Below are 138,722 nucleotides of genomic sequence, written 5' to 3'. Positions count from 1 at the left end.
GTCACTAAAAATATTTTTTTATAAACTTGCATTTAACTGATAAATTACTATTGTTGTTGTTTGATTTCCCTCCAGGTAAACAAGTGTGTCTCAGGGAGAACCTGGCCACAATGGAGCTGTTCCTCTTCTTCACCTCCCTCATGCAGAGCTTCACCTTCTCCATGCCTGCTGGTGTGAAGCCCGTCTTGGACTACCGCTTCAGCATCACTCTGGCACCCGTCTTCCATGAAATCTGCACCGCCCCGCATCAAGTGTGACTCGGTCCCTCGCACTTCCTTTTATGATTGTCGCCAGTCATAATCTTTTTCATGTGCTTTCCAGTTGAATTTCAGAATAGTCTTTTTGAGACTGCGTTCTATAGATGATGTATTATCGTATAATATATTTCTGATATACTTTGAAGATTTGTCTTCTTGCTTACTGTTTTCTTTTCATGGTCTTAGTCAAGGAGTAATGTGCACATCTTTAAAAGATGTGTCACAAAAACAAAACAAAACAAAGAAATTGGCTCACCACACTGTCACCAGAGATTTAAGCAACTTATCTGGATGGTTGGTCTGATGTAACAGAATGAAACAGAAAAAATAGTTAAAGGGGAATTGGCTTTTAGGTTGTCATTGCTGGCAACAGTAGACTATTTGTGTTTATTTTATGAGTTTTGATTTATTATTTCTCAAAATCAAGGAAAATACATTACTAATGTTATCAAATTTCATTGCCTGTGTTTGTTAAAAAAAAAATGATGGCCCTAAAAATCAGTTTTGAAGGAATTCCACATCAGCGTCGGTATGTAGAGTTTTTCATATCGTGTCATATCAAATTGTTCCATGCATTTTGCAGATTTTTTGCTTTGACCATCCAACCAGCAAGAGCAAACACAGGCACTGGCACAACATCAAGTACAACACTACATCAGAATAACTTACACAGGTTTACACAGGGTTTAGCAATCTGTGTGCATTTCACTTTAACACTGAATTAAGAGGCTTTTTTTGTTGTTGTTTCGACTTAATTCGAGAAAAATACATGTTTTATTTAAAATCCTGAAGGGGAGTGAAGGGGAAAATGTTTGCAAACCTCTGGATCTTATCAGTGTCAGTGTATGGCGTGTTAGCTGTCTTCCAGTTAGGCCTGGAAAGAGCATTATGACCTGCCTATACAATACAGTTTATATACATGGAAGGCAAACAAGGTCATGGACTTCCATATGTGGGATACGAGGGCAGATAGTGTATACTGTGTACTGATACGCTACACATACATGCACTGCAGTTCTGTAATGTCAAACCAAAGCTAATCATCCAAAGGTTAATAAGTAGCCACATAAGAGATTTACTGCTATTGTGTGTTATGTAAGATGCTTACGTAAATTGGGTTAGAGGTTGTGATATCCTGTCAGACACACAGTAACAACACAATAACTGTACTGTAGTTTGAAAACAAAGTTATCAACCACTGACCTTCCAAACAGGATATTAGAGTGATAGCATTACCTCCAATTTAAGGGTGTTGAGTGGCAAACTGAGAGGTTTGGTATAATTTGACTGGGATTTAAAATTGCAACTCTTCAATCTGAAAATGGCTCAGATTCTAATTTGAATAACATGGAGCAAATAAAAATTGTCATTGCCAATATCAATGAAGTATGGCATCCCAACTCACAAAGGTATGAGTGTCCCAATTGTGTGAATACAGGTAATCTAATTTTGAGTATTTCTCCAATTTAACTCTTGAGAAGAAACTTGCAGTAACATTCTGACTCTTTCTTACTGCCACCATCATAAGGCACTGAACCTCGTTTAGTGTTCATATAAAAACCCTCAGGGTATTAAGAGACCATTCTGTATAAAGATTAAAAAAAATGTTGCATTTAATCGCTTTCAGCTGCCATATACAAACATTACAAATAATGAATTCCTTGAACAATTCATGAAATGTAAACTATATGTGATAATATACAGCCCAGACTTTAGAAACAAATGTCTGTCAACCCACTTAGTCACAGACTAATTAAACAGCCTTTATGGTACAGTCCAGTCTCACTTCACTTCAACATAGGGGGCCGTCTTAAAGAAATACCTTGACATTTAACATTTTAGTTGGCTGTTTTTCTTCAGCAGACTCAATGTCTCAATGTGTGAAAAATGTTTCTACATTCGTTGCTCAGTTTTCATAAAATGTCTGTAAGCATGATAACCATTCCTCAATGAAACCCAGGGGGAATGCTAGTGTAAAGGCCGATTCACATCTAGAACGATAAATAAAGATAACTACAACTAAAATAAGATCCAAATCGATAAATATAATTATATACTTGGTTCAATCTCTGAGCGATTGTTCAGATGCAGAGACAACGATAAAACATTTTCAACCAATGAAATAAAAGTTGTAAGAAAGATGTGATGCTTCGTTTGCTGAAATATCGTTGTAGTGTGAATGCTTGAGCAACAATGTATCATTATAATTTATAGTTATGTTCATAGTTATTGTTCTAGATGTGAATGAATGCCTTAAAGCTGGCAAGTTAGGTAGATGTAGAATCTCATTCCCACATGATACACAATGTCTGGTGAGGAAAATTGTCCCACTAAAATTAAAAAAGTAAAAAAACAACAACTTTTCTTTGAATTTGATCTCCCCAATGCAATTTTTCAGGCAACAATGAAAGGCAAAACTGCCCAAGGTGATGCCACATTTGCACTGATTCAGTTATATTTTATTTCATATTTTACCCTTTGTCTCACTTCAATTCTCATTAGCAGGAATGTTGCCTTGTCATGTTGCCCAAAAAGTTGCCTGGTGGGTGCAGCCATAGTGTTGTGTTGTGTTCCTCGGCTAGAGGAGCAACATAAAGCGTCTACAGTCCGATTCATCTCCCCTTCTTGTCTGGACACTGGATTTTGTAGCCCACCCTGTAGGCCTGCAGGTAAACTCGTGCCTGGTTTATCCTGAAACCACAACCACACACACAGCAGATTGAGTACTATTGCGTTTGTGTGTGTGTGTGTACACTTGTATTAATGTGTCAGAGTTGGCTCAAGTCGTATTTAATTGCTTCCTGGTAATTGAAAGAATTGCAGAATTAGGCTAGATGCTGTTTGTACAAACTAATATGATGCTGCTGCCACAGCTCATGTTCTGTTGTTTTATTGTGATCTAACTTAATCTTTTATGTATATCATTTTATTTTATTGTTTTTTTAAATTAGTATTCATGTCAGGTCTTCAAATTTCTATTGTAACATGCATCTCATTTCATATTTTTATGCCATGGTTTACAATGAACTTGAACAATTTACAAATATTTTTATGACGCGCTTTAGCCTACTTAGGTGCCAGATGGGTGGTTAGTGCATGAATAATACACATACAAGACAAAATACAACAACAGGAAAGTCAATTTCGTATACTATCAACATCTCATCTTACACTAACTAAACAATCTTGTCATAAACTCCAGCCATCTGGAACTCCACTCCACGCACATTAAAATGAATTATTTTATGATTTCTACTCTATTTGACCCAGATCTGGATGTGAGATTATGAATGCTTGGTCACCTGTATTTGGTGCACAGCTGAACTCCCAGCGGTCCACAGCGGTCCACATAACTCTCCCTAAACCCCTTCCTCACCGCTCGAGCCATACTCACCACCGTGGTGACCACAGGGCATGTCCTAGCACACACACACACACACACACACACACACACACACACACACACACACAGAGGCAAATAGATAAGAATTAAAGGTGTGATAAGTAATATTTTTATTGCCTTGATAAATACCAATGACTCCACCAATGATTAGTTGGCCACAAATCTTTCTAGGAAGGGCATTGGCTTGCTACAATGTAATAATTTAAAAATGTCATTACAAAGTGCAAATAATATAATTTCAATGGACGGCTTGTGAAACTGTGATGGGACAGCCATCTCATTTGTGATTACTACAGCAGAATAAAATGTAGATAATATCGCAATTAATTTTTCTGCCCCAAGATATGTCACATTTTTCCATTACAATATATTGAATTTCAATATATTATCCCATCCCTAATTGTGCTATATTACCTCCTCAGTAGATGTTTCTGTTGGATATCTCTCTAATTACCTGGCTTACTCGTCTCTATTGTGAAAATGGGACTTTATTGTTAGTGTCAATTACAGGCCACTGTAAGCTGTGCCAGAGACCTTTTGATGTTGTTGCAATCCCTTAGAGTTCAATGAAAGGCCGAGATTACTTAATGCCCCTTTAAATAGTTGTACACTACTGATAAGATGCGGCAAAAGAAAACTTGACTGAAAAAGCAGACCAGCAGTGAGCAGGAGACTCACAGTGGCTCACAGAAAAGCCATTATCACCTCAGACAGCGTTCTTCTTGCGGTCGCTGTTGTTCCTACTTACAGTCTCTCGCAGCGCAGGCCGGCGGTGCCTTCTGGGCAGGTGCAGGTGTTGTGAGGACTGCAGGTGGCTCCATGTTGACAAGGCGGCACACAGGGTGTGGTCACCGCTACAGACACAGAAAAACATACCGTCTTAGTGCAAGGCAAAGGTCTTATCGCATGCAGACGTACAGGTAGGTATGCACACACACACACACACACAGACTCACCGGTTTCACAGAGACTCCCAGTAAATCCACTGGCACAGCGACATCTGTTGAGGCCCACACACACACCACCGTTCTTACATGGTTTCTGACACTGCACAGGCTCTGAGGAGACAGAGGGACCAACATTTACCAACATTTTTAAGCCAATATACAGTAAATATTTATAGTATAAACTCGTGTAGTATCATTTTATTTTAGTTTAGTTTAGTTTTAGTTTGGAAAAATTGGTTTGATTTGATTTGGGAAATCAATACAACCTACAGGTTACAGCGGACAGTGGCCTAGAATAACATCCAAATCCAAACAGCAGTGGACTAGACCAGCTGGACTCCATGGGTTCCTGTTTGTTTGTTTTGTGGTAATATGACCATGGGGATAAAGGACTGTTGAGTTTTGTTTTCCTCGTAGGCCTCTATTTGTGATCAATGGCCAGAGGATGAATTCCCTCTGCCCACAGACTAATCTAGTTTCTGACTTTAGGGTTTTCAGAAAAACAAATTCAATACTACTCTGAAAATATAATTGTGTTTTTCTTAATATTCACATCATGGTGCTCACCAGCTGGAGATCATAGTTTACCCAACCGTTGTATTCACCACTGGACCACCAAGAGAGACACAGACCAGCAGCAACATTTCAGTTTTGCGACACTGGACAGATACAGTGGCAGAGTGTGGCACCTCACCTATCTGGCAACGAGCTCCCTGCCACCCACTGACACATGTGCACTTGTTGACATCCACACATCTCCCCCCGTTTTGACAGGCAGGTGTGCAGAGGGCTGGAAAAAACACATACACACACACACACACACTAAGCAGGAAAATGACACTTGCAGGTAACACACTTATCAGCTGATTGTAGGTTTTTAGATGATTAGTGGACTATTTTTTTTTCCTCTGTAATGGTGTTAGCCATGTGAAATTTTACATTTTTCACTGTCTCCACTGACAAAACTAAAATTGTAGGAATGAAACACTTTTGGTATAGCTAACAAGCATAGAGACAGACTGGTAGAGGTGATAGCAAGTTAGCTGCCAACCCACAAGCACCTGGATGGCCTGGATGCATCTATGCCAGATGTGCCGATAGTTTTGTTACTCACGCGAGAGGCACTGGGGGCCGATGTAGTCAGAGGGACACTGGCAGAACTCTGGCCCCACACAGCGACCACCGTTAGCACACGGCAACTCACACACCGCTGAGAGAGAGAGAGAGAGAGAGAGAGAGGGAGAGAGAGAGAGAGGGAGAGAGAGAGAGAGAGAGAGGCAGGGGAGTGAAAGAGGGATGAGCAGGGGAGAGAGGAAAACAAATTAAATGTGGGACCAGGGTAAATAAAGATTAAATAATAGGGAGATAAAAGAAAAATCAACTCATCGCACAAGGGAAATTTGGTTTGCAGCAGAATATAAACACATCATAAAAAAACAATAAACCACAATAAAAACAATAAAAATACATAGCATTAAAGCACTATAAAACACATAACAAATCACCACAACAAATACCCATACAGACCACATTGAATTGGTAAGACCAGACAAGGAGTCATAAGTTTGATCGAGTGTAAAAAAGGTGCAATAAAGTTCTTGTATGGGCCTCTACTGTGTGATGATGTCAGAGCCAGTTTACCTGTGTGGCAGCCAGCTCCAGTCCAGCCAGTAGGACACAAACACTTGTTCCAGCGCATACAAGTACCTCCATGGGCGCAGGGCGGGGAGCACATGGCTAAAACACACAACCAACATGCACTTCACATGACTTACATTGTGGTATATGACATGTATATGATGGTATGTAAAGCCCTTTGAGACTTGACTGTGATAAAGCGCTATATAAATAAACAAGACTAGGACCTTTGGAAGAAAAGGAAAGATATTTAAAAAAGATTGAAGTCCTTGGAGGATCATGTGACCCTTGCTTTCTGCCACCAACATCACTCACATGACTGAGGTCTGCAGTTAAACGCCTCAATCTATCATTTCATGATATATACATAACACGCTACATCTTATTCACAGCCTGTCTCCACATTCCGGTGAAAACCCTTAAGGAGTAAAAAAGTACCAATGCAGTTCAGTATTTCACTTCAAGGTGGGTGAAACTATCCAAAAGTACTTCATCTTCAAGGGAAATTTTTTTTCCTAATTACTAAACAGATAGAAGATAATATTACATTTATAAATTATTGCATTTATTATTGTCATGTCTGTCTTTACACCGACAAACAATGAAATTTCACCCCCTCCATTCTGACACGATTATTACAACCGACGACACGTCATTGGTCTTCGGTAAATAAAGTCCGTTATTTAAAGGATAAGGCTGGTGTTTTTTAATGCATTGTTTACCGTCAACAAATCCTATGAAAATAACAAAATCAGCAAGAATTTTGTTTTGCCAACAAATCTCGTCCATGTAGCCGGTGCCCAATGCAGCCATGTCCCAGCAGCCATAGAACTCCATTGTATTAAAAAAACAATTAAAAACTTGTCAAAGAGCCATGCCGTTGCTCTGGGCAGCATATTTCATCATTGCGATGCACCGGGCCAGCCGACTTTTTCCTCAAACAACTTAATAAGCCGGCTGTAAACACGTTAGCAATTTTTAAAATTGAAACTATGTCTTTGTGAGCTGTATTTCAAGGTTTTTAGCTTACAATTGGAGCCAATGACTTCTGGGTTGACGGCTAAAAATGGTACGTGGGAAGTCAGAAAGTAACGGGAGTAGAGCAAACGCATTGTTGATTTTGTTATTTTCATAGGATTTGTTGACGGTAAGCAATGCATTAAAAAACACTAGCCTTATCCTTTAAAGCATCCACTGAATGGCAAATGTTATGATGCTGACAATTCCATATATATAGTATATTCACGTGCGACACACACATGTGTAGGTTTGTACCTGAGCAGCCCAGACCAGGATAACCTGGAGGACAGTCACAGCTGTTTGGGGCGACACACACTCCGTAGTTTTGACATGGAGGGTCACACACCGCTGGAAACAGTGGAAAGGTTATTATACACATTATCACTCCTTTATGAACTGGTGATACTAAAACCCAAATAAAGTGAGAAATGATGTCAACCATGAGCAGTTCCTATTGCAATACAAATTAAAGAGTTTTTTTTGTAAATTTCATCCTGATTGGTGCATTAACATAGATGTATAACGTTTGACTCACGCTGGCACGTGGTGAGGTCATCAGTTCGAACTTTATACCCTTCCCTACAGGTGCAGTTGAACCCACCGGGGTGGTTCACACACAGCTGCTCACAGCCTCCATTTGTGAAGTCCCCACACTCGTCCACATCTTAAAAAGAGAGACAGAAGGACAGTTAGACAGGTGGACAGTTCATGCTTCCACACCGCAACACAATCAACAAGAAAAGACTGGCGGGTGGTCCAGTCTTTTGTTTTACAACTGAGCGGCCAGGGAAACTGCCAAGAAGTGGTCAGCCAAGAGTTGTCCACAGCTGAACTTTTTGCGGTCATTGGCCAATCAAATTAAAGCCAATCAGATTCCCACACTTCTTTGTTTTCCTACTGATGTGATTTTCTTTGTTCTTCCTGGCAAGTGCAAAATGGATGAGAAGTTGATTACAGCCATTCAAAGCTTTCCAGTTCTCTAGAACTTTTATTTGAAAGACTACAGGAGCAAATGTCTAAAACATTATACTGGGTTGGTCGGTTGCATCTATCATTGCAGTTGATGGTAAGCTCTAAAGTTATTTAATTTAATTTTATATGCGCGTAATGTTAACATAGCCTATCAAACTTGGCAGCAGAGCTATGACCTAATATCAAATAAAGTTAACTGTTCAATAAAAGCAACAGTAACACAACACAAAATCACTGAGAATATCCTGCAATCAATGTATAAATACATGGCTTATTTTCTTTTGTAGCTGCCAGAGACGACTACATAGAGCCAATCAGAGCCTCTTGCAATGCCCACAATCAGTCAGAACAGAGCGACCCTGATTTTTCTGACTGAGCAACCAAGTTGCTCACAGTGTGAACAAGCAGAGCGACGTACTGACTGCTCAAGTGAAAATGAAACCTCACCCAGACAGCTCCTCAGGTCCGCACCCAGCTTCCATCCTGCTCTGCAGCTGCAGTGCAGGTGGCCCTCAGCCCTCACAGTGCATGTGTGGTCGCAGCCACCATTTCTCAGCTCACAAGATGTAACATCTGACCAGGTGGAAAAGAAACATGTGACCATTAAAAAAGATTTACTATATGCAGAAGGACAAATTACAAACACGGCATGTTATCCATTAAAACACTCTCCTCGTTTGAGGAAACTGAACTGTCAGGACACTTTTTGACAGTGATAGAGTACAGGCTACGGTAAGAAAATCAAATGAAGAGCATCTTGTAGGGAAATACACACACACACTCACACATAACTGTAATGTGTTAAAGATGCTGCGTGTTGCATTTTTAAACATCAATATATCATTGTCAAATTAATCTATCATCTAATATATCATCTGGAAAATAAGATAATAGTGGTAGTGGTGATAATAGTGAAAAGAAGATAATACAGTACAGTATACAATAAGCCATGCAATATAAAACATGAATAAAAAAGTCTACTCTGAGTTAAAAGTGCTATGTGGAACAATTTGAAATGTCAATATATCATTGTCAAATTAAGGGTGATACCTTGGTATAATTACCATAAAATAATGGTCGAGACAATTGGAAGCCTCTATCTCACACCACTGGTATTGTTAGTATTAATGTTTCTCAAAATTAAGACCACATTTCCCATAAACCCTGTTGCCTCCTGTCACAAAGAGGCAATCCATAGCATCACTTTACTGAAGAGAATAAAAATGTTAGAAGTGATTTTGAAGTGAACTCTGAAAGCTTTAGCTCTATTTGTGCTGGAAGAACAGCACCCTCCTCCTGTTTTGCGCTGTAAAACAATCTCCCTTTGTGCTGTAAAGCAATCCTGCAAATTTCCTGTGGAATCTGACTCGATGGCACACAATGTAAAATGCAGTGTAGAGGCCGGTAGAGGCGCAAATCTTCTTGGCAATGGTCTAGTTTGTTTATGGCAATTATACTAATGTCTCTAAATCAATGTGGTAATGATGTATCAATGGTAAAATGCTACATGTAGCACCTTCACTAACACTTTTCCTTCATGCCAGGTTACATAATTAACACACAATGAGGAACATACTGATGCAGCGGAGGTTGTCCGTGTGTAGAAGCAGTGGAGGTGGACAGTGACACGTGTGTCCTCCAGGTGTGTTGGTACAGCCGTGGGAACAGCCGCCGTTCTGGAGCTTACATTCGTCAATGTCTAAGCACACACACACACACACACACACACACACACACATACAGAGACATTGAGGTAAACATCTTGTTTCTTTTTGACTCATTGCTCCTGTGCAACTGATACCTGACTAAGTTCACCCTCTTCCTCATCTCTCTGTGGAACTTGCTATATGTTCTTTTACTTCATGTTCGCACACTTCACTGTTAACGTATACAGACATACATGTGCACAAATGCACACACACACACACACACACACACACACACACACACACACACACACACAAACAAACAGATAGTGAGAGACAGAGAAAGACAGAGAGATAAGACATTCAAGGCAGTTTTTGCATCTGCACCATACTGGTAATTGCTGAGGCTCAGCCTGTTTAAATAACAGACTTAAAACTGGTAATGAGTTGATCCATAAACACAGGTCAGTGGATGAGAGTCAGTAACTGACCCACACAGCTGTGGCCGTCGATGTGCAGTTGGTAGCCGGACCTGCAGGAGCACTGGAAGGATCCCTGAGTGTTGGTGCACACCTGCTCACACGTCCCATTCAGTGCCAAACACTCGTCTACATCTGGATATAAGAGAGCCGAGGGAGGTTCAGTTAACTATTTTCTCATGGCAAAAAAAAAGAGTCTACGCCAGGGTCAGAAAGTATCTACAAGTATGTTTTAGCTCTTGTTTCAGCCAGCTTGGAGCACCAGATGAGTGGTGGTGGTGGTGGTGGTGGTGTGTGTGTGTGTGTGGGGGGGGGGGCAAATCTGGCCTTGGCATTTGGAGATAATGCAGTCCTGGGAGAGATAATTCCTCTATTACCCTCTATTGGCCGCCAGAGGTATAACTTGGAACTCCACCCACCTCAATACAAGTCAATGGGACCAAGGCCCAGAAGTTATAGTCTCAATAGCCAATTTTATTTCTTCTAATAGTTCCCCTATGGTGATTTTCAAATAATTGTGCCATTAAGAAGATATTGTATTGCATGTAACGGGGCACGTCTGCATAATCCTCTTCTTGGCAATGACAACCCCAGGCTTCATGCTGCCGTGCTTCATGAACATATAATGCAATATGGGCTGGTCTTTTTTGCAGCTGTGGGCTTCAGCATGGCTCCACCTGCTCCATTATTTTACTCTACTGTGCAAACTCTGGATTCTGTATAGAGTTTACTACAGTGCATAGTGTGAAATATTTGTAAGTCCAATTACTTTTCTGAGGTTGACAATTTATGCCAAACTATCTGAATTTTAAGTTGGTAAATCTCACCTATCTGGTGCGCCAAGTAGGTTAAAAGAAAAGACGGAGATTGTACTATTTGACCCAGGTCTTGGCTGTCTGATCAATGTTACTTCCTGGAGCTGCTGACCCTTCAGTTACAGTGAATAATCTTCATTTACACACAAACCCTAGTCCATTGCAAAAAGTTCTTTCTTTCTTTCTTTCTTTCTTTCTTTCTTTCTTTCTTTCTTTCTTTCTTTCTTTTGTTTTACCTGTGCAGTTGTGTCCATCCCGGTGTAGCTGGTAGCCTGTGGCACACTGGCAGCTGTATCCTCCTGGCTCATTGGTACAGTTGTGGTCGCAGTGGCCGTTGCCCAGTGCACACTCATCAATGTCTGTAACCAAGGACAATCCCGAAGGACATGGTGTCTTGCAAATGTTGCATACCAAAGTACTACTGACACACCTATATATTATTTGCATGACACAAGGATTGTTGGCAGACACTCAACACATACATGCGCAAGTGAGCATGCACAAGTGAACACACACACACACACACACACTGCTCACCCACCAAAACAAGAGTGGCCATCCCCATTGAAGCCCTGGTAGCACTGGCAGAAATAGGAGCCAATTATATTGCCACAACGAGCATTGGTGTCGCAACCATGATAACCTGATGCACATTCATTTTCATCTGGGGAGAGAGAGAGAGAACACAGAGATCCTTTTACTCAATTCAAAATTCAATTCAGTTCTGTTCTGTAAACTTTATTCATCCACACAGGGCAATTTTCGTGGCAGGCATAAAAGCATGCATTAAAATACACAAGGAAGCTGAACCAGTGTACAGGAAACCGAGTTTTCCATAGAGGGACGACAACACTAATTGCTTACCTTCGCAGTGTGTGCCGTTTCCCCGGTAACCTGGCCGGCAAACACACTTGTAACTCCCGAGCGTGTTCTCACACACACCCTGACCATCGCACACCACAGGACTCTCCTTACATTCATCCACATCTGGGACATAGTGAGACAGAGAGAAGTAGGGGAAAGGGCGCACTTGAAACACTTTTAAGAACAGCACATGAGGGATTTTCATTTACTGCTGTGAAATCAGTTGTGATGAAACATTCTACTACCAGTAAAGAGACCAACTGTCGCCAGTACAATGCCCTGATATGGGAAGATTTTTGTTGTTGATGATTTTGTAATGACTGTGTATTGACTGTATTGAAACCTATGATTTGAACAGGACACCCACATTGTCTAATTAGGAAAATTTCTAGTGAATTAAACTATTCCTCATATTGTGGGGACCCTCAAGGACTCCAGGGGGTCCCAGGACCCCACTTTGAGAACAACAGCTATAGAACATAGAGTAGCATCGATGGTCATTATCAAAACTGACAGCATATATAGAGAAACACCTGAAAACATTATCTTTCACAGCAAGAACACTGGCAAATGGGAAAGCTTGGCTAAAGCATTTGGCTGTTATCTTGGCAAATTGTGCAATTATTAAGCAAGCAGTATGTGTTAAGCATAGAAAGCATATCATACCTTGACACACAGAATAGTCTGGACACACAGGACCTAAGAGGGACCAGAGACCAGAAGTGAAGAGGGAAAAACAAAACAAAAGGGAAAAGTCAAAAAGAAGAAGATGAAACAAGGTGTCAAATTAACAGAGCCAAAACTGGAGAGGGCAGAAAGGAAAGGAAATTCTCATCAATGTAAAGGATAAAGAGATGAGAGGGGCTGGGAAAGATAAACAACCAAACAGAGAAACAAAGCACAGATGCAACAAAGCAGCAGATTAAAGCTTGTTATGCCTGCAAAGCATTCAATCCTGTCAGCAACGCTCTGGTTTATCAGGACTGGGGCATCTCAGGCAGAAGTATGAGGAACTCATTAGAGCAGATAAAAATCTTGATCTCAGACTTAACCAGGTGTAGTGAAGCTTATTGGCAGACTTACCAACACAGGCAGGGGCCTCTGCTCTGAAACCCGGCTGGCACTGGCATACAAAGCTACCAGGAGTGTTCACACACACATTCCCCAGCTCACGGCGACACTGTTCCTCAAAGCTGCACTCATCCACATCTATAGGAAAAAAAAACAAGGAGTATAAATCTCTGGAGATTATATCTCTGTCTGTCTACTATTCAGAAACTGTATTTCCCATTTGTTGTGTTGAACTGGTATCAGTGTCAGATAAAATGCATAAAAATATAAAATTGTCATTGTACACCATGATACATCCACATTCCTCAGTCAGGTACACCAGGGGTCAACATTGTAAACAAAATACCCTGCATTTGGAAATCTGCCTAATATGTCCTCCCCCTGTAAATAACTATAGGCCTCTTTCTAAACTGCCTGTCCTTGCTCAGGCACTGGAAACGTTAGTGAGTGAACAGCTGAAGTTTTTAGGCTCAAACAATATATTATCCAAGAATCAATCAGATTTTAGTAAACAACAGAGTATAATTACAGCAGCCTTAAAGGTTGTCAATTATTTTATTGAGTCCTTGGACAAAACACTCCTGTGCAGCTCTTTTAAAAGATTTATACAATGCATTTGACACTGCTGACCACATTATATTGAGGGAAATGCTTATTAGTATGGGTGTATCAGAACAGTTGGCTTGAGTTAGTTGATGGACTTACTTTGAAATCTCTTAATGCAAGGGTGTGCCTCAGGGATCAGTACTGGATCATCTTTTGTTCACTATTCATATCAATAGTCTTGGTCAAAATGTGCATAATGCATGTTTCTACTTTTATACTGATGACATGACAGGTCATATACCATTCAAATGAGGCTCTTGAACATTTGAAAGTTGCATTTAATTTGATTCAGTCTCAGTTTTTGTGAGCTCAAACTTGTCTTAAGTACAGACAAAACAAAGATGTTGTTTTCAAAGCATCAGCCCAGTGTCTGTGGTTGTTAGACATGGTTTATCATGGTGCTGTGAGATTTGATACAAATTTTAAGTTCTTGACTCATCATTGCAATTTGTATGCTAGGGCTGGTTTTACTTCTCTTTCCATGCTTAGACGCAGTCACTGGCTTACTTTTATATAAGTCCATTTTAGGGAAGCTTTCATCATATTTAAACTGTGGGTCTCATTATAGTCTGAGGTCCCAAGACTCTCTTTTGCTTACCATACCCAAAGCTCCAACAGAGCTGGAGAAAAAAAATCATTCATGGTTGCTGCACCTCTGCTTTGCATATTTTGCAAAGGACTTGAAACGTAATCAACTGGAACTCTCACTGAATTTGAAGAGATTGTCAGGTCTATGGAACATGACTCTATTGGAAATTGCCAATGTTATTAGTAAGATGCTTGCTATGCATTCACATTTCACTTAATCACCTGCAACTTTCTCTCTCCCTCTCCTCTTGGTTGTCTTTCCATCCCTCTCTGTCTCTCTGTCTCTCTCTCTCTCTCACTTTCCTCTCACCTCCCAGCAGCTTTCCCCTCCTATTTATTTATTGTAGGCTACTTTTTCATTTTGTTGTTCTGTATCTAATTTCCCTGTCTGCAACTTTCCATTTTGCTGCTGTCTTGGCCAGATCCCCCTTTAAAAAGGGATGGGATCTAAGCTAAATAAGATTTAAAAAAAAAATTTAAATGGAAAATCGACCCTCACCTACATAGCCTTGTCCATGAGGAGCCATTACATTACTTTCTCTCTCCCTCTCCTCTTAGTTGTCTTTCCTTCCCTCTCTGTCTCTCTCTCTCTCACTGTCCTCTCACCTCCCAGCTTTCCCCTCTTTCCATCTCCTTCTATTTCTCTCTACTTTATTGTAGGCTACTTTTACATTTTGTTATAACCTCCGCCAAGGAGGTTATGTTTTCAGTGCTGTTTGTTTGTTTGTTTGTCTGTTAGCAGGATTACGGAAAAACTACTGGCCCGATTTTCATGAAACTTTGTGGAAGGGTGTAGCATGGGCCAAGGAAGAACTCATTAAATTTTGGAGTGGATCCGGATCCGACTCACGAACAAGTAATAATAGCACAAACCTTGGTGGAGGTCTGCACTCTCCGAGGGCCCTTCTAGTTCTGTATGTAATTTCCCTGTCTGCAACTTTCCATTTTTCTGCTGTCTTGGCCAGATCCCCCTTTAAAAGGGGATGGGATCTAAGCTAAATAAGATTAAAAAAAATTAAAATGGAAAATCGACCCTCACCTACACAGCCTTGTCCATTAGGAGCCATTACATATCCCAAAGGGCAAGAGCAGGTGAAGGAGCCAGGGGTGTTTTGGCATTCAGCATTACCCTGACAGGCCTGCAGACCTGTCACTGCAGCCAGTGCACACTCATCTATATCTGTAAAACACATAGGCAGACATGCATCATGACTAGGCATACACTGGATATGCAGAGTGGAAAAATTAAGAATTTAGCATCTGTCAAAACTCTCCTTCCAACTCAGAAACAAACATGCTCTCACACACACACACAAAGAACCTCTCGCACACACACACACACACACACACACACACACACTTACCCTGGCATCCGGCAGCACCAATCAGGTAACCACGGAGACAGCTACATGAGTAGGAGCCAGGGGTATTAGTACAATTGGCGTGGAGACCACACAGTCCTGTCCCCTCTCCTTCACACTCATCAACATCTGATAAGGAGAAAGAAGATAATAAACTGTACTAAACCCAGATCACTGCACACAATAAGATGTATAATACAAATGTTTGCTTTGTGTTTAAGGTGCTACATGTAACATTTGGAAACATCAATATATCATTGTCAAATCAATAGTGATTCCTTGGTATAATTACAGTAAACAAATGAGACCATGATAATTGTCTAGACAATTGGCAGCCGCTATCTCACACTAGTGGTATTGTTAGTACTATTAGGCTATTTCTAAAAATTAAGACCAAATTCTCCATAAACACCATTACTTCCAGTTGCAAAGAGGATCTTTGCTTCTTGTATTTATTGTTTATTGTTTGTTTAATTTTGTAGGGACAGTGCACTATTAAAAGTAATTGCACCAGAATTAGCTGGTAGCTAGTTTACATCTGTTGTCCCTGGGCAGGTAGACCAAAAAACAACCACAGAACAACAAATACACTACATAAAGCAGCACAATACTTCTGCAAAATCCGTCCCGGTGGCACACAATTGAAAGTGCAGTGTAGAAGCTAGTAGGCTGCCAGCCCTTCTCGGCAATCATCTAATTTGTTTCCAGTAGTTATATGTCTCAAAATGAATGTGTAATTAATGATTTAGTGATGTTAAAATACTACATGTAGCACCTTTAAGCACTGATTCTGCTGAGCTCCTTCTCACCGTGACACTCTGCTCCCTCCAGAGTGAAGCCCACAGTGCAGGTGCAGTTGTCTCCATCCTCCACCGTGCCAGAAGGACAGCCGCAGCCAGCGCTGTCGCCCAGCACCACCTGGTTCCCTGGGCACGGAGGGGCAGGACTGGGGCCCGGGGCAACTGTGGTAGTGAGGAGGGCTGTTGATTTAAGAGAATAAAGATGAACGTCAGGATAAGATGCCTGTCAAGTAAAAAGAGCAAGCAAAAAAGGCAAAGAAACTCACGTGTAGTAAGTTTGTAGCTTGGTGTAGTTTCGCTGAGATTTCCAATAGCATTCTCTATCACATGGTTCTGAAATAAAAGAGAACAGACCGAATTTGATTTATGCCATCAGCATCCAACATGGACTTCACAAACTATTATACAAATTTTCAACGCTGGAACAGGGAACTGCTGAGCCAATTTCATGATCCCTTTTACCCTTCTTCAGTGGCAGATGGATTGGTTACCACTTAATGATGCCCAGTGAATGCAAATAAGTTTAGACAATTACAGCAAAGTAGATTCAGCACACTAATGACTATAAGACACCAGATTCTCTTGCATAGTGATGAGCGTCCTTGTTCCCCCGTCACTCGCCTGGCTGTTGGTGAACTGCGCCTCAGGGTGTTTCAGGACCTCGTTTTCATTGTCCTGGGGGCTGGTCACAGGCTCTGCTGCAGACAAAACCACCAGCAGAGCTGACAGGAGAGTCCAGAGGTGAGTCATCACCTGAATCTATGGGGACAGGTATACTGTGTGGCTATTAATTTAGAAGCAGGGCAAAGAAGAACAGGGCAGAGCAGAGTTTAATAATGCATAAAATAGCTGCAACGATGTGAGACAATTAATGAGACATAGCTGCAACAATTACTGCATGAGTTCAGTGAAACTTAACTCTCATAAATTGTTCTCTGACAGTCACACCAGTCATATAGTTCATGTCTAGACATGTAAAACAACACTGGGGTGAAGGGATAAAGGCACCCTGTTATTAAGTTAACCATCTTTTACCCCCTGGGCTGTCTGCGCAGAACAAAAGAAACTTACAGCCCTACGTAGGCTATTATAACTAGAGTGAGTTTTGTGCGGTTTAAAGACAAAATAATATGAAAAGTTAAGAGTTGTGAGCGCGATGTTTATAAAACTTTTGCCCAGTTTGAGTTGCGTACGGAGAAGAAACTCTGTGAAACCATAAGAAATACAGCTGTATGCGTTTCTATTTGAGCCTCCATGTGCGAGTTCTGCAAAGACGAAGCTGTAGCCTATAAAAAAGTGTAATAAACTTTGTCACTTACCCTGGTTGAATTTACTCGCGCAAATAAAAGCGGCTTTGTGTCACCTGGAGGGAGAGAGAGAGATTTCCAGTTGCCAAAATGCGCTTCCTCCACTGTCTCCAGATGCGGGCTTATTATGGAGAAATCAGCCGCGAGCCAGCCCAGTACGGGGGGCTGTACTGCAGTGACTCCACATCCTGCCCAGGAATTCTGCACTTCCCATTCCACAAATCCCAAACGACCGCAAAACAGGAACAACAAATACCCCAAATCCCTCTCCTTAAGTGCTGCTTGAGAGGCCGAAGGTGCCCCTTCTTTGAACCCTGAACTGGAGGTCATAAACTAGTCATTGTGAATGGGAGGTCGGTCAAACAAGGAGGTTCAAAGCCCCTGTGACATAGGACACTCAAGGCCAGAAGACAAAAAAAACTAGATAAATGTATTTTGTTTGCAGAACAAAGGGAATTCCCACATTAAAAATGAAGTCAAAAGGCAAAAGATCTTCAGGCCACATGGTGGCAGAAGGTGACTCTCTTGACAGTCCACCTGCCTGGGGCTGGATTCACCAAAGTGCCTTAAGATAAATCTTAATAAGTTAGGCTACCAAAGAAGAAATAGGCTTTTCTACCCAAATAGAAGAACTTTAATTCCTCTATCTTACCTTGGTTTCTTACCCACGAACTCCTCAGATAGAGCCTAACAAGCATAAAACGACCGAAATGATATTTTCAGTCATTTAAATTAGCCAGTTTGACGACACCACTCGCGCGACCTGTGACGTTGACGGTATAAACAGGATAAAAAACATTTAAATAATGTTAGCAAGCTTAACAGTTAAATTATAAGCTTAAAATGTAACAGTTAAGGTACAGTAATTAAAACTATTAATACCTTAATTGTCTAAAATGTGTGTCTAAATGCAACAATTGCAACACTTTTAAGACAACAGGAGTTGCAGGCCTTATGAACCTAGATTTATATGTAGGCCTGTGTTTTTTCTATGGAAGCAAAATACGGAAGAACTACTACTTTTCTCAACTTCTGTCTTGAGATGAAACATATAGACATTTCAGTTTTTTCTTGCAGTCACTCACAATAACACCAAAGTTAAAACACACAGCTTTATTAGCCTACAATAATTCTGAAAAAGACAATCCAGTATCAGCACATGTTGTCGCAATATGGACCAGATGGTATCTGCATTGCATATGTAGCCACAATCAATTTCATGGTTTTAGCTAACTGATTTATGGTTTTGTAGCTGCTGGCCCATATAGCTCCCTGTGTGAATGAGGTTGAGAGAGCACAATGAAGCCTAGTAAAATACTTTAACTTCACAGGAACCCGTTATCATACAGAAACTAAGGCATTGGAGCAGCACAGAAAGAGGCACCAGAAAAGCAGCAACACCCAAATACACCAACAGAGAAAAATACCGGTGAAACAAACACAGTCTGATTGTGATCAGTTTCTACATTCTGTTTATGGAAAATGATTAATTCTGGTGATCCATCAAATGGATTTCACTGTAGCAACATCATGGTGCTGAATAGCCTAGGGCTGTGCAATAATTCAATATTGTTTATCACTTCTCATTCATATTGGGATGAATTAATGATACTGAGTTATCATGATACACAATTCTGTTGTCTAAATTAAAAACCAAACACTAATTAAAATCTCTGACAAATGAGATCTGAAACAAATTAGGGAATATTATTTTCAAATTTAGTTTATTCATACTTTATATTACCATGCAATTCAAAGTGATGAACATCAATTTAATTATTTAACATGTGATTTTGCCTATGTTAGTCATATATTGATATCGAAATAACTTTTTACGATTACTGTGATATTAATTTTGTTCATATCACCCAGCCCTACGCTGAAGAGCAAATGGCAGAGGAGGTTCAGAGATTTTTTCACACTGCTGGAGTAGGCTAGACCATATGGCACAACACAACACAATGGATAGGCCTAACCCTTAAAGTATACAGTATTAATCCAGCGATTCTCAGCCATCGAGGTCTGCAGGTTTTCATTCCAACCAAACACTACAGCAGCCAATTTCACTGATCAGTTCCCCCACTCTGGCTGAAGGTGTGCAAGTCAGTGAAATGGGCTGTTGTACACTTTGGTTGGAATTAAAACCGGCATACTCCTGGGCCTCAATGGCACATGGTCGAGAAGCACTGGCACTGTGTAGCCTTATACTGTAAAGCCGCTTAGAGAAGATGGCACACACAGAAGCAATTGTCTGTGAAAGTTCAGTCTGTGGAAGTCTTTTAGGAAGAAGATGAAGGCCACAGAACTTGAATGGATAGAACGGTCCTTCCACTGTTTGCCATTATGGAATTTTAAGGGTTAGTTGCTATGGTGACTGACAAAGCAAGTCTGGGCATTAAGGCCATAAAGTTTGTCACACTGTGCAGATGTGTATGTTGCACAAGTGCTTATACTGTCAAAACTCAACCGAAAGCTGACATTAGTGACAAGAGTAATGTAGCATTATCAAAACTTCTCTCGCTAGCTCTTCTACTCAACATTAGCATATTAGCAATCCATGGCAGAAAGACAACAGGGAAGTTCCTTTGGTTCTTGCTGCAAAACCTCTCGCCCCAGCAACTTGCCATAAGTCGGTTTATATGGAAGCTAGCCTAATGGTTCTCATAAAATCAGCCGCCGCTGCAACTTTCCTGGAGCGGTGATTTGAATGGGAATGACTGTTCTATCCATTGAGTTCTGTGGTGAAGGCTCGTCAGGATGGGACTAGAAGGGCGTGTCCATCTGGCTGCCCTTGGCCCCGGGTGATACCACCCCATAGCTGCTCTCCTGCCACCGCAGCCACTGCATGTGCATCTCTTTCTGGACCTGTCACAACAAAGCACACACATGCAGAGAGACACCAGTTGGCGCGTTCTCCCCAGGGAATACAATTTTCATCAGCACTTAGACATTTAATTGCTTTCTGGTAGAGAGAAAATAAGTTGTATCCTTGCAGTGATAGGCTACATGCTGTTTGTGAAAACTAATGTGACGTTGCTGTCACAAGTCATGCTATTGTATTTTTTGTGATCTAATTTATTATCTTATGTATGTTTTCTTTACATTTTAAGCATTAACTGTCCTCAAATTTGTATTTAAAAAAAAAAGCATTTCATTTAATATTTTTACCATAAACTTGAAACACAGAACCAAAGAACCCAAACCAGACCAGTTTAGACATCATAATAATCTTGACAGGTAAACCTGAATAGTGAGATTCTAACAGAGATTCTGTAATTTGCTTTGGACAAAGAATTCAGATGACAAAGTCTGGGGCTGATTTCCTTAGTCGACTAATTAGTTATTAAGGGTTAAGTCGACTAAGATATTTATTGAGTACATTAATGGGCTATCAATGCTATTTTTCACTGAATTGCTTATTTACTTTCTGATTGCATCTCTGGTATCAGAACAATATTCACAAATAGGCATTTGTCTTCACTGATAAACAATAGCGCTAAAGACCAGTTTGAACAATTGTTTGTATTAGCAGGCGGAAAGCAATGTAGAAGCAGTTTTGCAGAAATGTAAATTGACTATTCCATTAGTCTATTAGATAAAATGCGATGACTTAAGTAGGTGTCATCCCTATGACAGTCAGAAAAAAAGAAGGTCTAGGGTTGGCCTCAGATTTATCTCAGTGATTACATAAGCACTCAAGGTATTTCCCTTATGTAATGAGAGAAAGACGCAGTGGCAAATCATTTCACCCTATACACCCTGACAAACAGGCTTTCCCTATAAAGAAGGACATAAACCACCTCAATATGTGGTATCCCCCATTAGCATATGATCTGGGTACACTGATTTATTACACAACAGAGAAATTATTTGCACTATTTGTTAAATATTTTACATTACAGTATAACACATGCTTGAGAGTGTGTGTGTCCCAAGTGGCTTGTACTGACCTCTTGATTGAGAAAGCAATAGAGAATTGCTACAAGAAGCCCCTGTAAGAGAGACGGTTTCAATAAGTAACATAACATTTTCAAAACAACACATCTGCGGCAGGCCCATTCAACATCATTAAAACGCTGCTCTTGCAAAAGTATAGTTTGAATGTCAGATACACACAATTTTAGAATGAGGGTTGAAATGTTGAAAAATGAGCTGTGACATTCAAAACAGGTCAGGAAAATATCACCGGTATTGCTCACACAGCCCGCACACAAGAGTGGAACAACTCTGAATACATTTATAACTAAATAATGAGCTTGCTGTAAGCAATGAATGGGTTGATCTAGAGGAGAAGCCTGTAAACTCCCCTGCCTTTCCTTTCATCTCCACAGTGAAAGATGCAGAATGACACTGATATTAGTTGTTTTATCCCTTTAACGATCAAAGCCTCCATCACAGCTAATTAGCCACTATTGTAACCGGTGGATTTCATACTGATGCGTATTTAAAATGAATTCTAGAAGACGGGGGACAAGAACAAAAGCTTATTTAGCGAGGTGGCAAGTAAAACAGTTTCTGCCACATGTGAGATTAGTGGAGGAAGCCATTCAAGTTTTGTATGGTCGCGTGTCTCAGAAATGCAGCCGTCCCTTCCTTCCCCAGCCTCCTTCACATTCCCACCAACGCAGCACTGCTAGGCCCCTCCCACATTCCTCAGAAAGCCTTGGGTGGTAATCATGCAACTGAGTGCCATCTGGTCCACCAATTAAGACTGTTAATGACTGTTTGGTAATCTTTGTTGAGTATTTATGAAGCGCTGGCTCAATTCAATTCAATTCAATTCAATTCAGTTCAATTTAATTCAAGTGTATTATCCCCGAGGGGAAATTGTTGTGGCAGTCAGATGCATAAAAAGACACACAATAAATAAAGAAACACACTCCTGCTGCCAGTCCCGACAAGAGCAGCCATAACATTGATTTTGGCTTAGATTACATTCGACCGATCCTACAGGAAGGTCTACAGAGGAATCAAGCCGAGGAAATCTCTAACCTCAGTTCATCAGGACAGAAAAAGACGGCACGACTAGGCTTACAAAAGAAGAAGGAAGCTCTCGATACTATCTGAGACTGAGAGAACTAGCAGTGACTACATTTCAGTCAGACAACAAGCAGGGAGTGATAATAGGGAACTTCCCCTCCTGGAGTATAGACCCAGAAATCAGAGCATACAGGTGGTTGCTGGGGTGGAGGTGGGGATGATGAAATGTTGTGGTGAGCAGCAGCAATAATTGAGCAGCAGCAACGATCAGTTAGTCTGAGCAGAGTAGCAGCAGCACAGGCGAAGCAAAAAGGTGAGCAAGTGCATTTGGTAGCTTAAATAGACCCCCTTATTGGTGTTGGATATGAGTTGCCATGAGTGGTGTGTGTTGTGAGTTGTCTGCCTGAAATATAGCTTTGCAGGCTTTGCTTCATGAATATAACTTGGAGTAGTGTATGGAATGATATGCATAAATGTGCAGAAAGCAAAGATTTAGTCTTACATTCTCTGATAAAAATTGTACTCTAATTGACTGTCCATTGGAAGCTGGTGATGTGTAGAATTAGATGCATTTATCTTCATTACTTAGGATTCACTCCCATGACCATTAAACAGATTCCATTTTGGGTATGTGTGGGAGTGTGTGTGTGTGTGTGTGTGTTTTTTTGTCGGTGCTTGTGCATGTACAATATGTGGGGTGAGATGGTTGTTGGGATGTTGTGTGTATTTTTTGATGTGTGTACCTGAAAGGATCCCATGCAGAGCTCGATACAAAGGCGCAGGTTCACATTGAAGTAGTCGGGCAGAAAATTAAAGAACATGTAGTGGGTTCCAAACAGAGGGATCAGGAGGAGGGTTGATTTAGTCAGGCGTCTGTTGGATACAAGAGAAGAAACAAAATGTGGGAGATGAAGGAGGGGGGGGGGGGGGGGGGAGAGGAAGCAGCGGGAGTCAAAAAAATAAAAAGGAAGATATACTTATTTCTCATTTGAATGCTGTTGCTGATTGCATCACGCACGTTGACACTAATCTTAGACTCAATCAAGAGGATGCTGTGTGTGTGTCAGTCTGCGGACGGGTTTGTGAGTGGAAGTGTTGTGGCAGGTGTGTGATTCAGACTCAGGATATTAAGATGTGAGTTTATAGGTAGTGGAATGCTTTTATGTCTGCATATTAATGTAGGTGGTGCAATTTAAGCATCAAGACCTACCTTCAGAATGTCTTTTATAAGATCTGCATATGCAGATCTTATAGCCTAGTCAGCCTATTCCAATTAAAACTTCTTCTGATAAGCCTCTTGGCAAGTTTTTTTTTTGTTCTTAACTCTGTAGCATTTTGAGATTCACTGTGAATGAAATGTGCAGTACAAATAAAATGCATTATTACCTCCGCCAAGGAGGTTATGTTTTCGGTGCCATTTGTTTGTTTGTCTGTCTGTTTGACTGTCAGCAGGATTACGGAAAAACTACTGGCCCGATTTTCATGAAACTTTGTGGAAGGGTGAAGCATGGGCCAAGGAAGAACCCATTAAATTTTGGAGCGGATCCGGATCCGACTCATGAACAAGCAATAATAGCACAAACCTTGGCGGAGGTCTGCGCTCTCCGAGTGCCCTTCTAGTTATTATTAAGAGGTAGATGTGGCCAGACTGAGTAGTCAGTGATTCAGCGATGGTAAAATGAATAAGACATTGTTTACTGTGGTGCAACAACAGGTTTTCACACTATAAATTTGCACCTATCCCTCTAGTCAATATGAGTGCTGCAGTATCTGTCAGAATGAGGAAGCTCAATATTCAAAGATTTAACTAGTCAGACAGAACCAACTGTGCAAAGCCAAGAAAGAGTTAACTATATTAAGGTAAGAGAGGGAAAAAAAACAGTTTAAGAGTATGGAAGACAAACATGATCAAAACATACTATAAACTTCAAAAAAGAGGGCGATAGCACATGCAGTGCTTTTGGGATTTGGGAATAATATGTACTGTATAATAGCATGTGGTATTTGGGTTTAATATGACAGATTTTCTCAGTTAGAACTTAATGAATTGGCCATTTCTGGTCAACAACAGACTTCCACTGCAGATCTTTCTGTTATCAAAACCCAGTGATTACTAAAGTGGGAGGTTTCACTGGTCAGTCCACTCTCTCATGCCGTATCTAAAACTGTGTCTGTGGCTAAGTGATTACCTGTATTGAGATGAGTTATTGAATTGGATGAGGCGAGGATTGAGCTTCTGTATCAGAATCCTAATGATGTTCACGAAGAGCATGAAATTGACCTGTTGATAGAAAAGCATGCAGAATAAAAAATAGCAATGCAAGATTTGAAAAAAATGTTCAGCTTTAAAGCCTTGGCAAGTACCAAATGTTGCTAACAAAAATGTGATTACATTGCTAGTCTGAATGTCATGGAAACAATATGGGTAGGCAAGTGTGTAATTGACTGGAATTGGAGCGAAGGCAGTTTGGGCAGCCTATTCTAATGCATACAAAAGAACATCAGCGCTTTGAAACTACTAACTTTTCAAATCATCTCTCAGAAATCAACTCTCAATAGCAGGCAAACAAATCATCTGCATAACAACCTTGAATCTGTCAGATACATAACTAACACATCCATCATTTTGTTTGTTTCAGCATAATGGCAGGTAATTGGTTGTGTCACGGAGCATTTACCGCTATAGAGACGACAATTGGTCCTTTGATGATCCACCAGTAGGGAGAGTCCTCGTTGATGTCCCAACATCTGTATGGGAAGATATTTTACATTGTAGATTTTAATCATTCAGCTGAAGCTCTTTTCCAGAGCGACTTACAATGAGTTCATCAGTAGAATCGGCATCAGCTCCTAGTTCCTGTGATTATATAAGAAGCTGCTAGGAAAACAAATCAGAAAGATGACAGCTAAGGAGAGAGGTAGGGATTCAGAGGATGATAACAAAGCAAAGTATCATATCCATATTAAATCAATGCACAATAGGGAAGTAAAGTGTATGTGTGTGCACCACTGAAGATGTCATGTATCACGTTATCAGATTTTAACATGGAAGAAAGAGATCAAATAGTACAAACTCATTAATTTACTTGGAATTTAAAGTATAATAAATTACTTTATACGTTTTCTCCTTATCTCTTGCTCTTATTTCTTTAACAATCACATATCTATCATGCATGATCGTTTTAGGGACAGGAATATGTTAAATCTACTGTGAAGGCGCTGTGGCTCTGACTATTGCACTCCTTACTACTGCCTGTAATGTTGGTGATCTAGAAATTTGAGTTCATTCTACTGTTAGTAGACTGACGCCATCAGCTAAATGCCTAGATATAAATGCATATGAGAAATAATGGTGATTGTGGTGTTTTATACAAACTCTGTGTCTTCAAAGTAAACCCTGGATCCAATCCACAGGACTATGAAGAGAACTGGCACACCTGCGGAAAGGCAGAAAACCAAAACCATGTTATTGAGACACATTATAATCAATGCAGACCAGGTTAGGTGAATGAATGACAATTAGACAATTAACAATATCTGAACCCATTGGGTGAATGTCAGCAATTTTTATGTTAATTTCTAGATCTGTGCACTGACTTGGGAAGCAAGAACTCCCAGCAAATGTCATATTTCTGAAGCATTATGTACTATCCATGTGTGTAGCATGTGTGCCAGTATTTACTGCCAACAGACTGTGAGTGTCTGATAAATATACACCAGAACCTCTAAGAAATCAACTACAACATTTTTTATATGATATACTCAACCCACAACCATAATCAAGTTCATGAGAGTAGGGGCGAGTGCCACAGGGATATAAAGTTAAATTCAATTTGTTTCATAATTACAGTTCATTCCACTCAGTCAGGAGTTGCTGGGCCATGTGAAAATAATAAGCTGGGGATGTTGGCAGATGGCTCGTTGTGCTGCTGTGAAACTCATTTGAAATAGTGAACTGTAATAAGCCTCGAATGGTGGAAGACTCATTACAGACTCTTCAGCTCTGAGTGTAAAGTTCTGATTTTGACAGAAGTTGAAGGGATGATGCATCTTCCAGTCTGTTCCAGGGTTTAAAAAATAACACTGATTGGTCTAATGGGGGTGCTATAATTAAAGGTGAAGATTTGTAACTCAAAAGTGTTATCTCAGACACCATTGGTCCAATTTTGACGAAACCTGGAGGGATGATGCTTCTTGGCACTATGTTCTGAGGGTTAAAAACGAATTGTTTTGATGGAGGTGTTATAATTAAAGGTCAAAATGTCAAAGTTTCACAGTCCATAACTGCTACACCACTGACTCTGATAATAGGGGTGATGCATTTTGTTACTGACTGGCCCAAGGGGGCCTGCATCATTTGCGGGGGAACGACCTGTTTCACTTTTCATCACATATTAACAGAAAACCTCAATCAATTCAGCTTGCTATACTTTGGAAGGCTTAGAATTGAAAATAGCAGATTGAAACCTAGTCCAAGACGAAATTACTTCTGTCACAAATTGCCATGCAAATTATCCAAACTATTCTAGAGAAATGCAAGTTCGGTGGATTGGAGCTTCTAAACTGCCTGGTATGAATGTTTGTGTGCCCCAGGAAAACTAGTGGTGACTGAGGCATAGCTAGCAGAATAAAGAATACATCTATTTTACAATATCAAAAAAGCACAAACAGATTATGTGCATGCTGTACTGGTTGGAGATGCAAAAACAGGTGTACATCGGCCCAAAAATCCAATGAAGACTAGATGCACGGGGAGCTCGCACTTATTTGTGAGTGTGAGCTCCCCCCTTGCACTGATAATGGAGTAACTCAAAAATGTTTTGCAGATTTTCACTTTAGCACATGTCGCTGTTGGTCAGATGTAGAATAAAATGGAGACTTTGCATTGAAACATCTGAGTTTTTTCTTCCATTTACAAGCACAAGCCCCCTCTAGCATCTAGTATACAACCATTTTGGAAATAATCATTACCTCATTTAACCTGAATGAAAAATCCAATATCTCTAAAATATAGATGATCCAATCTGTAAAAGTGTTCTCATTTTGTAAACCAAAGAACTAAGTTGTTAGGTGACCAAAATACCATGATTTGTTTTTCAGTCGTTTTGTAAGAGTAGATGTCATGTATTTCAAATGGGGGATATGTTATTCTGGAACAAAACTCTTCATATAGACCTAGTCCCGCCTCAGTGTGATATGGATCTGGGAAAACTGCCCTCAAGGTTCTCACCCCAGCCCAGCAGGCCGAAGCCCCAGAGACATCGACGGCTGTGGCGGAAGGAGGAGAGCAGCAGGGAATTGAGGTAGAGCGCCTCCACCAGGAGCCAGAAAAAATTAGTCATTACGCAGTAGTGACAGAAGACCACAGAGGCCTTACAGGTAAACTGGACAGAAGAAACGGAAAGGAAAGAGGGGACAGAGAGTGAGAAAGAGGGATGTAGGGTTTATTATGTGAGAGGAGACATACAAGCAATGAGTGCACTGCATAAATAAGAGGACAAGCAAATCCACCCTGTGGAATTTCTTAATGCAGGTGAGAGCCTCTTACAGTGGAGAGGGTGCAGTGGTTGGTGTCGTCGCTGGAGAACAGAGTGGCGTCCTTAATGAAGACTGCCACAGCTTTCAGGATAAAAGTAATAAAGAGCTGGATGTGAAAATAGTTCCTGGCACAACGCAGACGTCTGTCGAAAAAAGCCGACAAAGCACACATAAAAATGTATAGCGTAGTGCAATCTCAGAGAAGAGAACAATGCTGTCTGGGACATTTTTTACAGATAACACAGTTAACACAGTCAGTCATTTTATTCCTCACTAAAACCTCCAATTACTTCTCCTATACATCTAAAACAGTTATAATGCCTTAGTGTGTGTTGACAGTGTCTATAGCGCCACTGGTCTTTTAACATCATTGATAAATAAGACCAGGGATCCATCAGGGTAAAACAAAGCTACCATTCATGCATTTTTGGTGAATCTAGTAGCATTACTTGTTCAGCAGTATCATTTATTGTCTTTCAGTGGAATCATATCATGATGATGTGAAGATATTGGGATATTGTGACGCACGATTCTGCTGTCTAAACTGATGATAACAAGCTAATTTTATTTAAAAACAATGACAAAAATGACAAACAAAAAAAAGCATTTTAAGGAAAATTATTTGAAAATTTCAGTTTTGTTTGACATCATACCTATCATTACCATTCGGTTCAATGGGATGAACATTAATTAGATTATTTAACGTGATTCTGCATACGTGAGCTATATTGTGATTGATAAATGTCCTCAACCATATCTCCCAGCCCTAGTTCAGCAACTATCATCTATAGATCTTCTTAATGCATTCATACATTATCAGAATAACAGACTGAGCACATCAAGAGGAGGAGACAGGGTACCAGGAATAATAATAATAATTATATAGGCCTATTATCTAGGCCTATAGGAGAATACTTGATTCAAAAATAATTACTAGTGGAAGTACAATCTCACCTTTAGTTTAGGTTAGTGATGAACAATGGAAGAAAAACCAGGAAACATGTATGGAAGTCTGACCTAATAACTGATGACTCTCAGTGTTTCCTTAATTATAAAGGGATTCAGTGCAAAGATCTGCATCTTTTATCTATTCTGGGGCTGCTATATGAATGGATTGAAAAATATAATTTACATGGCACACATGAGAGGAAAAGGTCTTCTGTGTAGATGATCTGTGAAAAGAACTGTCCTCTTTGGAAGACCATGAATCTTACCGTGATCTAGTCTATTCATACCTGAAGAGCAACAGGATCAACACGGCAACACAAAGAACTACCAGGGAGACGCTGTAGCCGATGGTGTATATCACCTTCACCGTGGCAAAGTATGACTGTTCGTTCTAAAGGCAAGAGGAGAAAAAAGATCTTGTAATAAAAGGATGTTACGCTCAAATATCAAAGCTTGCCCGGATGCTTTCAGGCTTCAAAAATGAATCTAATATCCCAAAATGAGTCCAAATTGCACAGCATCTACGGGACACATTCAGATAAAATTGAAACTCAAATATACGGGACAGATGGATAGAGCCTAATTGCAAGAGAGTTTTTCCATATTTTGAATCCAATGGGAATGGAGTGAGACTGTAGTGGAGTTGTCATTTACTATCATGTTGACTCTAAAAGTGTCTAAGAGTAAATACTAGTGGTTTTATACTCATCTCACACACATCATCATCTGGGTTTAGGAAGTAAGGAAGTCGATACTATTGATATTGCTTCGGATGAATTTCCAATTCTTCAATGACTGCACAGCGTTGCCACTACAGTCTCAAATCTGTATGATAGACAACACTAAAAAAGACGGTTCCTCTGGGTTTTATGGGCTGAATGGTGTGTTACAATGTTATTTAAAGGAACACGTTTTATTCTACGTGGTTCTTCAGGTATAATTGAAGAACCATTTCAGGTTCCATGGTTCTTCAAGTCAGTAATGTGTCCTCATGTTGAACTCCACTCACACTTCTGTCTAAAGCGTAGTTGATTGTTTTTCAGTTAATAGCAATAATAGAACAATTTGAATCTCTGATATATACCATTACATTACTATAGTGCTATGTGAGGATGGTTTTGTCTCTTAAAAAAAGCTGCTCTGTATAACACCAAAAGCAGCTCCCTTATGATTATAAGCCAGTCAGTACTATTAAGCAACATTCTCTCTTTGTGTAACAACAGAGCTTATACCAGCTAATATCTGACAGGCGAAATAGGAATCACTTACTGCCTTGTAAAAATATATTCAAATGAGACAGAATTAGGCTTGAATGGATTTTCCTCTCCACTTTCAAGAGGTAATGAGCCATTAAGCGCCAGGACTGTGAATGCACTCCAATCTCAACCACCCTCAGAAAACAAGCATATGGGCAGCAAATTGCTCTCAGTCTAAATGACTCCACTAGAATCTTGACAAGAGCTTTTCAAAACATGATACATTTTGCTTCTTTGCCAAAACAAGAACATCACTCTTGCAGGTTTGCTCCACTCTGAGCCATTGTTGATTTTCGAAACAGGGAGGAACAGGCGGGTTCTCCTCCTGTTTTTGTTGGTTTTCCCCCCCTGTTCCTGTTGCTTCTCCTCCTGTTTCTAATCCTATTGCTTCACCCAAACCTCTTTCCTCACAATCTGGAATCTCCCACTGCCTCGCTCCTCCAGACAACTCTCCAGCCACCCTCACCTCAGGAATGTCATCATCCACGCTGCAGGCGATGTGGTACGGTGGGAAGGGCCTGGACCAACCGCCGCTGGTGCAGTTCCGGCTCACCGACCCTGAGGTGAAAGGTCGCGGGATCAAGAAGAGAAACACAGCCTCAGATCAGATGTTGAATCGCTATATCATCAATAACATTATGTATTCTGGTGTAATGTTTGGCATTTTAGGCTATCCTTATATATAAAGCAGGGTCAATTCATGAATGAACTCAATTCCAATTCAACTGATGAATTGGAATTTCAAGAAGTTTACTTTAATTCAATGAAAATCTGTAAAATTTCATGTTTTTTGGGGGTTTTCTTTTCTTACCACATATCCGAGATTACACATAGTGTTATATATTAGCAATATTGAATATCATAAAATGTTAAAGGTACCTATCAGGTGGTATTTGATGTAATCGTAATACATGCATTATGTTGAATGTATTTGATTTGCTTAACTGTCTTTTATTTGATTCATGATGTTTGATTTATAATGTTTGCAAGTCAAGACAACCTCTCTTAGAAGTGGAATTTCAAGGAATTTAATGGAAATCAAATCTGTTTCCTGTCATTCCAATTCCAGTTCTGTTTCCTTAGAGCTGGGTGAAATTCCAATTCCAATTCCAACTCCAGGAACTGAATTGGAATTTACCGTGCATTCTAAATTCAATTCATGAATTGCCCCAACACTGATGCAAAGGTGCGTCTGTTTAGCTGATTTTACTTTCTGCACACTTGTAAAGCTCTTACATTCTATTTTTCAAATTGAGTTAAAAACTAATTTGAATTCAGTCTCCTGTGAAATTCTGGCAAACCCAGAGAGGAGGCATGGGGCTTACTCAGTAAAAGAGAGTTCATCAGGATTAAAAACATTTTTTGTTTTGGCTTTCATCAGAATAGTAATTCTGGCTTCACCTTGACTCACTACTGATTTACTCATTATCACCTCAGCCTGAAAATCCCCCACACCCTCCTCCTTTTCACAGTGTGATCTGCATGCACCTGTATTGTTTCTGAAGAGGGAGAAGACAGCAGGACAGGCTCTGCGGGCCGTTTCCCCCACCGCAGCACTAGGCCAGCAGACAACTGCATCCCAGAATGGCAGACAACCTTTCAGTTGAGATAAGAGGGGAAATAGATATAAAAAAAATTGAGTGTTTGTGTCTGTCATACTGGTAAATCAGAAGAAAGAGAGAGAAAAAAAAGTGAGTTTGTGCGTCTGTCTGACTGGTAAATCAGAAGAAAGAGAGGGAGGGAAAGAGATCACACAAACATTAAAATGCACATACAGTCACACCTTCATATAAAACCCCATGCAGGTGCTTGCACACATATACACACATGCACTACCCAGCCGCCACACACACACACGGAGCACACACACATACGCACAGACATACATACACAAGTATGAGTGATGTATCACGCATAAAACTTTCAACAGTATTCTTTGTCAGAGCCACAACATCCGCTTGTGTGTAACTTGTATCAAGACAAGGATAAGGATTTACAACCAAGACCTTTATCTTGAAATATATTACACAAACCCTTATGCAACTATACTTAATAGCCTCCTATACTGGTGCATCACAGTGATGGATCACTCATTTGCAGTATATCATATCACGGCGAGAGCCACTCTTGAATTCATGAGCTGTTACTGCAGGGGGAACAGAATAACAGAATGGCTGATTTGAAGACAGAAGAGAAACCTTGTGCGCTGCTGTTGCTCTGCTCTGCAATGTACTGAAGGCAGCGACGCTCCTCTTTCTCCAGCTGAAATATGTACTCACATTCAGGGTGCAGGCTCGACAAAGCCTAGAGAGAGGAAGGTGGGAAGGGAGGAAGGAGGGAAGGGAGGGAGGGAGGGAAGAAGGAAGGAAGGAAGGAAGGAAATCCTGCATTAGTTTCAATCCAAAGCATAGAAAAAAAAATCAATCAAAGAAAATGCATGGCAGTTCTTTGGAGTTGCCCTTACAGACATTCATCTGGACTTTTAAGTAGGCTAGCGAACAAACTGTCTGCTAGTTTCAAAATGCCCAGTCACTCTGTAATAACAAAGTACTGTACACCTATAGTTTAATGACATATTACAAACATGCAGATGGGTCTCCGTGTGTATGAAAAAAAGATATATGCCAATTTTTAAGAACAGTGACTCACTTGGCCTGTATGCGTTCCCTTTAGCAGAAAATGCTTTCCTACTAAAATAGTTGCCTTTTGGCAAAACACATCTATCTCCATTGGCGGTATTAAGCAAAATTATCTTTCAAGACAATGTGCGGGAGGGGAAAGCTTGGAAAACTCATTAAGTGAGTTTGCCCTGAAGAACACATCCATTTTGATCAGAGTTTAGGTTATTGTCTCATCCAGGTAAAAGAGCCGTAATCCTCCAATAACTTTAGCCTACGTTGCTGCTGTGAACACTGTCTGTACGGTGCAGCTCAGAAATCTGTCTGCCTATTTGCCAGTCTGCCCCGGCACATCCCTCCCTTTCCTGAGGTCAAATAAAAACAGGATAACCAGATTTGCATTTGACATCAGTCTGACATTTATCTCCGTCTAAAGCAGATGAGAGGATTCTGTTTCTGAGAAAGCAAGGACTGAGGTAAGGTAGGAGCTGGAGTGGGGATGGGGGGTGGGGGGGGGGTATAGGGAGGAAGTGCGCTGAACGAGGGCAGGAGTGTGAGATGCCTGGGGGGATCATGAGTCTGTGGTAATTACCCTCTTGGTTGTACCTGTGTGTGTATGTGTGTGGGGGGGGGTGTAATAGATGGAAACCATTGTTGTCTGGCTGGGAAGTATAAGGCATGATATGATTTTGGCAGGAATGAGAGCAGTGTGTGTGTGTGTGTGAGAGAGAGAGAGAGAGAGAGAGAGAGAGAAAGAGAGAGAGAGAGAGAATCAGAGAGAGGGATAAGTAGACACAAAAAAGAGACAAAAGAGGAACAAAGGAGAAGAAAGGAGGCACAAGGCAGACATAATCACAATGCCCCTCCATTTACAAAATTACTTGAATTTCAAGAATGGTTTGCATTCAGTTGTTCATATGCTGAGTATTTTTCAGGCAGTTATTTAGACTCTCCTTCGGTTCCAGAAGCAGTACATTCAGTAAAAATATCAATATATATACCAAATTGGTATATATTAGAGGACTAGAGAACAAGGCAGGAGAAGAAGAACAAAGACTGCAGACACAACCTTAATTAAGTGATCCTTTACCCAGTGTTATTAATAGACATATTGCACAGACATTTGTCCTTGACTCTTCCATCACAGTCTTTCTCCGAAAAGAGCCCAGGGAAAACAAGCCTCTCAGTGAAAAGAAAAAAACAAATTGAGAGGGAAAAGAAGCTTCATAAGCTAAATCCCCCTGGGACCACAACAATTCCCTCTGGAAAACCCCAGTTTGCCCCACTCATAAGCTTTCTCAGTGTCAGCCAATGAGAAGCACTGGTTTTGTGTTGTAAACATTTCCATTAAAAAGATCTATGAGTTTCTCTGAGGGAAAACAGCGACATCTGCATCTATACAAAACACACCTGGAGCCATCTCATGAGATCACGACTGAGCATCGCCTTGCATAAATATGGCCTTTTATGATAGTAGACCACTGATTTAGGAGGGGGTAATAAGATATATTACTCAAGACTAGCTTTGGGATGCATCCCCTGTAGGAAGATGACGTCAAACCCCCTTAAAATTTGCAAGTTACAACTAAAACGCTAAATACGAGCAACAAACAAAAGGCAGTTCACCCCTAAATGTAATTTGTGTTTCACACACTAATTCTCAAATAAGCACTCATGAAACTAGTGAAATTTAGGAGAGGAGTGTTTGTAGTAATATATATTCTTACAATCTTACTACACATGAAATGATTACTACAGGTCTTCCACTATCAGTCTCTTATTCCACGACAATCCTTGTTACTTTATCACCTTACTAGAAATGTGACAAAGATTGCGGTTGCAAGAAACATTAAACTTTCAGTATACTTTTGATTTTGAATGAATGAACACACTATGGCGTATTCTTGCATATAACTTTGAATTCAAAATTGCAATATGAATGTCAAGATTTCAAAGATAGATTGGCTTGATTGGCTTGAATGAGCAAGCAATTGGAATACCATTTACCACCATTTTCATATAATAATATACTTTATTCATATAGCACTTATCAACAGTTACAGAGTGCTTCACATAAAGTAACTAAACAACAGGGAAATTCAGAAGTCATCGGTTCCAAGAAATGATTTGGCTCAGCAGGAGCATTAAAATGGAGAATAGAATGGGGCCCAGGATGGAACCCTGAGGGACTCCACCGGTAACCTCGGCTACAGATGACCTGGATGTTCCAATTGCTACAGAGAAGTTTCTATTTGTCAGGTAAAAGGAAAACCAGTCAAGAGCAATACCATGGATGCCAATCCAGTGTTGAGACGATCTAACAAGAGGAAAAGATTTTTACAAAAAAGCTGCCCTCAGATCAAGAGGAACTAAAACTCAGGATTTTCCAGAGTCAGCAGCTAAAAACAGGTCATTTAAAAACTTTGAGAAAATTCTGTTTCTGTGCTATGCAAGGCCCTAAAACCAGATTAAAACCTCTCAAAAAGATCATTGCTGCACATAAACAGTCTGTTTGTCAGTCAGTTTGATTGTTGCCAGGATGACAGGAGCGACCAAAATAAAAACTTTCAGAAATGTAATTAGCAGCATGTCAAGGGCGCAGGATAGGCTTCATTTTAGCTATAGTCTCACTCAACACACCTGCAGAGACGGAATTACAGCAATCAAAACTCAATATGAGAAGCTACAGATATATTCTGAGCAGCTGGGGTGATGTGCTGTCATATTATTATTATTGTTAACAATAATATTATTAGTTTTCGCTAAGAAATGTAAAAAAAACCCTCAAAGTTCTCAGAAGATGATTCAGTACTGACATTAGGAGGTGCGTCTGTGGCAAGGCTGATGACAGAGTAGAGAACGCTAGATTTTATTTTTTTTTTCAATAAGATCCATAAAATAAATTGCCTTTGCACTTTTAAGCTCTGTATTAAATTGTCACATACTGTTTCTAAGGATGTCAAAATGAACAGTGAGTTCCAGTGGCCTTCCATTTTCTCTGCTTTTCTGAATTATCTTTTTAAGCAGTGAATAGTCTTTGTTAACCAGACAGAGGAGTACAAGGTTACATTCACTTCTATCCAGGCTGGGAAGCACAGCATCAAAGATAATATATTTGTGATCAGAGAAGCAGACATCTTTACAGAGATCATTGTTTAAGGTCACACAACACATAAATATTGAATTAATTTGAGTATAATACAAGAGAGCAGGTCCGAAAAGTCTTTTGGAAACCCAGAGGGTGATTTAGGGGGAGCTATAAACTAAAACAAAAAGAATTTGGAGTTTAGCATGAATGAGGAAAGCAACAGATTCAAAAGAAGAGAAACTGCCCGGAGTTACCCTAGAGCATTTTAAATTGTCCTGCTACTCCTCCAGCACGACCTGACAGCCTGCTGGTGAAGATGCAGAAAATTAGGGGGAGATGATTTAATTAGAGCAGCAGAATTCTCTTCCAGTAATCATGGTAATCATGAAAAAATGAAACTCATTAGAGATGATAAGATCCTGACAGATAAAAGTCTTATTAATAAGAGATCTAACATTCAATAGACCAAACACTACAGCTGGACGGGGGGTTTGTTTTGTTACCGCTGCCAGTGGAGTCGGATGGGCATTATGCTTTCGCCCCATTCCGTCTGTCTCTCTCTCTGTTTGTTTGTTTGTCTGTTAGCAGGATATCTCAAAATGTTATCAATTTGCATGAAACTGGAAGGCAAGGAAAAACTGATTAACTTGTCATACTAATTGGTCAAAGGGGGGCGAGGCAGTGGGTGTGGCTTCTCACCAAAAGGAATACAACGAACGAATAGATTCACGTAACAACATCAAACTATGTGGCCTATCAGCAGGCATACCGTCTATTATTGGCCCAGTCAAACAACATGGAGGCACTGGAGAGCTCATTTCTAGTTTAAACATAAACGCCCTGCTAATTTTTGGAAGAAGGGCACTGCTAATGGCCACTGAACAAATATAGTTCTGATTGGCCGAGAGGTGTTGCAATAATTGGCTAAAATGTTTAAAGTGACTAAAATTTGAACAGGCATAACTCATGTCCCATTTGAGCTACAGTCATGAAAATGTGGGCATCTCCTAATGTGACATGTGACAACAAGTTGGTAATGCGGCATGGAAGAAATTTTGGTAAAAATCCGACATGTGGAACTGGCATATTTGACAAATGCACAGCGTTGGCGGAGGTATGCTCTCTACTGAGTGCCATCTAGTTAGAAATGTTGGATTGGCGAGAGGTGGCAAACTGAATAGCTCTCACATTTTCTTGACACCTGCCCAACTGCTTTTTAGTTTGCCTGAGACAGAAGGAAAAATGTTGGGTCTGCCATTCCAAATTACAGGGCCTTACCATCCCTATAATTTGACCTTTTTTTTTTGAGTCGAGAGACAAGGCAGTACAGAGGCAGTACTGATGGATGGGTTTGCCTGAGTGATGAGACAGGCGAGAAGTAACGGTTTAGGGGGCAAACCGGTGATTTACTAACCACTGGTCCAAGCCCAGTAAAAGGATGAATAGAATTTCGAGAGGAACCTACGACAGATGGGCCTGGACTCTGGGGGCATCATTTGTTGATGGCAACAAGTGAGTGGTGATTGCCGTGTAACAAGTTCGCCGATAGCATCCGTGCAACAAGCAGATCGGGGTGGCCTATTAAACCGCCCCAGACGATTGGACCGGGGATTAGTTCCTGGCTTATTTTGGACTCTTTCCGGACATTAAATAGGTGTATGAAGTCAAATTTTAGCAGTCCAGATTATTTTCGGGAAGTGTTGTTGGTGCAGACATGGATGACAACCCTGTCAACATCGCAATGATTTTCCAAAATAACAGGGACTTTTTTCACAACATCTAAGAGAGGGAACTCTTTAACAGAAGGTTTTCAAGCCATTTTGGAATACATTTAAGTATATTACAGAATTTTTTTTCTGCTATCACTCGCCTCAACCTTCTCTCCTCATTTTGAGTCTCTCTCCCACTCTCTCAAACATGCACCCACCCTCAGACACACACACACACATACACACACACACACACACACACACACACACACACACACACACACACACACACACACATAGAGTCTGTGGAAGAAAGCCAGGGTTTGTATTTGTGGAGGATAAAAGAAACCACTTTAGAAACTATGGCAGAAAACATCATACAGAATGCATGAGTTGGAATTCAACACAAGCTTTCTGACAACTGATGGCAGTTTGTCTCCAGGGAGCTGTTGATAGCTGGAGAGCCAATGAAAAGCACAATGACCCAAGTGACTGACAGGGCCTCACTGGAGCTGAGAGTCAATAATCAATCCAATATTTTCACAAAACACATTTTCTGTTTAAGTAACTAGATAACACATATGCAAGCTCTCAGTGCCATCTCTCCCTCCATCAATGAGGAATTAAAGTTTCAGGAGAGGTGAGATGAACAAAACACTGCCAGTCCTTGCTGTATGTTCTTAATGCAATGCTAATAGTCTAATGAGAGATATTATCATGCAATTTACCCAGCAATTACCTCCCTTTCCTGCTAACAGGCAAGCAGGGGACACATGGAAACGGGCGTACCTTGCCTCCTGCTGAGGAACCAGATTCTGAGTCTGCAGTAAGTGTGCTTCAAGATGGGAAACAGCAGTGCATCGTTCTCTGTTATGAACTGGGGTCCTATAGAGCATGTCATTAACACTGCCAGAGTTAGGGCTTTGTTTCCCATGTTAAAATCTATGCACTCATGGTACTGTAAGGTGCTTTAATAAATGGCATATGTTAGATGATGGTCATGTGTTATACATTGCAGCATTGATTCTGTGAAGACACTTTCTCTATTTCTTTCTACATTAGATCGTAAGAATGATGTGCCCTTGAGAGGAAGTTAGCAAGGTGGAGAAAGGCAGGGGGAGAGGAATAAAACAGCAGTCAAGACAGGCTGGATAAGAGTACCAGGCACATGGCATGCTCTCATGCATTTCAACTGATAGGATAAAATATAGAAGCAGATATAGAGAAGGGATACTAGATCCGCCTGGATAACATGAGCTATGAAACTAAATGCTCAGCCAAAGGCCACGCCGCACTGCCAAGTTAGTGTGCCGGATGCTGTAAAAATGTTCTCTGAAAGAGAGCTGAAGCCCATTAACTGCTAACTACCCAAAAAGGGTTCATTGCATTGGGCTCTCTTCGCAGATGTTGCCATCTATTTTCAACAGGGAACGATGACGACACTTCTGGGCTGTTGTCAAGGTAATGACATATAGTATAAAGATATATAACATGTTCAATCACTCAAAAAAAGCACAGACACAATCAATATTCTAGATTGCATGGGTACAGATATAAACTGACAGGCTGTCAAATATGTAGACAGATAGGCTAACACTCCCACACAACATGTGCATACACAAATACACAGTTGAGCAGTCCATCTGCCAGCTGCTTATGGAGTGGATCAGAGTTGAAGATTAGAGACCTCCAAATTGCTTTTCAACACTTCAATCTACACTTCGCCAGCTGAAGTTAGTCTTAAATGCACATAAAACTTTTTCCTGCACAAAATGTTACTATCCTGACATTAGGGGGGAATGAATTAGAAAAGTCATATGGCTGGATGAAAAGATATCCTTTAATATACATATTGAAAACCTTGTGAAGAAGCTTAAGCTTAAACTGGGTATTTACTTTCATTTTAAGAAATGTTTTTCCTTTGAGGCAAGAAAGAAGTTAGTTCAAGCCACATTTTTGTCTAGAATACGGTGACATCCTGTATATGCATGCATCCTGCTCATTGTCATGCAGGCTAGATTCTGTTTATCATGCATCTCTGTGCTTCATTCTGAATGCTAAATCGCGCACTCATCGCTGTAGCATTTATGATTTGGTTGGTTGGACTTGACTGTCGCTAAGTAGGAAGTTTCACATGTAGCCTATATCTTTATCAACAAAACTCTCCTTAGTAAGCTTCCTTCCTCTCTGGAACATGTCATCCTTTGCCTCAAACTGCTACCACACTGGATCCACAAGGTGGATTTAGTGTGCTGCTCTATGTGCCCTATGTCAGTGATTCTCAGCCTGTTTCATTTCATGGACCCCTAATTTAGTCCACATTTTGGCCACTGATCCCCATCTGATGAGATTTTGTCCCTCGGACCCAAATCTGAGAATATTTTTATTGTTAGATATGATTTTGTCCAGAATTCCATGACTGTCTGTATTGTAGGTAGAGAACAGTGAAACTATGATCAAAATAGTCATTCTACATTCTCTAATTGTATTAACTTCTTGTAAATGAAATAATAGTATAATAATAAATAGTGAAGTTTAACAATCCATTAATTTGCTGGGGACCCCCTGAAACCCCCTCAAGGACCCCTGGTGGTCCTCGGATCCCAGGTTGAGAACCACTGCCCTATGTGACTTGTTGCAATCCTATATCATACTTGTTTTATGTGTGATATGTTTAATGTGTATTTGCCTTTAACTTATTCATGCTACTGTCTTGGCCAGGTCTCTCTTGTAAAAGAGACAGGCTATTATATCTCAAGAAACCTTCTGGTTAAAGAAAGGTTAAATAAATAAATAAAGATGACATTCTCTAGAGTCTGTTAGTTAGATTTATGCTGGATATTGCGAATCCTTATCATGCAGACAAAAAGACCAGCTGGTGCTTTTTGCTTTTTGTGAGTGTGTGTGTGTGTGTGTGTGTGTGTGTGTATGGGAAGGGGGGGGGGGGGGGGGGGGGGCGTCTTTTATGTGCCCCATTTCAAATATATCCCACCATTCAAAAGACTTATTGGCCATGTTTGCAGTGATTGTGTTTTCTTTTCTTGTGCGTGTGCATATGTGTGTGTGTGTGTGTGTGTGTGTGTGTGTGTGTGTGTGTGTGTGTGTGTGCATTCGTGGACCCCAGTAGTTCATTATGATTCTGTGTGGTCTTGATCAGTGAAAGAGAATGGAATGAAGTGGAAGACAGTGATGAGTGTCTCGCCCTCTGCCCACCATCACCTCACCCATTACCGTCCCGCCTGCGGAGCCCTCATTTCTTTTCAGGTGCGGAAATGAGCAGGGTGGCCGTGTAATAATAGCTCTATAAAACTGTTCACTAATGACTGTGTGTGTGTGAGTGTGTGTGTGTGTGTGTGTGTGTGTGAATGTGTGTATATGCATGCATCTGTATGGTTTAGTGCATGTCTTGTTGCTTTACAATTGATAGGCCTTAACAAATTGTATGAGTGCTGTTGTTCTACAACTAAGGGAGAGGCAGCAAACAAGTCCCTTAATTAAATCCAAAGGGCCGTTCACTTTGTTATGATTTCAATAAAGTGACTTCACTAGGCAACACATTTCAATGTATTATGAATGTTATGAATGTTATGAATGTGTGTGTGTGTGTGTGTGTGTATGTGTGTGTGTGTCCTTTACACACATAAAGTCCATTACCATGATTCACAAAAACTTCCAAATCAACTGAATATAATGAATGGGGCAACACTGTTGATCAATTAGTCAATTAAAGGTGAAAATAAATGTACTACAATCCAAACCATAACACCGATATATAGCTATAACACCTTTGTCTGTGCAGATACATAATTACATTAAAATGATGTCAGTCCTTGTGATGAAAACAACAGCATGGATAATATTCTAGGCGTCAGAAAGTGACCAATCGGCTGATACTGTTATGATTACAGTGGCTTTGAAGATGCAAGACGACAGTGGCAATATAATTACTGTACGCCAATCTGAAGATTTAACCAATCACGTACCAGAACACGCAGAGCGTACACGCACACTCTCGCGCACAGTAGCCTAGTTGTATTTAGTTATATTCTAGGTATTTATTTTAAATACCCATACATTAGAGCATTGTAAAATAAAATGTAAACATGACAACAGACACAGAAAAATGATCACAGAATCGATGACACTGTTCATAGCCCATATGTTGATTGGGGTGTTTTTCTTGCCGATCTGCCTTAAACAAATTTCTACTTTTGGACGTTACAATATTCTAATCAAATCTCTCTAAAAGAGTGATTGCACTAATTATTTTATTTTTTTCCCACAGTAAAAAACAAAAACATAACAGTTAGGCTCATATTACTAGCCTAATTTCTCTGCAAACGAGGGTGGCAAGTTTTCTTACTATCATCAGCATCATTATTCTTTCACACAGATGAAGTTAAAGTAGGCTAAATCACTCACGGATGAAGCCAGGGACATTATGAAAAAAATCCCGTGGATTTGGAACGAGCGCATCTTGTCGGTTCAGTAGCGCACCACCATCCTCCAAGTCCAACGTGGTGCTTTTATCTACGAGACTCTAGGAGGACTCAAAGCCCGTCTATCCCCAGGTGGAAAGAAGACATTTGTCAAGCCGCCAAAATAAATACATGGGAATTCCGGTGACACATTTCATAATAAAACCCCCTTTTTTAGTTATAGAAATAGGGTGGTGTAGTCCGTTTCACACATTTCCATAGCCATATAAGATTAAAGGGCTGCCAAACGTTAAATAAAAAAAGACTCAACAACAGTGTAAGCCTACATCAGCCAATGTCTTGAAAAAGTCAATTTTAATCAGCTGTGGCACAAAACTGAAGGGACAAGTTTAAGCTTTTATTTTGAAGGTAATACCAGCTTCTGTTCGTCTTTGGTTGGCTTGACACGTTCGGTGGCTCAAAGAGTCTTTGAGCCCTCAAGGCTGTCTTACAGGCGACAGGCGGCGCTTTGGGTAGCATGATAACTTAAGATGAGCGCTCCTAAATGTGTCCTTAGCTAACACTGAGCTGCTATTTACAAAGCTGATATCTCCTAACCTATCTGTCTTCCACAAAGTTAAGTTTGTATCCCAAAGGAACGGAAAGCTCCTGCTGGACAAATGTATAGAGTGTTAAAGTCCCGCCACTGATACAACATACCTGGATCCTGGAAGAGAGTTGGACAGTGGTGATTTACTATAAAGGAAAAGAAAAAAATATCCGTATCCCTAACTATCGTCTTTCTGTGGACGCTGTCGAAAGCCACTCTGGGAAATGTAAGAAATCACTTACTGAAGACGAGGCAGGTTGAGGGAATGTTGTAGGCTACCTGAAAACTATTTTTTCCAGCTTGATGGTGCAGGTGGGGCGGTGCCTTAGTGCCCCTAATAGATGGCATGAAGAAGGTCCCTCATTATAAATATTTGGGCATGCTTCCCTATGTTCAGCACGAAGAGAACAGTTGAAGCTGTCTCTCTTTGTTTTGGATTATGGTGATTTAATTTTTGGACATGCATCAGTTACCACCCTTAAACCCTTAGCTGCTGTCTACCACTTTGCACTCAGGTTTATTACTGGTGATACCTATGGCACTCATCATTGTCTTCTTTAGGTTAAGGAGGCATGACCAACACTGCTACTTATTAATTCACAAAGCCATCTTTAATAAATTACCATCTTTCATCTCATCACTGCTGGTTTGGTTAGTGCTCATCATCCCCGCTCTCAAAACCGGCTCATACTTCAGGTTCCTAAATTTAATTCTGAACTGGGAAAGACTTGATGTGCCTGTTCAAAACTTTATAGCTGCATGAGACCATATGTAGATGCAATCAGAGTCTCTTGCACCGCTGCCATCTGGACAGAGAAATCCATCAACTAAATTGTTAACAGTGTGAATGCATGGTAAGGACACATTTGATGTGCTTGTGTTTCACGGGAGAAGTCAGGTAGCCATGCAACTGCCTGTTGTCTGTAAGACAGAGTTGGGGGCTTAATCAACCTGTGAGCAGTCCCTAATTGTTACTCAGTCCTTTTAGCCAATCCCATCATGCATGCAAATTCTAGACTCAAATGGAAGCAGAGATGTGGTCGATGCATACTATGTTAAAAGATAAACCATGTAAGATTTTCACTTTAATCTAGCCTATAATCATAGTGGTGAGATGCATCATTACCCCAAAGTTTCGTCCAAGTCCGACCAGCGATGTCTGGCATATTTTGTGTGACAGACGAACAAATTGAATCCGAGCCGTAGTTCTCCCTCTGCTTTCATCTGAAAATCCAGCAAACATGAATTCATGAAAACAGACGTGGGCTGCTGGCGGGCAGGCAGAGAGGCAGGCAGGATAGGAAAATGAAAATGAAAAATAAGCTACAGTAAAAAAAAAAATAGGAAACACTGGCCAAATTGAAAGCCCTGTGCTGAAATGCTAAATGTGAGAATGGATTATTGGGTCTTTTCAGGCTGGCACAACACACACCCAAGGACAGATTTATTTGTGCGGTGACTTCTTTGTTTATGCCACATTTCTGAATAAGCGAGGCACCACACAGAGATAAACTGTTGGGATATGTTGTCCTGAAGTTCCAGGCTGTCAGATAGCAGAGGAGATGTGGATAAGTGGACGGCAAAGGCATCATTATTCTCAGATTTTATTTATGTTTACTGTGCTTGACAGGTCTATTACTGGCTGCATAGAGTGCTTGTAGGGAAGATTAATGTACATTTCACTTCTCCAAAATTGTCTGTCAAAAAGAACAAGTAGAAAATCTGTCCCTGCATGAAATCTTTGACAAATACCATATAAACGTTAACAGATGTACTTTAAAATATTTTTTCGTAACAGAATTTAAAAAATAATTCTCACAAAGTGCAATTCTCTTGAGAAAATATCAGGCTTTGCATACAAATTGCATCAATTTACACCAATCAAAGAATATAAAAGAGAACTGTTTGTGAAATGCAAACAGATCCCTACAAAAGCAGCAGAGTTAAGCCCTTGCTTCATTAAGAAGTGTGCGGTCAACTCCATCAAAGTGACCAAGATCGTTTTTTCTTATTGCTTTGAGAGAAAAGAAGAAAAACAGCAAACAATATTCAAACACATTTGATCACAGAGAGTACAATAAAAGCTTGGGTATCTGAAATGTCTGGCTAAAATGATTCCAGAGATTAAAATGAAAACCAAACTAAGCAAAAACCCTTTCAACTGATAGTATAAAATGTATGATATTGTGCATATTGTGATTTAAATGTCCTTCTCGTTGAAATTAACTCCTTACAGTATATTATACTTTATACCAAGCGTCATGTTCCAAGTGGATAACACAAGTGTAAAACATACAATTACATAGACGAACTGATATCTGGAAAAAAAAAGAAAAATAATTGGCACTTTGGAAATACAGTAGATCATCATAAGCTGACAGTTTAATAACAGAAATGGAGAAAGCTGGCTTGCTAAACTCTCCTCACATAGTAATTAAGATGACATTATTTTGTCCAAAACAGAAAATAAGGACACGCTTTGAGTGCCAACAGCTCCCAGTGGAGACAATTTTCAGACAATTTGATGTTCTACTCCTGAGAGTTGCACAAAGTGTGCAAGCTTCGTTGTCTATCCTCAGGCTCCTGCAGTCACTGGGTAATTTTCTGGGTTGATTATTGTTTGGATCATTTTGCCGCTGCTGTGAACAAACCACACGTCTGTACTTTATATAATTTTCGTTTTCCCATGGGATTAGAAAATGTACATGATACTTAGAACCTCTAAAATCTATTGAAAGCTAATTGTGTAGTGTCAAAAATATATGGGAGTCAAAGAGAAAATAAAAAATATTCTTTTCTGGGTGCTCAGAAACTCGCAAATAAATGATCTTCATCTGAAAGCTAGTGTTCTGCAGTGATCAGCATTCTCCAACATAACAGCATATTCAGGGAAATGAGAAGTCAAAGCAAGCAGAGACCATCATAAACAACAGAAAGAAAAAACAAAGTTTCACAATTTCTTAAAATGTCCAAATTTGTGAAATAAACAAAAAAACTAGCTGACGTAAAGGTACATTACTTGGTGTTTGTTTAAACAGAAACGTAAAGCTTGTATAAGCCATTTTTTCTGTTTCTCTGTCTAAAATCTCTATAATCTCCTTGACAACAATTCACTTAGGCAACAGTAAACCCATTAAAACACCTCAAAACATAATACCTTAGTGTTAAATAATACAGAAAGGATCCTTCTCAAATAAGACTTCAACAAATCAACAGAAGTAAACATAAAATAGCTGGGTGGAAAGGGGATTTGGAAACAAAAGAAGCAAATGAAATAACTGAAATTTAAAAAGCAATAATTCATTAAAAATGGACATTGAACTCTTATCTCTCGAGTCTCCCTTTAGCCCTCTAACGTCAGCCTTAAGTCACTGCGGCCGCACTTGCAGTCCAGCTTCACGGAAAGTCGCTTCCATCGTAGATTATAGGCTTCTCAATTGTCAAGTGGTAGAGCACTTTCTTGGAGATGAACCTGTTTCGAGGAGAGGTTGCTGATGAAAGGATTGCAATCTAGCAATTGAAACGAAATGCTGAGGCACAGCAGAAAACTTGGCCCCACACACACACGCACACACACACACACACACACACACACACACACGCATACAGAGGCAGGAAATGATGGCAGAGACAGAGCTGATTAGAGAGAGATTTTCTGTCATTCACAAGCATTTTCCACTAAGAAGAAGCTCTCAGCGGCAGGACAAGGACACTGGATATTGGGAGTTCCCTACCGTGAGAAGGAGTTGTCGAAGATGAGTGTGTACAGGCCAGGGTTTCTGACTTTCAGCTGCCCCTGGATTGTCTCTTTATGGGAGTTACAGCGGGTCAGGGGAATCAGGACCTGAGGACACAACAGGAATAAGAGTCTGAGGTGCAGCTCGATTTCTAGGCGAGGGATTCTGCACAATGCCAGAATACATTGTTCAAGAGGCAATCAAACAAACTTCCAGGTTCTTGCAATTTAGAAACTGTAATTTTTAATACAGTCAAGCTTAACGTATGCCACTCCAGGCCTTGTTTTGTTTTAAAGATTATTTTTATGGTATTTCTGTTTCTTTACATATAATATCAATAATATATGCAAGTCAGCAAGTACAGCAATAATCATCATCATCATAAAAGTAATATAAATGTAGACATTTTATTGCCAACACACTTTTAATTAAAAGCAAATCTCAAAGCACTATGACGAAAACAAATAAAGGAAAAGGAAAAATAGAAATAAAGGAAAAGTATTGGGGGGGGGATGCGGCAAAAGGTCATAACTCATTTAAAATCCATGACATTTTAAGTGCACATACGTTAACCTGCTGAGCAACCAAGACAACCTGCAGTGTTTTATTCTGCAATGTTAGAAAGGTCAACAAATAGCCCTGTGCTCCATAGGGAGTGCCTGCCTGGGGTAATCAATTGTGCCTGGTAATAATTTATCATGTGTGAGTTTTGGTGTGGCCGGAATGTCTGATCACATGCCACTGCAGGCTGGGCACAAATTCTCAAACTTCCTTGTTCATTCATCCATTGTTGTTGTTCCACGACACCCAAACAGCAATCATGCCGCAAACACAACTGTACGATTCGTTCAGCAGTTCAGTGTATGGGTTAGTAGCTCAGTTGCTGAATCGACATCTTTCAATCGGACTAAACAAACCGTTGAGTTGCTGTATCGGGCTGAACAAATCATTCAGGCGGGTAGAGAGTCCCGCCTTTGGTCAAATGAAACAGCACAGATCTGAGTGATTCGTTCAGCCAGTCGGTTGAGCGATTCAGCTCCCAGTGTTTGGGTTAGTAGCTCAGCTGCTTTATCGGACTAAATGAACCGTTCAGCTGCGGAGGTAGTGCCATCTTTTGGTTAAAAGATGCTCGTTCAGAGGGGTTAGCGGTTCAGTTAATGAATCAATGCTGTGTATCGGTCAGTGAGCATTTAACCTGTTTCCGGTTTTTACATCAGACAATTGAATGAATTGAGCAGACTCTATTTGGCCAACGTGTTGAGTTTGTACAGCTGTAAATTCGTCCAAATTCATTCACAGTCCACCAAATTCATCATTACTTAAGACTGTGCTTGACCAAGCCTAATGTTACTTGAAAAAACAAAGGGTACGTTAGGTTCATTTTACCTCTAATTAGACGATCAGTTATTTGCTTATAAGGTTGTGTAATTTTCACTTTGTTTTAGATTATAGGGTAGTTGTCTCATTTTTTGATAGTATTGTTCTTCGCTGGTCATGATGTTGGGGCAGCAGCAGGTGTGAATTCTAGTTTGTCAGAAAAATTAGCAATACTTTAATTTCGCTATTATTTCACTTCCTAGCAGTTAGCACAATGAGAGTATGTATAAGGATGACTATTTTGATTACAGGTTTCACTATCCACCCTGTTGGTATCACCTCACCTACAGCACATAGATTTATATAATTCTCCACCAAGTCAGATGCGGTTCCATAGGACAAAATGTAAAATATTATTAAATGGGGTCTGCGGTCTAATGTGTGGAGGAGGGGGTTGTCCTTCGGGGAGACCATGATATGAAAAGTTATGGGAACAACTGGTTTAGGCCATAAGGAAAGAGAAGACTGAAAGGAAAGACTGTTTATCACAACCAGTAAGCAAGAAGACTGCAAGTAGGTGGGAAGTGCACAACACATGCATCTTACCTGTAGCTGCTGCACTGCTGCTCTAAATGCTTTGTTCCACATATAGCACACATATACAGTATGTATACATACACAAACACACTGAGCGGGTCTACCTTTGACTGTTCCACTGGGATGTCAGGGGTTTCCCGGTAAACCACACTAAAGGAGATGCTCTTAGGCTCGGAGGAGAACATCCAGCCGATGGTAGGCCCACAGTCGCCCACAGCGATGGATATCAGGCTGTAGCAGCTAGATTTGATAAAGATTTCCCTCGAACCGTCACCAAACTGAGAAATATCGTCAATGCTGAGAGGGACAGCCACCCTGTAACGAGAGCAAATTAATTTAAGATGCCGTAAAATGGCATTAGCAGGACCAAGACTGAGGTGACTAATCAATCACGCACAAACGTAGCGCATTATGTTAAAGACTCACGTGACTTCTCCTGATTTGAGGAGGTTAATCTCTGAATCCTGAACGGTGGGTACATGCTCTTCGGGGTCATCAGGGGTCGCATCTCCTGTGCCTCTGCAAATTGAGTCACAAGACAGAACAATTTCTTGTTTTCAATGTACCATAAAACTCTCTAAAGACGCAGAACAGAGTGCTTGCTTGCAAATGAAATGATCTCTATGCTCACTGCACTAAACAACAACAGAGTATGTTACTGTATCTGACAGTGATGCATTTGTATTTTTTTTATTTGGGGAAATTGTACAGGGCATACAGTTTTCTTTCTTTCCCCTTTTCTTTACAAACTGAAAATAATATTTATAATGTAAATAAAAATTATAATAAAGTAATTAAATAAGGAATAAAGTTAACCAAATGTGTATGATTAGAGTCCAGTATAGTATGCTTTTATGGCCCCTAGTGAAATTATATAAATCTATTTTTTAACATTATTACATTTGTCTTTCAGTGTTGTAGTATACTCAGGGTCCATGACTATAAACTTAAATTGACTGTGGATATTACAGATTGCTGAAGATTGCACAAAACTCATGTGAATTCGGCAACTCTACAAGTCTTATTATCATTCTACTCATGGAAGCAGGCCTTCTTCCAGGTCGTCCTAAATCACATGACAAACCGTGACACTGAGTTATGGGTTTTGATTTATCACATACAGTATGTGAAACAACAAGAGTGTGTGGTGATATATGAATTTGTATTTGCTACTGAAGGGAATCTTAAATCACACCTTGGTACAAGGTAATTCACTATTATCTCATCTGCCTCTCGGTCATCGCTGAGGTCCGTCCCTCATTTAATCAAGACTGAAAGGAGGAGTCAAAACAGCAGCGGTGGCTCACAAATGAAACAAAGCAAGGTGTGTGAAGGTCATAAGGAACTTCAGGGTAAATTAGTGATTGTGTGTGTGTGTGCATGTCAATTCGTGGTGTCTGTACTGTATTTCTGCTGAATAAATAACAGGATGACAGGTGGGTTTTAGGAAAACTGTCTTTCACAAATCAAGTAGTTCTGCACATGTTGTGAATGTCTCTATGGTAATGAGTATAGACATCTACAATGCCCACAGTAACAAAACAACAAATAGCTTTTGACACTCACATGTCAAGCGCTCCTGGAGGCCGCCTGTCTTGTTCCCCCTCCAGGGAGCCTCCTGTGGTCTGGGACATGGTATCGCTGTCATAGATGCCGTTCACTTCCTCCTCTGTGATGATGTCAAAAACTCCATCGTCAGATCTGCTGCTGGGGTCTGAAACTGAGACGAACAGGAATGTACTGTATGAAAAGGATTTAAATACCATGAATTGTATCATTTATCACATATGTGAAAAAACCAGAGTGTGTGGTGATATTTCAATTTGTATTTGCTACTGAAGGGAATCTTAAATCACTATTTTGAAGTTCATTGTCGAGACCGGGCAACTAGAAAAATAGACCTACCAATATGCAGGTTTCCTTTCTTTAAAATCAAAGCAACTTCTATAGACAACCACTGACATTGAATGGTGGCATGCAGAGACAGAAATGTCAACCTCTTCCCCTTCTGTTCACTGAATGAACTTCCGAGATTCCAGAAAATAGCAAAGGTTTCTGTCCTTGTTCCGTAATATGACAAAGCAAGTCTTTTCAGTTCTGCTGAGCTAGTTCCCAGTCAACATCAAAGATGACAATACATTTGACAAAGAGCCAGAGAGCAAATGTGAGAAAGTGTTTACAGTCAAATGTTCATTAAAGTTCACTGGAACTAGCTGCGCTGGTTTTCCAAGTGCGCAGCTGTCAATTTAGTGTGTGGTGTGAGTATGGGAGCCTGTGAATGTGAATGTAAAAATGAGAATGTGTGGCTGTGACACTGAGAACATGTGTGAATGTGTCTTTCATCCCAGCATGTCTCTCACCTGTTACCCTGGGAGTGGGTTTATAAGGGGCTGGTTCAGGAGGGGACACAGGCCCAAGTCCGGGTGGAGGAGGCTGGGTGTCTGAGGGACTCAGCTCCGCCTCTGTGAACCTCTCCACCACGGCGCTGTGCTGGGTGTAACACTCCCTACAACAGCGCTCCTTCTTCCCACTGTGCTTGGTCATCACAAAGTTGTTACTGCAGTAGTAGCAGAAGATGCGGCCACAAAGCCTGAAACAAGAACAAAAATGTGCACTTTCATCCATATTAAGCCTAAAATTTGGTTACTTGGTCTTGCATGTCAAGAAAGCATACAAGCTTGACTGGGTGTGCTGTATTATTATTCTTTGGTTAAACTGGCATGATTGTGCAGGTGCAGATGCGAAAAGTGCCAACCCACCTGCAGTGGTGTCTGCGCAGCCACCAGGTAAACTGGCCCTGGCAGCCGAGGCAGTTAGTGGCCTCCTTATCCACCAACCACCAGCGCTCCTCCGCCCGCAGCTTCTGCTCAAACTCCAGTGCGTCCGACTTCTGCCACAAAGCATCCTTGTCTCTGTCATAGCGCACAAAAACAGACACACACTAGGGCATGGTTTTGGGCATGGGTGTCATTCGGCACTGTCTTGACAGGTCTTGACATGAGACTGAAGTTAGAGTTTTTTGAAAATGTATTTTCACTTGGGGAAAAGTGCAAATTAGAAAAACAAAATACATTTGGAGTTTTTAGTTTTTCCCTATAGGATGCCAAAACTTTTAATGCCCAATATCTTGAGGCTACTCTGAAGGCAGATGGAACCTCAAGACCCCGAGACATGCTGTCATTTGTGAATGTTGATTACATGTTTTCCACTTCAGCATCTTTGAGGAATGAGCATAAATGTATCATGAAATTTTCTTAGACTGCACTGTAAATCTCATATATTGTATATGCTCTACGTCATGCTGTTCAGAAGTGGCTTCATTTCACCAAATGATGCAACTAAGGCATGAATAATTAAGTAAACAAGAGACTGAAATTATGTGGGCACATCCCAGGGGAGTTGACAGTGTGTTTGTGTTGCATCCTACTCAGGATGAAAGCTTAGTGAGCCAATGAGAGGCAGCGGTGGTTGCTGAAGCCAGTGAAGAATGATAAATAAAGACCTGTATTTCTCTTTAATAGCATCTCTCTACCACACTTGTCCTCTCATGTTGGCCTCTCAGCATTGCTTTTCCTGCTCTCTCCTCCATCAAAGTCTTTCTGTTCTATCATGTTCTCAGAATATTATGTCAGCTTTCAAAGAAGCTATTTTTTTTCCTCAGCCTTACTTTTTCGCCCACAGCTCTGTCAAGTATGACTGAGCAGTGGGAGCATATTAGAGGACTGCAAAGTGCTCTCTCTGGGAGAGCCAATTCAGAATACACACTCCCCACTGGGCCCATCAAAGAGCAGGCACTACCACATGCTAGTGCGAAATAAACTTCATGACCCTTTAGTCCCTCTCTTCATAAAAACATATATCCCTGTTGCCTCTTACATATTTCCCCCATGCTAAGGCTGTGATGAGAGACAGGTCAAGGTCGTACTTTATGAGTTCGATGAGCCGCTCTTCGAGGTTGGTCTTGGTTCTGCTAAGGTCATCGATCTCTGCGGACATCTTGAGGTGATGGCTCTGTTTGTCAGCCTCTGCTTTGTCAAGCTTCTGCTTCAGTTCCTCATGGACCTTTTGCAAAGCTGAGAGTGCATCCTCACCACTGGAGAAAGGAGGTGCAAGGACAATGAAAATCGACCAGTGGCTAACAGTCTGCTTTTTTAATAATAGGATGAAATGCACAGGTAGCAGTGAGCATGACCGCACCTGCTGACCGAGCCTCTCAGTTGCTGAATCTCCTCCTCACTCTGGCAAATGGTAGTTTCTGACTTTGTGATGTGAACGTCTTTCTCACCAATCAGCTGCGAGTACTGCTCATTCACAACCTTTATCAAACATAATCAGAACATATACAAAAACATATCCATAACTGCATTTTTGATATTTTAGATTGTCATTTCAATTATTTAGCCATCAGTTGTTCTCTATTTGTATGTTACAGCCTGTGTTAGATTCATTAAGTGAATGGACTTCTACAGTGCACCAGTGGTTTTGTAATTGAGCTGCCTATTCATTTGTCCACCTTTAGCAATAACAGGGAAGTGTTCTTGCAATAAAGCTCTCAACATGTTAAAAAAAAAAAAAAAAAAGATTAAAATGATTCTGACCTTTCTGTAATCATCTACTGCTAATGAATAATATGAATAATAATGAATGATAATTGTCATGCTATCATAACCTCCCACTTGGTGTGTCGCTTCCTTTTCCACATCCTCAAGTCAATTATTTTGCTTCTGCAAATGTACTAATGAAAGACTCAGGCTTTTGAGACTGTAACAAGGTATGTATAGGATCTTGCACTATTGACTCAGTGTCTATCTATAGTCTTTCCTTAATCATATAGTATTTTCTTTAGACTTGAAAAAGTGAAGAATACATCAAAGAGAATTTCTTATTTTTTCCAAAGGCGGTATATTTTCTTTACTACTATTTTCCTGCAAAGGTGTTCATTCTCTAGAGATTTCAGAAGAAGTTCCACCACCACTATGTAAACATGAATTATGTGAAGCTGGAAGGACACAGACCTCTAGCTCAGACACTTTGGCCTCCAGACTAGACACATTCTCCAGCTCTCTCTGCAGCTGGGCTTTCGCCTTCACCAGCTGTTCATTCACACTCTAAAACGCAAGAGAAACATACAAGAGAAAAAAAAACAAGTTAACTGAATTGGACATAATGACACAATAAAATAAAATACTGAAGAAAAATGATTATCAATGCAAGGCATGATTAACAGACTGGCTAAACTCACCTTGATCTGGATCTGATGGTTCATGCTCTCTGAGCTCATTTGGAACTTGATACCCTCCATCTCCTCTCGGCTGGAGTCCTTGAGGTTCGTCACTTGGCTCTTGGATTTCTCCAGCTTCTCCTGGAGCTCCAGTAAAGTCTCTGGAAGGTTCTCCATCTGTGTCAGCTCCTCTCTCAGGCTGGCATTCTCCAGCCGCAGTGCTGCTATGCAGGCTTCTAGTCGATCCACCTCTTTGGTGGTGTGCTCCTCCAGCTCTTCCATCCTGTCAGCATCCCCAGTCCAACGCTCTCTGGCCTCCTCATTTTCTGCAGTTAGCTTGCAGATGGTCATCCCCAGCTCTGCCATCTCTGTGTTGGCCCGGTGCAGACCTTCACGTGTTTCGCTGTTTTCCAGGGCCAACTTCTCATTTTCGGCCTTTAGGGTGGCCAGCTCCTCTCGGGTGGCAGCCTCTGAGGTAGCCAACTCAGCATGGGCAGCTGCTTCTCTGTCATGCTCTTCAATCAGTGCCTCTTCTTTCTTCTTGCTTTCCATGAGCTCCGCGATGTGCCTCTGATTGAGCGCCTCTGTTTGGGTTTTAAGCTGCTCAGTCAAAGTCCTGAGCTCATCTCTCTGAGCCTCTGTCACCTCCAGCTGTGCTTGGGATTTTAACTTTTCCTCCCCAGACCTCTGTAGCTGAACCCTGAGGTCCAGGACCTCTGCCTGGAGCCTGGACACTTCTTTCATGTTCACCTCCAGCTGGCCCTCAACTATAGTCAGTTTGGCAGTCACTTCCCCGTTCTCCTTGGCTTGGAGGGTGCTCCTCTCCAACTGAGATTTCTCCACTGCCTGCTTCTCAGAGGTAACCTTTTCAATCACTTCTGTCTGTCTAGCGCAAGTTGCTTCTGCCTGGACTTTGGCCATGTGAAGCTCCTTCTCACTAGCCTCCAGAGCTTTCACCCTGGACTGGAGCTCAACAAAGCTTTTCTCCTTACTCTCTAGCTGGGCCTCCTTGGCTCGGAGTTGCTCTTGAAGCATGGCTTCATTCTTGCGTGAGGCTCCCAAGCTCTTCTCCAACTCTCCAATCTGCCCATGAATAGACTTCAGCTCTGCCTGCATACAGCTAAGAGCTGCTTTCACAGTGGCCTGCTCTTCTCTCAGACTCTGGTTCTCCTGCTCCAGTCGCTTTGATGTTGCCTCTGAGAGCTTTGTGGCCATGGCAGCTCGCTGCAGACTCTCATCCAGGGTGCGGTTCTCCTCGCGCAACCTCTTCTCTTTGTCATCCACCGTCACCTTGGCATCATCCAGCTGGCCTTTGAGTTGTTTCTCAGAAGCCCTAAGAGCTGCCAATTCAGCCTCAAGCACTGTTCTGTTGTCTACCATCTCTTTCTTCAACTCCTCGTTCCTCTTCACTGTGGTCAGCAGTTTCCCATTTAGCTCCATTAGATTGGTGCATTGTGTCTTGTAGTCTTCTATCTTCTTAGCCTGTTCTTTGATGCTAGCCTCCAGCTCAGAGAGGCTAGTGGTCAGTCTGTCCCTCTCTGTGGTCAGGCTTTGGTTCTTGGTTTCTAGCTGCTGTAGTGTCTGGCAGGTGGAAGTTAGCTCCGTCTCTTTACTCCTGAGCAGATCTTTCAGGGTAGTGACCTCCTCCTCTAAAGACTCCTTTAAGCCACTGATATTCCTCTGAATCTCATCTTTATCTTCTTGTGCTCTCCTCTTGACCTCTTCCACCTGTTTCTCCTTTTCCTCTAGGAATCTTTGGAGGTCCTGAAGCTGCCTTTGCAGGTTGCTGGCCTCCTTCTCTTTCAGTGTCAGGGCCCCCTGCAGTTTGTCAAGGGCATTGCATTGTTCCTCCACTCTTGCCTCCAACTTGCATTTCTCCTCAGAAGTAGATGTTACTAATGCTCCAAGTTTTGTCTCCCCCTCTTTTGTCGCTGCCTCCTTGACTCTCAGATCCTCCTCTAGCCTTTCTGCCTGCCTCTTCTTCTCCTCTAACTCAGCAACAGCCTCCATCTTCCCTTTCTCTGCCTCTTTCAATCTGTCCAGCAACTCGTGTATCTTCTGTGCTGAATCAAAGTAACTGGCCGCCTGCTGGCCCTTCTCATTCAGCACGCCATCCAATTTGGCCAGGAGCTCTACGTTCTTCCCCTCAGCAGCTGCCAGTTTATCCTGGAGCAGGCACTGCTCAGCGTCCCTGGCTCTCTCCCCAGCCCTGAGTGCTTCCAGCTCCCTGGAAAGGACCTCCTCTCTCCCCTCTAGAGCCTTTAGTGTTCCCTGCAAGCCCTGTTGCTGTTCCTGGGCAGCCAGTGACACATCCAGCTGCCTCTGGAGCTCCACCACCACCCCCCTGAGCTCAGCAGCCTCCTCCCCCAGCTGCCGCACCCTATCTAAGAGCTCTCGTTGCTTCAGCTCTGACTGGTCCAGCTCCAGGCGAAGGTCTTCCACTGCACTGACATCTTCGCTGCAGGTAGGGAGAGACTCGTTCAGATCGCTCAGCAGACCCTGGCCATAGTCAGGGCTAGAGGGGAACTCAGGTGCTTGCTAGAGGGTTGGAAGAGAAGGAGTAGGGTGGAACCAGAGGAGGAGGGAAGGAACAGATAGTACAAAAGTATTGTGTTGAACATAATCATTTTAAAAGCAATACTGTATATTAGTTACACAATGATTTTAAAAAAAAGTCATAATGAAAATGACATATGAGGTTATGAGAGGCATGTGACAGTTACCTGTGAGTAGCTGCTGGCCAGACTGTTTATACTGGAGCTGCGACTGGGAGCTTTCCACATGTGGCCAGGTGAGTTTGCCATACCCAGAGTCCTCCTGTTGATCAGAAAAGAAATTTGATATTGGTGATATTGTTACATGTTAAATATCCTAACAAGGCCCAAACCCTGGTGTAAAGAACAACGATTCTGTCGTTGTTTTATTCCACAGAAGTGCTGCATTTGGACACACTAATTTCAGCGTTCATTAATCATTGTTTGATTCGAAATTTGGCAGATAATGTATGTGTTTTTTGCATGATTTCTACGTTTGCAAGATTTGTCTCTAATTCATTACCTTGCAAAGGTGGGCCAGGACGCGTCAAGGTCATGACCTCTGGATGCCACATCAAACTGGACCTCATTGAGCTCATACAGGTGACTGATGATGTCAACGCTAAGGTGGGGCTTCAAGAAGGGGCTTCGAGCATAGTACCAGTCACTGCGGGCGAGGAGAGAGAGGAGTGAGAAGACACAAAAGCAGGACATAGCAACTACTAGCAAAAATATTCACTGAAAAAGTTTTTGTGTCACATTTTGATCCGGTCACATACACAAATATGGAAAACTCATAAAGAAGCAGGGACAAAGTATGAAAAACAACTTCCACAGACTTGAAAATTGCCCGAGCTAGATAATCCATCACAGTAAACAAAGCCTAATTTGTTTTTTATTTTACTGGTATTTCACTGTGCCCGAGTTGAGTGTTTTCATATTGGTTTATACCACCTAACACCCACAGAAGAAATGGAAATCTCTACCAGGAAATAACATCTAAAAACAAGTAATCTTACAAACTTTATTATCACATCCATCCCTATTTTAATTTGGGGTGTGTTTGTTAGCCTGGACAGCCGTTAATTAATCAAGCTGAATTTGATACCAGGAGGTTACAAAAAAATGAGTAAATGATAAAAGAATCTATTTACATATGACATGCATTGCAAAATTATTGGAAATGTAAACTAGCGCTAACCAGTAGTAAAGTAGTAGTCTGATATACGGAACAGAGAGGGAAATTGTTGAAGTGGAAGAGAAAGATGACATTTATTAGGAACCATGAATGCCACCACACCTAACCTGCCCATTTCTTGTAACAGCAACTCGATTGCGACTGATTTGCACTCAACTTTAGTTTTAACACGTAACAATCCCTCTGTCATGCAAAAACAAATGCTGTTCTGTTTTCAAAGTCATTTTACTTGCACTTGAACAAAGTGAAAGCCCTATGGCTCTCCAACAAAAACAGTTTTACCTGGTGACCCTCTGGTTCATTAGGCACTGCTGCAGTGTGTCGGCCAGTCGCTGATGCACCAGGGAGTAGCGAATAAACGCTCGTCCCTTCCCCAGAGAAGTCTTCAGCTATAGAAGCAAAGTAATAGTAAGTTAACCAGTAACCAGTGTTTCCTTAAAATTCACACAGCCATGGAGGCCCTCCACTGCTGGAAAATTACCCCTTTTTGAACATTTTTATAACAACAAACTGATTCATATTGAACAGAAGGTACTGAGAGACAATGGTTCATCGACAAGGTCAGTTACATAAACATCAATTTGGGGATGATGTATTTCTATGCTAATAAATCCATCACTGCATTGCAGAAGCGATGCCGCCTTCTTAGGTTACGAGGGACAGGTGAGTCACTTAGACAACAGAATTCATCCATACTAATCGTGTTTGTCGTGATGGCAGCAGTGTCTGCAGTATTAGCGATCAGTTACGTATAATCATGACACAGAAACAGGGGTCACTGATGAGCAATATGAACCTAGGCATTTGACACTTTGATCATTGCACTGTTTTATAACCTGTCACTGTAGAGCCAAACCCCTTTTGATCCATTATGGGGGGAACAAAAACCTGCTCATCACTAATAGTTTAAGATGGCTATCTGTATCATGAATGCACAGTGTGTAAACAGTACTATAAGTAGTAGTGTCATTATAAACAAAGCAGACTCTGATAGTGATAATCTACCTACCTCAGAGATAGATTTGACAAAGCGGATCCCATCATTGGCTCCTTTGATCTTTGCCAGACAGTCACTGAAGTAATCCCAATAATCTTTCCTGGTACCAAGAAATGTGGCCTTCTCCTTCTGGTCAAACTGAAAGACAGATACAACTTGTATGGGAAACTGTTGAACATGGCACATTTTTGGGGCATGCAAAGTACTGATTGGAGCAGTTCTATCCCACACTTAAAAAAGATAAAAACCTGAAATTCATCATTTACCATCTCTAAAATATACAATCTGTAAAAGTGTAATCATTTTGTCAACCAACAATTTAACTTACCTATCATCCTTTAAAAAGTGCTACATCTTGTTTTAATTTATGCCATAAATCATTTTGTAAAAGTGGGTGACATGTTTCAAACGGTGGATATCTTATTTCAAAACCAAACTCTTCATTTATTCACATCTTCACGATTCACTGGGCCTGGTGTTACAATATGGACAAAGTCCCACCTGGAGCAGATACTCCAATTTATAGGAGAATTTGTGCAGGTTGGTACTGTCATCTGTGATTGGCTCGCCACTTTCCCTGTACTCCTTTGCAAGCTCTGAAACAGCCTCTGAAATTCAGGGAGAGACGTGTACAAAGATCAGTGATAATAATAAGACATCGTTCTCTGAACAAACAGGTACAGCCTAAATTTACCTTTGGAAAATGCATAGGGATACATAACCCATACATACAGTATATGTAATGTATTTAGCAAAAACAGATGGAACAGCAATCCTACTTATATAGACAGTAGGGATGATATCAGGGGGGCAAGAAGCAGGATAAAAAGAGTGAAAAAGCAGGAAAATCATTATCTCCCATTAGAGATTAATGTAAATCGCATGGCTAAAAATCCTGAAACAAAATTTAAACTATATCCCTGCTGGATTTTCACCACTTAGCACAGTTTTGGCAATTGAGTAACTGAGTAAAGAATCACAGAGATAGCTCACCCTCCACCAAGTTGAAAAGTGTGCCTGTTACCATGACACACACACACACACACACACACACACACACACACACACAGAACCCCCTAGACTGACCACCTTGATGCCTGTATCTCCTGCCATTTTCCATTTTTTCCACTGCCACCTTCTTCACGCATGGCCACTCCGTACATTAACCACTTGCCTCGTATCCATCGTAAAAACTGGAAGGACACCCGTGATGGGTGCACCCTCAGCACCCGCTCTCTGTCTCGCTGCATGCTGAAAGAGGCTCTCTGTTTCCACCACACCACACCCTTACTGTGCCCGGGACTACATGGACACGAGGTCAGATCCACGTTTTCCCGAATGCAGGTTACCAGGACAGGTCAGATGTTTTTTTGGGGGGAAAAATAGCGCTGTCGGACTTGACATTAAGGCTAAAGTCATGGCATCATGGCACACCTTTCTGACTCTTCTTTCTCTTCTCTTCATTCACGCTATGTCAGCCAACAATTGTCTGCTGGCACACCCATTCACACGTGCACACACACATAAAGCTGGCGTACCATGCAGATCTCTGATAATCCTCTGGAGTTGGTTCTCCCCGACCGCAGCCCCAGCAGCCATGGCCCCACCGCTCTCTCCCTGGCAACAGGGGGTCACGGGGTCACATCCAGTCTGCTGAATCAGAGAATCAGAAACGATCAGGAACAAAAGATCGGCACGAACGGTCAAACGCACTCTCTCACAGGCACACGTATACGCGCTCATACACATAAATGCACTACACACACACTAATGAGAGCTCTTCCTGGGCTCTCATGATGCGTACTGTGCCCAATTTTGTTAATGGACAATATAGTACTTGGAGCTATTTATGCTTTGTGGGACTAGTGCACAGACAGCCAGCACACAGCAGCTGTTCCCTCACCTCACGACTAAAAAGACACTCAGACGCAGTTATAATGGCCTGTTATTTTCAAGTAACATATGCAATTAGATTAGGTAAGTTAATAAATTGTGTCTCTGTATGCCCTCTGGTCGTTTGAGTACATGTAATTGTAAAATTTTCTTTCTTATAACACTCTTTGTCGGGGGCATCCTGGTGACTCAGTCTCAGTCGGTCTAAGGCGTCTGCTATGTAACCAGGTTCGAATCCGGCCTAAGGTCTGTGTTGCATGTCTCTCTCTTTCCTGTCTCTCTTCGCTTTCACCTATCAAATAAAGGCAAAAATGCCCAAAAAATAATCTTTTAAAAAAACAACAACACTCCTTTGTCTGTCTAACATTCAACCACACACATTAATAATCAATCAAAAACATAATAAAGTTATGAAATGACAACATAACATTTCTTTTTAATAATGTATTACTGACCAACTGGTTGTTGGTGGGGCCACTATATTTAAGCCTAACATCAACCCATAACAAAATAGCACATTCAAATCTCCCTAACCTTTTATTCATTGAACATCAAGTACAATACAGTAAGAGTAACATTAACCTTAATGTTCATTCTCTCATTTTAACTAGAGGCACTCAATTATTCCAGAACTGGGACTGTGGCCTGGGATGCAAATTCCATTGTTTTTTATTCACCAGAATGGTCTTAAATTAACTCTCTTATTAGATCACATTGAACTTTAATGATCCCCATGGGGAAATTCACAAAATGATCCAATCACTGTAGATGCAACGAAGGAAGCAGGAGTCCTGTTTCTTACTAGAGACCCTGAGGGTCCCACATAGGAAAAGTATCAGTATTGTGAAGCGAATAAGTATTGTGCATTAGAAAATGGGATTGCAAAATTAGTGACGTTAACAGCTGAAGTCACTGGACTCTAATGTTGGGGACCATGTTGAAGTCCCACTACTAGCAAGCACTAACGTTACCTTACAAGAATACACATACAACACAAAACCACAGTTTTCTGGTAGCAAGTTCCAACTAAGTACTACTAAGTTTAAAACATTTAGGACAGTTTTACATCGGCTGTTACAGTTCTAACTTCTTTAAAATCTACAGACTAAAGACAATAACAGTAAGCTAACAACCTAAGCTAGCTAACAACAAGCGTTTAGTGGCGATTTGTTTTGTTTAATTCTCAGTAACATTAACGCAAAGATAATTTGACAGGCGATTTGTTAATAACATTGACATCAGCATGACTCAGTACATTAGATAAGGGTCTTTCTAGCTACTCATTTTTATAAATACTTGCTGGTCAGAGAATAAAGAAAAAACAATAATTTTGACATACTTTTACAGATATGGGACAAGTCCATAACAACCCAGATAGTTAGTGAGTGCGTACAAACTTGTTAGCTGTAAAGAATGTTTTCGTGATTGACGTTATGCCATCCACTCGCACAGCGATATCTAGAAGTCCGACCAATGGTAATGCGGTTGGTGGGCGGGACAAATAAATCGACATAGTTTGGTTGTTATGGCAGAGTAAACAGTCATGTCATGTGACCAATGACATACCTAAATGCCAACAGCTGTTTGTCCCAAGGAGGTTTTGTCTCCGTCCCACTACGTTTTTGCTAGTCGTGGTGTTTCATGACACACTGAGACCAGCACATAAACACGCTCATTTCAGGATTATGGTTTAGACTATGCTTTCGAAAGTAGACTACCAATCTTCAAAATATGTTTACTGTAAAAAGAGTCAAAGCCCCTCCCCCTTCTCCTCCTGGCCCTATAGCCTTCCATATTGTGTTATTGGATTGTATACCCAAACCCCTTAATTTTATCCTTGAAATGTCTAATTATTCCATTAATTATCCATTAAAAATAACACAGATTTAAAAAAAGTAAGGGTTAGTATCATGGGTATTTAAGGGATTTATTCGTGGATTGATTCATGGAGCCACTAGGAATTAAGGGATTCTTTTTATGCCTTTTGTGCATGGTTTACAGGATTATTAATGAGTTATTACTGGAAAGTTTTTGTCTCCCTGACCTTTTAATTATATTAGAAAGTAAGGAGTAAAACAGGGTTGTTTAAGGGATTTTTGATGGGGTCTCCTCCATTAATGACTCCCTTAACTAATTTTAAGGAGATTTTGCATGAATTAAGGGGTGAATTAATGTAAATTCATGTAAATGTAAAGTTGTTTCAAAGGATTAGTGGTTCGTAGAAGGCCTTTCTGTTTGGGAAAAAAAAACAGTCATGTTACATAAAGAGGAACAGAAAAATCACCTGTAGATCACAACTGGATTAAAGCTACAACCCTTTGTTTTCTTGTTTCCATTTGAGCACAAAAGGTATTGCATCCAACCACACATCTGCAAATCAAGCTGCAAATCAACAGGTAGGTTCATTTATTGCTTTTCAATATCATTTGGTTGATATAAAATGAGTTCCAGTGACAGTCCAACATGGCTGAGACAGCATAGGTATTTTTTTTATTTTTTGCTCAAATTCCCAATGTCTCCATAACTAAATAGACCTACTGTATACATAGCATACCCTTAAGTGCAGTTAAACCTATCTGTACACAGACAGTATAGGCCTATATGTATTTGGTGGATGTAAATCATTTTAAAGTGACCCTTTTTCATTCTCATTGCTTTGTTATTACTCTCCTTGTCTCAGCTAATTGCATAAATGAATGAAATAGACCAAGTGAATTAACCCCTTGCACCCTGAGTTTCCCCTTAAATTACCCCTTTAAGGAGCTTCAAAGTTAAAAGAAATATGCTTTCCATACTGTGCGACAATGTATATATAAATATTTCGTATCTGCTCGTTCCAACGCTTCATTGAAGCTATAGCTGCTTATATTGAGTGAAATATTCAAACCCAAGATGGTATTTTATTATGGCTGCACCCCGAGGGCGCCACCGAGGTTTGAATACATTTGGGCCTGAGCCCAAGTAATGTGGGGCTGAACTGGGGAGGGACATTGCATGTATTTTACCTTACAGATCAAATCGGGCAGCATTTGGGGCACTCCACAAGTCAAGTCATCACTATACAGTTGTTAACTTGAATTTAAAATTGATAAAATTAAAGATCTTATAACATACCTCTGTATTATAATGGAATGGAATTGTTTTACATAATTATTATAATTTGATGGAAGTTTTCCATCACACTGAGCACTAACAGCTGCAAACATAAAATAAACAGAAAAAAGGCTGCAGTGAAGCCATGGGTGCGGTGTCCTTCCTATGGTATTGTTAGAATGGACAAAATTACCTTTAAAAAACACAATTCCCCATTTGAAGGCAATTGTACCCGAGTTTCACTATTTTCTGCCCTTCCCTTAAAACTGGCTCAACTTCCTCCTGTTAGAGGACACATGACATGACAAAAGGTCAGCCCTAAAAATATTATCCATTTATATTTATTACATGTGCTGGATGAATTAATTCTGATTGGCTGGAGGGGTGTTGATTCATTTCAGATAACCACATGGCTTTGACATAGTAGTCCTTATCACTGGTCTAAATTAAAGGAATAGTTCTCATTCTCATGCCAGTACAAACTCGGGTGAGTGTTTTTTCTTCATACAACTTAGGCTACTTGGAGTTCTCCAGGCTCGCTGCTGGAGAAGCTTCTTCCAGTGAATGGGGAGTGAATGGGGAGCCGGACATTCTGCTTCAAGAAGGGCAATAAATGTCCATAATATTACTCCATAAAGCTCGTGTAGTATAATCAAAGTCTTCTGATGCCTGACGATCGCTCTATGAGTCGAAAAAAAATGAAATTTGATCCATTATTTCATGAAAATCCGAGTCGATCGGCAGTACATTTACTTCCGTATTACCAAACCTCACGAGATGGAGGTCGCGCACTGTCACACACATAAACCTTGCGCGGCCACGGTGGCCTCACAAGGTTTGGTAATGCGGAAGTAAATGATCGACTGATCGAGTTTGTACTGGCATGAGAATGAGTAGATAATGACCGAATTTTAATTTTTGGGTGAACTAGTCCTTTAATGCACCATGTTGAGACATGTTTGTCTGATTACAAATTAAATTAACTTCAGCACATTTCTTTATCATTCACATTGGGTTGAAAACAAGACAGAATGTCTAGTTTCTTCTTTCCCGACATTTTTACAACTCAACATGTCAGCTCCGCGGCTTAAAGAGTAACTAAACCCCAAACCCAAACCTGCGGTGAAGCCTGACACCTAATGGTGAAAAGTAGGGTACTGCACTGCTCATCTGCTATTGGCTGGTCTTTGTGCCAGGTGATGTCACCACCTGTTGTACTCTATGGAAGGTATGGAAGGTTTCAACTATCAGCCAATACCAGTGCAGTACCCTACTTTTCACCATTAGGTGTCAGGCTCCACCACAGATTTTGTCTTTTTGTCAGATTTTTGGCTTGTGCATCATTTTATACACATTTCCCTGTAATTCGGCATGGCATATTTGGTGTCTTTGGAAACCTTGGGATCTTGACTAGAATTTAAAATAAAGCTCTGTGGGCTTGAACCAAAGCTTGGCTGCGAAACATGTGTCTGTGTGTGTGATGATCCCACACGAGGGAGCTTAGGGTAGAAGTTTAATAGATGAGAAAGAAAAAAATAATGTAATAGGTGAATCACTTGCATATTTTCTTTCTAGGTTCCAGTAAACAATGGATGCCTCTACGAATGCCACCGAGTATGGTGGCTACGACTACAACTACGATGATGAAGTCTGTGACAAGGGTGAGGTTGTCAAATTTGGATCCATTGCCATTCCCGTCTTCTTCTCTGTCGTGATCACCCTGAGCCTCACAGGAAACATTCTCGTCCTCGTGATCCTGGCCTTGTACGAAAACCTCAAGTCTCTCACCAACATTTTCATCCTTAACCTGGCTATCTCTGACCTCGTGTTCACCGCCGGCCTCCCCTTCTGGGCAATTTACCACATCTGGGGCTGGATCCTCGCCGACATCCTCTGCAACATCGTGACCTTCATCTTCTTCACCGGGTTTTACAGCAGCGTCCTGTTCCTGACCATCATGACCATCCACAGGTACCTGGCTGTGGTCTATCCCCTCTCTGACCTCGGCACACAGAGGATCTGCTACGGGGTCGCTGTGTCTCTGATGCTGTGGGCGATCAGTGTCGGAGCGGCCATGCCCGCTCTGCTCTTCAGCTCCGTCACCAACATCCACCACAAGGGTACAGAGTCCTGGAGCTGCGAATACAAGGACTCCCTGTGGAAATATGTGAGTACCTACCAACAGAATATCTTCTTCTTGGTTGCTTTTGCAGTGATGGGCTTCTGCTATGTTCGGATACTGGGGAAAATCGCAAGAACAAGATCCCACATGAAGAACAGGACGGTGAAGCTGATCTTCTGTATTGTGGCTGTGTTTTTCATCGGCTGGGTACCGTACAATGTGACCATCTTCCTGAGGATGTTGGCCGACCACTTGCTGCCCCCGTTCGATGTTTGTGAAGTAAGCACCCGGATTGACTACGCGTTCTACGTGTGCCGACTCATTGCTTTCTCCCATTGCTGTCTCAACCCCGTCTTTTATGCATTTGTGGGTGTCAGGTTTAGGAGTCATTTGAAGTCAATACTGCATCGGATGTTCAGCCGTCAAAGTCCAGTGGAGGAACATCAGGTCAGAATGTACAACATTCACTCAAATGGATCGATGTACTAGTTGCTCTTCAGGTTTCACCATTGACTAAATGTTTTCTTGCTTTCATTGCTGCATTACAGATTTATAATTTACTAATTCCAATGTGCATTTGGGAAAACCCTATTCATCTCAGCAAAGTTATAAGAGTTGGGTTACACTTGGTACTCAATACTCTGTGTTGACTTTTGCAATTTTCTGACAAAACCTTTGCCATAATGCTTAGTAGACCCATGGGACTACATGTGAATTTACCTGTCAAACACAGTCTTGGTCCATATTTAAAGAGTAACTGAACCCCAAACTCAAATCTGTGGTGAAGTCTGACATCTACAACAGGTGGTAACATCACCTGGCACCAAAGACCAGCCAACAGCAGATGGCCATTTCAGTACCCTACTTTTCACCAGTGGATGTCAGGCTTCACCACAAATTTGGGTGGGGTTTAGTTACTCTTTAAGGCAGAAATTTAAATTTATACAGACACTTTGTATGCTTATTTTTGTGTGTAGTGGCAGTGGAAGTTGTATAGCAACTTTGGGTTGGTTTGGTTTATTAATCCCATGATAATCAGTGTTCATAGCACCCAATGATTTATTATATTGCTGAATCAAAATTTCCCCACAAACACTGCTGCTCCTTTACTGGTTTTGATTTCACAGTGATTTATGAGATTGAAGACTGTTTTCACTTATTAATTTAATCATGATTTATTTTCTGAGCATTTCATACAAGGCCTGACTGTATGTGACAGCTTTGTTTTCCATGTATTTTGAGTCTGTAAAGGGCTTGTAATGGTTGCCAACGTCGGAGTAAAATATATGTAAATATACCCAAAATTTCTTTCTGGATTGTATCTTAAAAGTCTTATTTTTCAGCATTTCAGTTATTTATTTATACAGCTAGATTGATCTCTAAAACAGTCACTTTCTGTAAGCCTTTGCATTAAGAGACCAGTCAAACTGAAAGCAGTCATATTAAATAGAAATAAACAAAGTCAGTAGTGGCATTAAAATCCATGTCTGGACTGGGTTATTACCTTCGTCAAAGGACATTTAACCACATTGTGAATTTCTATGTGATAAATTTCCACTATTAATTACTGTGTCCTTACACTCATCCTCATGTTTTACTGTAAAATAAACATTGTACTGATGATTCTCTCAGGGAGCTTTACTTTCTCTTTCATTATGCCAGCGGACAGTCATTATGATAGAATCAAAGCCGGATCCAAGGGAAATGGTATACAATACTGCTAAGATCTTGAAAATACTTTAACATTAATAGAGACTGTCATTATTTCTATGGTGCAGTGGTCCTGTTGTATGTTCTTGAAGCCGTTCTCTAACCCTTATTTAAGCAGGAAATTGACTAAGAATTAATTCATATTTTATATTATCATCCTGGGAGAGTAGGAATGGTTACACACAGAAAAATTCCAGTGATGTGTTGATTGGAGAGTTTGTCCACTCATAGAGCTGATATGGCTCTGGGGCAGAAAGTGATGGGTGTGGACTTATATAAACAATGACATGTTGATTGTTACACTGTCACAGTTAAAGGAACACTGAGCATTTTGCTGTGAGGACTTGCCCAGCACTACTGCATTCATTTGCCTTTGATTTCTCAGCAGCAACACTGGAGCAGTTGGGGGTTCAGTGCCTGCCTCAAGGGCACTGCCACAGTCTTAGCTGAGTGAGGGGGGAGTGTTACGCATTCACGTTGCCCACACAGATCTTCCCAGTGGGTCAGAAGCCCATTGTCTAACTTCTAGGCTGAACAGACACATCTCTCTCAGTAGTACACCACAAAGTCCAACAGAGGGCAGTGGCACATCATATTTTGTCCACTCTTGGATATGGAGGTAGCTGACACACTTTTCAGAAAAGCAGAGCTGGCTTTCTTTTGAGAAAACATGAAGAAATAGCCTACTTTGCTGAGCTCTCCTGTAGGACAGACTGAAGCAGTTACAGAGGAACATGTATGCTACTGGGAGACCAAGTCTTTGAGGTATTGGTCTAGTGAGAGGCCAAGAGAAACTGTATTTTTGTTTATCATATTAGTCTTATCTGTGGGTGGGCACAAGTACATTTCTAACTTCCTCATGCAGTCAGCTGAGTTGTTGCGCTGCTCTTCGTTAGCGATTACATGCCTGACTGTCCAGGAGGAGGGATCCCCCGTCTGTGAGGCCCTTCCCTTCCGTGGGAGTTTTTCCTTGTTCTCGTTGAGGGTCTAAGGGTGAGGTGTTGTTTCCATTTATTGTTTTCATAATCTGGCTGTTGCAAAGCTCTTTGAGACTGTAACTGGGCTATACAGATAAACTTGACTCCAAGGTAAGAGGAAAGTAATCTAGTCAACATATTGTATTTTTGATTAATATTTATCGAAGAGGTCTTCAAACAGTATTAAAACCAAGCAGCTTTTTATAATATAAAAAGTCAGAAATAGAAAAAGATTTAGAGAACTAATTTTTTTTTCTAATTTAACAACTTTCTTGAAACCACTCTTAATTTTTAAGAAAAAGAAAGTCATGTTTTCAGTAATGCATCTGCTCTTTGTAAGCATGTCATACTGCTGCATATTCTAAAGAAAACGATATACACAGGCCTTGTGGATACTTGCGGGGTACAGCTAACCTACTGATGCTACCAATCTCCCTTTATCCTTGCAACAGTCTTACAGTCAAGATTATCCATCCTCAAAGTCTGTCAACAGGTGTAGAAAGCTAGGAAAGATATGTTTGTATTGGGTTTCTGACACTTCAGTATTGCACATTTCTTTATAGATGTGGACCCTCCACATGCTCTGCGGCATTTTGATCGGCCTTCACATCATCACAAAGGTGATGGGTTACAGCAATGGCATATTCCCACAGTCTTGTGTTTCAATGTCGCCTGACCATAGGAGATCAGGAAACCAATATCCTCCTCAGAACGGCGTGGCACCATTTAATGTCAACTGCACATATGGCAACGAGGGAGAGCCGTTTACAGGTACAGAAACTATTTTTTCCCCATTTCCAGAGGTTCAGAGGTTTGTTTATCATTATAGATTGTTTGTTGCAACTTGACATTACTAAGTGCATTGCGGTTGTGTGCCCCCTCCTCCCCCGTCTTTCTCTCTCTCTCTCCCTCTCTCTCTCTCTCTCTCTCTCTCTCTCTCTCTCTCTCTCTCTCTCCATCTCTGCCCTGGTGAAACTGCAAACCATTTTCCAGTCCATCTCTCAAGCACCGAATCCAGACCTTTTCAGGGGTTTATGTTACAGGCTCGGGACTCAGTGACAGACCAGATTGTTGGACAATTTATTTTGCTTAATAATGATATTGCTCAGCTCCTGTCGTGCAATGATTCAAAAGTAAGTTACCATCCCCCTGTTATACTATTAGTAGTCGTAGTGTTCAATTTTCTCACCTCATCCTCATCCTCTCCACATCCAGTTTACTTCATGAATTTAAGTGAACTTGAAGATGAACTTCAGGGCCGAAGCTCTGCCACAACTTGACATCTTGTTATTAAGCTTTCCTTCTGGATGTGGACCCAGCTTTGCTCCTCTCTCTCTCCTCAGGACTCGACTGTTAGTCAGAGGAACAACCAAAAAAAGTATTTAATCCAAGTTAACTGGACAGCACCTGTACCAAGACCAGACCGGATCTTTTTCAGGTCACTGTTAAAGTATTCATGCACTGTACAGAACTTTAATGACATATCTTGCTCTTACATGACTGTTTGTTTGTACATGCTTTATGAAGATGAATCGATACACAAGACCCTCCACAATTCAAGAATAAATCCCAACCTGGTCTGGCTTTTATCTAATAGCATAGTGTGCCGGTAAAAGGTTTTGCATTACACTCTGTGCATGTTGGATCTGTTTCAGAGCCACATTTGTTGAGGATTTTCGTAAATTCTGGGAAAACGTGGATTTCAATATATCTACACAAGCTTCAAGTACTACAATACCTACAACAACAACACCTACTACTCAGCCAAGTACTAATCCAGGCGGGATCACTTCATCTCCTACCACTATTACATCCAATCCAACAGCATCCTACAACACAGCACCGACAACACCACCCCCACCTCCATTCATCATCAAGGTTTTTGAAATTTTGCAGAAAGCCATGCATAAATATATAAACTCCAACTGTGTCCTGTGCACAATTGCTCTCTCTCTCTCTCTCTCTCTCTCTCTCTCTCTAATTATCTTCACTTCTCTCCCTGGCTACAGCTAGTTGTGATGTTCATAATTTTCACCATCATTTTCTACACAGCGATTTCGGTAAGCTTTTTTAAAAAAACAAAACAAATCTACACTCAGTATACGTGCCATTACTTGATAGTTCTGCTAAAGTTGTGACATGGTTAGACACTCTCATATCTAAACAAATTCTGTAAGAGAAATTCAGATCTCTCTCTCTCTCTCTCTCTCTCTCTCTCTCTCTCTCTCACAGGAGAGGAGAAAATAGACCTCAGTTTCTATTTCCCCTTGTTGTGTTTATAGACTCTCAGTTCTCTGGGCTTCCATTCCTTCTTATGGCAACCTTTTTCAAGTTTACAGTCGCTGAGTCTGTACATTGTCAGTGTGCATCTTTGTTTGGGGTTTTTTACACTTACAAGATAGTGTGCTAGAGAATATTCTCTATTCAATAAATGACAGCTTTCTAATTTGGTAATGGATTTTGTTTCATTTTACCAATTGTCAGTGTAAATAGTTTTGTTTTCTTTGTCATCTGTTTTCAGATGTGTTTTGGAGAGATGATGGAGGTCTTGGTTTTTGAGGTGGCAAGTTTCTTTGATGTTTCTCAGAGGGTCTGTCTCTGGGCAGAGGCTGTTACTTATAAAGGCTCGATGATGATATGGTTCAGGAGCAGATTGTGCCAAGTGAACCTGGAATTGAATTGCTCTTTTTATCGTGTGGAGAGAGAGAGGGAAGTTTCCCAACTCTGCTCTACATGCATGGTTTGGGCTGTTTCTGTGGATCTTGACGATTTCCTTAAAGAATTGATCTTTCAATGGGGGTTGTGTCAATGGGGGTTGTGTCCCCTGGTGTATTCCTCTGGTTAATTAGAGAGCCCCACACTTCACTTCCATGCATAAGAATGAGTTGAATTACATTGCTGAATAGTTTTAGCCAAATTTTAATTGGAGGATTGAATTTATTTAGAGAACTTCTACTGCTATAGTAGGCCCTGCACACCCTATCTATCAGGGAATTTATTGCTTGGTCAAACAAAGCTACCAGATGCACTGATGATTATACCCAAATAATTATATTCCATTGTATGTTGTGGCGTGGTCCCTCTCACAGTGAAACTTTATTTGGATTCCTGTGATCTGGCCTTTTTTTGAAATACCACAATCTTAGTTTTGTCGAGGCTAATGTCCAACACCCAGTTTTGACAGTAGGTCTCCAGCAGTGAGGGATTCTGCTGTAAGCCATGTTCTGTTGGGGATAATATAACCAGGCCATCTGCATACATGAGGAATTTAATTTATTTGCCTTGTAGATCTAATCCAGGGCTTGGGGACTGTTCGAGAATTGTGGCCAATTTATTGATATAAATGTTGAACTCTGATCTTTTGTTACCTATTTTTACACAGCAATGGTTGTCATAATATTTGGATTTGATTAGGTCATATATTTTACCACCAATACCGCACTGTATGAGTTGGAAAAATAATCCATCATGCCAAATTGTATCTAAAGCCGTTTTTAGAACTACAAAACATGCAGATATTTTCCCTTTGTGTTTTTTGTTGGTTTTGGATAAGTGTGCGTAAAGTGTAGATGTGTACTTCACTCTCTCTCTCTCTCTCTCTCCAGCCAGATACAGAGACACAGAGCCGTAGCTCTCCTCACCATCGTCAAATTTGTGTAAGTCATGAAGTCACCTGTCCCGTATGATATGGAATAGTCACTTAGTTAATTAATGAAGAGCAAGATGTTGCGTTCCTTTATATGAACCGTGATTTGTTCTGTATTTCTCTATTAAAGGGATTCAAATGAGAATAACACGATTATGAATAATAATGAATGTTTCATTATAAAACGTGACCACAGGGTAAATTTGATAGAAAACACTATAGAGTCGGTCACCAGCAGCAGCTCCCTCTCTCTCTCTCTCAGTTCAAATGAAATTGAGCTTTATTGGCACAAAATTGAATAGAAATTAGTTTTGCCAAAGCATTTTGTGATATCACATCAAACATAAATAAATGCAATGTTTAAACATTTACAATGTTCCAGTACTAATGAGGGCAGTAGTTACAGACATTCATTGGATACTTAGATTATATTAGATACAATTAGATTCAATTAGATTCAATTATATTAGATTAGATTCAATTAGATTCAATTTGATTCAATTTGATTCAATTAGATTAGATTAGATTCAATTTGATTCAGTTACATTAGATTAGATACTTAATAAAACACTCAATACCCTATGTTCAGTAAATACAAGCCATGAATTCATCGTTAAAGATCATATGTTATGAATAGTGTAGAAGTTAAATATTGTTTCTGAGATGAATTCAGCAGCAAGTAGCAATGTCTGCTCTTCCTGGGAGTTTTGAGGATTTGGGGAAAATGTGAGAAATTTGGAACTGCACCTTCAAATTTTGTGTGGTATATTTCTCTATTTTATTGTTATTGGGGTTTTTTTGTTCATATTTGGGACATTCGCTTTGAAAATATATTTATATTTTTGCAGGTGTTCAAGACATTGTGCAGGCTGCTTACTCTGATAGCTGAGACTGTCGCCTTGATCCTGTTTATTATTTGCTGTACCAGTGTGAGTGCTAATCATACATACCAAATTTATCTATAAGATTTTTTGGACAAATCTCTGAATAGTGCAAAGGAGTAATTTTTAACATCCTCTCCCCCTCTGTGTGTGTGTGTGTGTGTGTTTAGATCACTTTCAATGCTCTTGTGTGCATGTTGATGTTCCTTAGTCTCCTAGAGCTGTTTCTCGTCCTTCTACCAATTGGAATCAGTCATGAACTGTAAGTCTCTAACAATATCTCTGCTTCAGTCTGAATATTTGATTCCACCCTTAAATCAGTAACCCATGTGCACAGATGTTTTAACTTTTTCTTATGTGTTCAAGAAAGGACATCTGTGATATCACTGTCAAAGTGGCCTCTGTCATCCATGAGATATTTACAAGTAAGTAAATTCACCTAATTCTAATAGCTAACTTTATCGCTCAGAGTGGAGATTATTTGTCTTCAAACTGAGATTGCACAATCATTTCATGTTCTGCGATGACTGAATCTAGTCCTCATCAGGTCAAGACACTTCACAGCTACCACCATGTCTTCAGCACAGAGGTGGTGACTCGAGTCACATGACTTAGACTTGAGTCAGAGTCACAATTTGAATTACTTGAGACTTGACTTGATACATGAAGAGAAGACTTGAGACTTGACTTTGGTTCTGGTGACTTGGGACTTGACTTTGACTTGTACTTTGATGACTTGAAAAGGTTTCTAAAGTCTTGACAAAAGATCTTGTGTTTGTGTAAATTACTTGGATTGAAAGTGAAGAGATTTGTTCCAGCAGACGACTGAATTTAAATTCTGTTTTCTGAATTTGTATGCAATGATTGAATGTATTGAAGTTGAAACTGATTGTAGAAATCAAAATCATGATACTCTTACCAAGTTCGTATCCTATTAAAACCATATTGCATTAAAAAGTCCTATATATTTAGTTTTCCTTAAGATATTAAATTGATACTGGACTTTGTTCTGACTTGACTTGGTGTTCACCATTTAGACTTGAGACTTGACATTAATGACATGGACTTGACTTGGACATAACTTGGTCATCTACATTTAGACCCGGGACATGACTTGAGGCTTGTGCCTCAAGACTTGAGACTGACTTGGGACTTGAGCAAAGTTGACTTGGTCACACGTCTGCTTCAGCACCATGTCATTATCTGTCTCTAATGTTATTTCCAACCCTTGTTTCACACTCAGTTGCCACCATCTTCATGATACTTATAACGATTGAGGAGCAGAGCTGGGAAGTCTGTTGGTCTGTGAAAGGGATGGCCGGTTATACAGCCTGGAGATTCCTGTTTTACATCTACGTCTTTACCAGCCCTATTTGCAGAGGAAAAACACTGAGGGGAGGCAAGATAGGTGAATTATACATGGTGTTATTTCTCTGCTGGGCTGTCAGTGAATAATGAAATAGAACAAAATAACATTTGTCACTTTTTTCTGTTGCAGGGAGTTGCAAAACTCATAGCAAGTCTAAGAATCAAGGGGAAATGGTGAGTGTGTGTACTTTTATTAATCTATAATGACTTATCCTGATGATAATGTGTTTGTATCATCATAAAAACTATCAGGAACCTCAACATAACAAATCAAGCATTACTATCAAAATGAAAATTCATGTCTGTTTTTCATTACTGCAACTCTGAATTTCAGATGAAGCGCGGTGCAGCTGCCAAGATTGATTTTGTTGTCTTTATGATCTTCTACTTTGGAAATGCTGCTTTTGCTGTAGCTGTCATTGTTGGAATATTTTCGTGACAGGAAATGTATGTTATAGTTGGCTTGTACTCACATACTGCATGAAGATATGCTGGCAGTTTGTTTGCATGTGAATCACAGTTCTTGAGCGTCCACTGGATTTATTGCAGTAACACAATTTCATATTTTGTCATGACTTAGAAAGTTAGGAATTCAAAATAAAGTTCATTACTTAGTAGTAGCTTTTGTGAAAGATACCGAGTATAGTGTGTCTCTCTGGGTTGATGGTTCATGTAAAATACTAGACCAAAAATAACAATAAAGTAAATAATTTATTACACTACATCACCAGTTTCACCAAACAGACTTTGAGAGGGCGTTTATTTATTAGATTATTAATGATTCATTTTCCAGGGAAGTTGAACCCACTGGTAAGGTCATGTTGGTCACAAGGAAGGGAACAGTCATGCCTGCTCAGATTTTATGACTTCCTCAGTCAACGTGTCTGAAATCTGAACATGGAAATATTTTGCTTCAACTAGAGTACTAGCTCTCTATCTTATTGTCTCAGGCACCACCAGGCAGCACAGGAGGGATGTGTTAGCAGCATGTCTGCACTGCATGAGATACCTGGAAGGAATGTAATTGCAAGCCTTGCTTTATCTAATATGGCTGTGTATCTTAAGTATTTGTGAACATAGATGACAAAAAAAGTAGGCGCACGCTCATAAGAAATAAAACACGCTGTAAGTCATTCAAAATAAACTCAATGAAGCAGAACAATGAACGGGTCCATAAATCAGTCTGTGTTGGTCAACTGACCGGACTGTTGCTGGCTACACCAGGCATATCTGTGGTCATGGCAATGCTTAAAATTCACTGAGTCAGGATAAATAACATATTTCAAATAGTGATCACTACCCACGAGAGAGACAATTCAATATTTTGAAAGATAAAAAACTTTTACTATTAGTTGACAGTTTGTCTAGATATAAAAAATTTACAATTATGTCAGAATGTGTCCACCAGCACAGTATTTGATGAATTTCAAGACATTTGATAGGATTTCAATGGGGTGTAATTCATGTCCATAACTCAGGACTTACTAATCTTGTGTTGTTTCTTCTGTTTTTATTATTTTTTAATTTTATTTAGTTTCCCAATTTGATCTTCTTTTCATATATTTTACTGTTCTTGTTTTTATGCTATTTTGTAAAGCACAAACTGTTATTGTTAGTATTCCCCTTTATCACTTTCACCTCTTCTTGAACTTCCCATGGTGAAGCCCTGCCACTCCCTGTGGACAAAAATTCACTCCACTCACTGCTGGTTTTGTTTGAATTCTAATTTACTGGGTTGGAGATGCTTGGTCACTCTGAAATGTATTACCCAAGCTTTTGATACAAGGACTGATTATATGCGAGTGACAGCTAAACACGAGTTTTATAAGTACATCGAGGCTGCAAAGGTTTACATTTGCAATATTTGTAAACCACAAAATAAAACAGACCTGTATTTTGAGTTATAATGGGTTTAAGAGTTTCAAAAAGACGATTTTCCATCTAAAAGTCAAACCTTTGCCTGTTGGATATTTTGTTATCAGGATATGTTGTCTCTGCTGTACATTTTATATTACATCATTAAACATGCCATGCCAACTCACTGCTTTGGAGATTTAATCCATAAAAAAGCATGTAATTGTCTGGAGGATTGTGTGATTTAAAGATAATGCAATGTTTGATACTTTCGAGTTGGGCAACATGCAGCCATGTCCCAGTTCAGGTATGTCACCCACCCAGTGAACAAAGATATGGAGGCACAAACCTTAATCATTTAGTAAATGATTGAACTCCTGCTGTGTATTTATGTTTGTAACTTCCTTGTTTAGCCAAAGGCTTAATGTCAGCTTTAATTGTGTATTATACAATGTCTCTATCTAGTAGTAGAGAAGGATTTTATCTTCCATAACTCCAGAAGAGTTATAAAAAATACTGTTCTATCAAAATAATCTTTATTGAAATGAATAAGAAACAGGTATTCATATAAGCAAAGCAAAGTTCATCTCAATATGATAACACAAGGGGAATGAAAGGAATGAGAAGCATCAGAATGGAGGAAACTATTGAAATAATTTTAAATGTGAATAAATCTGAATATGATCCATCAGCTGAACAGGAATTGATACAGTATATCAATGATTATCAGGTAAAATGACTTAGCATTCACCTTTGCAACAATGAGTGTTTTGGTACATTTCAAATATAGACTAATCTTCTCCATATGAGTGTATAAGGCACAATTTGTGACTTGCTGACTAATATTTAGTCAAAATATGTTTTCAAATTCACATTAATTTTGAGAGAAACTGTATGTCTTAATATTGACACATTAAAAAAAGACTCAGTATCAAAAGTCCAATTGTAAATTAATTTCAGTGGTTTCTTGAAAACAGGTGCAAAGAATAAACTTTTTATATTCAATATATACAGCTGTGTAAAAATATTCCAATCCAAGAAAAAGGTAACATATCAAACACACAGATACAAACCAAACAAAGGATCAAAAATACATACTCTTGTCTTCATGAAAGCCAATCCTCCAGGTAAGCTAGTTCATTAAAGAAATATTAGAAAATTTTAGTGCAAAAACAATACAACTGTGTACATATGAGAAGGAATGAATGAAACGACACCTTAGATATCTCCATAGGTACATTTGAACAGAAATCTAAAATGAGTGTGATCTAGGAGATTTGATACAGAATGATAAGAAATACGGACTTTCAGCTAAAACCAAGCAGTTTACAGAAAATTAAAGATTTTTCCTAGATCCAACAGCATATTGAATGTATTCAAGTCAATGTAATTGCTATAGATCATCCAAAACTCTCATCAGATGTGAAGTGGTGTCCGTTACAAAGCTGCTGAACAAGGTGCAATCAATTTCTGATTCAGTACAATACAGTGGATAAAACTGAACAAATAATCAAACACGTTCAATATATATATGTATATGTACTGTATATAAAAACAAAATCTAGCGCTGTACATCTCTTAAAGAAACTTTGGGTATGGAATAAAACAAACTGAAATCTCTTCTGCCCTTCTGGAATTTCTTCTGACGATCCAGGTGTTGCTGATGTGATAAGGGAAGACAACAGTGCAGTTGAACTGAATCTTAACATTGGACTGCAGCCATGAGTACATTATAATCTCTGAGAGAGGCGCACAAAGACGACCTGACTTCCTCTGGGATGCCAGTTCAGTTCATCAACATCCCTTCTGCTCTACCTCGTTCTCAAATGCCACGGGCAAGATAAGATGAGAGACGCGGCTCCATAGTCCGCTAAATTTGTCAAGGTCCATGCTGTTGAAGGCAGCCTGCCTGATGGCGCCCACAAACCTCTCCTTGATGTAGTCTTGCACCATCTCCTCCACCTCCTTTAGACTCTTCTGCCCCTCCACCTCTTCCTGGGGCAGTAGCACAGTAAAAGCCAGGAACACCTGCTTGTAGGCAGCGTTCTCGTGGTCGCAGTAGCGATAGAAGATGAGGGTGGAGCCGGGAGGCAGCTCCTCGAAGCGGTGGATGACAGCCACGGGCTTGTCCCCTTCGAAGGCCGCCCGCAGCTGGCGGTCGATGTCCAGCTTGACCTGGTCGCTGTCCTGGCTGGCTTTACTGGCCCCGTCGATGTGGAGGACAGAGGCGTTCAGGGCGGCAGAGAAGGCGGAGGCCAGGCCCCGGGCCAGGCAGTGCAGTGTCCTCTCAGCCCTGCGGCCGGCAGTCAGGATCAGGCTGACTGGCTCTGTGGGCTGGGCTGTCTGGAGGTGCCTCTCCAGGCGGATCCTGGTCCTCTTCCACAGCTCAGAACGCTGGCCAGGGAACTGAGTCTCGAGGATAGACAATTGAGCTGCAAACTCGCCCGGATTCACAGACCTAGATGGATACACTCCACCAGCTGCAGGCCCATGGAGGACGAGGACATTCTTGTACACCAGGAGAGCAGCAGAGCTGGCCAACACCATGAGGAGCAATACCCATAAGTACCATATGGACCCTGGAAGGACACAAGACCTTTCAGCCTGGGGACTTCGTATAAATATTCAAGTGTAGTAGAAAAGTAGCTAAAGTATATTTAGGTCTAAACATCATGTAACTGAAATGGTTGTAGCTTACCCCTAGAAGAAGATTTAGAATTTCCCTTGATGACAGCAGATTTCTTTACCCCTGTTAAAAGAAAGTCTTGTCACACAAATATCAAAAATTTCATCGCTCAATAAAACATTCCTAAGGGCTATAATAATCATTTGAAGCTTCTTTACCTTGTTTTATCTGCTGAACACTTGGTTTTTGTGTAGGAATGTTATTCACAAGTCGTCGTGTTGTGCAGGACACCTCAGAGGTGGAGTATACCCTCGGGACATTGTGGTTAATCCTGGGAACTCCTAAAGAATGGGCAGATCTTATTAATGTAAGATTCTGATTACTTTTTAATTTAGTCATAACTATGTATTGTGGGTAGCAAAAATGAAAAGGTCACATAGCAACAGGGTTAATTTTAATTTTGAAGTCATCTTGAGACAATATCATTAACTTTAAAAATACTAGAACACACACCCAAAGAGGTGCAGACTATTCAAATTATAAAATATAGTAAAAGAAATAGTCACACACTCCGCCTTACATTTGCTGTGACAGTTACCTTAAATAGTAAAACCAACTAAATCAACCAAACCAAATTTGAATCAAGTAAGTGTGCAAAATGTTTCTGAGCCAGAGCTAAAGTCACTCCAGCATGACAGGTCTTTGAAAACATCAGTATGGAAACACCTGTAGAAATTACTGAAGTGTTTCTGCTTCTCTGAAGCAATTTAAGAGGAACTATAATTCCTGTCATACAATACTCTTTTTTTCCAGACTTCGCTGATTCTATTTGAAATTGTCTTGGCCAACATTAGGCCTACAGAAAAGTTCTGATTGGGTATGAATTATGAAAGTCACTTATCAAGCCAGCTGTTCAAAAGCAGTATGAATAACATGCAAGACAATCTATCTGTCGTACCAGCGCTCTTGGCTTTGGCCTTCATATTTTCCTTGTACTCTGCCATGCTGATGATCTTGGAGATCGGCACCTCGCGCTTGTTCTCCAGCGGTCTGAGTTGGGTGGCAGACTGGATGGAGGCCGCGTTCCTTGATGGTGGGACTGCAAACAAACAAGCCACAGTAGGACAGCTGTATGAAACATACCAGTCTTATCCTACGTCCATGCAATCATCAATCACCATTCTGAATGAGGCTAGAATACTATCCTACCTCTCTTGGTTGGTATCCAGTCTGTGTCTACATGTTCAGGGTGACTGGATGGGCAGCGCTTCAACACCACACGTGGAGCGAAGTTCATGTCCAAGGAACCTGTTTCAAATTAAGGGACAGCCTCTGAATTTGACCATAAAACTTAAAGAAAACCTGCCAAATAACCGCCTGGTATTAGGTGTAATGGTGGCAAGTAGCCTTATGAATCAGACTTAAACAAATGACCAGGTTACATCTGTAACTCTGATGTGACTTCTGCCATTTGATCACACCTGCATGCTGACAGATCAAGACACTGAAAAAATGGTGGCCAGGTTCTCACTGAGATCTTATTAAAAAAAACAGTCTAAACACAATCTAACTGTAATCTAATAACATCATTATAATCACAAAGAAGTGACAAGTAACCTTGACACATCTTCTGTTGATGAGTTCTATGTGGGGGATCCTCCTCGGGAATCATTTCCTGATCTTCCTTTTTCTCCAGGCTGTCATTTGTTTCCTGAACATCCATCTCATTTTCATCACCGCTGCCGTCCGCTTCTCCTCCAGCCTCCAATCGGATCTTCTTCCTAGGGGACTCTGAGTTAGACAGGGAAATAAGTTGTGTTTGCACCACCTTAGCCAATGAACACTTAGGCATTGTAACAAGGCAAATGCTGCTAACTTGAGCATCCTACCTTCATCCTCTGAGGCATTCTCTGCATCTTTGGAACCGTTTACAGCTGCAACTGGGACTTTATTTTCTATCCCCCTTCTCGTCCTCTTTAGAGGCCCCCTGGGTGTCAGTTCAACATTCAGTGCTAAAGAGGAAGGAAATTGTTATCAATGAAAAAAATATTGTCCTCAGACATTATAAGCAGCCAAAAACAAAAGCCAAAGTACAGCCAAGTTCACTTGCAATCAGTTTCCTGGCAATGCACACTGACGAAGCCAGCTAGCATGTAAAAATAAAGCACACATTCAAGGACTGTTTGTTGTTAGTTTTAGCTAACGTCAGTTAGCTTCGAACGCTAACTGTTGCTAACCTTTAATTGAAGACTGCCTCGTCGATCGTCTCGAGGGGCGAGGATCCTTATTTTGAGAAACCTTGGAATCCATGTGTGATTATAACGCGACCTAATAGCGCCAAAAGCGTGAGCTAAATATTACGCCAAAACATCGTGTTCACAATAGACTTTCCTGTAATTGTTAGGGGGGACATTTTGTGACAGGACACCGTCTGGATGTCCGGAAACAAGTACCACTTCATATTTCTACCCAGAAACATCGGCAACGTCGAATGTTCCGCCTGAACGTTGGTGATCTGTCAGTCCGTGATACACGAAAAGATAACGTAACGTTATAGGGGTCAAACTCTACGGGGATGTGATTAAAAGGAGGCGTTTGGTAAGACATGAAGTCATGAAGTTAATTAAGTTCATGAAGTTAGACGCAGGTAACGTTATTGCTTATAGCTAAGTATTTTGGGGAAGGGGTCTGCTTTGCTAACTGTTGGCTAATTTTAGCATTTTAGCCTGACGTTCAGTAACTAGCCTGTTAACGATAGCTAACGACTGACTGACGTTAACTCACGATGTTACTTAGCTTGTTTTCCTATTACCTAACTAATTAGCAGTTGAATAAGTTAGATCGTTAGCTAACAGCAGCATTTTGATTCTTGAGTTAAACGTGATAGCAGTTAGCTACTACCCACCTTGGTTTGTTTACTGCCTACTCGTACAGCAAGTGCAGTTGTAGCCCCGAGTTGGTCTTGGGCACCCATAGGAAATATATTATGATAACGGAAGAAGTACATTAAGCAAAATGCTAATGTTAAATCTCACCTATCGTTTTTATGCAGCTTTGAAGGCCCTGAAATCCAGTTAACCGTCTTGAGTTGCCACAACCCAAACAAATGGCAGAGCAAGACACAGACACCGTCCCCCAGTACACGACAGGTACATGCTACAGCCAAAGGCCAGATGATGACCCTTATTTTGTAATGACCAGCGTATTTACAAAACATCAACAACTATAATTTAATGCATTTTTTCTTTATTTTAAATCAGTTGTCAAGGCAGGAGAAACACTCTCCACCAACTTGAGTGATGAGCACAAACAGAAAGAGCCGGACTCTGATCAGAATACAACAGAAGAGCGCTCAAAAGGTAAATAATATTATTAACCATTCTGGCATTCAAGCCGTGCCAGCAGTTTTCAATGCAGTGTGACTTGGCAGAATGTGTTTCTGCATCTACGTTTCTCCATTATGGTTTGTGTTTCACTGTATATTTGTAGTGTGTTTATGTTTAGTCCACTGTCACACAGTATGTCTTCTCCCTGCACTGTATGTACTGTTGTCAGTCTTATATTGTAACTGTTTTGTAATGTGTCAGCTGCAAAGGTATGTTGGGAAAACTCAAAAATTGGACATGACTGTATACCAGCTCTGGAATGGAAGTAGAAGTAGGTGTTTGGGAAATTAAACATCAGTCTGGTCAGACTATCATTTACATGACTCTGGATTTCTCCGTTTCCTACAGACCATGATCAACCTGAAGAGGAGATGAAACCTTCCTCAGGAGGACCAACAAGTCTACTTTTGGACAGCAAGCCTAACGTGGGGAAGAACTGCGCCACTCAGGATGATGACAGAAGTCATGGTGATAACAGTAGAGAGACGCCAAGGAACAAGGAGCCAACCGTGAAACCTGATGAGTTTTCCAGTGAGTTTTCTAATCTGGCTCTTACAGTTGAGTCGTCAGTACATTATTATTCACTGTATTACTTTACAGCTTTTAAAGATCCAGTGCAATGATTTTTAAGTTAGTCAGGAAAAGCTTGTTATGGATTTCAAACCAGAGGAGTGCAATTTTTTGGATGATTATTTTAATTTATTATAACTGCTTTTGTGCCCCTTTTTCTGTGCTCAGCCAATAGAGGGGGCGTGGCCCTGTCAACATGCGTAGCACTGCACATTTTTGGTGTTCATCATGTTTTAAGTGGGAGCATCTAACATTCATGGTACAATTGTTGCTTTGGTCAGTTCTTAAAAAATGCCTACTGTCAAACACGACAGGTACTAAAATGCTACAGCCAAAGGCCAGATGATGACCCTTATTTTGTAATGACCAGCGTATTTACAAAACATCAACAACTATAATTTAATCAATTTTTTCTTTATTTTAAATCAGATGTCAGGGCAGGAGAAACACTCTCCACCAGCTTGAGTGATGAGCACAAACAGAAAGAGCTGGACTCTGATCAGAATACAACAGAAGAGCGCTCAAAAGGTAAATAATATTATTAACCATTCTGGCATTCAAGCAGTGCCAGCAGTTTTCAATGCAGTGTGACTTGGCAGAATGTGTTTCTGCATCTATGTTTCTCCATTATGGTTTGTGTTTCACAGTTACAGATTCAGTTCCACTGTCTACATCCACAAACAAAGACACTGAAAGGGACAACACTCAAAACATGGAGCAGATTGAAAGTGAGAAAAATTAATGCCAAAGTTCTATTTCCATCATTTAGCATACATAGTCTTACATTACCAGATAATTGCCTACCCTTTTCTTTACTGCTGGGTCAGTACAAGAGTATGGTCTGGCTGAAGGCATTGTAAAGTAGAGGAGGCGAGAAAACATGCATTGTGTGTATTTTTTCAACCAGTCACTGTCCAATGCGGTCTTCACAAGTCCAGCATTGATGGTTATTGTCTTGTGCGTAGATTAGCTTGCCCCTGTTGCAACCACATACCCACTGAGCAAAAGACGTGATTTCAACGTTGCTTCTATGCTTTAGCTCTCATATAGCCCAGGGTCATTGCGGCTATGTATAGACCTATTTTAGACCAAGCAGTAAATATATTATTACAATGAATAAACATCTGTAAATACCAAAAATATGCACCAGAGAAGTCCTGTAGACTAGCCTACAAGATAATTATCTGAGCACAAGAAGTAATTTCAACATTGCGTCTATGCGTAGCTCTCATATAGCCTAGGATAATATTGTCTATGTATAGACATCTAATAAACTTTCACTTTTCAACCCCATTTAAACTTAATTTAGCCTAGACGGCTATGGCCATTTAGACGTGTTTTAAACGTCTAATCAACGTAAAATTGCTCAGTGGGTAGGTTACAGAATATGATTCTTCAACCTTGAATGTATATTTGTAGTGTGTTTATCTTTCGTCCACTGTCACACAGTATGTCTTGTCCCTGCACTGTATGTACTGTTGTCAGTCTTATATCGTAACTGTTTTGTAATGTGTCAGCTGCAAAGGTATGTTGGGAAAACTCAAAAATTGGACATGACTGTATACCAGCTCTGGAATGGAAGTAGAAGTAGGTGTTTGGGAAATTAAACATCAGTCTGGTCAGACTATCATTTACATGACTCTGGATTTCTCTGTTTCCTACAGACCATGATCAACCTGAAGAGGAGATGAAACCTTCCTCAGGAGGACCAACAAGTCTACTTTTGGACAGCAAACCTAATCTGGGGAAGAACTGCGCCACTCAGGATGATGACAGAAGTCATGGTGATAACAGTGGAGAGACATCAAGGAACAAGGAGCCAACCGTGAAACCTGATGAGTTTTCCAGTGAGTTTTCTAATCTGGCTCTTACAGTTGAGTTGTCAGTACATTATTATTCACTGTTACTTACTTTACAGCTTTTAAAGATCCAGTGCAATGATTTTTAAGTTAGTCAGGAAAAGCTTGTTATGGATTTCAAACCAGAGTGCAATTTTTTGGATGATTATTTTAATTTATTATAATAATAATAATAATAATAATAACTTTATTTGTATAGCACTTTTCTAAAAACAATGTTTACAAAGTGCTTTACATACAGTAAAATCCAACAGCAGCAATAAAAGAAAATAGGCATAAAAAGTAAAATATGATGTAGACAGGTACAACTAAAAAAACACAAACCAACAGAGATACAATTAAAAACAGATCGAACTTTACATAAAAGTGTGTGCCGAAAAGAAATTATAAAAAATAAAAAATAGGAATAAAAGGTAATACAGGAGATAAACAGGTGCAACTAAAACAAAGAAACAGAGATACAATTAAAACAGATGGAACTCTAAATAAAAGTGTGTGCCAAAACACAAAAAGGCAATAAAATGGACATACAGGTACAAGTAGGCAACACTACCGTTCAAGAGTCTGGAGCCAGCGAGAACCCTCCATGCCCCCGAAAGAGACCGATACCCCAATCCACCAGGGCAGCACCAAACCGATCAGAAACACAGCCGAGACACCGACAATGCCACAAACCAATACCACCACTCCAAATGACTGCTCCACTCCCCAAACCCCCCGCCCATCAAGGAACCCCCCATGCGCAGCAGCGACAGCCCCGCAGACCCCCAGGCACTCCAGCCACCATGCCCCCAGGACACCCGGCAAAGCCCCGCCCCACGCCCCCTGCAGGACCCGCCACCGGCGCAAACGGCCCACAGGGCATCCCCCACGGACCCCACGATCAAGCCGCCCCCACAAAAGCCCGTCAGGACCCAGACCGGCCGACTGCACCGGCCAACCCAGCAGAGACAGCACCCGTCTCCACAACCCGCCAGCCGATCATCCATTTTCGCTCAGCTTTTCTACATTCTCTTAGAGAGGCCCGAGTTGTATCATTGAGCCATGGAAGAGCTCAAGGTTTTGACTTCCTGTTTTTGAGAGGAGCAATGGAATCCAGTACTGCCAAACAGGTTTGATTAAAGTGAGTAACTAGCTCATCAGTGTGACTGTGGGAAGTCATGACAAATATATCACTGTGAGTTGCCAGGAAAGCCTCAGAGAATCTGGTAGCAGAGGTTGCATTAAAAATGCGAGAGCTGAGGGGAGAGGATGGCTTTGAGGTAGAAGGAAATAGTGGAGCATCAAATACAATTGCCTTGTGGTCAGACACACACATATCCTTTATCTCAAGATTATTTAGAGGCAAGCCAGATGATAGTACAAGGTCAAGAGTATGACCCTTTACATGAGTAGGCTCAGTAACAAATTGAATAAGGTTAAAAGACTCAATAAGCAGCATAAAATCAGTGACAAGTGCATGTGATGGGCAACACACATGGATGTTAAAATCACCAAGTATTAAAATTCTGTCGTATTTAGGCACAATGAGAGACAGAAGGTCCGACAATTCCTGGATGAAATCTTGGTTCAGTTTAGGGGGTCTGTAGACTAGGACACATAGCAAGGGAGCCTTACCATTTACTAGGAAACTCAGTGATTCAAAAGTGTGAAAAGTGCCATTACAGATGGGGGAACATTTTATATGATTTTTGTGAATAACAGCTACCCCACCACCACGACCAGATAGTCTGGGTTGATGGAAATGAATAAAACCAGGGGGTGTAGCTTCAATCAATGGAGTGAAATCACCTAGACTCAACCAAGTTTCAGTAATCATAAAAAAATCTAAATTAAAAGAGTTAATAAAATCATGACAGATAAAAGACTTGTTAGAGAGAGATCTAACATTCAAAAGTCCAAACCTGACAGCTAGGTCGGAGGTGGGAGTGTAAGATCTCTTCTTATCTGAGAGTGATGTGCAGACAATTGATAAAAGATTCTGAGAGTTGACGCCTCTGGAACTGTGTTCGTAACTGTGTTCATCATGTTTTAAGTGGAAGCATCTAACATTCATGGTACAATTGTTGCTTTGGTCAGTTCTTAAAAAATGCCTGCTGCCAAAATCATTAAATATTTCAAATTCCACAGATAACATTTTAAGCCAAATAGGAGGTACAAGCCAAGGGATATTAACATGGACGTCTCTCTCCCTCTCCTGCTTCAGTCTTTGCCTTACTCGATCCCCCAGACAGGCTCCCTCACTTTTGTCCACTTTAGAGGATGGTTTCTCAAAGGGCATTGGTCATATTTCCACAACGCTGACAGTTATAGTATTTCATTAGGAATTCTTGGGGAACAAGTTGACAAAGCTTTAATATTAAACCAGTGCGTTTTGGCTGCAGTAGCCTTTGTCAGCATGCTGGGTTTTAATATTAAAGTTTTGTCAAATTGTTCCCCAAGAATAGATTTTTTTTTTTGTCTCTTTTTGATTCATGCACCTTGGTGGAGCTCCAAGCTTGCGTCGGATTTTTTTGACCCTGGATAGCTCACTTTACATTAACATGCCCATTGTTAAACAGTACTGTGAGAGTGGGAATGCAATTCTCATTGCACTGGATGCACTTAAAATACACATGTAGAGTCAACTGTCTAAGTAATGTTTGACTTGTCGTGGAAGTCAAAATATTCTTTACCATTTCCCTCAGAAGAAGACCACAGTGGGGAGACGAAAGCAGCAGAAACAAGCCCTGCACAAACCCCGAAGGACACAACGGATGACGAAGTAGATAGAAGCAACGCTAGACTTTATTACAAACCCCTAGATATAAAGGACATAAACACTGGAACTGGAGAGGGTGAGGCTTACATGGCACAATACAGTTTCTTTCTCTTCAATCTTTCTGTTTTGTAGTGACCTGATTATTTTTTTCTCCCGTTGGCCAGATGGAAGAGGAGTGAAAGTTAAGTATAACACAAGCTCCCCGCTGAAGCCATATCCCCAGAAAGAGGAGGAAGAGAGAGTTAAACAGAGAAGGGATGAAGCCGAGACCCTTGGCCCTACCACTGAAGAGAAGGCTACCGAACCCGCAGCTCCAGAGGGGACTGGAATTCTCGGAGGTAACCCTGTCACCTTTGCCTCATATACTTTGAGCTTTTCTTGTGTAAACTGTTATTTTGGGGTTACAGTGACCAGTAGATGATTAGTAGACAAGCAGATGATTTGTAGTGAAAACAACAAACTTAGCCGAGACGTAATTTTTTCAGTGTTTTTTGTAAAGAACAGCATATTGATTTAAGACTTAATAAATTGAGGATCACTTCAAGTTATTCTATAACTGTGTGTTTGTGTGCGTGGGTATGTTTCCATTATTGAATACATGTTATAAATGACTCATGAATGATTGTACAAAGTATTGATTGAGACAACCTGCCTGCATCTGTGTCTAATGTTCTCCGTAGGAAATGCAAAATACTGGATAGTCTGCATAGTGGCACTTTCTTCCATCCTGGTGCACCATCTCCTCCACTGTGAGTCTCCGCCTGAGAAGACGGACGTGCGGAAAGTCGACATCTTCCTCAGAGAGCTGGAAATGGTGAAGACTCGGTTCCCAAACCAGCACCCTGAGCTGTGGAGGAGGAGTAAGATTCACTTGGCGAGGCACCTCCAGACAGCCCAGCCCACAGAGCCAGTCAGCCTGATCCTGACTGCCGGCCGCAGGGCTGAGAGGACACTGCACTGCCTGGCCCAGGGCCTGGCCTCCGCCTTCTCTGCCGCCCTGAACGCCTCTGTTCTCCACATCGACGGGGCCAGTAAAGCCAGCCAGGACAGCGACCAGGTCAAGCTGGACATCGATCGCCAGCTGCGGGCGGCCTTCGAAGGGGACAAGCCCGTGGCTGTCATCCACCGCTTCGAGGAGCTGCCTCCCGGCTCCACCCTCATCTTCTATCGCTACTGCGACCACGAGAACGCTGCCTACAAGAAGACCTCTCTGATCTTCACTGTGCTGCTGGGGGGAGAAGAGGAGCTTCATACCCAGCTTGGTTTGAGTGCTGTGGAGGAGATGGTGGACGACCAACTGCAGAACAAGTTCCTCTCCTCCGGCCACCGCATCGCTTTCGACAGCATGGACCTTGACAAGTACAGCGGACTGTGGAGCCGCATCTCTCACCTCATCCTGCCTGTGGCAGCTGAGAAAGAACATGGAGGGTGTTAAGGAACATGAAGAGACCCACACCCTTCTTTGAACTTCTACTCGAGGCACCAAACTATTTCCTGTCCATCAAATCCTTCACAGGGCTTTTATTGTCATCCTGAGCGTAGCTGCAGTGGATTTAAGCTTGAAGGTTTCTCCAAAGTCCAACAGAAAGAAGACACTGAAGAGCAACATCATGCACTAAGATATCTATTTGTAAAAAATGTGGATATAATTAGGTTGGCTCTGGCACTTTACTCTTTTAGTCTTGTGATAAAATTTCAAAAAAGAAAACAGAACCTGATTCGACTGGGTGTTAATGTGGATTTTGATTTTAGAATTTCGATGATAACTGCTGTGATTTTTACTTATAATCTTAAAAAGATATTTGAATGTTAGACTTGTTCTCCTATGGATGATATTGATCATAAAGAGTTACAAGACAGCACTATTCTTTTGGTATCACAACACAGGATATATGCTTTTTTTGTGATAATTTCTTATTTTTTCTGCAATTCAGAATCCTATGGCACCATGTACCTTTATATAACTTTACATATTCCGGGTTTTTATGTGTTAAATGATCATGTCAGTAATACGTGGGTCACCATGGTGGACATGGTTTTGATATGTGCATCAATGAAATGTGCCTTAAAATAAACTTGTAACTGGAAGTGTTCTGCTTGATTTACTGTCATTGATAAACATGTTTTTGCTGCTAGAGGGCAGCAAAACCATAGGCTACTTCAAACCAAAACTTCAACACCGGGCTGCAACTCCAGTTTCTATTGGTAAAGCGCCTGAACAGTATGTCGTATTATCCCAGATGCGACATGCTGCTGATTTGTATTAGATTTATGAATATGCATTATAACTGACTTTCAGGTACAGTAAGTGAGTTAAATTGCAGTGAATTTAATCTTAAATAAATGAGGATTAGCTTGAAGTTTTATGTGGATTTTTCAACCTTAACGAAATGTGTCAAATGAAAATAATAGTGTGAACCAAAGGTCTCATGCTGTAGTGCCTCTAATAGCTGAGCCTCACATCATGTGGAGCAGAGAAGGCACTTGAAGAGGCTCAGCTCCTCCTCGCCAGTGTCGTCAGTCCGCCTCCTGTCAGCAGCAGCAGATGCAGTCTGGGCAGAAAGCGCCTGCTCTCAGCCTGAGCGCAGTGTTTTCCTCTAGACCTCAACTTACTTTCATCATTACCATAAAAAGATGACAGCGCGCTGTATATCTTAATCTCGTCATCTGATGACATTTTTGAATATACTTGTCTAGTTTCGTAGGCAAAACAGGATATGAAATGATCTAGGCAGCTAAATTAATTAGTGACAGGATGTGCCTGCTAGCAAATAGACAAATTTAATTCACTTTTTGGACGCTCTGCGAGCCTCACAATATGGATAAAATATGCATTCTGTGCGTAATATGCTGTGCTTTTTTTGCACTGTGTTCTGCTGCGCCAAAGAACTGGACTGCAGAACGTGGGACACAACCTGATAATAAATTAGAGCAAAATGACAGTCTGCAGGAGGAGATAGATGGCCAGGAGAATATCCTCTCTAAGGTAGGATAAAACTTTTCTTTGTTGTTTGTTCACTTCACCTGTTTTATGTGGACATTTTATCATATTGTAATCATGCGTAATTCAAACATTTCTGATTGTATGTGGTGGAAAATACATCCGTCCTCTTCTCTTTGTAGCTGCTGGGTGATTATGACAAAGTGAAAGCCCTCTCGGAAGGCTCTGACTGTCGGTGTAAATGTGTTGTCAGACCCCTGAGCAGGAGCGCCTGCCGGCGGATAGAAGAAGGGAGCGCGACTGCGCAGGACTTCTTCACTGTGGAGACTATCACGTCCGGACCGGAGTGCAAGTGCGCCTGCATCGCTCCTCCGTCAGCGGTCAACCCATGCGAGGGGGAGTTCAGGCTGAAAAGACTTAGGGAAGCTGGAAAAGAGAATGTCAAGGTGAAGTGTCATCCTCTCCATCATCCCTACAAATGCCTCCATGCACATGATAACCATTTCTCATGGAGGTGGAGGGGGCGCTTGGATCAGTGGGGGCATGCAAACCACATTTTATGAAATTCAAGGATAGCCCCACACTTTATCCACAACTACAGAGAAGCTGGATACTTTCACACAAAGTTTGGATGGGCTGGGGATATTTTGCTGATGGCATGTCTTGAATTGGTAAAACTTTTTGACGGAATCCACTTGATCATTCTAGCTTTCCACCATCCTTGAGCTGCTGGAGGGATCCTTCTACGGCATGGATCTACTGAAGCTGCACTCCGTTACCAATAAGCTCCTCGATCGTGTGGAAAACATTGAAAAGGTAATGCAGGAGACTCTAATGCAAACATGTAGAACGTGTGCACAAATCATTTGTATAGAATTTAGGCCAGAATTGGGGTAGATTAGGCAGAATAGACAAATGCATTGGCACATAGTGATTTCTCTGGTCTGCTAATCACCTCCCACTTGAATAAAACCAGAATTGAAATCCCAGGCCACTCACTGTGTTTATGTTGTAAATTGCAGGACTATTGGCCATTTAAGTAGGGAAGCCAGAAATGGCCTCTGGAGTCAGCGGGTACCCATGGGTGCAATGAAACACTCTCCCTGGGACAATTATCCACTTTATTAGAGGTTCAATTATGCTGACTTCCTCAGCCAACTGCCCTGCACAGAGCTGGGAGGTGGGTCCAGGCTTTCCATCACATGTGGAAGTTAATATCTGCCTGAAGCATTAACCTGTTCTTCAATAATGAGCTGAACTGACCTTGTATTATGGGGCAGGGAAACAGATTTTTTGGTCTTTCAGCAAAAATGCAGTGTATAACTTATTTAACACCAATTACAGCTTTATGCCTATATTGACTCCTTACTATATATAGCCAACTTGTGAAAACTGGTTAGTGCATGTCATGTATTACGACTGCCAATCAGTACAGCGGTCTATTTTCCACAACATACTGTAATATCATGCTGTGTCCATGAATGCATGAAGGTGGTGACTCTGAACCACACCACGGATGAGGTAGGGCCCCAGAAGAGCCCTCCTATCCGGCTAGAGGTGACAGAAAGCCCGCCCACCTCTTCCGGCCAGCTACGTCAGGAGAAGAAGAAAAGACTCAGTGAGCTGAGTAACAAGGCAGCAGCATTTCAAAACCTAGAGGTAAGAAGGACATTGTGTGACTAATCACACTGTGACAGATAGGGTCATTAATGTGGAGGTAAAGAAAGTGGCTAATTTATGAATGCCAGTCAGTAAGTCTTGAAAACACTCTATTTTCATGTAAATTACATTAGAATGATACAACTTACTGTAACAAATCCCATAAACTGATATGACTAAGACTTGTATCAGCTTAAAAAGATTGGTAAACTCTTCTTTCACAAATAAAAACGTGGGTAAACTAAGACTAGGTGGTTCTATCCTATGCTGCATCCCTTGATGTGGTATGATCCTCTCCTTATTGTCACATTGCATAGCAAATCCTGAAATTTTCTTTCTTAAATGCAGGGATCTGTATAACTCAACAGCATTTTAAGTAACAAACCAACAGAAAGGAAGTGATTGAAGCCACATGTTGCAGCTCTGTGTGGTCAAGTGTTATTAAGTCTTGTGTTGTTTTCCTTCAAAACCAAATGAACAATGATGTGTTCTTTCCGTACCTCTGTCCTTCATAAAATCATCGACTGCAGGACTGAGCACCAAGAATGTATAATTATCAAGAATTATTGAGGTAATTGGAAGGTTTGGCAGGCCCAGTGGATTTTTCACATCAGAGTGGACATTAGCAGACCTCAGACCAGTGACTGTCTGCAGCTAACGCCTCGCACCGGCGGGCGCTGATCCATGACAGTCTCAATCCGAACTGGTGATCTTGTCCAGCAGTGTTGGGTGGACCTGGATGTAGTATGCAAATGATTCAATATATCAGTTATGTTTCGCAAGAGGCTTTCTGAGTGGTCAGTCTCACTTTTCCTCACTTCTCAATCCAAACTCAGAGAATTGCCAAAACATGGAAAAATAGGAGTCAAAACAGTCCAGACAGAACTGATATGCGTTTGCCAAAAGCATGTTTAATAGGGCACTGCACAGTAGGGTTTGACTGCTATGGGGTTTTGATGGCCGATGCCAACATTCTTGTATTGAAGCTGTCGATATTCAATATCTTTCAATATCTTCTTTAAAATATCTTTTTCAATTTTCATGCCACCCCCATTTTACCCCCAGAATTTAAGGGAAAGCCTGGGAAACAGTATTTAGACCATCATGCGGCACTGAAAGTCTTCAAACTCCCTAAACTCTCTCTCTCCATTGAAACTCAGAGTAATTACATTATTTTAAAGTTAGCAGCTCTTAAAGTCAGGTTGCCCCCCCCCCACCCCCCCGACACACACACACCTATTCAATGGTGGGGAAACTCCGGGATACATTACAACCTTTAAATGATGAATTAATTTACACAACATTATTGACCAATTAAAGCAAATAAATTGTGTTGACTGTTGTTATATAGCTGTAGTCAGGGAGGAATCTCTTATCATATCAGCAGTGGATCACATGATTGACCGATATCTGATATTTAACAAAAGGTAAATATCGACCAAATATATTGGCAAACCGATGTATCAGTCTAACCCCACTGCATAGTTTATTTCTTTGACTAATGAAAGTTGTGTGTCTTTTTCTGCCCACTCACAGGAGAAGTATGAGGAGAAGTTTGTTGGGGAACAGGAGTCCTTCCTCAAGATGGATGCTCCTGCCCAGACCATGCAGGCGAGCCCTCAGGTGACGCCCCAACAAGTGACTAACAAGGCGACTTCTCAGACGGTGAAGACCGGCCCCAATGGCATGATCATCAGAGGAATGACTTTTTATAAATCTGAACCTGATCCGATGGTGGCTGATGACGGGGAGCCTGGTGAAAACTGTAAGTCCAAACCCTGACTGAGGAAGCCTGGCAAGTTGCCAACAGTTTGTTGCAAATCAATAAACCGATCACTTAATCAATCTTTATTTATATAGCATAGTTTGTGCAAAGAATGAAATCCATGATGCTTCACACAGAGATTATAAAAAAGAGTGCAGATAAGATAGACCATAATAGTACGCATTTGAAACAGTCATATGTCACTGAGATAAACAAAGATACAAAAAAACAAGAAAACATACACAAAAAACAATTCAAAAGAAATATAAAATATAGATAAAGCAGCAAAATAGATAAGAGCTAAAAATATAATCAGATAATTCACAGAAACAAGAGGTGCTCTAAAAAGCTTAAAAAGGTACGTCTTCAGCTTTTTCTTAAATATGTCCTAACTGCTAACAGAGAAAATTGCTTTTAATTTATAATAATTACATTGATGTTGTGGGATGTCAGAACATTGAAAGATATCCATGCAAAGCACAGCGCTGACCTCAGCTGTCTGTCTAATCTAGTTCACTGCAGTCTGTGTGTGGTGGAGCTATAGGAACTCCCTCTGTGATTCTGTGGTCAGGGATGACTTACTGTACAAACTTCTTGGCTTTACATCTTTTTTTATTCAGTGTATGCTGCCACTTTCTGTCGACCAACATTATCCCGTAGCACTGATCAGAATGTCAGAGTATTTCACCAGATGTTTTCCTCTCCCTCTTCAGTTTTTGAGTATCATGGATTCAGTGGCGACGGCCCCATCAACCTCTTCGTCGAGGAGCACCTTCTCCAACACAGAGCCCCTCCTCCCAGATCCAGGGTGAGGGCGGCACCAAGAGCATCTCGACCAGAGACAACAGGTCCTGTGGGCGACGCCAAGAAGACCAGCCAATCAGCAGAGCCTAAAGGAACAGAACCTGCCCCGAGAACTCTGGATGAGTCCACCGATGCCATGGCAACGACCTCAGAGCAAGTGTCCACAGATGTGAGGACCACCACATCCACAGTGGGAAGCATCACCGCAGGACCATCAGCAACCACGCAGAGAAGCAGGACCACAGACACTGATTCAACTGTAGATCAGACTACCGGTCGAATCATTACCAGAGCCGCCAAATGGCTGCTCCCCATAACGGCCAAACCATCCAGTACATCCCAAAGCGTCACCACAAAGGAACCAATCAAAACCACCATGAACACAGCCATGGCCACTCAAACGGCAGCCGCAAAGCAAACCCTGACAGCATTCACAACCACTAAGACACCAATCGCCGTGATGGAAACCTCGACCATGGAAGTGAAAGACAAAATGCAAACCATAGCTGGCACTACTGCAGCTAATCCCAGCACACCAAGCTTAACCATGGGGGATTCAAGCACTAGCACAATGGCCACTACAACCATCACAACACGTGTCGCCCCGACCTCGGCACCGGTAAACCCCACGACAGCTCCCTCCACACCGGCCGCCATTACAACTAACACGGCAGCAGCACCAGAGCAAGAAACCGAATCCACCTCCTTCTCTGGGTTGACTATGTCTCCTACCACACAAAGACCGGACACTTCATCTCCCCATACCTCTCCACCTTTCACCACACCTATGACCACCACTACTTCAACCACCACCACCACCACCACCACCACCACCAGACAGACCGCCCCAGTCAAACGGAAGTACAGAATCAGCTGGGAAGAGGAAGAGGAGGAGGGGCCACCAGAACTAGAGGAGCCAATGCAAAGGCATGAAGAACCAACTCAAAAGAAGCTTGGTAAGTTAGTTTGTCAGTAGCGATGGTTGACTATTTTGTGTTGGATGAGGGGAAGAATGGGAGTGTATGTCAGGTGGAGTCTATGTGGAGTAGTTTGCGCTCTTTATAAATAGTCCAAAAAAGAAGTATGCTTCAGATGTGTAGGTCCCAAAAAGCATATGGGCTGAAAGATAATGAAAAGAACTGGCTAAGTGCATGTGCTCTTGTGCACTTTAGCATGTTATGTAAATAACATGCTGATTTTTTGCATCAGTAATTCTCTATTTTGGATTATTCCTTTTATAGCCAGTGTGTGAGTTCTTTTCATCATCTTTCAGCCCAATGCATGTCAGGTGAAATAGTTTGAAATGATTCTTAGAGTAATAATCCCAGACATTTTCATACAAGTATGTTTTTATTTTGCTACTCTCTATCGCTGATTGGTATGGTGATTCAACCGATACCCAGTTCATGAAAGCTTCAATATTTGCTGTTCTAAACACATACATGAAAAACCCTGTGATGTGATGTGGTTTCGTTTCTGGCCGCAGCAACAGCGGTTTGTTTGGAATAAATAGAAGAAGAACTGGGTAGTTAGCATGAGCAGCGATAGCCAGCATGGCTGAACAGACAAAGAAAAGAGCGCTGCCTACAGAAACTCAAACTGCATCAATAGACAATCCAAGGAAAAAGCCGTCACAGTACTGGACACACTGTTTGATTGACAGGTTGACAGCACCAAAGATGCTGCCAAAAAAAACCCCAAAAACCCAGAGACCTCACAGATTACCACTATGCTTCAAGAATGTTTGCTTTGACATGCTTGAAGTACCAGATGGGTGGGGTTGAAACAAGTTAACAATGTCTGTAGGCAGGTAAGTTGTCAGTCAGAAAAAGAGTAAACTAAATTGATGTTTATACACGTTTCTATGAATTTCTAAACTTTTTGTAATTCATTGCCCTGCCCTATGTGGCAACCCCACCCATTCCGTGATTCAGGCTGATTAAAACAAATGCTAATAATCATTTGCAGACACTACTTGACGTAGGTCTGGATAATGTTAAATTGTGACTAAATCCTCTCTCATAACTGTTTGGGTCTTTCACAGGGGAGTGTAAGGACACTTTGGCAACCATCTCAGAGCCAGTAACTCACAACACCTACGGCAGGAATGAGGGAGCGTGGATGAAGGATCCAAAGGCTAATGACGACAAAATTTATGTCACCAACTACTATTATGGAAACAACCTCCTGGAGTTTCGCAACATGGAGGTCTTCAAACAAGGTAAGAGCCGACGGCCACACCATTCACAAAATTACTTAGAAAAAAGCATTAAAGAATCAGTAAGTTTGCGCATACAGGGAATTGGACTTGGTATTGGCATTGGTGGTTTGCTCCTGTAGGTCACATTTAACATAAAAACAATATACAGTATATGTATAAAAAAAAGTAAGGCATCCATTTTTTAAAGTAGAAATCAGGGAATAGGACTCTTTTGAGATTTTATGTAAAGAAAATAAGTAAAAATACACTATGCTGAGTATCCAGTTTGTTGAATCAGTTTTTCTTGTGCTTTTGCTGAATCGCCCCTCCATTCCTCGCTAGGCCGTTTCACCAACTCCTACAAGCTGCCGTACAACTGGATCGGCACGGGCCACGTGGTTTACGACGGGGCCTTCTACTACAACCGCGCCTTCTCCCGTGACATCATCAAGTTCGACCTGCGGCGGCGCTACGTGGCGGCCTGGACCATGCTGCACGACGCCGTGTTCGAGGAGTCGTCGACGCCGTGGGAGTGGCGCGGCCACTCCGACGTCGACTTCGCCGTGGACGAGAGCGGCCTGTGGATCATCTACCCGGCGCTGGACGACGAGGGCTTCTTGCAGGAGGTGATCGTTCTGACGCGGCTGAACCCGTCGGACCTGAGCACGCAGAGGGAGACCACCTGGAGGACCGGGCTCAGGAGGAACCACTACGGGAACTGCTTCATCGTGTGCGGCGTCCTGTACGCTGTTGACAGCTACAACCAGAAGGACGCCAACCTGGCATACGCCTTCGACACGCACACCAACACTCAGATGATTCCCAGAATGCCCTTCACCAACAACTATACCTACATCACACAGATTGACTACAACCCCAAAGAGGGGGTGCTGTTTGCGTGGGACAATGGACATCAACTCACATACAACATTAAGTTTGCCTATGTAGACCCCTAGTAACGGTTTGGCGGTGATGTAATTCTATGAGTTGAAGTGGATTGTAGACCAATCCACATGGCCATCAGTATATTGTGATGAATTACCATTTATAAATCTAACGGTCTTGGTTAGGAATATGTTTTGGCTGTTTTTTTTTTTCTTCTCCTCTCAACAAGTTTTTTTTTTTTTTTTTTTCTGTACCTGAAACAAATTAAACGGTGAAAGTGACGCTTCAGTCAACACAGCACGTTGTACTGTATATACTGTAATACTGTAATATAAAGCCTTGTGAGATACGTGAATGTAGAAAAGATGTCAGAGCAAGTCCACATCAAGGCCTGGGTCAAATAAAGCTATTAACAATTAATTCACATGAAAGAACCAATTCATAAAAGCATACTCTTGAACAATAAAATAGTCATTTTTTTGTGGACAAATTGTCATTCCATGTTCTGTTTTATACACATTTTTTTTATTTTTATATTACATTTTTCTTTGCATCTTTGTACATATGCCATAGGTCCTCTGTGTGGTCATATCATTGTGGTAATTTCACAGATAGCTGTTGACCTTTGTCTTGTGAAAAAGCACTTACTCCCTCCATATCAGATTGTACTGTTTTGAAGAGACTGCAATAAAGGTCTGAAAATACTAACTGAAAATGTCTCCTTTGTTGTGCTAATTCACAGTTGAAGTCAAAGTGGCTGTAATTACCTCCTGTGAGTGGTAATCCAATCTGAAGACTGTCTAGGGCGAAGACAACCAGATATAGAGAAAAAAAGACTAGAAAGGACACCCACAAGTATAGAAATGTGCAGAATGATTATTCCACCCTGTAATCGAGTTACTGTGGCACAAAATAGCCGGGGGAGCAGCCTCAGCCTATGGTAAATGTCCGCTTCAAAAACAAAATATTTTAAGTAACATGAGGACCCGTCCCAGAAACCCAAAGGACACACATACAGGTATACTTAAAGTAAATCCAGTGTTTTATTGACTCATATTTGAATATGTAATACAAAAAAACAGAAAACCTCACATTAAATTTTTAATTGTATTCTCTATTTGTCCCTGAATACTTATGGGATACAGTCAAAACGCTAAAATTGCTCTGAATCAAATATATCTCTGAAAAACAAAATTACCCAAAACACACACATACACACAACGGCTGCTGGCTTAAAACACACAACTGAAGGGCAAATTTTGTTCCAATCAGAATTTTATGGAATTGAGCTAAAATATAACTGTTTGTGCAATAATGCAGCCAAAAGAGTTACACTTTGGGGGATAGATAAGACAAAAATATACAATGCTTTACCACACAGACAACAGCTGGTTAGCAAAGCAAGCAAAAGGTCTCCACTAACTGCTGACTTTTTTTCTAATGATCAATCACAATTCCCAATATCCCTTTTCCTCAATTACAGGTAGTAAAAACAAGGTTACTGTCACATGAAATCAATATCAGGGGAATGAAAGCCAAAACTTAACTTGGCAGTTTGTGCACTAACAGTGCAAATGTAATAGTGTAAAACAAATTCATACTATATACTATCATTCAATATAACTTCACCACTCAATTGTTTAGAAAATTATTTCCAGTGGGCTACATTTACAATACAAGCATTTTTGTTTAAGTGCACTTCAATAAAAGTGCAGTAGGCCCGTGGACGGAGCGGTCAGGGCTGATATCTGGTTTTAACCTTGTCAAAGGTTACCGAAGCCAAGTACTGGCTTTTTGAGCTCAGCTGATAAAACACAACAGATTAAGAGAATTACTAACCTTCCTTCCTACTTTTCTCAAGCCAATTAGAAAAAAAAATGTTCCCCAATGCAAAACCATGACAGAAAAATCTGATAAAAATCCATAAATCTTTGTTTCTTTTGTAGACATTTCAATAGACAGTGGAGATGAGTGGTTTGTATGCAAATACAGAAGTTGGCATAATTATTATATAATAATCCAAATAAATACACATCTGAATGTATTAATTTATATAGGTGAAGCACAGTGCAAACAAAAGACCCCACAAACTAAAGAGCTGAAATTCTTCATCAATACAATGCTGAGAGCAAAGCACATGAAAATCCAAACATAAATGGTAACCGAACCAACAATATAGTGGTTAGACTGCTAACTTTCAGATTACCTGACTTCCTGAGTGTATGCCTCTATTGCCGCAAGTAATGAATTTGCCATCTCTTACTATTTGAGAAACAAAGGCTTTAATAAGATTCATTTAAAGGGGGAAAAAAGCAAGATGAGAGAAAGAAGTAAGATAAGAGTCAACAAAGTCAGAAATTGCTGTATCTCTGAAAATCGATGATCACAAAAAAAAATGTTTTTCAGCCTCTAATTAAGGGTGCGGTTAGGTACAAGGTCCCAGTGAGGCTAATCTTAGGTTTCTAATCAATTTTTCAGTTAAAAATTATGACGAGTTCTGGCTTTGCAGCTCGGCCAGAAAGTAACAACCAAAAAAAGAAGGTGCAGGCTTGAAGAGAGCTGCTATGGGGTCGAAGTATTTGTGTTATGATGGGGTGACTCAAGGTTCAATGCTCTGCCCCCTGCCGCTAAGCAATTACCCTTGTGTGGGGCGTCTGGGGTTACGGGGAGAAGTCAGTGTTACCACACAAGGAGCTAGCGTCTGGCCCGGTTACAGAATACCTCCGGATATCAGACCTGAAAAAGAATGTGGCTTGTAACTTGCGCTACCTTTGTATTGTAATGACTGTATTTCCCCCCCCAGCCAAGACAAGTCCACATTCATCCAAATCAAAAATCACAAATGGATGAACTCGTTTGGAATTATAAAGTACACCAGTTTTAAAATACGCCGCCTCCATAAAAAAAAGATGAGAAATATTAAGGATAAAAAGGGTTTTTCTTTGAAGTTCAATCTTGTCTGTTTGTACCAATTTGTGTTGTTGTGGAGTTACAGAGAATGTACGTGCCGATGGCGATCTTTACGCAGAACCCATGAGCACGCCGACGGGGGGCGTGGCCTGGCTGTCGGTGGAGGAGGGCTGGTAGACGGCGTCGGTGTGGTTGACCCGCAGCAGCGGTGGGATGGTGGAGGACTTGATGTGGAGGATCCTGGTGTCCGTGACTTCACAGTCAATCTGCATCATCACCTCAAAGTCCTTGTCCCTTATTATGCTGTCTGTAACGGCAGAGGAAGAGCAAGGTTGAAGAGCAACAAAAAAAATAAAGTTAGTGTAGTTTAGTTTGTGTTTGCTCAGGAATTAAAATAGAAGTGCTAAAATACAGCGATAACACTGAAAAGTAAAAAAAAAATATGCAGATCTGATAATATCACATCAAAAGTTAGGAATCTGTAACAAGACAGCAGAGAATTTAATCAACACAAGACACAAATATTTCTTGCCAAACTGTATTCATTACTCATTTTTGTTCCACATCATCCATAATATTGGACTCAGTTCTTGTCAAGCCTTCTGTTGAGAGAGACTTGAAATGATAAGAGGCAGTGCTCAGGGTGGGTAAAGGAGTGTTTGGTTGGGCGGGGGCAATTGGGGGCTTACAACCGCAGCAAGCATGGGTGGGGGCGGGGGTGGGGATGCAGATGGAGGCCAGAGGTGAGTCACACACTGGCTTTCTCCTTCATAGAGATAAACAAAACAGCTCTAAACAAGAGGAGGACATGCAAATTTGAGGGAAGAAAAGAAGAAACTCTGGCAAAGAGCGAGGGAGAGAAAGTGATCACGGATGATGAGTCAGGCTTTTGTGTTTGAAAAAACCCCAGGGGCTGCAACACCGCAGATGGTACAGGTCAGCACTACAAAAAAAAAAAAAAAAACGCTCGTTATTCAGCCTCAAGGATAAATACATTTTCACAAAAAGGTCATCTTGGAAGTTTGACTTACAAACAAGCAATTACTCTGGCTTATCTTGGGAAATTGGAGCATGGAAAAAATATATTGCAGTTAAGACAATCGGTGTGGTCAATGGTTTGCGGTATCCCACTGCCTAACTTAATTTTATACTATGCCTAGGGGAAGAACGTCCTTGTCAGTGGACATACTTGTAAAACCCTTTGCTAGAAAAGCCCATTAACAACATGTTGAGTGTTCCCTCCATGCCTGTTACAGTATATTTACATTAACCCACAACCTACACTTCACAGACTCCCTCCTCTTATGGCTTCCTTCCTCTATGAGGCAGCAAGAGAGTGGAGATGGTCAGAGCATGACAATAACATTCCCCATATGGAGTGCACAAGACCGACACACCTCAATCAGTTTTATTACATTCTCATATGACCCAGAAAGGGAGCTGAAGGCGGCTTTAAAACGCCTGAGAGCATTGCAAGTTGCCTAAAACCCGCAGTCTTTTTCCAGAGACACCTGTCCAAGACATTAGCTGCCTCTGCCTCTCTATAGGATATCCATATACTTTGGAGGCGGGGGGGAGTTTATCAGATGGTGCAGTGACTATATGATGGCTCCTTCTCCAGCTGGGGGATTCCCTGGGTGTTCATATCACTAGACGGTTAGTCGACGTAATGCTGTGTATGACTCCATCTACTGCTAAACTTCCTCTTTTGCACCTGGAGTGAGCCTGGAGCTTTTCAAACGGGTTCAGCGTTTCAACAGGCATCTTTGGAAGTCATCCCCTGGGTCGGGGTTTTACTCCTTGTCACGCTATGTCTATCTCCAACAGGGCTTCTGTCTGAAATGGGGCTGGAGAAGTCATGCAAGTTTTACACTGCATCGCCATATAGCTTGACGAGATCACAGCTGGCGGAGCAGATCGTGAAATCTAACCTGTTTTTTTCACGTTCAAGTTTATTTCATTGCTGCACAGCCAAACCTATGGATTTCGTTTCAGTGAGGAAAGACATTGCTCTGACATTAACACCGCATAACAAACTTCAGTGCAACGGTGAACATAAACGCAACAGATTGGCAGTACAAAGTGCAAAACTGGCACATTCATAATCATAAGATAGGGTACCTAGCTTTGGGAGAACATAGTGCAGATGAAAGACTCTCCCCCCATATGATTCCTCACATTGGTTGCATCAATCTTTCACCAAATTACCAAAATGTCTAAATTCTATTCAGCCAACAGCTTGAAAGGCCTTCACAATGGGACAGGGAACACACAAACACACCGCCACGAGGCCCGGCTTCAAACAGCAGGTCTTTGAAGGAGCTGCCAAAACTAGCCCTCCTGCTCCGCAAGGTTTTCTTCTCCTTTTTACTGGTGCCATCTGGAGATGTTCCAGAAAGTTCCTTCCCGGCTTTTGCAGTGACAGAGAGTGAGCTGGTGTGTGCTGATAAAGCCCCCAGGTCTGACAACATCGCATTAGAGGAAACTTGAGAGGGCATCTCGGGAGGATGGTGACTGCCAGCTTGGCATGAAGACTGAGGACATGTTTGCGAGGGAAGCTTTGTTTACAACAGAAAGGAAGCAATTCATCAGCGAGTATAATCACGGAATTACCAGAGGCGATTTGGGTCAATAAAAAGAAACGAGGATCTAATAGGAAGGCAATTAGGCCACTTTAACATTCTAATAACCAACCAAACCAGCCAATTTCCCTCTGGAACTTTACCCTGTGCAGGAATCCAACCAACATAACCAACACCCCATCTTTCATTAACAAGGTTTCACAATCTTTCATCAGAAAATCTGATTTATAAATGAGTGGGATATACTACAATAGACTGTACAAGAAATAGGTCAACAATTTAGCAATATTCTTCTATTCTAGAAAATCACCCCAGAATGTTACAGGCAATAAAAAACAAATTTTACATGTAGAGACAATGAAGTCATTGAAGGCAAGCTTGCATAGGTTTGGCTTGGAGCTTGTAAGGGTTGCAAGGGTTAAACATCTGGGCTGGTAAGAGTGCAGTCTAGTCAAGAGCACTGGTGGGGATGTTCTGTTTAGATTAGAGGAGTAGGAAAATCTGACCCCCAACTCCTTCAGCGCTGTGGAGCTCTACCCTTGAACCCCTGGTGCACACACTGCCTGTTAGCTACAGTACGAATGTATAATCTCAAACAAGTAAAAATAGACTGCAGTGCGTCTCCCATGGCCTATCCACCTGTAATCAAAAAATGATGTAATCTCCAAAACATTCCTTTCCTCTAAACATGTCACTTCCAATTGATTGAGCTACTTTCAAACTCAGAGGATCATTAAATAAACACACCCTTCACTCCTTATAAGGACCCGCTGCTCAGCCAGAGATATTTTGAGAGGGAATCTAGGAGGTCAAGGTCAAGTAACTTTAACAGAACCCCTGAACCGTGGACATGCAGTCAGACAGAAACAGACGACGGCCTACATCAAAGTCCCTATCTCCAACGTTCGGTTATTGACCAGGACAGACCAAACGATCGCTCCCGATTAGCGAAGCCTATCCACCTCCTCCAGATGAAAACCATTTAGTGACTGGAGGAGGGAGGCATTCCTGAAGCAGAGCAGGAGGGAGCTGGAAAGAATTATCCTCCTCTGTGGAGCAATCATGCTGCACAGAGGGGACAGAGTTGTTGCTTTTCTAAGGGTCTCGCCCAGCTAAAGATGTACATTTGCACTTAATCACTTCAAAGTTTCAAACAAAGACTACATAAATCTAGAATGCTACTCGAAGACTGTCATCTGTGTGACACATGGAGCTATATATGTAAAGGGTGGGGGGGGTCATGTGGGTGCTTTGCTACTTGAGAATCACCACCATGCTGTGCTGAGCGGGAACGGCTTTCTGCTGTGTCAGCCTCTGTTGGCTTGCTTTTAAACAATAATCCTCACTGTCAGGTCAAGGAGGAACTACCAGGAGGAGCAGTTCTAGCATCTGAAGTTGAGGCTACTGTACATGCATCTGAGCTAACATCAAAATGCTCTTAGTCCTTTCTCTAACGGATACCACATGATCAAGCCAGCACACTAGATGCAACCAAACTAGCGCTCGAGATAAGCAGGCGAGGCCCTCAGGTACGAGCACAGAAGCACAATGTTTTGATTTTGCGGATGGCTGCATGCATCCATGACAGATCATGCAAATCCAAGACCCTTTTCTTGTGGTAACGAGAATCTGTTCAGACCCGGTATCTCTCCCTGAATACCACCATTGTTTGGCATTAGGAACAATTAGCTGAAAAGGACCTCTAGGATTTCACTATTTACCACTATTTCAATGGGCCATCTGACCGGCATAGCCCATAGCATTCCTCCCTGACAAGACCAACCAAGAACAATGTTTACCTTCATCAATCTTCATCTCCGAAATGCGACCCCTCACTCAAAAAAAAAAAAAAGCATTTCCCAACAGACCCTGTCTTCCCTGCTGAGTAAGAGGCTCATATTCCACTGACTCACTCTGCTCAGAGCCGGCTGAAACACTAATCAAATCTGTTGCTACATCCCACGCCAGGGAAAGACAGAGAGATAACGGGAAGACAAGAGGATCAGTGATAAAATTGCCAGTTAAACGGCCAAGAACAATAGACTAATGTCTTTCTAATTGCTCACACCCTACATGAGCCCAGTCCCTCTTGACCCGGTCTCCTTTCAGATCAGTTCACTGCCCTGCAGCTTGGTGAAAAGTGAGTCGCCTGATAATTAACTCTGCGATGTTTGCTATTTAAGTGGACATGAAAGACTTCTCTCCAGTGCGGTCTCCGATGACCTCCCTTTGAAATACTGCATCAATAATCCAGCAGATAGAGGGACCACAGAGACAAGCTATGATGAGCTCATGGAAATCAAGGCCAAGTGCAAGGACACTTCACTGATTCTTAGGAAACATTTTGGCTTCAAGTGCACCAATGGAATGTCAAGGTTTTTGAGGTGAAGACGTGTTCAGATACTGGGGCCTACTTCATGTATACCAATGCTAACAATATGTTTTCTACAGCTTTATTTGTAAGTCTTATGAGCCCGGTTTTGCAACGAAAGGGACTTATAACCCATCCTTATCCTTATGAGGCAGTGGGGGGCAAATAAAATGGGTGACTGCTTCTCAAATGAGCCTGCGGAAACCACCACCCACCGTTAAGCAGTGGAAGTAAACAATGGCACTCACGCAACTGTTGCCATCCAACACCACAATCAACTCACCCATTAAGAGTACACTTTAATTACCATCACACTGACAGGCTGTGGACGATAATTGAAGTGTACTCTTAATGATGGGGCAGTGATTGGGTCTCATGCTTCTACTCACTTTTCGTCCCACCTGTCAAATTAGCTTGGCCTGATTGAGATCTCTGTTCCAGCGCCAAATTTCCAAGATGAGCTGCCCCATGATGTGTCAGAGTGAAAAAAACTTGTCTTTTGTTTGTGTGTGTTTGTGTGTGTGTTTGGATAGTTCTGTCAGTGCCTGTGCCGACACTTTACAGCATTACTAAATATAGCCGAGTGTATAATCAGAGGTTGAAGGGACAAACAGAGACTTAATTATGGCAAACCAGGAAGGGTTCAGAGGGAGGAAGGGAAGAAAGACCCTGCATACTGACAAGACACCAGATGTCAAACAGACTGTTTAGCAAAGAAAATCCACACAAGAGAGTTTCCAGTTAAGTCTGCAAGGCAACAAACTATAATACCAAGATGGGGAGTTTTGGGGGAAGAAAAACATACCCCCAAAAATGAAAAAAAAAAAGGGATCAGTATCACCTAAATAGGCTTGAAATAGTTGGATTTTCTATTTTGCCCCTAGAAATGTTTCTTTACAAGTGTGTTACGCCACACGCAGTGCATTCTTGCAGAGCGAGGTGTTGTTGAATCAGCTCCCAGTTTGTGCCTTTCATCTGTTACATGGTGCAGAGTGAGCAGCCTCTCCAACCTTTACATCAGAGGTTTGTGCTGCAGTTCTTACCATTTATGTTCATGGCTGGCAACACCACAGACATCTTGGGCCTGCTTCCTTTATTGTGGTTGGTGGCGGGAAGCAGAAGATGATCCTGAGAACAAAGAAGAGAATGTGATCAAGAGGAAAATGCAACTCTTTTGGAAGCAAATTAAATGGTTTGGGTTTTGTGTATTTTGGTAATTGCTGTTCAGGTAATTGTGTTCTGGAGTTGAGCTCACGCCTAAGGCTAAAACCAACTGAATGACTGAGATTAACAACTCTAGTAATAATTAATGATGAATGCTCATCTGGTGAGGTCAAAAAGGTCATACATAAAGCTGATAATCTGAATTATACTATACTAATAAAGCTTCTCACACCACAGAAACTAACCATGGTCTTTCTAAGTCAAACTGCTCCCATATGAGCACTTTTCTCATTTCTTACTTCAAACGTTTGAAAAAGCAGTCAACACTCCTCTAATGTTAATGTCTGCACCTTGAGCCGTTTTGGGGCACTTCGCATAATAATACTTATTAATCTACCAGACGGCTTTGAGATAAAAACTGCATTTAAACAGCATGTAGTTCAGTTAATGCAATCTATTGAGTTTATTGAAATATATAACTGCCATCAATAAACATCTATCTAAAATGTGCAGCTCAGTAGACAATGACAGGGAAAGAAAGGTTTTAATCTGGGCGAATGACATCTGCTCAGGAGTTGCGGTGATGAAGAATGCTAGTGTGTGAACAAACATGTGTGAGCCAGTCCTCTTGAAGTTCGCCACACAAACACACACAGGCACAAAAACCGACTCAAAAACCCACAGGCTTCGCACAATTCAATTCCACGGAGACACTTTCCTTTTCTCTCCATTTCCAATCCATACAACTAGCTGCCATCAAAAATTTGGACTCAAAATCAATGATGTAGGCGCTATTCCGTACGAGGAGAGAGATGTGGAAAGTCTGACAGCATTTGTCTTTGTATCTGGAGTTAAGAGGGCCATGTGGAAAAGAGTTGCTGCAATTAATGACAAAAGAGAAGAGCAGAGAACGAGTCGGGTATCTCTGCAGAGAAACCACCTCTAATCTGATCTCCATCATCTGCGAGACTTGATCTTTCTGTTCCAGAAGAGTCGGTGGCCTACCAACTACCAAGAGACCAACTAAAAACCTGTTAACTCCATCACACTTGGCTGCCAAAACTCAGTCTGTGTTAAATCAAGAGGGGGCGGGGGCCTGCTAAGGTGAGGACAGGTGGGCGGACGGTCTGAGGTTGGGAAAAGTAAAGGGATTACAGAGAGAAGACAGGAGGGAGGAATGTGGATATGAGAAAATATATAGCGCTGATTGTATAAAAGACTTGCCTAAATGAGACTAGAGAGGATGTAAAGAAGTCAAAACAGGGCACTTTGTATTATACAGAGCTCCGCCATGTTATTGCTGTAAATAAGGATGTGTTCTTTAATTACCAAATTGTCAAATACAGGGTTTATTAAGATGAAAGGTGCACTAACATTTGACACTAGCAGGTAAGCAGTGGTACTTATGTAGCTTGATTAATAGAGTGTGGCTCTAACATTGTCAGAATTAGGGGTATGATGCGATATACACTCATGGTGCTGTTACGGCAAGATTAGGGTGTTGTTATTTTGCTGTATTTTAATTTGTAAGGAAAGTAAATTTTCCTCCCCAGTTAGTTTCCTTTTCTGTGTTATTTTGGACTCACCCTGAAGCCTATAACTTCCTTTTTTGTCATTTGGTTTGTTTACATAAATAACTTTTAAGGCACTTTGGATATACAGTCAGTGTCCGCTAAAAGGATTATGTTAAATGTTAAAAAGGAAAAGGTGCTTTTCTATATACAGAGGGTGGCAGTATATGGGAAAGCACAAACCATATTACTGCTCATCATCAAGGACCTGCGAGTTTGCGAAGCTGACATAATGGCTGCAGCTGCCATGACAACAGGTACATTTTCTGGATCCTTACTGGATTACAGTCCGCAGTGAAAGCAGCCAGTGTTTCCACCACCTCACCTCAACGCACACTTACATAAAGCCACAGGTGCTAAAACAACCCGAGACGACAAGCAAGACCACAAAATGACGGTAGAGTAAGAACAGTTACACATTTTGGTTTTGTTGAGTTATGTTTTCCATCACCTCAACTCATTTCACACTTAACACAAAGCCGCAGGTGGTATCTGTTGAGGCGTTAATGTGACCGTGACCTAAACACGACCATGTCCGAGAGCAGAACCTAGAGACTGACCTCACTTTGCCTGAAAGGGCACCGGGAGGCCACGATGAACCCCACAATATGATTTTCCCATTGGGAGTCCAGACGGACAAAAGTTAAGATTGGTAGTGATTGGCTTTAAAGTCTAAACAAATTTCAAATTCAATCCAGATCTTTGGCAGTCTTGTAATAACATCATACAGACTGGAACAAAAACAAAAGCACACCCCCACTTGAGGTCACACACCCTGAAACCCAGGAAACAAAATACAGGCAAATAAACCGACACTGAAAAACTAATAAAGACCTGTAAAAATTAAGAAGGTCACAGCCAACAATGGGTGGTAATCTGTACACTCAGCATGTTTTATAGCTCGCTCTGTAAATGGACCACTTCTTTCACTATTCAGTGCTTCTTACTGTGTTTCTGTCTTATATAACCCAGGATTATTAGAATTATATCAAACCAAAGCGAGCAGGTAGTGAAGGAGGCGGAGCTCCAGATATTTTGCTCCGTAGAAAGTTTTGAATTGACTGAAATAAGTACAAATCCCTGAAACTAATGCATCTTCCAATCAAAGTAATCATATATGCTTATTTTCCCTTAGTTTGTTTGGTGTTTTTCAATTTGATTTCAATTTCAGTGTCATTCCAGTTATCTTTTCAGAGTGAGTCCTTGTTTTAGTTTTTGTCTACAAATAGATTTAGTTTCAGTTTTAACTCTATTATTATTACTATGTTCTCTCTGCTGAGGAAAGTGTTAATAATAGTATCTATTTCTTTACATGCTGACAGGGAATTCAACATATCTGGACTCATTAATTACAAGAAGATTCTTCCTCCAGATTCTTCCTCCTTCCTCAAAACTCAAGAATTACTGTTTTATTTTAAACCAGTTAGTTCTTAAACAAATGGTAGTTTCAGATAAGTTTCAGTTTTTCCTAGTTATTTTTTAAAGATTCATTGTAGGTTACAAAAACGTTGCTTTTAGTTTCGGTAAGCTACTATAACCTCGCTGCCCACACAATCCTAAAGCTGCCAGAAAATGAAGGATGGCTACTTGACCTGTGGAGGTCCTGAGCCTGAGTGCACCATTGTCACCATTGTCCCCGCTGTCACCATGCCAACTCAGAGTGAAAGTTCTGTGACTTGCCTGGTGACAAGCAGCCTTGATCTTTGACCAAATGCATCAAAACCTCCTGCCCCACAGAGTGATACTGGGGGTTTAAGAGCTTAACATCGCCCAGAGTGCCTGGAGGTGCGAGAGTGTGACGAGAAACAGGTCAGTCTTCAGTCTTCTTCTGTTCCAACTCAGCTTGGTCCAGTCCTTTGGGACAGTGACTAAATGTGTTTTTATGGAACTTGTCTTCACTTCAGTGGACAGCAATGAGCGTTTCAGATTTACAAGACTGAATTAGTCATTTCTGATTTCTACTTTTCCAACAAACAAAGTCATTAAGGCGGAAGTAGACTTGTGTTTCTTGGCACAGTTCAGAGTGACACTAAATGGAGCAACAAGTGCCTTCAAGAATGGAAGAGAATACTGGTTTCCAGAGCTTTTTGTAACTCCAGTTAGAACTCATAGGAAAAAGTGACTGTTTTTTTGTTTTTAGGCAAATTTGGTTTCCTTTTGTTTGGTCAGGACTAGAGGGCAGAATCATATAAAAGCAAGAGAAAGGATGGTGCTCCAAGAAGGAAACCCAAAGCAACCAAAGAATTCTTGCTGAATATGCTGTCCAGGATTATTCATATCAAAAAGGGAAACTAAAAGCAGGTCCACAGTCTCAAAGGGGAAAAAGGGGCGGCTGAATAAAGACAAAGTGGATTAATGATGACATATGGTCATGCCTAAAATTCTAAAACATGGTCTTGATGATTACTAATGGAGCAGGTCTAGACTGGAAAGGGGGAGCTACACCCTTGGGCGTTTCACCCCTGCCGCCACCCTCTCCTTTCCTCAACAGGGAGGTGAGAGCTGCTGAACGATGCTTGTGTCCCATCATGCAGTGGGACGGTGCCTGTGCCATGAGGCCAAGTCTCTGATGACTGTGCACCAGTTAGCATATGTCTGGCATACGGGTTTTCACTTGTACTTTTGAACTGTTTGCTTAATAAAAGACAGTAAGACATCCACTTTTCTTCTCCTTTTCATGTATTATTTATGATTCATAAGTCATTCTATCTGTATTCAATTAGGCGCTTTTTATAACCCGCTCAGGAACAGGAAATTTACTGATGATTCAAGTGGAATGAACGTTGATTCAAGTTAAGATGTGAAACCTTCCCTTAAAATCCCCTCTAATTTTAGTCATGTAATCAAGTTTAACATTATGTCGGATTTTGTGTAGAAGCCAGCAACTATTGCTCCTGTCAAATCCTCGTCTTTCACCCAAGGCTAAACAACAGTTAAGACGTTACAGGGATGCTATGATTCTTTGAATTTTAGTTGTTTATTCTTCTTGACAGACACTTTGAAAATGTTTCAGTATTTGACTTTCAGCATCCTAAAAGGGCACAGCCACAAGCATGGTTTAAATAAGGAATACTAACAATAATACCAAGACATTTTATGGAAAATGACAGACAGGATCTCTTCCAAGAGAAAAGTGTCTTGAGTGTCTTGTGAAGAAAAATAACCAACTACATTTTCAACATGTCAAAGTATCCCCTTAAACTTCCATGCATCAGATGAGACTAGATGTGCTGCCAACACATCATCGCTCTTCTCAAGTTGAAACTCACCCTGCGGAAAGACACCACGTAAAAGGTGTCGCCACGACGATTGATCTCATCGAAGAAGTCACTATAGGTGCGATGAGGTGCGTAGTAAACCTGCAGCTCACTGCCAGGACTCCTGTTGGGAGATGAAGAACAATAAGGGGAACGCCGACAAGCAGGAAAAGAACAATGTCCCTTTAGAAATCAATGGGGAGTTGAATCATACAGGGAGATTAAAAAAAAAAAAAAAAGACTATAGAAACTTGGGCTACACAGATATGGGTTTTTGAAGGCTTAATTAATTTTGGATTGAAGCTGCCAATAACTGATATTTTGTGCAGATATTCAATATCTTTAAATCTGACAATTCCCAAAATTCAAAACAACAAAGATTCAGTGTTTCTCTTAGCATTTTATTAGCATGAAAACTCTTACTAATTAAATTATTTTAAGTGGGTTAGCAACTCCTTAAGGCAGGGTGAGGCAAGTTTCACTGCAGGTTTTACAGTCTGCCCAGTCTGAAACTGTTGAGTAAAATACTATCCTCACCTCCATCATATTGGCAGTGAACAACACTTCCTGGCCAATATCCGATTTTTACAAAGAGGCCAACAACTGCCAGATATATACAGATACAGATACAGTCTCTATTGGGGTTAATAACCCTAACAGAGACAGATGGACGGACGGATTGCATTGCTGAATAATGCACATAACTTCACCGAGGTCTCTACACCGGTGTAGAAACAAGAGTCATCATCGAGATCATTCAATCATCAGCAGGTTAAAAGATTGATTTGAGAGAGGTGGAGAACACAGGAATCTGCTGGGTTTTTGACAGGATTGTCAGTTGAGTCCAGGTTCCCAGAAACCCAGTGAAATGAAACACAGTAGAGGCTAAAGGGTTTGGCAGACTCTGCTACTGTGAACAGGTTTCCATGAATGGCTCTAAACATGGTTTTCACAGTGGGAAGGTCACAGGCAGAAAGGCAGGAAGAAAAAAAAAAAGACCAAAATACAACTACTGTGAACAACAACATCACATGCCTCTGGGACATGGGCACAAAATGTCATGCTTGGATTTGTGATTTTACACATATTTTCCAATTTCACACTGGCCAACCTATTGCCCTGCAGAGGTTTGGTGTTGAGAGGGATTTCTGGTCTGGTGTGCTGCAGATCTGAAAGTTTTACAGTCAAGACTTACAACTGGGAAAAAAAACTGTACAAGGCCAAGAAAATCGTGGCTGATCTGACTGATCCAAAACAACACAGTCCAGCAGAAAAAGCTCTTACTGCCCGCCAAAACCCCTGTGATGTTGTGTGCCAGGGTCAAACTTTAAAAATCGCTGCATCCTAAATCGATCAGACTATGAACGAGGAGGAATGGGGAGGAATACAAAATAGTAGGAAGAAAAGAAGGATTGTGATCTCCCATTACAAATGAATGGGAATTGTTTGTAAAAGAACAAATCCTGAAAAATGATATCCCAGTCTGAATCAAACACAAATGCAACACAACAGTCCTTTACTCACTTTTCCTCAGTGGTTTCTGTGTATTGGACTGTTACAATCTGAGCACTGTCAGCTTCCTTATCCTCTGTTTTCTGTTAGGAAAGAAAGAGGAGAGAGGTAAGAAAGAGAGAGAGAGAGAGAAAGAGACAGAGACAGAGAGAGAGAGTCATTATATTTTGTGTATTCACAACTAACCATTAGAGAGAGCAGGACAAACTGAGTGTCAAGGCAATTTAAAATATAAATATAGACTTGTGTTCTTTCAATACACCATAGTTGATCATCAATTAAAGAAAGATAGAGGATAATTTCTTGTTAGAGCCAAGCTAAATATCCAGCACACACATTCTCGTCACAAAGTTTTCCCCTGACAAATTACATGTAGCTTAGTATTCATCAGACCTGATCTGTGAGGGCTAAAGTGGGGGCTCTCCTGGGTTTAGCTGGATGGATTGCCCTCATTAAGACCAAGGGCTTGGGGAAACAGCTAGCTGTCAACACTTGTAGCACGTGTAGACTCATTCAAATGAGTAGAACTGCAATCAAACAGTCCTGGTGTTTTGGTATGACCAGGATGTTGGGATTCACTTGCAAAAAATGGGTGTTAAAATAATGTTAGGTGCTCAAAGTGCGTGTGTGTATTAGTGTAGGGTGAATATCAGCTCAATACGGGTAGAAAACAATAACTGTACTCTACATCTAGCTTTCCATCTATAGGAACATGAGCAATGACCATTCACTCATTTACCAGCCACTTCTTGACTCATTGTGACAGATTAAAAAAAAATAATAATGGAAAAAAGGAGCAGGGGGCACTAATCCTACAGCTCTCCTCCAAGTGTTATGTTTACTTTCTCAGGGCTGCCGGATTAAACTCAGTCCAATAAAGAGAATGAGAGGCAGGAAAAGGGAAGGCGTGAGCAGAGGTGAAACAGTGGTGAAAGAGAGGCTTTGCCTTGCCAAAAATCTCTTTACACAGAATGTCAGGCAGATTTCTGTAATTGCTTAAAATGCAACTGAACTCATGTTTGTGGCTTGCGCGCTTGTGGCTTTCAATGATAAATAGTATGGTTTTATAATCTAGCAATAAAGAAATTTTGCTCTCTATAGCTGTTAACTCACTAAAGGCGAAAAAGGAAAGACTTAGAAGAGGTTAAAGAGAGGCACTGGTCCAAAAACCTCTGCAAATATTGAATATTTTGAAGCTCATAAGTCTTTCTGAATGTCAAAACTTGCTGCTGTGACTTACCAGGATGGTCCTGGTGGGTTTGTGGTGGCTGTTACTCATCCGCCTGGTTTTGGTCTGCTCCACTTCATGACGGTGGACCCAACCCCTCAGCTCATGGGCCAACCTGCCAATCAAGGTTATCACAAGTGTAAGTTACTTTTTTTTACTCTTTATGTAAGACACTTCATGATTTCATGGTTTTAAGTGAAGTGAGAGAATAAAGGTCATAGGTGAAGTTTTTTTTCTGTAAGTTCATTACTGACTCCATGCACTTGGTCCTGTTGAGAGGAGGCTGGCAGGGGGGAGGGGGTCTGAGGAAGATGGGATCCTTCACCACCATCAGGGCCTTATCTTCAGAGCTAAAACACAGAGAGAGAGAGAGCGATAAGAAGACAGAGAGAAGTGATATGTTTATGAGACTGTTCTGATGCTCTGAAATCTGTGTAAGAATTCAGAATAACAATCTGTCAAAAAATGCTTTCCACATGTTGAGAATATGCTTTGAATGCAAATCGAGAGCCAAGATGGCTGCTTGCACTTGGGAGTGGGTGAAACACCCTTGGTGAGTTGGGTAAAGGGAAACAAGACAGCGCCAAAAAGGAACCAGTACAGCTTCAATCTGGAGACAATTACAACTGTGTTTTTATTGATCGTTGTTGAATTTTATTGATTAAAATTCTTTGACACTTGACACGTGCAGAGCTGGCAGAGTCACTTAATGTATGCTGTGAAATGCTGACTTCATATTTGCATCCTCTGACACATATGTCCACATGCTGCCGAAAATACTGATCAGTACGATCATAAACATGCTACAGAAAATTGACATTACCACCCAGTAGGTCACATATGGTTATGGACGATGACAGATGAAAACGGTGGTCCAAAAGCCTAGGTTGTTACCATAGGGTGGGTACCCATACATTATGGATTAGTAGTACATTGCATGACTTGACTTTCCTCCTCTGATGTTGCTGGTTGTGGCATAAATTACACACAGTAATACCTCTCCATGAGTGAATGATTATGTTGCTGGAGGTGATGATGTAGACTGTCCACAGTCAGTGCCCACCTGCAGGGGCCTTGTTACCAAAACGGCTGCCACTGACTTAATCCCTCCCCTGGGCCCCCCGGGTCTGAGCCAACAAGCCAGCTATGCCTCGCGTTCCAGTTTCTTAACGCTCTGGAAACGGTTCCGCGAGACAGAATATGTCAGAACACAGAGGCCTGATCATAACTCTAACTGAGGGGTCCATATTAACCGCCCCACACACACCTTCCTGCTCAGGGGGGACCCCAAGATTAGGTTGCATATCTCCCCCATCATCGTCTTCCTGGCTGCGCTTGGTTCTGTCACCCGCTCTGTAAAGGCTAATGTGTTCCTTCCTGCCTGCATTGGCTTAATGGTGCCTTGAAACCTAATACTACAGATGAATGGTTTGCATTAAAATGTGACCCACCCTATGCGTAGATTTGACACAGCACAGGCTGGCAATGCCATGGAGACACGAGACGCTCTGACCACCATGCAAAACAACATTTTCAGGATGTGGGGTGCAGGCGATGTACAAAACAAGAATGTTATTCAAGCAATTTACAAATGAGACTGGTGGACTGCTGACGCATTTAAAAAAATGTAACTCTTTAGAACAATAAACTGTTACTAGTAATATACAGCTGGATGTCAAACCATGCTCAACCCCCATCTCCCGCCTCTGTTACTCAAAGCCCAGTTCCTGGACAGTTGAATGGGCCTGGAGGCAGTCGAAAGCCAGGCTTTAGGACAGAGCCAGTAATCGGCTGGCGCATATGTTTACACGTGCTGTAATGAGCTGTCCCAGTTCAGACCGAGCCCAAGCACAGGTGCATCCTGGTCCGCTGCTGACACGGTGGGTAAATACGGTGCTCGGAAGGGTGTCGGTGGTTGAGCTCATTACCTGTCGGCCATCTGAGGGGGACCGCTGCCGAGGGGCTCGGGGCTCTCCTCGGCCTCAGCCTCTGTCTCTGGGGAGAAACCCAACAGGTGTCTGCCGCTGTGCTGCATGGAGCCAGCCTGGAGCCTGGAGCCCGGGCCTCCCTGAAACAGACTGGAGAGAGAGAAGACAAGGCAGAGAGGGGAGAGAAAAAGAGATGGGGAGTTAGGGGAATTGGGATGAAGAAAAAAAACAAATTGAAAAGAAAAACTCAGTAATGGACTGAAACCGCCAAATTCCATGCGGCCCACATCCTGCGCACAGGAGGCTTTTTAGTCTTTAAGCCACCAGCAGAATCTGAACTCTGATCTCGACTGTGTAACCCAAAGCACACTGGGGCACACACACACAAGTAAGCATACACACATTTACTTTCAACAGTATTACTACACTGGGTGGCATTTTCATTTCAAAGGGATCTGACATCAAAAGCTGGCATATTTTACATTCCGATGGAGAGCCCCAATGCAAAACACACAGATACAGGCACAGGTACACAGACATGCACACAGACGTAGCTGCTGTGAACACCACTCTAGTTGCAAAGGCAAACACATTCATAGGTCCCTTGTTACTTATTCAGCATGTTTACAAAGCTCTAGAGAGGAAATCTCACAGCCCGCTACAGAGAAAAGCACATTCCCAGCATATAACACAAGCTGATAATCAAAGCCAACAAGTCCGAGTTGATACTCACATCCTTGTGGAAAAAGTTCTTCCCAAGAGAGAACACACTTTCCAAGAACATGAGAGCAGAGAACGCATCTTTCTAGTTTGAAATGGACTGTGTGCTTAAGGTTGTGGATTGCGCAATCTCCCCATCATCTGTCTTTCCCCAGTGCAGTTTTACATAATCTACCTTAATTTGTCACAGCTGTTAATATTACAAGCCAAGCCTAGAATAAATGCCTGTGTACAAATGTTTTATGTCATTTTTGTAGCCTAAATTGATATAATTTAAATGTTAACTTTTCTCCCCAAGCCAGCAGGTTGTTTTGGGACTTATCCATCCAATATTGGTTACGTTGAAACATTACTGAATGCACCTGTCAGGATACCGGCTGTTGGTAATGGAAATCAAGCTCAAACTGCAGCTGGTTAGCTTGCTGTGTACATTAAGTGGTTAGCTGAGGTTATCAAGCAGGTGAGGTCAATTATTCCCATATGCTAAAAAGATCTAAATGCCGGAGGACAGAGTCGTTTACATTAGCTCTCTTGGTTCATTAGTTACATAAGCTAATCAGTTGGCATTAGATGGTAAGGTGATTGTTAAATAAGGTAATCAGTACACTTTTATCACTTTTTTATCACTTTTATTGTTAGGGCAATGTTTTAATTGACTTTGTAACATGAAATATGTGTGCGTTTGGTTATGGAAAACATTTAACTGCCATGTTTTCACAACACTTTTTTTGTGCAAGTTTTGGACATAATGCATCATTCTCACAATGACTCATGGGGCTTCCCATTTCCATTCATCGGCCAAGTCACCATTTGATGCATCCTCGATATTTTGCTGTTGGTAAAATGGATCCTTATCTGTCCTCAAATCCTCAACATTCTTTTGGTTTGTAATTGTATTTCAGCCATTAGAAATTATGTCAAATTGTCACAAAGGACACAACAACACATATCTCAGATCTACAGTCATCACCATCTACATTTATCACCATCATCATCAACACAGTTACCTCATTGGTCCAACGTTGAGCACGAGGAACACCAAAACCACCATGAGACACACAGCCCTCCTCTTCGGGGCCGTTGTCTTCAGGCCCGTGTTCTGCAGGGAGAGGGAAGAGGGAAGGCATTGTATTATATTGAAAATTGGAGTTCACGGATATGAGTCATGTGTGAATGTGCTCCGTGTGTTTGGCTTGTCCTGGTAACTTTCTCATGAGATTCCCTGTGGAACTTCCTAAGCTTACTATGATTAATCAAAGGGTGGTTTGCCTGTAAATTTTGCACGCAGTGACCAGGGTGGGAAGTGGAACACCAGCCTCCAGCTAAATGCTAATGGTACATTTTGGCTGGTCAGTTTGTCAACCAGCCACTTTGGTAGGTAACCAAACATCATTCAGAGGTCCTATTCAGTTCTAAAAATCTACTTGTCTGGTAAAATAATGAAAATGGCTGGAGAGTTTTGGGATTGTCTACGGTTGACTAAAAAGCTTACCGCCCTGATTGTGCTTGTGCATGGGCTTCCTTATCTGTAGTGCTGTAGGCTGTGTGCATGTGTTTGCATAGCTGTGCCTTCCAGCCTCTCACCTCAGTCAGCAGGCCTTCCAGCTGTCTCTTGAGGTGGCCATTCTCGTGCTTGAGCACCTCATTCTCAGACAGCGCCACCTTCAGGCGGGCCTCCAGCGTCAGCAGGTACTCCTTCTTCTTCTTCCGAGACAAGGATGCTGACTCACGGTTCTTTATCATCCGCTGCTGCCTCTGGGACACCTTTGACTGAAGGGAGACAGAGAGAAAGACAGCAACAGAGACACAAGAAAAAAAAGAGAGAGATTAGTATATTTTACATACATTCACATCAACTAAACATTAGATTTCCTATCACATCTGGATGTCTGCACCTATCCAAACAGCAATGCTGAAGAGGAAGGACAGAATTAAACTATCGTGCGAATGCAACAGAATTACATACATCGTCTGCCTGCGACACCTGTTGGGCTGCAGATCATAGGCTCTTCTTGCTAGTATGACATCATGTTTATCTATGTTCTCAAGGGCTTTTGGGTTAAAAGGGGTTTTTCAGTCATGCAATTGATGTTTTTCAGTGAGATCACCCAAACAGGTGGCAATGCTGATGAGAAAAAAAAACCGGACATTAATCTCACATGCACACACTCACGCACAAACACACATGCACACACACAAGACAGTCCAGGCAATCTTAGATAAGTATGTTGCCTACGCTTACACATTAAAGACTATATAAATTGTTTATTGCCGTCTTGTTCCACACTAGTGCTCTAACACCCTCTCTTTCACACTAACACTCCCATAGGCAAAAGGCAAACTTTATTTATATAGCGCATATATTTCATACACAAGGCAAAGTCAATGTGCTTCACATAAAACACAAAAAATACCCAATTTGTCTAGTAAAATGACACAGTACCACATACACAGGAGATAAGTGGTACAGAATGCCAATAGACAACACTCAGGAATGTAGCTCCTTAAAACAAAGACTGTGAGAACCGCAGGAGGAGTGTGAAGAGAGGGGGGGAGTGACAGAGTGAGAAAGTAAATGTAATGACGGAAGAGGGAGCAACATGAAGGCCAGGCTTGCCTTACTTTAGTTCTCTGGATGAACTCCTCAGCTGCTGATGCTCCTGCTCATTACAGTTAGAGAATAATAAACAGACGTGTCCAAGACGTGTCACGCGGTAAACGATACCTCGGCAACTCGGCACGGGTTTTAATGTCGCTACAAAGAGCCCTTAAGTGCACACGATCAAACTTCCGCTTGAAAATATTTACACCGACATCCTCGGGGGGGTCAAGAGGTCACTCGCAAGGCGGAACGAGGGTTGTGTGAGAGGGAAGCGATGGCGCTGTTTCTATATGGGATGGAGGATGTGTTTACAGAGTGTGTCACTCTATGAGGAATGAGTTCACATCATAGACATATAAACACTGAGGCAGACATATATGCTATAGGCCTGCATGGAAAAAAGTTCAGCCGCAGTTGCTCTTAATTGCTGTAGTCGGAGCCTTACACACTCGAGTTAATCTGTAAATAAACGGAGCAGTTGCATCCTTTGACTATTTAAATTCACTAGATTTGTTTATGGAAGAATTTCTTACAAATCAAGACAGTCCAAACCTCTGACAAGGGACGAAAATAAATAAATGAATACATGAATAAATGAAATTTAAAAAAACACAGCTCGTGTCCAATAAGGATGAGACTTGAGATTTCCTCCCCTCAAGGTCAGTGAGGTGAGAACTGAAATCAAAGGGATGCTCTGCATGTCTAACCAAACAGCACACATCTTGACATGACCCAATGCAAATTAACACAACCCGAGGCAGTGATGAGCCAAACACCTTCATTGTCCATCCCAGTCCAGGGCTACCCCTCTCCTGCCCTTCCCCAAACACAAACACCCTCCCCAGGCTCTCTGTATGCAGTAAGCCTCTAAGACCCTGGGCCTAATAGCCCTGCTGGTGATTAAGTTATTTGGATCCCTGTATTTGTATTCTGTCTCCTGAGAAACCCCTCTCTGTCTCCCGGCCCAGATCTGGGACCCGTGCCACTGGCCCGAGCCTGGGAACGGCGTAAGTAAGCAGTTACCAGGGAGCGGAGAAGTGGGGGGGAACTTCACATCGCCACAACGATGAGGAAGGGCAGGAGAATGTGGGTCGGGGGGCAAAGATGGTAGAGTGGCAAATTCTCTCACTTGAGGCATTCAGCCTCATTCAAATGGGTGAGAGGGTAACAATGAGGCCGGTTCAAATCCCCAGACCCGCTATGAAAGACTCAGAGGGGAAAGTCCATGAGTAATGCTCTCCCCTCCATAACAACAGCTGAGGTGCCCTTGAACAATTGTGAATGTGTGTGCAATAGGGATGGGACAATATATCGAATACATGGCGATACGAAAATGTGACAATACGTATTGTGGGGCAGAAAAATGAATCGTGATATTACCTACATTTTATTCTGCTGTATTAACCACAAATGAGACGGCTTGCCCATCACAATTTCACAAGCTCTCCATCTAAATTATATTACCTGCATTTTGTACTGACATTTTTAAATTGTTTACATTCTAGTAAGCCAATGTCATTGCCAGACAGATTTGTGGCTCAGAAATAAACACAATTCTGCACAGTCATACTTTGTTGTCACTGAACTTTTATTTAATACATCGTATTGTGTTTGTGTCAAATCATCAATCCCATATCGCGTATCGAATCGTATTGTGAGATAAGCATATCGTCCCATCTCTAGTGTGTAACTGGCAAGGTGTAACAAGGTGTTGCAGAAAAAGAGAATGCCTGTTCAGCAAATCTGCAATGGATGAAACAGGTTTGCAGTAAAGCAAGACTAGACAAGCTGACTAAAAGCCCAACGATCCTAGCACACCTGACTGCCACACTGTTGTCCAGGGACTGCTCTTTCCATTCAGGGTTCAAAGGGTTAATCCAGGAGGAAGTGTGTGATGACTCGTTAGCCCATCCAAATGGGAGGGCCTTCATTTAACAAGGTGGGATGAAAACGTTTCCTGAATTTACTAGAGGACGTAAACACGGGTGACTGCGGCACGTGTGTTCCACAGGTGAAACAGGTTTGAAGGTCAAAAAATAGAAGAAAACAGGGAGGTTGAAGGCCAACTTGACCGAAACACTCCATCAGATATTGCTGATTATTCAAGGAAAATTCCACCCTTGGATACTGTTACACTGTTAGATATCATCAGTGTGTGATGTTCAATGCATTCCAGGAGTCATTTTGTGTTGCAAATTACTTTTTTGGTATATCCACTTCCCCTCATTCTGCCTCATCTACTTCAGTTAGTGATTTCCTACATTGCCTTTCGACAGCTCCCTGAGAATGTGCCTGAACTTGTTGCGTAGGTGGGGAGAGCGATAACGATAGCATAGTAAGAGCAAGAGAGCAAGTTTTTCCAGTTGAGAAAAAGCAAGTTGTGTCCTTTACTAAAAAAGCAACACGTCTAGTTGTGGCTGTATTTTATTCTGGTCTATTGAGGCTGAACTGTCAGTGGAGAAATTGGCATCTTTGCCTCTTCCACAATGGATTTCTCCCTATATGAATGCTGAACATCAATGCAAAATGATGAGTCTAGAATGAAGTCTCTGCACTTTCATTCATTTCAGTCAAAACCTGACATTTACTGCGGACGTTTTAGACAGCTGAAAAATGTTCTTCTGTCAAACTCCACTGTAGTTGCACTGGAAATATCTCAACGTGATGTTTTTTTTTTTCATTACCTCAACTGAGCAATACCATTGGGAAACTGGACAATCTGATGCAAAGAGAATTCAAGTAGAAACAGATCACAGTCTGATAAGAGCAAGCCCAAAAAAGCATCACCCACTGGGCTGGAGGTCCTTTTCCATCCAATCTATCTTAACCACTTCAACTCCAGTCTCTGGACTGAATCACGCCCAGAATCACAGCATGCTCTCCTACCCGTGATAGGAGGATTCGCTGAGGTCCGCACTGCCAGGCTGGACTGATTTACAGTCTAGAACACATCGGCCAAATCCCTGAGTGTGTAGGAGCCCATTACATTACAGTGACCCAACCCCTGATGGCTGTTTACAGCTGTCGCAAATCCCCTGTCCTGCACAACACCTGTCGCAAATATGTAATAGTTAGCAGACGTTTAACACCCAGGCTTATATAGGCTAACTATAGGCCAAGATACTGTACATACCACCAACAGTGACACACACAGACACAGAATGACAGATACAAAATGCACCAACATGCCATCTTTAACAGACATTTTACACATGCCCCAACCCACTCACTCCTGCTGTGCTGTAGCAAAACCACAACGAGCTTATAAAGTGAACACAGCTGCAGCAGGTCCAAACACAAGCATACACACACACGCATCATCATATGGCTCAAGAGTTTTTCGGCAGGCCAAGGCAGCTGAGTTAGGCTATATGGAAAGAACTTCGGGGTCCATTTAAATCATTGCACCTGACTAGTGCAGCACAGCTGACATGGCAAACAGTCAGGTTCTGACTTGCTGAAGCTCAAAGGAGGAGAGGACGCACAAGCGGGGTTGTAGAGCTGCTGGTCACGGCTAGTCGCAGTCATAAAAATAAAAACAAAGTAGCCGCACACTCAGCCACGATGCTGAAACTTTTATTTATTGAAACAGACTGCATCATGGCTATGAGCTACTTTATTTTTTAAAACAGACAGGTTCTACCATTTTTCCTGCCTATACTGACAGACCTATGTAAAAAGCCCTATTCACCCTTCAAGAAACTGATGCCAAAATACTAGTTCCCCTGTTTATTGACTGCACTTGCGGCTCTTTTTCACCTTCCACCACTCCATCTTGAGAATTTGGCAAACACTTTCATGGAGGCGTCAGCTCCAAAAACCTTGTCTTATTTTTGTTTTTTCTCACAATTAATGTGCGCGACCCCTCCCCTTTAATCGCCTATTGTAAACTTTATTGACTCAGTCGGCTTTACAAATGGTTGAGAGGCTTATTTGTCTTGGCCTCTGGGGCTTGGAATTCCTCGCCCCTGCTCTCGAGGTCTGGCACGACAAGCGCTTCTCCAGACTCGATTATGCCCATGATAATTGGACAAGTTCTTCTCAGACCTTTTAGAGGCCGAGTGTTTTTACAGCTAGAGGTCAACCATTACCATTCATAAAACAACAACAACCACTTTATTATTATTACTGGTGGCTAATTATGAAAAAAATTCCTCATGGAAAACATAGTTAATGTCAACAAAAATCAGAGTCAACTGGTAAAATGTAGCATTCTGACTGGGTTGTGGCTAATGTTTTTCTCGTTCGCAGGTAATACATCAGGGTCATAATTCCTATAACATCATAATAGCTGAAAATTGGATCCATTTTCTGTGTTTCTGTGTCTGGTGTGTGTTTTGTTGTCGCAAAGTAACCACAAATATCACTGCAGATTATTTAGGCAGCATTCCACAAATGTGACCCATATGGTTCAACCTAATTAACAGTAAACAGTAACGTAATGGTATGTCCGGTAATGCATTTCTGCAACTTCAGCGCCACGTCAAAGTAACCCAGACAGCGAATGAGACAAACTGCGAACATGGAAGTCCTGTTCACAAAGAAGAACAAGGCAAATAGAAAAGGAGAGAGTGAGAGTGTGAGTTTCTCAACTGACTGAAAGTCAGACAAGAGCAAACCACGAGGGACTGTTGTGCAGGAGACTGATGTTTGAAAGAACACTGATGTTGCTGGAAGTCATGTTAACTCCCTGGCTACACAACACATCACACTGAGACATAAAGGCTAAGAGTTAGGGCTAGGAGACGAGGTGTTTGCACTTTGTTCAAGTCTAAACAGCAACAAAGAGGAGTGAATAAGAAACATAGGCCAACAAACTAGCTCTAGGCCTTTAATGCAACATAAACTCTCCCACCCAAAATAAGACCAGCAAGCACAAAAGACGGGGAGATTTTATTGAGAAACCACGAGCTTGTAGTATAAACAAAGAGTACTATAATTGAGTTTTCTTGTTTTGCTTATGCCCACTTTAAAATCTCTCGGGCAGTCCCCGCTGCAGTTAAATAGTACCTTATTTGATCCCCTGAAAGCTCTGTTGTGTGTATGTGACTGTCCTGTGCTGTCATTACACAGACCTAAGAGGCATGAGTGTGTGAGAAGGAGAAATACCGCAGGTCAGATGTGTGTATGGCCTGCGCACATGTGTGTGTGTGTGTGTGTGCGTGTGTGTGCGTGTGTGTGCGTGTGTGTGTGCATCTGTCTGTCCGCTGCAGCTGTCCTGACATCACCCTTTAAGGCAACACTAGAAGAAACCGCCCTTTGTTATCTCACACGGTGAATGTCCTCCTATAACTGTCCAAAAATGATTTAAAATTACATAATGCATCTATCCTTCCAATAAACCCCCCATGGGCACAAACAAAGCGGCGGCCAATAATGATCATCTATGGATGTTGTGGCTCCACGGATGCTCTCCCAGTGGCACCATCACATGGCTTATTCTGATGACCAGTTAGATCATTTTAAGAAAGAAATGTTCCTGTAATTTTCTGAGATCCTGCTCTATTTATTTACTTTAGAAGAGAAACGGCCATTTGCATCTAAAGGGTGACGGGGCTAAGCTTTACTGAGTGGCATGGTGCATGTAGTGTAATAACTTCTTTTCTTTCAGTGTGGAAAATTACTTTTAGCATCATAAATAATAGGTGTGACCGTTTTTCCTTTGCCATTTTATGTTTTAGTATTTTGTCCAGAATTTAAACTTAATGGCTTGTGAAATATAAAATGTTAAAAATAGGGTAAGATGAGAGAATGTATGTTGGAAGGGCTCCAGTCCAAGTATGAGCATGGCAACAACAGCACCATAGTTACATCGTATGTAAGTGCATGCACACCCTCATAAGCATGCACTCATAAGCATGCAGCTGCACGCAAGTTCTCACTAGCACGCAAGCACACACACACACAGACACGCCCCTCCTTAAAGTACTGTCTATATTCCTATGAAGAGGCTTTGTCTAATAAAGTGCGTGTGCACGTTTCTAGTTAGGCTGCAACTGAATGAGCATGACCTTTCGAACAGCTTCCCTCCAGAGTCTGGCAGCTTCTGAGCCAAACATCCCAGGGACTGGAGAGTGAAACACAGAGGGAGAGATAGACTCTTCCACTAGGAACAGGACTAACTGCTGTGTGTATTACTCAGACGCATATGTGCTTCTCTAAAACACTCAAACACAAACCTTTTGACAAGGATGCTGGGCAGTTGGATGCCCTTAACCATTCGGGCTCATTCATCCTTTCTCAATATCTGGCTGGTAATAATAAGAGAAGTACAATTTTTCTAATTGATAGAGCACTGGCTCCATCCAACCTCAACCCAATTTTTTTGGAGAATCATATTGAGCTCAACCTATCAAGACAAAGTTGTAATGAAGCATCAAATTCGCCCCACTATTGACACTTTTAAATTTCGCCTCAAAACCCATCTCTCTTTAGCCTTTGATTCTATATGAAATTTATTTGTAGGTGTTTTGAAATTTATTTGTAGGTGTTTTGATTATCTATTTTCTTATTTATTTTATATTATTTTATTTTTTTGGTTTGTGTCCTTGTTCTATGTTGCTGTATGTTTTGCTAGTTCTGTTGCCTTTTTGATCTGCTCTGTTAAGATTTGTGGAGCACCTTGGTCAACAAGTGTTGTTTTTTAAGTGTGCTATATAAATACATTGAACTTGAACTTGAATACCTGTAAGAATATGACCCCTAACCCTAACCCAGTGATTGATATTTTAATTTATTTATACTTTCATTTAAGTTTTGATTCATTTATTTAAAAAACAATTACATGATTTCTGTAAAATCAGGGGTGGAAATTCAGCAATAAGTAGCAGCACTACTCTGCGCTCTCCCTCCACTACGCCCCTGGGAAGAATGCTTTCTGAGTGACAATACTGTTGAGTAATACTGTGAGTAACCATGTAGTAACTCTCAGATAATCAGATTTATGTGATAAATACTTAGATTTTGGACGGGACTTACATCATCGTCTGAGGAAGATGCTCGGAGTGTGACGGAGACCATTGACGGAGCTGCGACAGGGGCGGGCCTGTCCTGGCTTAGCATTGGCATGGCAACCACATGGCCGGTGACGGCCTGCTGTGTCTGGATCTGTAGCACTTGGCCTGGCTGAGACAGCACCACGGGACGTCCTGAGAGAGAGACACAACACATAGTACACACTGAAATTACAGGATTCGGCAAGACTATAATCATATTTGTACTATATGATTAAGTGTATGATTATTGTGCAAGTGCAGTGTTTGTTCTTGTGTGTTTGTGTTTGTGAGCATGTTCTCATCACACATTTGTCTCGCCATCCATAACAAAAACACCATCCCTCAGTCGTCTAGTACTAGTAGCTGGAAGCCTTATCAGTCTGGCTCTCTTTCTGCAGATGGCACAGCCAGCTCCTTGAACCCCCTCACCTCTGTGACCTACATTAACCCCTGGGCTTTAATAGGACTCTCTGTTTTTAAAGTACAGGTGGAAAAGATGTTTACTGTCTTGACCTGTGGTCTTAACCCTCCACATTCCTAACTGAGAGGTGTGTGCGTGTGTGTGTTTTATGTGCATGCACTCACATAAAAGTGCATGTGTATTTACAGGCTTGCGGTCTAAAACAGAGAAACTAGCAAAACCTCAACAAGAAACACAATATTCCCGGTGTTTATAAATGCCCTGTTCACAGTTTACAGTAGTTGTTCTAGGAGGCACCCGGTGCTCAGCCCACCCTCAGCCAAAGTACCTCCAGTAAGTCTGTGCCAGGAACCATCTTTCACACTGGCTCAGCAGCCTCCGCCTCTAATACTAAACGACCTGTCAGGGCTAATTGTGTAGAAGTGTTAGCCGTCCTGCTAATGAATGCCAAGGCTTTGTCTTGTGCCCAAGCTTACTATGTGCATAAAGAATTCATACGGATGAAAGTCAACATCAATTACAAGCCTCGGGAACACTTGTCATCCTGTTTGTTCTTCGGAAATGCATGACTGCCCGCGTTAGACTCCATGATATGGAAACTCATCAATAAATATCCATAGATTTTTTCCATCTGCCTGATATATCTGCCTGATATATTGTATATGGCCCACTCCTCAGTTAAGAATATTGATGACAATGTCTTAAACCTAACTTATGCCCCCACTTTGCATCCTCAGGCTGGATATCTTGCCCCTTGCCATCTTGACTATCTGTTACCAGGCAGACAGGAGGGCCAAGTTCAAATTCAAGTCTAGAGAGGGCAGATATTCCGCCCACATGGGTCCCATGACATAAGTGACATAAGTGTTTACACTGGCCTGGCCTCTGCTGATGTAAGGCACAGACAGGATCAGATTGGTAAACCAGGCAGGATGAGCCACAGAACAACAACGACTTAAACACACAAACTAGCCTAGAATGTGGTCATGGTCACATGGCCACTGTCTCAGGACATCTTCACTCTCTGGCAGCAATAAATGTTTTCTATGGACACTCAAAACACTTTACAAACACTGTGACACTTTATATCATTGCACTAGCCATAACTTCCACCACAATATTATTCTAATATTATGTTATTATGCTCTTTTATTTTCCTTCCATTTTAATTGGATTCTTTATTTGAATTATTTATGTATCTTTGTGAACTGAGAGGACACAGCATACAAGCATTTATATAAGCATATATGACAAATAAACACACTTGAACTTGAACCAGAATTACCTACACAGACCTGAATTTTAAAATCAATGACCTATACACTCTGATTATAAAATTAATTATAATGTTCTCAAATGTAGGCCAATTTAGGGTGTGCTTTAGCTAGAAAAATGAAATATCCCAAATCCCAATCTCTGAATAACTTCTTGCTACTTGACCATCAAGCAGATCAAACTGGGACCAAGAAGACTGAAGCACATTGATGAGCAAAAAATAAGGTTAAAGCACCATCTGCTGGCTAAGACACAAAAGCAAAATCATCAGTAAGCAACAAATTTTACCAATTTCATCTCAAACACCAAACATTACCAGTGACATCTCCTCTCTAAATTCCTATGAGTCAGAAATAATTGTTAACAAAGCACATTACTGAGTGTGACACATCATACGGCAGTAAGACAACTGTACAGGTCTGATGCAATCTAGTGTGGTGTGATGCAATGAAAGGCAAAGTGGTGCAGTGCGAGCTCTGACCTGGAGGGGGCGCCGGCTGGATGCTGACCGGAGATGGTTTGACCACAGGCAACACAGTGGCTTGTAGGGGCTGGATGATGATGGTCTTAGCCTGCAGGGGAGCTGCTGCGTGGGCCAAGGGCACAGCTGTTATCACCGGCTTGGGCTGGATGGAGACCTTGGGGCCAAGCTGGATCGGCCTCTTGACTAGCTGAGCTGATTTGGCTGGGGTGGAGGGGGGTAGCAGGATATATGGTAAATACGGGGAAGGCTGACTCACAACTCACGAACAGACGTTTACCGGTTATAGGTGGAGTAATTTACAGTAAGACCACACTATGACAATAGTATATAATAAACACTCACTTGATTACAGTCAGGCATGCAATTTTTCAGGTTTTTCAACAAACAACTCTCAGTCATTTCTAATGACAGATCACTTCTGTCTGTCTTTGTTCTCTTGTTCACATACCAGAATACTGCATATCGAGAGTGTGGTAGAGAATTATCCTTTTACACAAAGAGCACAAAAATATTGACCACGGCAGAATGAGCTGAGGTGTGGTGGTGCAGGTCGTCTCACCTCTGGCCTGGTTGGTCCTCTTCGGGGCTCTCTTGGCTGGTGGAGGGGCTTCAGAGAAGCCGCTAGACTCTGAGCAGACTGAGACAGGAGAGGGCTGGGACTGTGGAGACAGGGCCTCATCCTGGATGGGGAAGCAGAGGGGGCTTAAGTTCTGGATTCACTGGACACATCGTTTTTATGTGCCAGCACTAAACACATGTTTGGGGGAAGCACTGGTTCTGTTGGAAGTGCAGTGCTCTTCTATGAAAAGTTTAAATATTTTTAGCTCTTGGTGATCAGCACTCTGAGCCTTAAAACAATAGCAATGTCATTGTCATGAAGAGAGGTTCCTGGTGGACACATAACCTTGGAGAGTTACATAACAGCACTGTTAACGCTCCTGAGGTATAATAAACCAGTATATGGCTGGGCTCCAAAACCTCTGAGTCTGTCACTAGAGGAATTTATGGAAGGGTAGCAAGCAACAAACATGAGAACAATATGAACATGTTCCTGTTTAGCAAGGGTGTGGATGTCAATTCCTACTGAAGCCACCCATTTCTAATAATGTATATACTCACGGTATAGTAAAAACATCCACCAAATTGCATATGTAGTGTGCATCAAATGTCCTTGTCAATATTCAAAGACTGTGGAGTACGCCAACATGTCCTTGGATTCAGTCAGGGTGATTCAGTTAGCAGACAAATGTGTGCAGACTGTGTTGGGGCCGAGACGAAGACGTAACCTTTGTCCTTGTTTTGACACGCTGTGAAAACATCTGCCTGCTAAATTATGCTAATGTGGCTGAAGTTGTCAGCACCTTTTTTAACGAGGGGGCGGGGCATAACTCAGATGGACAGCGAATAATTAGTTTGACAAGGTGTTTAAGGCATTTGTTAATAAGTGTCTCAGGTGTGTGTGTCCGTGTGTGTGTCTGTGTCTATCCAAAAGCAAAGAGCAGCTGCCAAAGGATGCTTGGACACCATCTGGTAGAAGTTCCTGGTTTTTTTCAACTGCGCTTCAAGATGGGCACATATGTAAATACTCACATGCAACCAAGTGCACAAAACAAATGCAAACGCTCTCCAATGACACAGATCAAATTTGCATGGAAAATACAAGTCAAACACTGCAGATTTAGATGGAGAGGGATGGGAAGGCTGTGACTTACTGATAAGGAGTATGGTGACAAGGCTTCCACTGAGGCAGGAGAGGGGATAGAGCTCAGAGTGTGGGCTGGTGAGAGAGAGGCCACACTCACCTCACCATCTGGATGCACAAGGACAAAGATACAGTAAACATGCCATATATGGAGGCTTATCAAGACGGGCTGATGTGGGAAGAAGAACTGACAGTAGAGGGTAACTCAATTCTATCAGGCTCTTTGGCAGGCAAGTGTCCACAATGAGGAAAAAGTCAATTTCGCTCCAATTACTTTAATTTAAACACACTACCCCAGTGTGTTCCCATGTATGAAGTCAAGACAAAGACCATTCACTTTATAACATACATTCATTTAGTGTAACCTAGTGTGTCCCATGAAGCCAAACCTAATCAATGGGCTACAACTGCTTTCTTTGCATTTGAATGATAAATAAGCAATGCACGCATGTTAAATGAATAAACACAGTCAAAGCCATCCAAAACATGGATGACTTTGACTGTGTTTACTCATTTATACTTCTCTGTGTACATTTTCCTTAATTTTATGGAGAAATATTTATTTCAGCTAGTAAACAGTCTGAGTGCCAGGTAACTTTTGAAAAACCAATAACAACAATTAAAAGCTTAATATCCTTCCCTGAACAGCACTCACTACTGAGTTGTGCAGTAAAAAATTGTATGCAGCAAAACAAGTCCCTCACAACATTGTGCCCGAGAATACTGGGCTGATATCATTTCCACATAATTGCATTGTCCAATCAAATTAATGGGACATATCACCCAGCAAAAGCACATCTCTTAGGTTACACCTTAGAAATATTAAATATATGGAGGTCAGGTCAAAACATAAGACTATCTCTTTTTGTTCAGCTCAGATTTCCCCATTCTCTTGCTGAAACGTGATCTCTACCTGCCATGCTAACACAGATGTGAACAAAGAGTGTGATTGTGTTACTGTACCTGTGCAGGTGCTGCCAGCGTCCGCTCCATTCCAGGGAGGCAGGTCGATATCAAAGTCCAGGTCAGGACCCTCAGTGGCCTGAGAAACCAAACACACACTTTTGAAACACTGGACCTCATCAGGACGCAAGAGAGTGGTAACAAAAGACAATTTCAAATCCATATGTAGGCTTATAATTGTGGTACTAACTACTAGTCTGGAAGCAATGTGGTTCTGCTGAGTATAACAAAACAGTCAGCATGACAGTCAGATAGTATAAGTAGTCAGGAAGCAGTTTTCCAAGCTCAGCGACTACTTAAGAGTTGAATGGATACATGTAGACTGATATGTTTAATCTACTGTCAAAACATTGCCTTGCACTGTCCCTTTACACTGTATGTGAGGTCCTGCTGTCCTTGTATCATGTGTCATTATGTAACTTTCTGTGTTACTATATTAGCTGTTCATATGTCTCTGCACCAATGTCAGCAAATACATTTCCTGTACATTTATTGTACTAGACAAATAAAGTTAGTCATTCTGATTTACAGGATTACTGTTGGCCACTCTTCATGTTAGTCTACATTTCAGTTGACTGCTCCTGCTTCAAGAGTGAAAATATGAATCACTTACATAGCCAGCATTCTCCAGGGCCTCCAGAAGCTCGTCTGCATCTCCCAGGTTGTCCAACTCATCAAACAGGCTGATGTCTGTGTAAAGACAAGCACACAGCTCACAGTATTAAGGTCCTCAGTGATGTGATCTCACTTGGTAGAAATGTAATGAGCAGCGGCTACATCATCAAATATTTGACATTCTATCGCAGAGTTTAGTCAAGATGCTAATTATGATAATTATTATTTCTCAACTCTTATTGAAAATAAGAGTTGAGAAAATATAGAGGATTATAAACTGATAATGACTAACTGATGTGCATAACTTTTATGCACATCTCTGAACAACATGCGTTTGAATTCATGTATGGCTCTCAACCTAATGTGTCTTGGCATAGTGCAGAAAAGCGGCAAAGTTAACTGTGTGTTTGATATAGTTACCTAACATCATGTCAAGTGTTTACATTCACAAACTAACGTTATTACACCTGCTGGCAAAATGAAACAACTGACTAGAGTAGCCAGCTAGGTTACTGTCATGACAGGCAACATATTACCCGATTTAGCGGTTTAACTAACAACAACATTACAGTGTATGAAGAAAAAGAGGAACAACAATCGTACAGTGTATGCTCGGCTTCAATAGTCATTTACATCTGATCTCAAAACGTTACATCATCATCTCCATGCTCAGCAGCTAGTGTTAGCATTGTAAGTTAGCAATGGTAGCATAGCAGGAGTAGCTTAAAAGCGTAGCCTTTCTGGGAACATGAGGTTGTTAACAAGTTACACTTTACTCGTTGCTTTACTTAGCAGCAGCTACATCAGTTACATCCATCTAGCTGTGTCGATCTTTCTGGAAAGTCTGGCGCCGCTTACCCCACTCGCCATCCTGGTCAATGGAGATGATGCCAGGGTAACTATCCATCATAGGATGATGTTGATGATTTTCGAAATCTAATGTTAAATCGGATGACATTCTCCCTCGAATACATTAGTAAATGATTAAAGAGTAACAAGTTGTAAGTCAACTGATTGCTCAAAAGGCTAACATCTATTCATCTTGCTGCTGTTTGTCCAAAACTGTATGTACTTCCCGTCCGTTAGTTGATACCAAGTGAGGTTAATACACGTCTGGCTTACCGTAAATCTACGGGAGCCACAGAGGGACAAATTAGCGACTGCACACTAAAACAGTTGGCGTTGCCCAGAAAGGCCACAAGGTGGCAGAGAGATACTGTGGGCTCAGTAGTGTAGCAGGTAAACAGTGTAGCCTACATGTGACCTCTTCCAAAGGAAGGCGTAGCCTAATGCCTTTCAGGTCAAAGACAATTCAGAGAAATAGACAGATTGAATTGTGCTCGTTTAGCCTTGACTCAGTAAGAATGTGATGTTTTAACCATGGAATTATAATCCAATGATGCTTTTGCAAGACAGACTTTCGTGGATAACAGTAGCCTATGTTGTGAACATTACTAGACCTTCACACCACTTCTAAAGCACATCTCTAGGAAGTCTCAGTTACATCACTCTTCTCTCAAATCTTGCCAATATCAGTAATGTAGTTGTGAGTGCAATGAGCTCAATTGTCATCATTCAGTTATAGAAGGCAGGTTTACTTCACATACATTAATCTTTTGAACTCTCTTTTCAAAGCTTCTCCATCAGCGTACCTCACTCATCTCACTCGGCCATAGTCATTTCTTCAAGAGCTCTAGTCTCTGGCGGAGGCTGCACCAAAGGCATTATGGGATTCCCCAGCTCAAATCAGGAAGCACATTTGCAATCTTTAAAGTTAGTATGTTTAACCTATGTGTTACTACTCTAACATTTATGTTCTGTTTAATTTAAGCCTATTCTTAGGCCAAAATAGTTTTGAGCAACAGACTGTTAACTGTCTGGGAAATTATAGGTCATACATGCTGTTCCGTACACACTGTAGGCTATGCCTGCCATGAAATATTACACACTTGGATAGCCGAAACTATGTCTGTCAGTTCATGTTGCTGGCATTCCATAATGCAGCTTCCTATCCATCGATCTGTAAATAGGCCGTCATCAGATAGACACGTATGGTGGCCGAGTAACAGAAGAAGCCTGCTCTTCTGTTAGGTATATTCTTAGACTGTGGTTGTGATTCTTAAATAGCACAGCAGTAAGTCACATTGGTGTGCTAAAAAATCAGTAGCAGGTGTACACCGGGCCTAATCCTTCATGGTCATTTCAGGTCGGTGCGAGATTAACCTGAGGTGGTCCGGCTGATTCCCTGGTGGATTGGTTCAGCTCCGTTGTGAAAGAACAAGCCCCTGGTCTGCCTTAACTCATTACAGCAAGGCAGAGACTAACATAGAGGTCAACCATCTGCTTGCAGTCCACCCCTATTATAAAACATAATCAGAATTACTTTGATCGAAAGATGTTGTTGCCTATTCCAGGGATGAATTTAGCTTGATTACCTTGAATTCTGTAAGCAATCCTATGCAGGGCCGGCTCTAAACTACTGGAGGCCATGAGCAAAAAATTCTGTGGAGGCCCCGTTTAGAGACAACCCACCATCAAGCAATAAATACTAGTAAAACACATTTATTTATTCATTTATTAACTTATTTATGTAATTTTCGAAAGTAGAAAAAACAGATTAAAGGATGCATGAGGCCCTACGCATTTGCTTATTCAGCCTATAGGGAGCGCCAGCTACGGTCATGAATCATTGGTGAGGCCAATATGATGTGAATATTTGACATGATCGAGTAACAGGGTGAGTACGCACCTTCTTGGAATCCAAGGTTCCCTTATACCTCGAGGAGAAAGGGGTCAGAATGCTTGGTTGGTTTCATATGATACACAGATGTATAGAAACTAAGCGATGTGTTGGCCTTCCATCATGTGTCCTGGTGGTACTGACAGTGGAGCTTGTCTGATTGGAGTGGTGTGGTAATGGCATCCATGGCACCTTGGTCTGCGGATGGATCAGCGCTCATCATGCTGATTGTGTGTAAAGCCCCCAGACCCAGACACACACGGCAGATTAACAGGTTAACCTGATATGGGGGCAGAATGGTTTAGCAGAACATCTGCGTAAAATGGATTAGGGGTTTTGGTCATATTGGCGTTGCCATAGGAACTGCTGCAATGTTTTCTTTTTCTTCTGCGGCATAACTGATGGCTCTTTTCATTATCCCTAATGGCCTGTTCCACTGTTTTCAAAATATTATAACAGAAAGGTGATAATTTTAGCCTCTTGTGAATCAAGATCACCAACCATGCAATTTGTAATTGCCTCACCCTGAACTCAGAATCCTTGAGGACTCAGAATCCTTGAGGATGCAAAAATCTGGCTTAACCACCAGATTTTTGTTTGTTGTTTGCCCATCAAATCACTTCGATTGGCTAGAACAATATCACCCAATTCTAACCCAAAGGTGTGAACTGAACAGAATTCTGGTGGCTATGCTTTCTCCCTCTTGTTGTTTGTTGTAAAGATGACCCAACTTTACCTGCACATGAGAGGAGAGTCAAGATGAAGGGAGATAAACAGCATGCGACAACTCCCTCCAATTCAATTACACACAGATCTGCTTTTGCTCACAAATCTTGTGATTGTCAGTGGTTTATTATAGGGATTCAACAATTAATGTCATTGTGGCAACATTTAAAGCCTAATGACTGTAATTGCCACAGTGAAAAACGAAGCATCAACATGTAATAACATTCATTTGTTGACAAGCTTGGAACTGGTTTGCTGCAGATCCCTATTTGTTTACTTTTGGCAACAACTTTAATAACCAATTTTCAGCTATACTAATGAGTAACAATCACACATTAGTAAATCATCACTTTGTCATAGGGAATACTTTTGTTGTAGCTATTGGGCATGTGCTCACAGATGGACAAAGTCAAGCCACATGGTGCTGCATGCAAGTTGTCAAGTATTAAAACACTTTGTCAGGATCTCAGCTATTGTTGCTACCTGAGGCTCAGTGGAAAACCATCCATGTTAGAACTGCATGATAGATAATATTTACCATTTATGTGATTTTGACTGTATTTTTGAAAATGTGCATTGTTGCATGTTGTTTGTCTCCAATTTTGATGTTTGTCAAGATGCTGCATTCTTGGCTAGGTCTCTTTTGAAAAAGAGATTTGGGTTTTACTTGTTAAATAGTTGTTCAGTGGAAATAAATAAACCATTAAGACCCCAAATCATGATGAGGCTGTCGGAGACAATGCTGTAAGACAAAAGCCCCACATTGGTGAGAGAATGTGAAACTAATTAGGCGGAGAGGAGGGGAAACAAAAAGAAGATGATGTTATTTATTTGGAACAGACCTTGAAATTAGCACTAGCCACCGGACAAATTCTGGGAAATTTGGCAGAGGCTGGTTAGTTTGTCAGTTCAAGTAGACACGTTGGCAGATAGACAACCTGTTTTCAATCTGGCTCTCCAAGTCTAAAAATGACTTTGGCTGCAGAAAAATTGAATCGGCAGGATAAATTCTGAATCCATTTCACTGTATAGCCAGTTGATGAAAATGTTAATTTCATGTCTGGATATAGAATATTTAGACTACTGTGCGTAGGTTCCTCTGGTGAAGAGAGTCAGCTAAACTCTACAGTGTCTATGTAAATTTCAAAATTCATTGCTATCATGCACAGAGATTTTTTTTTTTCTAAAAAAGTACTTCAGTTTCTGACATGCTTGCCTAAGCACTTTCCCTCGCATTCGGCCAGGCAAGGGATAAGACTTTGTTGGTGAAAAGCCAAACCTAGCAGGGAAAAGCAGAGAGAGAGGTGGAAAAGAAGCTTCTTATACGCAAAGAGAGACCCCTCCCAAAAGGGACTTCGAGCTACATTTCATCTTTTGTGTCCTAGATTGATGACCTATGAGATGGATGATGTTCTGTAGTGCTGTGTGGCATTGTCTTATCCTGGCCAACACAAAGAGGGAGAACACTTATCATCTCAGGCTTATGTATAGAGCAGGGGGCGGGGGTTGTCAGAATAGTGAAGAGGGTCCAGGAGGGTGGGAGTGGGGTAGGGGGGTGGGGGGGGGGGGGGTCCGCCTGATAAAGCATGATGGAGGTGGGCTAATGAGAGTAGAGGCAGATGGAGAGAGCCGTCTCCCATGACGACGCAGCCAGAACCACCATCCCTGAAACCAGAGAGGGAATAAGGGACAGAGAGAGAACTGGAGAGAGATAGAAGAAGGGAGCCAAGAGAGAGAGAGTGAGAGTGAGAGAGAGATGTGGCATGTGGGTGTGTGCTCATCCACGCATGTGTGTGTGTGTTTTTGTTCCTGCATGTATGAATGTTATTGTCGTGCACGTGAAGTAGTGTTTTAGGGCAAGACTGTCAGTTGCTCAAGTTTGTGTTTTGGCCTTTTAGCTGCTGACTTGTGCTAGCAGGTGGCCCAGGTTTGTTGGGCTTGGTTTAGGATTAGGCTTTAGGACATTGTCTGGTGGGAATGGTGCTGTGAATACAAAGGGATTAGTGCAGAGGGTTGCTTCATTGACTGTGTGTGAGTTTGTGTGTGTGTGTATGTGTGTGTGTTGGGGGGTGGAGGGTGGAATTTGGAGTTGATGGATGGATTGGATAGCCAGGAAAATAAAACAGCTTAGGCAAAACAAATCAACACTCAAATGCTTTTCTTTACGTCACAAACAATCAAAACAATATAACATAATAATAACATAATTTGAGCTATAAAGATTCCTGAAATTGTGACTTTTTCTCTATCAAAAACACGATTTGCATTTCACAGATTAGACCAACAACTGGTGAATTTTGAAATTTTGGAATTTTTAATTTTTTGCCATTCATGAGAAAAAAAAACATGTAAGTTTTTTGTTTTTTTTCTCAGTTCCCACGTTCCAAAATGCTGTTGAGGAAAAAAAAAAGCCCAACCAAAATCATCTCAATGCCTTGAACCATGTGCCACCATTAGGGACACACAAAGAGAGATCTGACAAATGACCATTTTAATGTCCCTCTTTGACTTTAATGAATTTATACGTTATCTGGCCCTAATGGAGGCTGCGGCGGAGGGGCTGGAGGAGGGCCATAACAAATGAAAAGCCCTGATTAGTGTAGAATGAGTCGAGAAAAAAACGCCATTCATCTTGGTTAGCATCCTCCTGTGCTCTTTTATGGGTCGCTGTTACAAGGACGGGGAGCCGGGGGTGCTTGTCCCATTAGCGGGGCAACCAAAGGCCCGCTGAGTGGTCAGCGGCCCGGCGTTGACGGAGCGTCTGCCCGCTCCGCAGTTCAAGACTGTGAATGCCTCAGTGCGGCTTGACTCCTGAATAACCTTCTGAGGTACCGGGAGCTTCACCCTTACATGACCCCGCACTCTGAAGAGGGATCTGGGGGGACTCCGGGGGGTACCGAGACCAGGACTCACACTTCCAATAGGTAAACACTGGAGAGTCCCCTCTGGGCTAAAAAAAAAAAGAAAAAAAGAAAGAAAACATATTATAGCGGAGCCAGCATGAATAATTTTCACATTTGAGATTTGAGAGCGAGGAAAGAGGGACCCGGATGAAAGTTACATATATAGTATCCGCAGCACCCTATTAGATAGGCTACATTACAGCCTAATGCACAGGCTATAAATAACAGCCCGAGCTATGTGTAAGCCGAGAAGCTGATTTTGCACATTTTGAACGTCAAGAAATTAATATATGTTAATACATGTTAATTGGATATTCCAACTAATAGCCTACATTATAAAAGAAAAAGTAGGTTATCAGAATCAGCAGTTGATCCTTTGAAAAAAAATATATATATATACATATATATATATATAGGATATATGTAGGCTGTAACTGCTTAAAATAATAAGTAGGTGAACAGAAAATGACAGCTCTTATTCCTATGTGAACTTATAATGTGTTTGTGGTATTC

General features: G+C 41.4%; 9 protein-coding genes across 15 annotated transcripts; 4 read left to right on the top strand and 5 right to left on the bottom strand.

The window, feature by feature from the left end:
* Nucleotides 1-1,880: 1,880 nt before the first annotated feature.
* On the bottom strand, nucleotides 1,881-17,217 carry LOC139667469 (latent-transforming growth factor beta-binding protein 4). Its single transcript, XM_071546930.1, has 22 exons — nucleotides 17,089-17,217; nucleotides 16,734-16,800; nucleotides 16,477-16,647; nucleotides 15,671-15,796; nucleotides 15,346-15,486; nucleotides 13,125-13,250; nucleotides 12,708-12,740; nucleotides 12,042-12,164; nucleotides 11,719-11,841; nucleotides 11,414-11,536; nucleotides 10,375-10,497; nucleotides 9,814-9,936; nucleotides 8,685-8,810; nucleotides 7,801-7,929; nucleotides 7,521-7,613; nucleotides 6,249-6,344; nucleotides 5,722-5,817; nucleotides 5,302-5,397; nucleotides 4,617-4,718; nucleotides 4,409-4,514; nucleotides 3,560-3,676; nucleotides 1,881-2,948 (listed from the first exon to the last, which is right to left on the bottom strand). Exons 1-22 carry the CDS (start codon nucleotides 17,215-17,217, stop codon nucleotides 2,870-2,872), a joined length of 2,448 nt encoding a protein of 815 aa, XP_071403031.1. The 3' UTR covers nucleotides 1,881-2,869.
* Nucleotides 17,218-20,435: 3,218 nt separating this feature from the next.
* On the bottom strand, nucleotides 20,436-33,322 carry ghrhrl (growth hormone releasing hormone receptor, like). Its single transcript, XM_071546929.1, has 13 exons — nucleotides 33,305-33,322; nucleotides 32,695-32,800; nucleotides 31,985-32,092; nucleotides 30,963-31,054; nucleotides 29,528-29,631; nucleotides 28,303-28,435; nucleotides 27,985-28,138; nucleotides 26,131-26,191; nucleotides 25,433-25,502; nucleotides 24,944-25,035; nucleotides 23,498-23,627; nucleotides 21,725-21,766; nucleotides 20,436-20,639 (listed from the first exon to the last, which is right to left on the bottom strand). Exons 1-13 carry the CDS (start codon nucleotides 33,320-33,322, stop codon nucleotides 20,538-20,540), a joined length of 1,212 nt encoding a protein of 403 aa, XP_071403030.1. The 3' UTR covers nucleotides 20,436-20,537.
* An 11,219-nt stretch (nucleotides 33,323-44,541) lies between these two features.
* Nucleotides 44,542-61,792, bottom strand: fyco1a (FYVE and coiled-coil domain autophagy adaptor 1a). The gene is made up of 18 exons (XM_071546931.1): nucleotides 61,773-61,792; nucleotides 60,079-60,193; nucleotides 59,042-59,148; nucleotides 58,553-58,678; nucleotides 57,826-57,932; nucleotides 56,869-57,012; nucleotides 56,535-56,628; nucleotides 53,833-56,349; nucleotides 53,606-53,698; nucleotides 52,788-52,906; nucleotides 52,516-52,683; nucleotides 51,350-51,502; nucleotides 50,951-51,180; nucleotides 50,157-50,310; nucleotides 49,017-49,109; nucleotides 48,695-48,905; nucleotides 46,674-46,783; nucleotides 44,542-46,411 (listed from the first exon to the last, which is right to left on the bottom strand). The coding sequence occupies exons 2-18, from the start codon at nucleotides 60,137-60,139 to the stop codon at nucleotides 46,336-46,338; spliced, it is 4,563 nt and encodes a 1,520-aa protein (XP_071403032.1). The 5' UTR covers nucleotides 60,140-60,193; nucleotides 61,773-61,792; the 3' UTR covers nucleotides 44,542-46,335.
* Nucleotides 61,793-62,737: 945 nt separating this feature from the next.
* Nucleotides 62,738-67,223, top strand: xcr1a.1 (chemokine (C motif) receptor 1a, duplicate 1). The gene is made up of 2 exons (XM_071546932.1): nucleotides 62,738-62,829; nucleotides 65,102-67,223. Exon 2 carries the CDS (start codon nucleotides 65,115-65,117, stop codon nucleotides 66,135-66,137), a length of 1,023 nt encoding a protein of 340 aa, XP_071403033.1. The 5' UTR covers nucleotides 62,738-62,829; nucleotides 65,102-65,114; the 3' UTR covers nucleotides 66,138-67,223.
* Nucleotides 67,224-68,024: 801 nt separating this feature from the next.
* On the top strand, nucleotides 68,025-76,224 carry LOC139667475 (uncharacterized). 2 transcript variants are annotated; one of them, XM_071546945.1, is made up of 13 exons: nucleotides 68,025-68,123; nucleotides 69,018-69,106; nucleotides 69,329-69,468; nucleotides 69,679-69,773; nucleotides 69,991-70,213; nucleotides 70,345-70,395; nucleotides 71,941-71,991; nucleotides 72,830-72,910; nucleotides 73,033-73,124; nucleotides 73,229-73,287; nucleotides 74,106-74,270; nucleotides 74,361-74,404; nucleotides 74,565-76,224. In XM_071546945.1, the coding sequence occupies exons 3-13, from the start codon at nucleotides 69,370-69,372 to the stop codon at nucleotides 74,667-74,669; spliced, it is 1,065 nt and encodes a 354-aa protein (XP_071403046.1). In that variant the 5' UTR covers nucleotides 68,025-68,123; nucleotides 69,018-69,106; nucleotides 69,329-69,369; the 3' UTR covers nucleotides 74,670-76,224. The 2 variants fall into 2 exon arrangements, with proteins under 2 accessions (XP_071403046.1, XP_071403045.1); XM_071546944.1 differs by lacking the exon at nucleotides 68,025-68,123 and adding an exon at nucleotides 68,242-68,351 and having other exon boundaries at nucleotides 68,899-69,106.
* Nucleotides 76,225-76,675: 451 nt separating this feature from the next.
* On the bottom strand, nucleotides 76,676-81,134 carry LOC139667473 (torsin-1A-interacting protein 2-like). Its single transcript, XM_071546941.1, has 8 exons — nucleotides 80,948-81,134; nucleotides 80,600-80,722; nucleotides 80,328-80,501; nucleotides 79,920-80,018; nucleotides 79,669-79,809; nucleotides 78,929-79,051; nucleotides 78,783-78,833; nucleotides 76,676-78,663 (listed from the first exon to the last, which is right to left on the bottom strand). The coding sequence occupies exons 1-8, from the start codon at nucleotides 81,018-81,020 to the stop codon at nucleotides 77,879-77,881; spliced, it is 1,569 nt and encodes a 522-aa protein (XP_071403042.1). The 5' UTR covers nucleotides 81,021-81,134; the 3' UTR covers nucleotides 76,676-77,878.
* Nucleotides 81,135-81,196: 62 nt separating this feature from the next.
* LOC139667472 (torsin-1A-interacting protein 2-like) lies at nucleotides 81,197-89,436 on the top strand. 6 transcript variants are annotated; one of them, XM_071546936.1, is made up of 10 exons: nucleotides 81,197-81,308; nucleotides 81,763-81,859; nucleotides 81,971-82,069; nucleotides 82,445-82,627; nucleotides 83,096-83,194; nucleotides 83,314-83,394; nucleotides 84,331-84,513; nucleotides 87,216-87,362; nucleotides 87,451-87,624; nucleotides 87,967-89,436. In XM_071546936.1, the coding sequence occupies exons 2-10, from the start codon at nucleotides 81,817-81,819 to the stop codon at nucleotides 88,719-88,721; spliced, it is 1,764 nt and encodes a 587-aa protein (XP_071403037.1). In that variant the 5' UTR covers nucleotides 81,197-81,308; nucleotides 81,763-81,816; the 3' UTR covers nucleotides 88,722-89,436. The 6 variants fall into 6 exon arrangements, with proteins under 6 accessions (XP_071403037.1, XP_071403035.1, XP_071403038.1 ...); XM_071546934.1 differs by having other exon boundaries at nucleotides 87,213-87,362; XM_071546935.1 differs by having other exon boundaries at nucleotides 81,208-81,357; nucleotides 87,213-87,362.
* Nucleotides 89,437-89,919: 483 nt separating this feature from the next.
* olfml2ba (olfactomedin-like 2Ba) lies at nucleotides 89,920-97,617 on the top strand. Its single transcript, XM_071546926.1, has 8 exons — nucleotides 89,920-90,272; nucleotides 90,410-90,673; nucleotides 90,936-91,043; nucleotides 91,719-91,886; nucleotides 93,423-93,651; nucleotides 94,365-95,411; nucleotides 96,500-96,676; nucleotides 96,998-97,617. Exons 1-8 carry the CDS (start codon nucleotides 90,105-90,107, stop codon nucleotides 97,609-97,611), a joined length of 2,775 nt encoding a protein of 924 aa, XP_071403027.1. The 5' UTR covers nucleotides 89,920-90,104; the 3' UTR covers nucleotides 97,612-97,617.
* Nucleotides 97,618-100,560: 2,943 nt separating this feature from the next.
* On the bottom strand, nucleotides 100,561-132,936 carry atf6 (activating transcription factor 6). The gene is made up of 16 exons (XM_071546927.1): nucleotides 132,699-132,936; nucleotides 131,839-131,915; nucleotides 131,226-131,304; nucleotides 130,273-130,370; nucleotides 129,120-129,240; nucleotides 128,558-128,761; nucleotides 126,364-126,533; nucleotides 118,368-118,553; nucleotides 117,791-117,882; nucleotides 116,064-116,213; nucleotides 114,390-114,485; nucleotides 114,148-114,250; nucleotides 112,920-112,990; nucleotides 111,408-111,519; nucleotides 106,447-106,531; nucleotides 100,561-100,757 (listed from the first exon to the last, which is right to left on the bottom strand). Exons 1-16 carry the CDS (start codon nucleotides 132,796-132,798, stop codon nucleotides 100,561-100,563), a joined length of 1,941 nt encoding a protein of 646 aa, XP_071403028.1. The 5' UTR covers nucleotides 132,799-132,936.
* Between the last annotated feature and the right edge of the window lie 5,786 nt (nucleotides 132,937-138,722).

The sequence above is a fragment of the Centroberyx affinis genome, unplaced genomic scaffold, assembly GCF_046629955.1.
Source record: "Centroberyx affinis isolate AG114_WGS23_722 - 3 ecotype Tasmania unplaced genomic scaffold, CSIRO-AGI_Caff_v1 ptg005548l_1, whole genome shotgun sequence".
NCBI classification, from domain to species: domain Eukaryota; kingdom Metazoa; phylum Chordata; class Actinopteri; order Beryciformes; family Berycidae; genus Centroberyx; species Centroberyx affinis.
Note: the sequence above shows the minus strand (reverse complement) of the source record. Positions and strands in the feature narration are given on the sequence as shown.

Excerpts from the sequence above, each read along its gene's own strand:
- LOC139667469 (XM_071546930.1), bottom strand. The coding sequence starts at position 17,217 with ATGACTCACCTCTGGACTCTCCTGTCAGCTCTGCTGGTGGTTTTGTCT. Across the intron at positions 7,614-7,800 it reads TGACCTCACCACGTGCCAGC|CGGTGTGTGACCCTCCATGT; the intron begins GTGAGTCAAACG and ends CACTGTTTCCAG. Across the intron at positions 4,719-5,301 it reads GGGAGCTCGTTGCCAGATAG|AGCCTGTGCAGTGTCAGAAA; the intron begins GTGAGGTGCCAC and ends CTGTCTCCTCAG.
- ghrhrl (XM_071546929.1), bottom strand. Across the intron at positions 28,139-28,302 it reads ACCACTGCACCCTCTCCACT|TTTACCTGTAAGGCCTCTGT; the intron begins GTAAGAGGCTCT and ends TCTTCTGTCCAG. Across the intron at positions 26,192-27,984 it reads CTTCGGCCTGCTGGGCTGGG|GTGTGCCAGTTCTCTTCATA; the intron begins GTGAGAACCTTG and ends GCCTTTCCGCAG.
- fyco1a (XM_071546931.1), bottom strand. The coding sequence starts at position 60,139 with ATGGCTGCTGGGGCTGCGGTCGGGGAGAACCAACTCCAGAGGATTATC. Across the intron at positions 57,933-58,552 it reads TTGTCAAATCTATCTCTGAG|CTGAAGACTTCTCTGGGGAA; the intron begins GTAGGTAGATTA and ends TTGCTTCTATAG. Across the intron at positions 56,629-56,868 it reads TCCTGGCCCACCTTTGCAAG|GAGGACTCTGGGTATGGCAA; the intron begins GTAATGAATTAG and ends TCTGATCAACAG.
- xcr1a.1 (XM_071546932.1), top strand. The coding sequence starts at position 65,115 with ATGGATGCCTCTACGAATGCCACCGAGTATGGTGGCTACGACTACAAC.
- LOC139667475 (XM_071546944.1), top strand. The coding sequence starts at position 68,899 with ATGTGGACCCTCCACATGCTCTGCGGCATTTTGATCGGCCTTCACATC. Across the intron at positions 73,288-74,105 it reads CATCCATGAGATATTTACAA|TTGCCACCATCTTCATGATA; the intron begins GTAAGTAAATTC and ends TTTCACACTCAG. Across the intron at positions 74,405-74,564 it reads CTAAGAATCAAGGGGAAATG|ATGAAGCGCGGTGCAGCTGC; the intron begins GTGAGTGTGTGT and ends TCTGAATTTCAG.
- LOC139667473 (XM_071546941.1), bottom strand. The coding sequence starts at position 81,020 with ATGGATTCCAAGGTTTCTCAAAATAAGGATCCTCGCCCCTCGAGACGA. Across the intron at positions 80,502-80,599 it reads GAATGCCTCAGAGGATGAAG|AGTCCCCTAGGAAGAAGATC; the intron begins GTAGGATGCTCA and ends TGTCTAACTCAG. Across the intron at positions 79,052-79,668 it reads GGCCAAAGCCAAGAGCGCTG|GAGTTCCCAGGATTAACCAC; the intron begins GTACGACAGATA and ends CCCATTCTTTAG.
- LOC139667472 (XM_071546934.1), top strand. The coding sequence starts at position 81,817 with ATGGCAGAGCAAGACACAGACACCGTCCCCCAGTACACGACAG. Across the intron at positions 81,860-81,970 it reads CGTCCCCCAGTACACGACAG|TTGTCAAGGCAGGAGAAACA; the intron begins GTACATGCTACA and ends ATTTTAAATCAG. Across the intron at positions 84,514-87,212 it reads GAAACCTGATGAGTTTTCCA|AAGAAGACCACAGTGGGGAG; the intron begins GTGAGTTTTCTA and ends CATTTCCCTCAG.
- olfml2ba (XM_071546926.1), top strand. The coding sequence starts at position 90,105 with ATGGATAAAATATGCATTCTGTGCGTAATATGCTGTGCTTTTTTTGCA. Across the intron at positions 91,044-91,718 it reads GTGTGGAAAACATTGAAAAG|GTGGTGACTCTGAACCACAC; the intron begins GTAATGCAGGAG and ends GAATGCATGAAG. Across the intron at positions 95,412-96,499 it reads ACCAACTCAAAAGAAGCTTG|GGGAGTGTAAGGACACTTTG; the intron begins GTAAGTTAGTTT and ends GGTCTTTCACAG.
- atf6 (XM_071546927.1), bottom strand. The coding sequence starts at position 132,798 with ATGTCATCCGATTTAACATTAGATTTCGAAAATCATCAACATCATCCT. Across the intron at positions 131,916-132,698 it reads TGACCAGGATGGCGAGTGGG|ACATCAGCCTGTTTGATGAG; the intron begins GTAAGCGGCGCC and ends GTCTTTACACAG. Across the intron at positions 116,214-117,790 it reads CTCAACGTTGGACCAATGAG|TCTGTTTCAGGGAGGCCCGG; the intron begins GTAACTGTGTTG and ends CTCTCTCTCCAG.